The sequence below is a fragment of the Moschus berezovskii genome, chromosome 12, assembly GCF_049115385.1.
Source record: "Moschus berezovskii isolate FMDL1 chromosome 12, NW_MosBer_1.0, whole genome shotgun sequence".
Lineage (NCBI taxonomy): Eukaryota > Metazoa > Chordata > Mammalia > Artiodactyla > Moschidae > Moschus > Moschus berezovskii.
In genome coordinates this window covers 44548693-44679146 of record NC_142471.1, presented here as the reverse complement: position 1 = coordinate 44679146, position 130454 = coordinate 44548693, and the positions used below count along the sequence as shown (strand labels likewise).

Here is a 130454-nt window from a genome sequence, read left to right as displayed (position 1 = left end):
TAAGTCAATACACACCCTCTCCAGCTCATTGCAGTCTCTCTCCAGCTGGCATCACTAATGTATGTCACCTGCCTCGTGCTCTCTGGTCATTTGAGTTTGAGATCCCTAGTTCCTTCTGACTATCCCATTATGAGGCTGTTAAAGGGACAGTCTTTCAACCTACTGAACAATTATTTATATTGTTTTCTTTATGTGATTTGAAAAAGGGAGCTTGAAATTTAAGGCAGAAGTTTTCTGTTTCATGGCTAAAGAACAGTGAAATCTTAGAGAAGGACAACTTTCCCGGGGCTTTCAAGAGGCAGATCTCTTCTGGCCCATAGAATTCATGACTATTCCTGAGCATGATGGCAAGTTACCTCTGGGCTCATGCGTAATTCTCCAGTCTTCCTTTCCTCTAAGGCAGGAAACAGGCTCATTTATTAAGCACATCTCTGTGCCAGAGGTGTTGTGTATGCTATTTTATTTAATTCTTACTCAACCCTGGTTCATTGTAGGTGCTATTTCCCCTGTCTTATTGATGAGGACGTTGGGCTTGCAGAAGCTGGATCACTTGCCTGGGATTCCAGCAGCAGAGCCTGGATTTAAACTTAGGCCATAGCACCAGTCTTCTGATCCTCAAGATGCTTCCAAAGTGCCTCTGCTGCTCTTTGTGCAAGGTGAACACACTCTCCCTGGCAACGCCAAACAGAGTGGTACATGAAGATCCATGAAAGGAAGAGGGAAGATCCTTAAGGAAACTGCAGGGACACTAAACTCCCTCACCCAACTTCCAGCTTAGAAGGGCTCCCCACCCATGTATCAGCAGCCCCAAGGACTAGGATGGAGGAGTTAGCTGGGAGGCCAAGACACCTTGCCTCAGCAAAAGGCTGAGGTTTGGCAGGAAGGGAACAATCTCCATTCTGGCCCTGGCCTGCAGGGAGCTGTCCAGGGTGCTGGCGCTGGCTTTCCAATTCCCCAACCAGCCTCCCACAGTGGCCCCAACCCTCTATCTTCCTGAACCCGTGGCTGCTTCGTCACTAGAACTCTTGGTAAATTCCTTCCCAGAGACTCCTCTATCTGAGCATAATTTGCAGTCAAAAGGGAACTTCCCATCCAGTTCTGTAGGAGAAAATGGAAGCATTTTTTCCCTCTTTTTTCTCAACCAGATATAGTAACTGTTGCTACAGAGTACATATTTGGTACTTGATATATAAGTGGAATGAGTAAAGGAAGGAACTTACTTATAAGATACATAAATGTGTTTGTATAGTGCTAGACGCTATTTTAAGCTTTTTACAAACATTAATTCATTTAATCTTACTTAATAACTTCATAATAACTTTTTACAGGTAGGGACACCAAGGTATAGAAATTCATTCACAGTCAGAAAGCTCAGAAATTGTGAAGATAGAATTCAAATGCAGGCTAGCGCCAGCATCCAGCTCTCAGCAGCCCTGCTGTCCTGCTCCAGGATGAATGAAGATTATGAGATGGCCTAATTGAAAGTATCTAGCTCAATGCATGACACTTAGTGGGAGCTTAATTATTGTTGCTTTGTATGGATTGGTGACTTCTGACTGACAATGTTTCTTCTCATTTTATCCATTGTTTATAGTTGTGATCTCATTCTGCTAGGAAAAAGAGTCCTATCATTCTGTACTAAAGCCATAGTGGAGCTTGTTGGGGACTTGGGGGGGTCCTTGAATATGGCAGCTTGGGGAGAGAGTGAAAGGAAATCCATCATGCACCTGTACCCAGGTGATGTCTGGTGTGTGTGTGTGTGTGTGTGTGTGTGTGTGTTTGAGGCAGGGAAGTCCTGAGGGAATTATGTGTGGAGGGTGTTGCTTTGGAGGCAGGCATCAATCTGTCCTGGACTCTTTTCTGAGAAGGTCATGGACCAAGTCACTTCCAGGGCCTTGCCATTTGTTGCTTCATGGAGACATCTGTTCCCAGAGATGTGAAACAACCATGTTTCTGTGGAGAACCAGGTTGATGGTGGTGGTGGCAGTGTGTGGGCGGGGCACCTGCTCCTGATTTATTATTTCTTTGTCTCCCAGAAAGCACTTAAGTGCCGGCTTAGTTCCAGTGATTCTCATGAGCTCTCTGGATTCCAGCACTGGGAGTGGGGGTGCAGTTTGCCCTGCCCTCACTATCCCCTCCCTTGTGTGCTTCCTCAGGAGGGCCTCAGGGCCTCAGCATCACTTAATTAATTTAGGCTTCCCTAGCCACATATTTTCAGATTCAAAGGAACAGAGCAGCCCTGTCAGCCTTTCCCGGAAGCCTGTGAGTCTGGTGGCTGGAAGCCAGAAGGACTACGTGCCTGCTGCCTGCCCTTGGCCAGCCTGTCCTTAGGGGCCAGACCTGCGTTGTGCACAGCATAGCTAGGCTCCAATGGGAAAAGAAAGGGGATGTAGCTCCTGCACTGTGTGTGGGACTTGTAACTCCTCTGTGCAGCTCCTGGAGAAGGGGCTGCCCCGGCCTGCTTTCCTGTAAATCACTGAGTGGAAGCAGAGCCTCAAAATCCCCTTTGTCTCTGCCCTTTCCACTCACTTCTCACCCCAATCTGATGAGTTTCTCAAGTTCTTCTCCCTTCTCCATCAAGACCCCCCCTTCTCCTGGCCCAGACACCACATCTTCTCCTACACTGGGGCAGTCAGATACCTTCTAACCTGTCCCTTCCCTCCTAGCCTGGCCTACTCACTCCTGCATGGATGCCAAACTTCTTTTCTCTATAAAGTTTCTGGCACATTCTCAGGGGCCAACAGACCTTGCAGGGACCCCTGCTGGCCAGGACTACAGTCCAGCTTCTTCTCCAAGCCTTGTGACTTTCCACCACGTTCCCCCAATCCCCTAATTCTTCCTGTCTTCCCTAATGGCCACAGGAGCTCCCACCTCTGCACTTTGAACTGGAAATTCTCTTGGTCCATGCCCAGCTTTGCCTCTCCTTTATTTTTATATTTCCCTGATTCCTGAATTAATGTGAATAACCTGGATTGGGGGTGGGAGGAGAAGGGGACGACAGAGAATGAGATGGCTGGATGGCATCACCGACTCTATGGACATGAGTTTGAGTGAACTCCGGGAGTTGGTGATGGACAGGGAGGCCTGGCGTGCTGTGATTCATGGGGTCGCGGAGAGTCAGACACGACTGAGCGACTGAACTGAACTGAACCTCATTTTCCTCTCATCATGAATCCTGTTGCCTTCTACTCCTCTTCAGAATTTATCACACATGGTGTTGGACTTCTTCCCCAACACCCACCTGGGAGCTTCTTGAAGGCAAGATCTGAGTCTGGGTATCTAATAACAAGATTTTGCTCTGTACCCATTCAGCTGAGTGCTAGCCATAGGACTTTACATAGGAACTGATGTGTCAGTGGTTTATTAATCCATCTCTACATTTATTAAAATGAGAATTAATTACATAAATAGTACATAAGTAGAAATTGCTTGAAGATTACTCATAGAAGTTCAGTTCAGTTCAGTTCAGTTCAGTCGCTCAGTCGTGTCCGACTCTCCGCGACCCCATGAATCACAGCACGCCAGGCCTCCCTATCCATCACCAACTCCCGGAGTACACTCAAACTCATGTCCACAGAGTCTGTGATGCCATCCAGCCATCTCATTCTCTGTTGTCCCCTTCTCCTCCTGCCCCCAACCCTTCCCAGCATCAGAGTCTTTTCCAGTGAGTCAACTCGTCTCATGAGGTGGCCAAAGTATTGCAGTTTCAGCTTTAGCATCAGTCCTTCCAATGAACACCCAGGATTGATCTCCTTTAGAATGGACTGGTTGGATCTCCTTGCAGTATAAGGGACTCTCAAGAGTCTTCTCCAACACCACAGTTCAAAAGCATCGATTCTTCGGCGATCAGCTTTCTTCACAGTCCAACTCTCACATCCATACATGACCACAGGAAAAACCATTGCCTTCACTAGAAGTTGCTGCTGCTGCTGAGTCACTTCAGTCGTGTCCGACTCTGTGTGACCCCATAGACGGAAGCCCACCAGGCTCCCCTGTCCCTGGGATTCTCCAGGCAAGAACACTGGAGTGGGTTGCCATTTCCTTCTCCAAAGTTAGGGCATTATAAATGTTTCTTTCTGGCCCCGAACCCTGGTTTGTTCTATTACCTCACAGACACTACCACTGTTACTGTTTTTAATATGTATTTTCCAAGCCCTTTCTAAACCCTTTCTATACATATCCATGAACTCATATGCAATGTAATATAAACAGCCTCTATATTTAAATAAACATATTTTTACATAAATGTTGTTACATATGTATCATTCTGCAGTTCTCTCCTTTTCCACTCAACAATGTATCCACTTTAGTCTACACAGAAATAGCATGAGTTTCTTAACTGCTGTACAGTATTTTTTGTTATGAGCATACCCCAGTGTTTACAGCTCTTTCCTTAGGTGGACATTTGGGTTATGTTTAATTCTTACATGTGACAACGTTGTACTGAATCTCCTCGTGTTTGTATTCCAGGTGCCTTCCCCAGAGGTACAACAACTTGGTAGACATGAGCAATCTGTGTGCTTTTTAGATTTGAAAAGAAATTTCCAAATTGCCCCTCAAAATGACTGTATAAGTGTATACCCTCACAAAGCAGAGAACACAATCCTCAGCACCCTTGCTAACAGTTGCTCTTTTCTTCCTCCATTTTGTCAGTCTCATGGGAGACAAAAATGGTGTTCATTATTGTTTTAGTTATATAATTGTTTTAATTGACACCTTTTCATGTGCTTATTGAGCATTTGTATTTTCTTTTTTTGTAAATTTTCTGTTACTTTTCTTCCCCATCTGTTAGGTTCCTCGTCTTTTTTCTTCCTGAGCTGTAATAGTTCTGATTAAATAGAAATATCATCATTCAATAGAATAGCTTCATTAAATAATACATCTTTATTCTGGACAGGTCCATTGTGGTTATAACTGATACTACTTCTTCACTACTAGAAATTATCAGTTGTAGTTATTGGGCAGGATAAATCAGAGTGGGTGTGGTGAAGTTGCCACACCAATTAAATCCCTTCATAGTATCTTCATCTCAATGAGAAAGAGTCCAAATTCTTTAGCTTGACATAAAAGGTACTCTATAATTCATCTACCTCTGTGGTCTCAATATGATGCCTAGGTTTGATTCCTTATTCCATCACCTATCTAACCTTAAGTAAATTTACTTAAATGCTCTGGATCTAGTTTCCATCATTTAAAAAACTGTACAGAGTTGTCTCTCCTCTGCAAGTTCCTAACTGTCTAACTTTGTGCAAATGTTTAACCTTTCCAAACCTTACTTACACCATCTGAAAAATGGGTGGGTTGACAATGCCTCACAGGGTTTTGTGTTCTTGGAATGAGATTCCTTGTGAAGGAAGTTGATGCTGTTGTTATTTATACCTCTCCTTTGCTTCCTAGATGACTTCTACTCATCTTTTATGATCAAAATCAAGCCTCTTTGTCCCACCTTCCAAATAAAGCTGATTTCTTCTTCCCTTGGGCCAGAACTAGGTGTCTATCACTGCATCTGTCATATTGTATCATGAGGATGTGTTCATGTGTCTGTTTCCTCTACCAGTGTGTGGGTCCTTGTGGGATGAGTCTGAGGTGGCTGGGTTGTGCTTAGCACCTGGTACACAACACCCCCAGTAGATAACTGCGCAGTGGAAGAATAAAACTATTTATCACTTTTGAAAAAGGATAGACTTTCTCATTGTGCCAAAATTCTGTTGAGCCTGGAATGGATAGAGGGACACTTAGAGAACAGCTTAAGTGTTCCTGAAAAATACTCCAGATATACCCTAGGGAAAGCCAGGAAACGGATTTGCGTTAAGGCATATTGACAATGCAGCCTCACTGAAAATCTCCCCTAATTGAACAGTCAGGTAGGCAAAAGATATTTAAGGGAAACTCTGTATTTTATATTCTGAGTTGGCTCTGTTGAGAAAACCAAGAAGATGAATGAAGGCTGCTAGCCATCGCTTTTTGTTTTGGAGGCTTGTCTTGATCCCAAAAGGTAGCATTGATCAGTCAGAGTCACTTCCATCGTCAGATGTGAGATGTATAGGTTTAAGGCAGAGAAATCTTGGCAATCAGCATGGAGGGAAGGTAGAGGATTACCCCAGAAGGATGTTCCCTGCAGGTGTGTGCTGCACAGGGCCGCAGCCTGCTCGAGTGCACCCAGCACCCAACACACTCCCTGCACACAGAAAATCTCAGTGAAAACCAAAGGCGATGCCTGCTTTGGAGCAAATTGTTCTGAATGGGTATGCAGTGACCATCTTTACAGAGAACCAGGGAAATCCCTTGTGCTCAGGTAATGTGGCCACACTTTCAAGATCATCTGTCTTAAAGCCTTTGAAAATGGATCCCCCCTCTGGGGACCTCTGGTGTGGATGGTGGGGCCTTCCTCAGGTGAGAGAGCCAGCCACACAAGGCCTACATACTACATACCCTGAGGCTCCAAGTCACTGGGGAGGGATGGGCCTGGGTTGTGAAAGCGGGTCTGGAGAGGGCAGCAGTATTGTAAAATCAGCTCAGTTTTCCTGACTTGTGAGTGGCGAGAAGTTGGTCCTTTCTCAGGCTGCCTGCCAGCACCTTCTCCGGGCATAGCTGTGATGTAAGAGAGGTCAGCAAGGAGTCCTAGTGTGATCCCTGGCCCTGTGCCAGACACAGTAGAAGGCTTTTACCATTATTAGCTTTCAATATCATAACACCCTTGTGAGCTAAGTGTTCTTCTAGGCCAGCCCCATTTTATAAATTGGCAATGCAGGGGCTTGAGTAATGTGCCAAGGTCACAGGGCCGTCTGACTCATGCCCATGGGTTTATCCATCTGACCATGTGACTTCCATGCTTTTTGGGGGCTGTGGAAATTTTTCCGTGACCTCCAAAGCCCTGCTCATTCCCCTTGACATGTGTGGAGTCATGGTCACCATCCTCCCCTGGGTGTTGGGGACCACCCAGCCAAATACAGAGGCTGTACCTGTCTCCTCCTTCTCCAGACATTCTGACCTCTGGTCTTATTATCTCATGCTAGGACTATTGCAGTAGCCTCATAGCAGAGCCCTCTCTCTTCAGTATTGCCAATAGCTCCCGAGCCCCCAAACTGCTCTCACAGTCAACTTTTTACAACATGAATCTTCCATATAGTAGGCACTCAATAGATATTTGTTAAATGGGTCATCCTGCTTTAAATTCCTATTTCCTAGGGCCAAGTTCAAAAGGTAACCTTGACTTTCAAGGCCCTCAGTATATGACTTCATCTCCTCTTCTTGCTGTTTCTCTTGGCACTGTTTGCCACACATGCAGAGCTGCCTGTCCAGGGCACCAGGGTCCTGACATGCCTCAATACACTGCCACCCATGTTTTCTTTGCCAACAGAATAGGCTGAGAAATAGGATACTCACCACAGGGAATATCTTGGTCCATGTGCACACACCTTGAACCTAGCACTTGCAAGATGGATTCCAGGCTTTGGTTGCATGTCTTCCCCCCAGCTTGGCCTGTATTTAATCCATCTAACGTCTCCCAAGCCCACTATGTTGCCTCATAGGCAGAGAAACATCTGGGGATGGTTGGTGCCATGTATACATGCAGATGTGTACCAATGCCTCCAAAGCAAGGCATACTCTTGTTTCTACCCTATGTTAAATTCTGGTCATAATCCACTAACCTCGTTTTATAACCAAAAAAATAATGGTTGGTGATTTGCAGCTTGAAAACTTGACATTGGCTCACTTATTCAGCCAATGTATCTCATGCATAGGCTGTGACTGTCTCCGATCTGTCCCCACTGGGTCCCCAGCACCTGGCACCATGACTGTGGAACAAACAAAGAGTGGCTTTCTGGGGGAGACACTTGTGGGAGGAAAGTGAGAGTAGTTCAACCCTTTCTTGTTGAAGCACAAAGACCTTAAAATACACCTGAAGAGCTCTGGGAGCCTGCACTGTGGACAGGTGATAAGATGTCACCCTGAAGGGAAGAAAGTCTAGGCTACTAAGTTGGGGATTCCAAACCCCAAACATCCTGGTGATGTTTTGGGAGGTTTTCCAGACAAAGCTTCTATCTTGATGGAAAGAGCTGCCCCCTTGGGGCACAGACAGGTGGCTCAAAAACCTCTGATTGACACTAACTCCAGCCATACTGACCACTTGGGTCAAGCCCCATAGCGAGTCCTGACTCAGGGTGGGCTGACTAGGGAAGGGGAATCCCCTGCATAGCCCTATAACTATGGATGGTGACACTGGCAGGGACAAAGAGACTTCATAGCCAGAGACATAAATGCAGGTGTATGGGGCCCTCTCCCTGTGTGGATGTGGGGACCTGTAGGCTGTGGGGAATATAATCTGACTCAGTTAAAAGCAAGATCAGCTTTGAGCATCAAGAAACTAACCAGAGCGTTGTTTTCCCAGGTAATTAAGATGCTATTAATTAAACTCCCATTTTAAAGCTAGTTTCAAACTAATTCTTTATGACACATGTGCACACCCCTCATAAGGATTGTCCTTAGCTCCTCTGAGCTGTAATGCCTTAGCTGGGGGCTGAGCCATTGGCTGGCACAGAGCGGACTGTCCGTGCGTTTGTAAATGAATAAATGACAGGTGGACCAATGCCGTTTCCTCACTTGAACATCTCAGATGCCGTCTGGTAGCAGACGGTATGACCTGGAACGTTCTTCTTGTCTGATCCCAGAGATTGAGCGAATTCCAGCTTCCCTTGTGGTGGTTTAGTCTGCACGGTTAAGGGCTCACAAAGCCTCTGTCTTTCTTCTAGTGATGGAAAAAGGGGGTGTGGCAGGCACGCCCCAAGCCATGCAGTGGGGGGAGGAGACCAAGGTCATACTCTAAGGCAGGTGTTCCAGATGGGAGTCCAGGCAAGGGGACTGGGGGAGGGAGTGGGGTGCTGGAGTGCAGAGGCCTGGGTCTTTGGCAGAGGGCAGTGTGCCAGGGCTCCAGGGAGCCAATTGGCTTTTCATGGCTATTTGAAAGGAGCAATACAAAGATCCTTGTGTTTGAGATTTCTCTCAAGGATACAGTCCCAGATGTAGAATGACTGGTTCAAACGGTAAGATCATTTTTATGTGCCTTAATTCATGTAACTAAACGGCTTTCTAAATGCAAAATGTGGATTCCATTCCCACTGTGAGGGTGCTTCTTTCCACCCTGACAGCATTTTGTTTAATTAATGTCCTTGATGATTAGAAGTGAGCATCCTGCCCTCTGGTCTAGACCCCACCCTCGTCAAAGCTGACCTGGCCTCTGAGTGCCTGCTTCACCTTCCTCAGGCCCTTGGCACCTGCTCTCTGCTCTGCCTGGAAAGTAGTCCATCTGCATGTTCATTCCTTCATCTTCCTCCCATCTGCACTTAATAATGAAGCCTTCCCAGACCACCTTGCTTAAAACCGCACCCCAGTACTTCTTATCCCTCCCTGGTTACTTTATTTTTCCAATGTGCCGGTTACCATAAGCACAGTTTATAGATTATGTTGACTGTCTGTCTCCCTTTCCTAGGATGGACGTTCTAGGAAGTCACATGGAAAGGGAAAGGAGGAGAGGGTGCAGAGCTTAATATAAGCTAGAAAGAGAGAAGTCATGCCCTCCCCCACCAGAACCTACCCCTGGCCCCCCAGACCCTGGGACCCAGCCATGACTGCTCAGCTGGAGTGGAGGGAGGAGCTGAGGGTGGTGAAGAATGGGGGTGCCTCTTGGGGCCTGACCTCTCTTCTGCTCTTCGGGGAGGTCTGGGAGCATCTCACTCACCCCTGTTCCCCAGCAGAGTGTTAATGCAAGGGAGACCTCCGGGACAGTCTCTGCCTCAGTTGCAGTTTGAGTGACAATGCATGGGGCTGAGTATGCAGTCCCTCTGACAAGGACGTGTCAGAGGTGAAGTGTCCTGGGTGGGGCACTGGAGGTGACAGGCACTGGTACCTTGAGGGGCTGTTGAATTAATCCAAGGGAAGGGTAGGAAGGAGATGGTTTCCCTGGAGAAAGCCAGGCTTCAGGAAAGCCCAGAGGTGGAGCGGGTATTTAAGGGAAGCATAATGGAAGATTCATCCACAGAACCAGGTAGTAAAGGAAGGGCTATGCTGAGCCAATGACTTGTGACTTTGAGAAGTGAAGCAGGAGGGCTGAGGGTTAATGGCATCTACCTGCTGCTGGGATTATGAACGTGCCAAGACACAGCCCAAGTGTCCTGAGCTGTGACCTTAATTAACCTCTGTCCCCACAGTCACTGGTGGTCCAGACTGCCCTTCAGCCTATCCAGGGAAAAGCTGTCACTGAGATTGTCACCTGGCCCTTCTGCCTGGGGGATATGCATCCTTCTGTCTCAGAGCCTCTGGCTCTCAGGCCTTGATTCCTGAGTTCCTCCTCCCCTGCTCAAGACCACTGGGCTGGAAGGCTGCATTGGCAGAGAGCTGGCCACAGCTCCTTAGAAGAGAGTAGATCAAAACCAGGCCCGAGCAGAAATGAAAGCTGCCGTGGTGAAGCCTGGGTGGGCTCTGTCTTAGTGAAAAACAGAGCTCACACCTCGTGAGTGGAGACATTCCCTTAGTAGTTGGCCCCAGGTTGGGAGATGTGCATCCCAGTTTCACTCACTGGGAAGGCAAGGGTGTGTCCTCTAGCAGGCAGACCTGAGTGAAGGAGCCCAGAGTGTCTCTGAATGCCTCATTCCAGAGGCCTGGAAATCCCAGGAGACCCAAGGAGCTGCCGAGAAGCCTCTAGTCTCCCAGTGTTCTGAGTAACCTAGGCATCAAGCTCCATGGAACTGGACAAGCGGATTCTGCTCTTGACTGATGGAAAGACAGGTGACACCATGAATTCTTTGGGAGGTCCTCCCTTTTAATTGGTTCTTCAGCATCAGAGGTGGGGTGTGGCAATCTTTGGAAGGCAAAAGCAGGGAGAAAGCTGCCTAGCAGAGCGTTGCTCTTGCTCTGACTTTGGAAGGCCTGACTGAGGGCTTGAGGTGAATGAAGGATGGGGTCTGGGGGCATATTTATGGACAGGAGGGCCATACCTCTTGGGAGGGGGGCTCACCCCATGAATAGCTGCAGAACTGGCAAGGCCAGAGGGAACATCGAGGCTGGCGAGAGGACAAAGAGCCAAAGGTGCCCTAAGAAAGTAGGTGAAACCAGGGGAAGGGGAGTAGGGGGGGTGCAGGAGGAGGAGGGTGCCACCAACATGCAGCCACAATCCGGATGGCTCCCTCACCCAACACTTGCCATATGCTCTACCCAGAGCAACTGTCCGTAGCTGCAACCTTTACTCCCCAGCCACTCTGTGATCCACAAATCCTTGTCTGAAACCCCGAGGCCTTGGGGGTTTTGAAATTGAAAATCTTTCCTATTTTAACAAAAAAGGATAATGCATATACTGCATCTTTTCTAAGTTTCCAGGAGGGTCTGGAGAAGTTCCCTATAATCTAATGCATCATTATAGCACACATTTTCTGCAGGGAAATGTGTGAACAGCCAACACTTTGCAGCATCAATAGAGACCATAAGAAACAGAAAAAAGGCTCATGTCAGTTCAGACAGGTTTTGCCACCCAATGAGCTAGCAATGGCAACCTACTCCAGTACTCTTGCCTGGGACATCCCATGGATAGAGGAGCCTGGTAGGCTATAGTCCATGGGGTCTCGAAGAGTCAGATACGACTGAGCAACTTCACTTTCACTTTTCACTTTCACGCACTGGAGAAGGAAATGGCAACCCACTCCAGTATTCTTGCCTGGAGAATCTCAGGGATGGAGCCTGGTGGGCTGCCATCTATGGAGTCGCACAGAGTCGGACATGACTGATGTGAGTTAGCAGCAGAGTTAGGTCAAGACAGATTTTGCAGCCACGTGAGTTTCAAGCCATCTCTTGGCATTTAGTTCTTGGATTTTGAAATGGCAGATTAGAGACTGTGGGTCTGTACTCATCCCCAAACTGAGGTTCTGAGAGGTATAGTGATGGCAGAACTAGGAAGTGGCAGATCTGGGATTCAGGGGCAGGCTCTCTAATTCCAATTACAGTCTCTGAACCTGTGCAGCACTGCAGGGGCATCTGCTATTGTTCTTAATAGCATGTCTGCAGGGCCATTGAGGAGGTGATGCTAAGAAACTGACTCCTAAAATCCCAGATGGTCAGACACTTGTCTGTTTGGAATCCTGAGCAAGAATGGGACATCCTGGTAGACACAGGAGGACCCAGGTCAGAGGGTGGCTATGACTCAGAACCAGTCCCATCTCCATCCCAAGTTGGAGCCCCCGGAGAGGGATTATCAGACACAGAAACCCACATGATCTTACCTTTATGATTTCTAAGAAAATGGGACCCTAGGTTCCACCTCTCAGAGAGGAGCCCTCTACACACAGCCTTTCTGCTTTGTCTAGATGTGCTCCTATGCTCTTCCTTCCTAAACCCCCAGTAGCCCTGCTACTCCCCTGCTAGGATACCCATGGTTCCCTACCCATGCCGGGCAGTCTCCTTAGTTAACCATGCTAATTTTATTGGGCTATGGTTGTGCCCTAGTGGTCTTTATCCCATGGGCTTTGTTATCACTGATTAACAGAAAAGTCTCAAAGCCCTTTCCCACATGCAGTTTTATTCAACCCCCCCATAGACTGGTGAATTAGGTGTTATTACCTGCCCCCATTTTACAGATGAAGAAGAGGAGGCTTGTGTTGGGGTACAAGCTTGTGTTGTACCCCAACACCCTAACATCTTGTACACAAGAGGAGGTTTGTGTTGGGGTACATGGTAGGGTACAAGATCTCATGGTCAGAAGGTGCTGGAGTCAAGATGCAAAGTTGTGTCTGCTGACCGGAAACCATGCTCTTCCCTCCTCTGTGTTCCAGGAGGAAGGCCTCCGAGGTCGATGGCTTCAGCTTGTCACTCACAGCTCTGAGTGTCTCAGCCCGTGGAGCCCTTCCTCTGTAACCCTCAGGAGGCCGGTCAAACTGGGTTTCACGTGCACAACTGTATTTCCAGTTTCTCTTGAAAAATAAGAAACTGACCACTCAGGGCCCTCTTTTTCTCCCTGCAGCAGCCCACTTAGCCAAGTAGCGGCATCCCCATATAGACAGGCCATGCGGTCCCCAGCCTCTCACAGGCCCCATCTGGCTACTGCACTAACTTCTGTTAGTCTGCTGCATACTGTGAGCATTTGAGCTTGTCATCTCTGCTCCTGACAAATGTCTCTGGCAAAATGGGCAGCGATCTTTGTTTACATACTCTTGGCACAGAAAACTCATTGCTTCCTAAGGGAAGGGAAGACATGCAGAGAGCCATGTAGGTACTACACATTGTACTAGACACTGCTTGATAATGTAGTGAGTTTGTGAGAAATGCAGTTTTAGCTCCTCCATTTCACAGATGTAGAAATTGAGGCTTAGCAAGACTTGGTGATTTGTGCAGATCCTGCAGAATGTGGGGTCACCAAGATGAGACTGTTCCAGCCTGTCTTCTTCTGGAGCCCCTGCTCTTTCAGCGGCTGCGCCCAGAGCTTGTTCCAAGGCTCTGTGGACAGTATCATCTCCATCTCGTTACCTCTCTCCACTCACGGCTGGTGTGATATCCCCGTGGGGTGTGACTGAGTGCCTCCCAGGCTTTCACAAGAGAAACCAGGGCTGACCCTGGGTCAGATCAGGATGTTCCCTCTAATTTACTGGGAGACTATGGAAAGAGAGAGGTGCAGGGTGTATAAGGTCTGACTGCCAGCACCCGGGCGGGGAGGGGCCAGGACCCAGGAATGCAGATCTTGCTTCCTGGGGTTGATCACAGGGTACCTTTCCAAGAGAAGAACCAAGATTCAGGGAAGTTGCTATCTGCGGGTCATCAATGTGAGAAACATTGAAGTGAGAGCAGGAGGTTAAGCTGGAGACAGGGCAGTCACAGTTCCCAGGCTGGGAGGACAAGGGGATGAAGGTGGCCAGCCCGGGAGCTGTTCCTGTAGACACGGGGCTGTGACCTGCCCATCCCTGTGTCAAAGCTGGAGACAAGGTTTAAAGTGACAGGCTTCCAGGTCTGACAGAGTCAGTCGCTTTTTATTTCGTTTAAAAATAAGCAGTTTAAAAAGTCTTAATTTATCTACATCAAAAATGGTAATATATAGTGGAACTATATGTAAGTTTGTTCTGTATTTTCCAGGTCTCCTGTAAATGTGTTATCATATCTTTGTAATTTAAAAAAATAAAAAAAGAAGTAAAAAATGAGATTCTACTTCATATCCACTAGGAGGGAAGAACCATGAAGGCAGATAATGAAAAACATATGTAATGTTTCTAAATGATTCTATGTAAATGAATCAGTGCTATACACCTAAAACTAACACATTGTAAGTCAACTGTGCTTCAATAAAAAAAATTTCAGAAAAAAAAGCAATTTATTGGCAAGGCAGAAGATGATTGGTGAAATAAAGAAACATGAAATCAACTCCTACAGTAGTACCTCCCAATTTCAGAGAAAACTGACCTGGGCTTGGATGCAGGGTGTCCTGAGCATGTATCAGAATCCCCTAGAAAGCTTGATAAAGTGCAGAGTCCTGGGCCCTACCACCAGCAGTTTCTGATTCACTGGGTTTGGGATTTGTATGTCTAGCGAGGTCTTAGCTGGGCTTTGCTCCGTTCGCTAAACAGGCTTCTGGTCCAGAGACTACACTGGCCTGAATGAGTCCATTACTGGCCTTTGGTGCCACTGTCTGGCCGCTCTTGAGAATGACATGTTCTCCCTCTAATGGTATCAACGTTCGTAAACAACTGTTCCAACAAAAGTTGGGAATATTCTGACCCCTATCACTTTCTCCCGGGCAATACTGTGTGTCTACAGTGACAGTTATAAAACATTCAGTTCAGTTCAATTCAGTCACTCAGTGTGTCCAACTCTCCGCGACCCCATGAATCACAGCACGCCAGGCCTCCCTGTCCATCACCAACTCCCGGAGTTCACTCAAACTCATGTCCATCGAGTCGGTGATGCCATCCAGCTGTCTCATTCTCTGTCATCCCCGTCTCCTCCCGCCCCCAACCTTTCCCAGCATCAGAGTCTTGTCCAGTGAGTCACCTTAGTCATATTTGGGACACTAAGCACAGCACACACAGCACACATTTGGGGCATAAAGAGACAAAAAATTTCCCCCAAATTATCTATTAAGGCATATAGCAAAAGAGTAGGCAAGCAGGATTTCTAAAATGACTTATGCATGCTTTATCATATATAATTCACTCAAAGTAGTCCATAAATAAAACAAGCAGAATTTTTAAAGAAAGAGGATTTCATTATATGTGGAATATTAAAAAAATGATACAAATGAAACTTATTTACAAAACAGAAATAGACCTACAGAAAACAAATAGACCTATAGACCTATAGAAATAGACCTATAGAAAACAAATTTATGGTGACCAAAGGAGAAAGAGGAGAATATAATTTAGGAGTTTGGGATTAACATATGCACACTCAGTTCAGTTCAGTTCAGTCGCTCAGTCATGTCTGACTCTTAGCGACCCCATGAATAACAGCACGCCAGGCCTCATGTCCATAGAGTTAGTGATGCCATCCAGCCATCTCATTCTCTGTCGTCCCCTTCTCCTCCTGCCCCCAACCTTTCCCAGCATCAGAGTCTTTTCCAGTGAGTCAACTCGTCGCATGAGGTGGCCAAAGTATTGCAGTTTCAGCTTCAGCACCAGTCCTTCCAATGAACACCCAGGATTGATCTCCTTTAGAATGGACTGGTTGGATCTCCTTGCAGTCCAAGGGACTCTCAAGAGTCTTCTCCAGCACCACAGTTCAAAAGCATCAATTCTTCGGTGATCAGCTTTCTTCACAGTCCAACTCTCACATCCATACATGACCACGGGAAAAACCATAGCCTTGACTAGATGGACCTTGGTTGGCAAAGTAATGTCTTTGCTTTTTAATATGCTATCTAGGTTGGTCATAACTTTCCTTCCAAGGAGTAAGCGTCTTTTAATTTCCTGGCTGCAATCAGCATCTGCAGTGATTTTGGAGCCCCAAAAAATAAAGTCTGACACTGTTTCCACTGTTTTTCCACCTATTTCCCATGAAGTGATGGGACCAGATGCCATGATCTTTGTTTTCTGAATGTTGAGATTCAAGCCAACCTTTTCACTCTCCTCTTTCACTTTCATCAAGAGGCTTTTGAGTTCCTCTTCACTTTCTGCCATAAGGGTGGTGTCATCTGCATATCTGAGGTTACTGATATTTCTCCCAGCAATCTTGATTCCAGCTTGTGCTTCTTCCAACCAAGCGTTCCTCATGATGTACTCTGCATATAAGTTAAATAAGCAGGGTGACAATATACAGCCTTGACGTACTCCTTTTCCTATTTGGAACCAGTCTGTTGTTCCATGTACAGTTCTGACTGTTGCTTCCTGACCTGCATACAGGTTTCTCAAGAGGCAGGTCAAGTGGTCTGGTATTCCCATCTCTTTCAGAATGTTCCACAGTTTACTGTGATCCACACAGTCAAAGGCTTTGGCATAGTCAATGAAGCAGAAATAGATGTTTTTCTGGAACTCTCTTGCTTTCTCCATGATCCAGCGGATGTTGGCAATTTGATCTCTGGTGCCTCTGCGTTTTCTAAAACCTGCTTGAACATCTGGGAGTTCACGGTTCACATATTGCTGAAGCCTGGATTGGAGAATTTTGAGCTTGACTTTACTAGCGTGTGAGATGAGTGCAATTGTGCGGTAGTTTGAACATTCTTTGGAATTGCCTTTCTTTGGGATTGGAATGAAGACTGACCTTTTCCAGTCCTGTGGCCACTGCTGAGTTTTCCAAGTTTGCTGGCATATTGAGTGCAGCACTTTCACAGCAGCATCTTTCAAGACTTGAAATAGCTCAACTGGAATTCCATCACCTCCACTAGCTTTGTTCGTAGTGATGCTTTCTAAGGCCCACTTGACTTCACATTCCAAGATGTCTGGCTCTAGGTCAGTGATCACGTTATCGTGACTATCTTGGTCGGGAAGATCTTTTTTGTATAGTTCTTCTGTGTATTCTTGCCACCTCTTTTTAATATCTTCTGCTTCTGTTAGGTCCATGCCATTTCTGTCCTTTATTGAGCCCATCTTTGCATGAAATGTTCCCTTGGAATCTCTAATTTTCTTGAAGAGATCTCTTGTTTTTCCTATTCTGTTGTTTTCCTCTATTTCTTTGCATTGATCACTGAGGAAGGCTTTCTTATCTCTCCTTGCTATTCTTTGGAACTCTGCATTCAGATGCTTATATCTTTCCTTTTCTCCTTTGCTTTTGGTTTCTCTTCTTTTCACAGCTATTTGTAAGGCCTCCTCAGACAGCCATTTTGCTTTTTTGCATTTCTTTTCCATGGGGATGGTCTTGGTCCCTGTCTCCTGTACAATGTCACGAACCTCCGACCAGAGTCCATCAGGCACTCTATCTATCAGATCTAGTCCCTTAAACCTATTTCTCACTTCCACTGTATACTACTATACATAAAATAGATAACCAATAAGGACTTATTATATAGCACAGGGAAAGTGAAAGTGTTAGTCGCTCAGTTTGTCCAGCTCTTTGCAACTCCGTGGACTGCAGCCTACCAGGCTCCTCTCTGTCCATGGGATTTTCCAGGCAGCAATACTGGAGTGGGTTGCCATTCCCTTCTCCAGGAATAGAACCTGGGTTGCCTACATTTTAGACAGATTCGTTACTGTCTGAGCCACCAGGGAAGCCCCAAATCAACTATAATTTTTTTAAAGTGGCTTTCAAACATCTACTTGAGACAGAAGATAGATGTCCACCCCTCTCAGAGCAGGTCCCTAGACCACTTTTCCTTTGTAAGACACATGGAGGTCTGGCATGCGTTGCTGAAGAACAAGGAGACAGTCCATCTGTCCCCAGGAGAAGAAAATTAACTCCCCAGCTGTGTTCAGCACTACCAGACACATAGAAGGCATTTCCCTGGTATCTCTTATAGCAATGAGTGTCATTATTTTATTTGTGCTCGGGGAAATGCTGACATCCAATGTCAGACTATTCAGTGATTGAAATTTGACCTTGGTTTGCCTAATTTCTAATTCCTCCAAGCTCTTTGATTTCTGGCAGTGGGCACATCATTTTCTGCAGGTATTGCAGACTAGGGATGAAGGGCAAGGTCCTGAACTACATTAAACAAAGTGAAACAGATTTGGTTTGGGGCTTGGTTGTTGTTATTACTGTGTTTTATTTTACTGCAGAACTTTTTGGAAACTTTCATGAGCTTATTCAGTGATTTCCAAACTATATGCACAAGTGTAAAAGACTTATTTCATAGCCTGGAGTATCTTAGTGAATGTTCCATGTGTACTTGAGAAAACAGAACTTTTCTGTGGAGCCTTCTACAGGTGTCAAACAGGTCAAGTTGGTTGAGAATGTTCATATCTGCCATATGGCTGATTTTCTGTGTACTTGTTTCATCAATTATTGAGAGAGGAGCTTTGAAATTTCTGAGTATAATGTAGATTTGTCCGTTTTTCACTATAGTTCTATCAGTTTTACTTCATATATTTTTAAGTTCCCTTATTAAGGGTCATAAATGTTTGAGTGTTATGTCCTCCTGATAGACTGACCCTTTATGAAATGATGTTCTTCATTACTGATAGTATTTTTTGCTCTGAAATCTTCTTTGTCTGTTGTTGATATAGCCACTTCAACTTTGTTTTTCGACTAGTGTTAGCATAGCATATTTTTTTCCCACCCTAATGTTTAGTCTATTTCTGTCTTTATATTTAAAGTGCATTTCTTTTAGGCAGCATGTAGTTTTGATACTGCTTTTTTAATCCAGTCTGACAATCTCTGACTTTAATTGGATGTTTAAACCATGTACATTTAATATGATTTTTTATGATTAGGTTAAAATCTATCATCCTATTTGTTTTCTATGTCTCCTGTCCGTTCTTTGTTCCCTTTTAACTCTTCATGCTTTCTTTGGATTCAATATTTTCTAATGTTCAATTTTATCTTCTCTGTTGGCCTATTAACTCTTTGTTTTGTTATTTTAGCAGCTGCTCTAGGGTTTATAGTATATATGTTTAACTTAGTCTACTCTCAAATCATATTAAACTTTTTCGTATACAGAGGTGGGTTTCTACTGGGGGCAATTTTGTCCTTCAGAAGACAGTCAGCGTGATCTAGAGACTCAGTTCAGTTCAGTTCAGTCGCTCAGTCGTGTCTGACTCTCCGTGACCCCATGAATCACAGCATGCCAGGCCTCCCTGTCCATCACCAACTCCCGGAGTTCACTCAAACCCATGTCCATCGAGTTGGTGATGCCATCCAGCCATATCATTCTCTGTCGTCCCCGTCTCCTCCTGCCCCCAACATCAGAGTCTTTTCCAGTGAGTCAACTCTTCGCATGAGGTGGCCAAAGTATTGGAGCTTCAGCTTCAGCATAAGTTCTTCCAATGAACACCCAGGATTGATCTCCTTTAGAATGGACTGGTTGGATCTCCTTGCAGTCCAAGGGACTCTCAAGAGTCTTCTCCAACACCACAGTTCAAAAGCATCCCTCTAATGGATAGAAGATAAAAGATAGAAGATAAAAATCCTACAGTGCATAGAATAGCCCCTCACAATGAAAAACTGTGCAGTCCAAAATATTAATCATGGTTTAGAAACACTAACATACAGTGTAAGGACCTTTTAATCGTATATTTTCTCTCCAATTTGTATTCTATTGTTGCCACTTTTTACCTTTATATATGTTATAAATTTTATAACATATTGTCAACATTTTGTTTAAACTATTATCTTTAAAAATTTTTATTTTTATTGATTTTTATTGGAATATAATTGTTTCACAAAGTTGTGTTAGTTTCTGCTGTACAAGAAAGTGAATCAGCTACATGTATACACATATCTGCTCCCTCTTGAGCCTCCCTGCCATCCTCCCATCCTACCCCTCTAGGTCATCACAGAGAACTGAGCTGAGCTCCCTGTGCTATACAGCAGCTTCCCACAAGCTATCTATTCTACACATGGTAATGTATATATGTCAATACAACTCCCTCAATTCGTCTCCAGCTCCTTAACCCTTGTGTCCACAAGTCTGTTCTCTATAGTCAGCTTAAATAATAAAAAAGTTCTTATACGCTTACCCATATAGTTACCATTTTTGGTATTCTTTGTATAGACTCAGATTTCTATCTGGTGTTATTTTACTTCTTTATGAAGGATTTCCTTTAACATTTCTTGTATTGCTGATCTGCTCATGATATATTCTTTCAGCTTTCATGTCAGAAAAAGTCCATTTCACTTTTATTTTTGTTGGGTACAGACATCTAGATAGATGTTTTCCCTATCTTTACTTTAAACATGTGACTCCACTGTGTTTCTGCTTGCACTATTTCCAAGGAGAAATCTACAGTCATCCTTATCTTCGTATCTCGATATAAAACCTGCCCCTTTCCTCTGACTACTTTTAAGATTTTCTCTTAATCATTGGTTTTGCACAATTGATTATGATATGATGATTTCTTCATGTTTCTTGTGCTTTGGGCTTGCTAAACTTCATAGACATGTGGGTTCATAGTTTTCATAAAAGTTAGAAAATTTTCAGCCATTATTTCTCAAATATTTCCTGTTCCTCCTTCAGGGACTCCAATTATACATGTATTAGACTGCTTAACATTGTCATATCATTCACCTGGCTCTTTGAATGCCTGATAATCTTTGACCGGAAGTCACTTTTCATTTTCAAAAAATTCATTTTTCTCAGTGTTTCATTTTGTGTAATTTTATTGCAGTGTTTCAGTTCAGTTCAGTTCAGTCACTCAGTCATGTCCGACTCTCTGCGACCCCATGAATCACAGCACGCCAGGCCTCCCTGTCCATCACCAACTCCTGGAGTTCACTCAAACTCATGTCCATCGAGTTGGTGATGCAATCCAGCCATCTCATCCTCTGTCGTCCCCGTCTCCTCCCGCCCCCAATCCCTCCTAGCATCAGAGTCTTTTCCAGTGAGTCAACACTTCGCATGAGGTGGCCAAAGTATTGGAGTTTCAGATTCAGCATCAGTCCTTCCAATGAACACCCAGGACTGATCTCCTTTAGAATGGACTGGTTCGATCTCCTTGCAGTTCAAGGGACTCTCAAGAGTCTTCTCCAGCACCACAGTTCAAAAGCATCAATTCTTCGGCGATCAGCTTTCTTTATAGTCCAACTCTCACATCCATACATGACCACAGGAAAAACCATAGCCTTGACTAGATGGACCTTGGTTGGCAAAGTAATGTCTCCGCTTTTTAGTATGCTATCTAGGTTGGTCATGACTTTCCTTCCAAGGAGTAAGCATCTTTTAATTTCATGGCTGCGATCAGCATCTGCAGTGATTTTGGAGCCCAAAAAAATAAAGTCTGACAATGTTTCCACTGTTTCCCCATCTATTTCCCATGAAGCAATGGGACCAGATGCCATGATCTTAGTTTTCTGAGCTTTAAGCCAACTTTTTCACTCTCCTCTTTCACTTTCATCAAGAGGCTTTTTAGTTCCTCTTCACTTTCTGCCATAAGGGTGGTATCATCTGCATATCTGAGGTTATTGATATTTCTCCCGGCAATCTTGATTCTGGCTTGTGCTTCTTCCAGCCCAGCGTCAATGTTTACAAATTCATTAATCTTTTATGCCACATCTATTCCTCCATTAATCCCATCCAGGGTATATTTCAATTTATACATTATGGTTTTCACCTCAGGAATTTAACTTGAGTCTTTTTTAACTTTTTGATTTAATTAGTTATTTCTGGCTGCACTGGATCTTTGTTGCTGCACTTAGGCCTTCGTTAGTTGTGGCTTCTCTCTAGTTGCTGTGTGCCGGCTTCTCACCGTGGTGGCTTCCCCTGTTCTGAGCACAGGCTCTAGAGCGTGTGGGCTTCATGAGTTGTGATGCACGGGCTTAGTTGCTCCATAGCTTGTGGAATCCTCTTTGACCAGGGATTGAACCTGTGTCCCCTGCATAGCAGGCAGATTCTTATCCACTGGACCATCAGGGAAGTTCTAAAAATAACTTTTTTATCCTCGTTAGGGCTCATGTTCTCCTGCCTCTTTGTGTAATGTGTGATCAGTCACGTCTGACTCTTACAGCTGCATGGACTGTGGCCCGCCAGGCTCCTCTGCCCAGGGAATTTTCCAGGCAAGAATACTGGAGTGGGATGCCATTTCCTACTGCAGGGGATCTTCCCAACCCAGGGATAGAACCCAAATCTTTTGTGTCTCCTGCATTCGTGGGCAGACTCTACACTAGCACCACCTGGGAAGCCCCTGGCCCTTTTCTGCTGCTGCTGCTAAGTCGCTTCAGTCGTGTCTGACTCTGTGCGACTCCATAGATGGCAGCCCACCAGGCTCCCCCATCCCTGGGATTCTCCAGGCAAGATCACTGGAGTGGGTCCTGGCTCTTTGAATGCCTGATAATCTTTGACTGGAAGTCACATTTGTTAGGTGCTGAATAATTTTTTTTATTATAAATCATCTTGAGCTTTGTTCTAGGATGAAGTTAATTTACTTGGAGATAGTTTTATCCTTTAAGTTTTGATTTATGATTTGTTTGGTGAGTCTGGAGCAGTGCCCAGTCTTGGGTTAATTATTCTGCTTTATTGAGGTAAGATTTTCCTAAGTATTCCTATTGTGAATTATGAGGTATTCCAGTCAGCCTGGGGGGAGCAGGCATTATTCCAACCATTGTGTGAGCTCTGGGTATGGTACCCCCTAATAGTCTTGGATGGCTCCTTTCCCAGACTTGGGCAATTTCCTTACACAAATGTGCTGGTCAATACTCTGCTAAATACTCAGAGGGACTCACTGTAAGTCACTGCAGTTCACTTTTTCCTGGTACTCTGTTCTCAGAACTCTGCCTTGGTTGCCCCCAGACTCTCAGCTCCATGTTCTCAAATCAGAAAGTCTTCTGGTTCTGTTTGGGTTCTCTGTGTCCTGTGGGCTGAAAAACTCCAGCTGGCAAGCCAAGGCAGTAATAGGGCTTATCTCAATTTCTTTTTCTATTTCTCAGGAATCCCTGTATTTCCTTGTCTGCTGCCCAATATGTTGAAATCCATTGTTTCATATATTTTAATTGGGTTTTTTATTGTTCCATGTGGGAGGGTAAATATGGTTCTTATTATTCCCTCTCAAAATCTTTTGTTTCATTTTGAGTTTCTCATTACTTCTGACCTCTTAGCATCAAGCATAGAATCTGGAATAGAGTGAGTGATCAACAAATGCTTACTGGATGGGCAGGTGGGTGGGGTATTTTGTATAGGCTCGTGAATAATTAGATGACTAAAGACACGACTGGGCGACTGAACTGAACTGAACTGAAAGGCAGAACAAGGTCCAACTGAGCTGCCAGGATCAGTTATCATCAGAGAGAATACAAACAACAAATGCTGGCGAGGACAGGGAAGAATGGAACTCTCGTACGTGGTTAGCGCAGCCACTGTAGAAAACAGTGAAGATTTCTCAAAAAACTAAAAATATAATTCCTGCTGCTGCTGCTAAGTCACTTTAGTCGTGTCCGACTCTGTGTGACCCCATAGACGGAAGCCCACCAGGCTCCCCCGTCCCTGGGATTCTCCAGGCAAGAACACTGGAGTGGGCTGAAATTTCCTTCTCCAATGTGTGAAAGTGAAAAGTGAAAGTGAAGTCGCTCAGTCGTGTCCGACCCTTAGCGACCCCACGGACTGCAGCCTACCAGGCTCCTCCATCCATGGGATTTTCTAGGCAATAGTACTGGAGTGGCTTGCCATTGCCTTCTCCGATAATTCCTGCATAATTCCTGCATGACCCAGCAATTCCACTCTTTGGGTATATATTTTTAAAAAACTTACTAATTTGAAAATGCACATGCATCCCAATGTTCAAAATAGCGTTATTTACAATTGCCAAGATATGGAAGCAACTTAAGTGCCTATCAACAGATAAGGAAGCTGTGGTACATATATACAATGGAATACTGCTCAGTCATAAAAAATGAGACTTTACCATTTGCAGTGACATGGATGGACTTAGAGGGCATTATGCTGAGTGAAATGTCAGACAGAGAAAGACAAATACTGTGTGGTATCACTTAAATGTAGGATCTAAAAAAGCAGATCAAAATAGTAATATAACAAAAAAGAAGCAGATTCACAGATAGAGACTACAAATTAGCAGTTACCAGTGGGGACAGGGATGAGGGGAGGGCCAAGATAGGGTAAAGGAATAAAAGATACAGACTATTAGGTAGAAAATAAGCTGTAAGTATATATCAAACAACATGGGAAATATAGACAATATTTTACAATAACTATAGATGATTATGACCTTTAAAAACTGTGAATCACTGTACTGCACACCTGTGACTTATATCAATCCCATTTGGGATGGGAGTCTCCTGCACTGGCTTCTTTTGCTTGAGTTTTAGAGATTATAGGGTACAGAGCTTGGTCCATCTTTTCTATTTACATATTGCCTCAAGGTGCTTTCATCTGATCTCATGACTTTAGGTTCCATCCAGGTACTGAAGACTTCCAAACTTACGTTTCCACCTGGACCTCTGTCTTCAACTCTAGGCTCTTATCTCCGCTGCATACTTTGAATTTCCACCCACATATATAATAGGTCTCTCAAACATAACCTGGCCAAAATATTCTCCCTGCTTCCTCCCCACATGCATATATCTGCTGCTCTTCCAGACTTCCACATCTCAGCAAGTGGCACCACCAGCCAACCAGTGGCTCCAGCAAAAGCTCCAAGACTCATCCCACATTTCCTCAATCCTCATATCAAATCCACTGGCAAGATATGTTGGGTTTTCTCCTGAGGTGTATTCCAAATCTGTCCCTGTTATACTCCCCTATTTCCATCCCAGTCTTTCTTGGGCAATAATAGTCACCCATTTCTATTCCACCCACTCCCAATCCCTCCCCCCAACACCACCATCCACTCATCACACGCAAACAGGCAACAAAGTTCTGAAAACTGAAATCTGTTATCCTTCTCTTGGGGAAAATCAGCCAGTGGATTTCTGTTACAACAAGAGTTAAAGTTTGTTTTTTTTTTTAAACAAGAGTTAAAGTTAAACAGAGGCTCCTGTAGCTCACAAGACCCTACATGACCCAGCCCCACCCTGCCTTGGAACTTGTCACCCTACTTCCTTCCACTCTTTGTGCTTACCGCCCTTCTGCTCCTTGAATAAGTGGAATTTATTCCGACCTCAGCGACCTTTCCTCCACTGGGTCATCAGACTTCATCTCAGAGCTCATCTCCTCAGAGCGGCCCTCCCGGACCTCACTATCCACGTGCCCTCTCATCTGTCTAGCCGCAGCCCCCCTGTCATGTGGACCTCCTGTGTGGCATGTACCACTGACTAACGCTACTGCGTTTAGTTGCTTGGTTACTCATTTTCTGCCCTCCTGTCTTTCACTGACGTGTTGGCTCCAGGAGAGTAGAGTCTGGGTCTTTTCTATTTGCTGCTGTGTCCTCAGAGCCTAGAACAGTGCAGGCACATGGCAGGCGTTGAACGAGTGATAGATGAGGAAACCAAGGCTCCACAATGTCAACTCACCGGCCAGGATGCACGTCAGTGACTGAGCAGGACGCCAGGGCAGTCATGTTGCCACGTGGCTCCAAAGCATGTGCCCTTTGGCGCGCTCAGTGGATGTCATGAGCAAGAGTCCCGGAAACCTCTCCTCCAGTTGCCTACATGGACAGAAAATGTGCCCATGACTCAGGAAAGAGGGCCAGATCTCATGTCCTTGCTGTGGACTTTTAGAATCAGCCGCTTGGGGAAGGTGTGGGGCTGTGTGTCCTGGATGCTGGAGCTGAGTCTTGTGTAACAAGCCAGGCGGCAGGCCTGGCGGTGGCTGCCATGGGTTGGGGTGGGCCGGGTGCCAGCACTGGTGTGCCATGCTGGCTGTCTCTACAGGGAGAATGCTGCTGCCACAGAACCTGGCTGTGGGCAGTGGAGGGGCCTGGCTCTCCATTCAGGAAGCTCTAACCACAGAGAAACTCTCTAGGGCCCTTGGGGCATGCTGTCTACCATCTAAATGAAATCAGTCAACAGAAGGAAGATGGGGTTCAGCTTTTGAGGTGCTTAGAGAAATCTCTCAAAGGTAGGGTGCACCTGGGGAGTGTATGGTCAGGAAGTCCTGGTCTGGGTTGCCAGGGGACCATGATTCCATGAGGAAGAGGTCTGGCATTTTGACAGCTAAGTGTATGGGGACATCCGAGACACCGAATAAAACATGCCACCTTCTAAATGGGACTATGACTTATTGTACAGCGCCATGGTCCTCAGCCTTTCCTTGGATTGAGTCTGGGGATAATTGGGTATGGAAGGAGATGGACATGAAGAGATTGTCAGGCTCAAAGGAAGGAAAGGCTGTGTGTGAGCAAATGCAGATGCACAGCAAAAAGAAGGGCTGGGTCTAGGTGAGGACTGGCCAGCAGGAGCTGGTGACAAGTGGGGGTGGAAAACTGGCAGCAGAGGTGGACACAAGGCCACTCCAAACACTCTTCTGCAGGCCTGGAAACTTCTGTAGGTCCTGCCCTAGGGCCATCTTGTTCTGTCCATTCTCTGTGTCCCTCTCCTCTTCCTAGTTTCTCAGAAGCTTTTGCTGTACTCCAGGAAATCCTGGTGGGTGGTTTGTTTGGATGGAAATGCAGCCTCCCTGGGAGCTCCATTTGACCAGAAGGCTGGGGCTTCCTGCAGGGAGAAGGTACATGAGCCCCCAAACCTTCATTTTTCTTCAGGCCAGCACTCCATCCCACATCTCCACAGAAGCAGTCCCACAGTAGGTCAATAAAACTTCAAGGCAGGAGCTTTCCTGGTAGTCCAGAATATGCCTGCCAATGCAGGTGACATGGGTTCGATCCCTGGTCTGGGAAGATTCCACATGCCGCAGAGCAACTAAGCCCGTGTGCCACAAATATTGAGCCTGCAAGCTTCAACTGTTGAGCCCACGTGCTGCAACTACTGAAGCCTCGAGGCCCCAGAGCCTGCATTCTGCAGCCAGAGAAGCTACAGCAATGAGAAGCCTGTGCCCTGCAACTAAAGAGTAGTTCCCCCATCCCCCCTGCCCCCAGGTTTCCCACAACTAGAGAAAGCCATGGCACAGCACCCAAGACACAACACAGCCAATAAATACATAACAATTGTAAGAAAAACTACCTCAAGGCAGTCATTTTTCTATCACTTCCTCTCTGCTGGGTCTAACATGCTGAAGAGCTGCCCACACCGTGCACCTCCCAGCCCTGTTCGGTTTCTTCTAAGAATGCACAAATCTGACAGGCCACAGCCTTATGTTTTCAAGCTTTATGATGTCAAAGATGACTCATTAGGTCGATGCTAGCTTCACTGATTAATCTTACTTATGCACATGTCTTATTTCTCCCTGAAGGCTTGTGGGCAGAATTTATTTCTGCTACACTAAGAACAAAATAGTAGGCAGGTCTCCTGAGCATTGCATAATGCAGACTCCATCTCTTTGGCCTTCCACATTAATTTCCTTCAAATGACACCAAGAGGCCAATATGTTGAGCGCACACATCTTTGCTTTGATGAAATTTTTGCTTTTATTTCTAATTGTTTGTGCAAAAAGCTCTGGTTTGGGTTTGTTTAGGCCTTTTGGGCAGGGAATTGATCTCCAAACCATTTTCAAATTGCTTCCACTTTGGCATCTTGCTGAACCTGACATTTTCCCTCCTAGACCAAAGGACTCACTTGTTTTCAGTCAGAAAACAATACACACCACGCTGGCTATGGTACACAGTCCTCATCTCCAATACGGATTTTTAAAACTTTAGAGCTGTGATCCCAAGCCATTGATTGTTTGAAAGGGTTTTGCATACTTTTCTTGATATTGTTTTGTTAAATTAGGATTTTTCCTGGGACCTCTGCTAATTTTTGTTTCTTTATTCCTCCGTCCCTACCTGTATCAGTTCTGTATTGACTCAAGCTAGGACAGCCAACTACAAATAAAGTACCACAATTCTTTTTTAAAAAAAAATTTATTTTATCAGAAGTATAGTTGATTTACAATGTGGTGTTAATTTCTGCTGTACAGAAATTTCTGATTCAGTTATACATATATATATATATTCTTTTTAATATTCTTTTCTGTTATATTTTATCACAGAATACTGAATATAGTTCCCTGTGCTATACGATAGGACCTTGCTGTTTATCCATCCTATATATAGTAGTTTGCATCTGCTAACTCCAAACTCTCAATCCATCCTTCCCCCACCCACCCTCCTCTTTGGCAACCACAAGTCTGCTCCCCGTGTCTCTGTTTGTTTCTGCTTTATAGATAAGTTCATTTGTGTCATATTTTAGATGCCACATATAAGTGATATCGTGTATTTGTCATTCTCTTTCTGACTCATTTTGCTTACCATGATAATCTCTAGGCCTGTCCACGTGGCTGTAAAAAGGCATTGCTTCAATCTTTTTTATGGCTGGGTGGTATTCCATTGGATGTATGTACCATATCTTCTTTATCTATGCACTTGTCAATGGACATTTAGCTTGTTTCCATGTCCTGGCTGTTGTTGTGCATAGCACTGCTATGAACAGGGGTGCATGAGATACCACATTTCTTGAGCGGGAAATATAAATCTGTGTAACTTTATAGAAAACATTACCACCAGACTCCACAATAGTTATACTGGTGTGCAAAATAGGCCAAGCTGACAGAGGGAGATAACAGGAGTTGGAAGTAAATGTAAGGAAAGGAATTGTTGGGTAAATCCCAGGGTAGGGGGAGGTGCGTGAGGATGAGGACGAAGGAGGAGAAGAGGTTCCCTGAATCCGAGGGGAAAGGAGTCAAAAGGGCCTCCCCGGGTCCAGAAGTCCCAGGGGCCTCTTCTCGTTATGTGTCGGGTCTCGTGGAGCTGGGAAGACAGTCCTGTTCCCAGCCCACTGCTGGGAATGCCAGTTCTGTCCAGTTCTGTGGTCTGGGGAGGGCCTGGGAACTGTGTTTAATAAGCACATGATGCTGATGCAGGTATGCATTGGTCCCCACTTGGAGAAACATTGCTCCAAGCTAGGAAGAAGGTGCTAGACCCAAGAAGGCAGAAGGAAACTCTCCAGTAGACCATTCCAGAACCTCACGTGTCAACCTCCCATCCATTTCATAAACACCAAATGGAATCGCGTGTGAGGCATCCATTTCTGTAATACATATTTCTTACACTCCCTGCACATATGTACATAGTTGTTTGAATTCAGCCCCAGCTGCATAAAATAAAAGGGAAGCAATTCATAATAAAGGAAGATTCGTTTGAACATGTAAATGCTTGGGCAGGCCTCCACTCAGGGACAAAATGAATCATCAGATGCCTGCATCTGTGCACAGAATCACCTTTAAGGTGACCAGCTACATTTCAGGTGGATGCAGGTGGATACCAGAGAGGTGGATACTGGGAGGAGGGTTGTTTCTCCTGTTTGCATGGTCGTTGCATACCTGGAAAGTGCCTTAGTAAAACCGTGCAAAATGGACTTTATGATTAAATAGAGTCCAGGTCTAAGTCCAAACAATCATGAGCAGGTTTTTACTTACATGAACGGCTGGGAAAGCATTTGAAAGGCAAGTGAAATGGACCTCCCAGGTGGTGCAGGGGTTGGGACTTCACATTCCAGAGGGTGCAGGTTCAACTCTGGTCGGGAAACTAAGATCCCACATGTCTCCTGGCTAAAAAAAACCAAAATGCAAAACAGAAGCAATATTGTAACAAATTCAATAAAGTTTTTTTTAAAAAAGAGAAAAGCAAGCAGGATGTGGGACACTTCTCCCTTTTATTTCCTCCACATTGAGAAAGTCAGAATTCCAGACCTCTGCCCACTAACTGCCTACAGTACGGCCCTATCTTTGTGTCTACTGCTCCCTTTCTGGAGGATCAGAACATTAAAGCACGCCACAGTTACACAAAGAATGGACATCCTACTGTGCTACGGTTTTCTTTCATTTTTTTTGGAGGGGGGAGGGGAGAAGAGCCAGAAAACTGGAACAGTTCCTGTGGAATTAGTTAATAAGTTACACCAGAATGGGGATTCCACCTCCTTGCAAATTACACCCCAGTGGAGGAGCTCTCTGTGGCCTCCTTTCTGCTGGCCCTTCACTTCTGCTAAACCGTATCACTTGCCGTGTGACATTTTCATTATTTACTGCTCTGAGGCTCAGAGAGCAAAGCGGCCAGGCTGGTCTCCACTCACTCGTTCATTAGTTTTAATTAAACCCTCTAATTTTATTTATGCTGCCACAAACTGATTAACAATTTACCAGCAAAGAACAGGAAGTCTTGAAAAGCATCTTGAGGAATTCGTGGGTCTCTAAGCATAGCCCTCACAGAAATGAGGTGGGTTGTGGGTAGAGGCTCATGCCAGGCTGGAGGAGGCAAGTTTTTGAAGCTTCACCGCTTGGTACAACCTTGGTACAACTGATGGCTCTGAGATCAGCAGATCCCCAAGGGGCTGATGCATTGAGAGGCAGTGGCTGGACAGTGCTTGATAGTCCTTGTAGCTCTGGGAAAGGGGACAGGGATAGAAGTGGCATTTGGTGCCCATGGAGGGTAAGGGTGAGCTGGTGGGGGCAGCAGAAAGCCCAGTTCTTCATCAGTGGGGGAAATGGACGCTGGCCCAGCCAGTTACAGAACAGTCTGCTGAGTGCTGTGTTGGACTCAGAGAGCAAGGAAGTACAGCCTGAAGGTGATGGTGAGAAAGCTTTATGAAAGGACTGGAATTTGAAGTAAATAGTAAGGACTTACAGAATATTACTGTACTGATAGCCCAGAAAGAAGCACATGAATGAAGATTCAGACATTTACTTCTCCACTTTACAAGGGTCAGACACATTGCTAGCTCCAAATATGGGGGAGAGAAAAATGAATAAGGGATGTAATAGGCTGAAATGGGAATTTTCATCTTGCAATGTGCATATACACCGTATCCCCCTCAAAATCACTACTATTAACATCGCTTTTTTAGGTCCTTCTGTTCCCGAATGTGGGAGGAAAGAAAACTGGCTTTCTTACTAGACAATATTAACTCAGACTACATCTGATAAGTTTAGCCAATGTTTTTTGAGAAATGTTTATTCAAGTACTTTGCTTGTATTAACTGGTTTTTCTTTCCTTTTTGTTGTTGATTCAGAAGAGTTCATTATTCTGAAAACTAGATCCTTATCAAATAAAAGACTTGCAAATAAATATTTCCTCCAATTCCGTGGGTTGTCTTTTCCCTTTCTAGAGAGTGTCCTTTGATGCGCAAAAATCTCTAATTTTGGTAAGTACAATTGATTTATTTTTTCTTTTATTGCTGTGCTTTTGGTGTCATAGTTAAGAATGCATTGCCAAATCCAAGGTCATGAAGATTTACCTTTTGAGTCTTCATCTAGGAGTTTTAGTTTTAGCACTTACACTTTGGTCTATGATCCATTTTGAATTGATTTTTGTTTGTGGTGTGATGTAGATTCCAACTTTATTCTGTTACATGTGAAAATCCAGTTTCCCAGTACCATTTGTTGAAGAGATAACCATTGAATGGTCTTGGCACTAGTGTTGAAAATCAGTTGACCATAGATATGTGGGTTTATTTCTGGGCTCAGAATTTTGTTTTGTTGACCTATGACTGTGCTGTGTGCTAGGTCAGTTCAGTCGTGTCCGACTCTTTGCAACCTTATGGACTGTAGTCCATCAGGCTCCTCTGTCCCTGGGATTTTCTAGGCAAGAATACTAGAGTGGGTTGCCATGCCCTCCTCCAGGGGATCTTTCCAACCCAGGGATCAAACTTGCATCTCTTCCATCTCCTGCATTGGCAGGTGGGTTCTTTACCACTAGACCCTCACCTGTGACTACCTGTATACAAAAATATTTTAAAATAAAATTTTATCGTGTAACTTCCTTAAACTTCTAGTGGATTTGATTTGCACTTGGAATAACATCTAAATTCTAGGCCTAGTTGACAGAGCTCTAGGTATCCAGCCCCTGCCTTCCATGGCTTTAGCCACAGTGGCCCAATTTTCTAGTGTGTAAATTTGCTAAGTTTGTGTTTCCCTGCTGTTGGGCTGCACCCCACAGGCTTGCAAGGATTGTGCTTGACCAGCTTTCAGACCAAAGAAAGAGCTGAGTCAGTGACAGGGACATCAACGGTTTAATGGATAGGGGGAGTGTACATGTCTGAAGCAGCGTCCTGGAATGACATCCCACTGTATGCGTCATGGCGGCAGTCTCTGCTCTGGCAAGGGGATATTGCCAGTTACAGGGGGAACTGACACCTGTGGTTGGCTCATTGGTTACCAGAGACACTAGCAGGCTCCTCACTGCCCCTTCGATAAGAACAGTCGCTGGTTGGGGCTTGGGGCAAGTATGCAGGAAGGTCAGGCATGTGAGTAGGGTGTAGGTGACACAGGCTCTGGTCACGCAGCGGCTGAACAGAGAGCAAGAGAAGAGCCGTCTTGAGTGGTCCAGCCGTACACATGCTCTCTACTACTTCTTGTCAAGAATCCTCTTCTGCCTAATTCCACACGGTGACTTTCCTCCTATCATTTCAGTTGCAGCTGTAATGTCTCCTATCGAATACTACTCCACACTGGCTAGGAGGGCATCCCAGTCACTCTCTTAAGATGTTATCCTATTTCATGTTCCTTAATAGCATTTATTATTTCATATTTTTGCTTAAAGAATTTGTGGTTTTCTCCCTCTGATTTTATGTAAGTCTCATGAGAGCAGGGACTCTGCGGTGTTCACCTTTGTGTCCCCCACATTCATTCCTCGCTCCCCTCCCCGCAGCTGCCTATATCCAAAATAAAGCAAACTTTCCTTTCCACTAACCTTGCCTCTTCATTGGCTTTTGAACAGGGAGCACCCCAACTTCCACTTTTGGTTACAACAGTAGCAACTCAAGCAATTATATCTGTTGAAATCAACCCAGAGTTGATGCTCTGCTCCCTCTAGTGGCCATTGGGGTAATAGCATTCTCTGAGAGTTGGCTGCTCAGAGAGCTATACTGATAAAGAACAAACGTGAAATTGCTCCATAGTACAGCACACGAAGATCTACGTCAATCTACTCTCTTTCCACGAATTTTAGCTGGAATCTTATATCCTGTGAACACATCCATGTCCTCAGGTTATTCTTACAGATGTTCACACTCTTAATCAGTAACCAGTTTCCACTGATATGAAGAACAGATCAATGATAAATTTTCTTCTCATATGTTCAGAATCACCACAAGTTCCTTAGACATCTCCTTAGTGTACAGCTACAGAGAACAGTCACAATGCTGGTTACTGACAATAAAATTACACTGAAATAGTGGAACCTGCTAAAATCAGGGCACACTGTTACCTCCTTCTAAAGTTTGAGTCAAAGAGCTGCTTACACATATTTGCTCTCTTCTTTCTATACCAGATTTGGAGAGCAAGGTGTTTGCTGAAGATTCCCAAAATGACCCTAACATTTAGGAAAAAAGCAAGCAATGCCTGAAAGTAATCAGGGAGGGATTTGTGAAAAATCAGGAAAATAACAAAGTTGGACAGAATAAGTGAAACAATGAGATTAAGAGACACAGAGGCTCTATCAATGAGAGAGATAGTGGTGGAGGTGTGACCAAAAGTAAGGAGACCGTCCCTTAGGCCTGCCTTACACTCCCCCACCAGACACACTGTGCACGCACACACACACATATATATACACACACATACATTTTCAATAGAATCATATGGTTTTATATGGCCTTTTTTCTTAAAATTATTTGCTCATTATTCAACAATTATTCAACTATTCAACATACATTTTGACCTATTCATTCAAAATGAATAGATACATTCAACATACATTCAACTATTCAACCACATTATTTTCCAGTGGTTGCCAAGACAATTCTACACAATACGCTTTTACCTCTTTTAGGATTTATCAAATTTGCACAGTATTAAATGCAATTCCAGTACATGTTTTTTCTGCCATGGTTATGGGGAGTGGGGAACCAAACTGATGCATCGTCACTACCCTGAAATTTTTAAAAGAGAGAGTTGACTTAGCTTTTCAGCTTTGTAAGGGCAGGGGGAGAGTTTCTTACACTGATAACTAAATAGAAAGTAAAGGCAGGAGGATGACTCTGGTCATATTTAGATGAGTTAATATTTGTAAAACACTCAAGACAAAACCTGGCCCCCAGTCAGGGCTGTACAAGCGCTTGTTAAGTAAAAGGCATTAAAATCCAAAATGATAATGCAGAACCAATAAGGACTAAGAGAATAAGGAGGAAGGAAGAGGTCTTGATTGACATCTAGACATCTCAGTCTGTAAATGAGTATGATGAACAAGTTACTAAATATCCCACTATTACAGTCTATGTCCATGTAGGCTGCTAACAAAACATCATAGACTGGGTGGGTTACAAACAACAGAAATTCCTCACAGTTTTAGAAGCTGGGAAGTTCAAGATCAAAATGCCAACAGGTTCTGTGTCTGGTGAGAGCCCACTTCTAGGACCACCATCTTTTTTGTGGTGTCCTCACAAGGCGGAAGGGCTGAGGGGATATCTCCTTTCAGTTCAGTTCAGTTCAGTTCAGTCGCTCAGTCGTGTCCGACTCTCTGCGACCCCATGAATCACAGCACGCCAGGCCTCCCTGTCCATCACCAACTCTCGGAGTTCACTCAAACTCATGTCCACAGAGTCGGTGATGCCATCCAGCCATCTCATTCTCTGTCGTCCCCTTCTCCTCCCACCCCCAATCCTTCCCAGCATCAGAGTCTTTTCTAGTGAGTCAACTTGTCGCATGAGGTGGCCAAAGTATTGCAGTTTCAGCTTTAGCATCAGTCCTTCCAATGAACACCCAGGATTGATCTCCTTTAGAATGGACTGGTTGCATCTCCTTGCAGTCCAAGGGACTCTTAAGAGTCTTCTCCAACACCACAGTTCAAAAGCATCAATTCTTCGGCGATCAGCTTTCTTCACAGTCCAACTCTCACATCCATACATGACCACGGGAAAAACCATAGCCTTTACAGAGCACTAATTTCATTTTTAAGGGCCTGGACAAAAAGAAGGGTCCTGTCTGTTCAGGTGGGCACAGCAATCAACAAAATCTGCTGCTAATAGGACTTTATTGCTACTCTCTTTCTAAAGAGATCAGGGGAAACTTGACTGAAAGTATACAGATCCTTTAATTAACTAAATACAAATTCATGTAAAAAGCTTTACTGAATTAAGAGTGACTCTGAATCATCATTCATTTTCTAAATTAAAGTGATATTAAAAGGATAATTATAATTGCATGGGATATGTTGCCTATTTGTTTGATGTTCCAGATTCATTCTCCATCTCTCTCTACTGTGCCCTGTGCTCTAAGAGACTGATCCACATGGATGGACTTCAACAGGCTCCCTTGTCCTCTGGCTTTCAGAGATTTTTGTTTTGCTTGTGGTTGTGCCACTCAGCATGTGCTATCAGTTCCCCACAAGGATTGAACCTGTGCCCCCAAGAGTAGAAGTGAGGCATCCTTACCACTGAACTGCCAGGGAATTACCTCCCAGTGGTTTTGAGATGGGAGGCTCCAGTAGGTGAAGTAAGGGAGGAAAGTGAGGCCAGGGTATTTACCTCCCCATTCCCCCTGCTGAGTGACCACAGATTGTTGCATTTCTCTGGTCAAGTGGTCCTCTCCACTCAGCTACTGTCTTCTGAACCCACGTCCTCCCATGATCCCTTCAGGACCAGGGATGATGCACCTATTAGTTCGTTAGGGCTGCCATACAAAGTACCACAAACTAGGTGACTTAAATTACAGAAATTAACTTTCGTACAGTTCTGGAGGCCAGAAGTATGAGACCAAGGTGTTGGCAGCGTTGTTTCCTTCAGAGTCCTCTCTCCTCGGCCTGCATGTGCTCCTGGTCTTCGCTGTGTCTCTGTGTCCTAACCGCCTCTTCTTGTAAGCACACCAGTTATGCTGGATTAGGGCCCACCCCAATGACCTCAGTTTAACTTAATTAACGGTTTTTAGGGTTTTGAAAGACCCTATCTCCAAATACAGTTCTGTATTTGGAGGTCCTGGGGGTTAGAATTTCAGATGAATTGAGGGATGCAATCTAGCCCAAAACAGATGGCAACAGAGGCTCCAGGCCTCTCTCTAGCCCCAGGGTTACTGTCCCATCCGAGTTGTTTCCCTAAATCCTGCCCACACCTCTGTGAACACCGGTATTAACTCTCCTCTACTACCTAGTCTTAGTGTACCATTTGCTTGGGGCTCACCAAAACAGTACACATTAAAAAGGGGACCTCATTCTCAAAGTGGTAACCACTATGTATATCTGAGAAAAACTGCTCTTCCTTCAAGCATTGAAACTAATATCTTACTAATGCATTACTGTTTTCAATAATTTATTCAAGACATGACTAGAATTCTTTATTTCTTTTGAAAAAAGAAAATTATTTTGACGTGGATGGCTCTAGGCATATGTAGATTGGCAATGCCAACAGGACAGATACAGTGTTATTATTGAATGTTATAAGTACACTTTCCACTCCCTTTTCCTACTGTCCAACTTCAGACATCAAAGTAAGACACGTTCCTACTCACACCCGGAAGATCCTTACCACAGTCACTTACTCCCAGAAGGCTCTCTGGCGCTGATCCCTGGAAAATCCACCCTCTCCCAGAGCAGGAATCTCTGGGAAGCTGTTTGATACAGCTGCCACCTTCCTCAGGTGAAGCTCAATTTTCTCCCTTTGTTCTGAACCTGTGTGTCACCGTTTTGTTTCCTCAAACTTTCCAAGCTGAGTTCTCACCAGGCTCAAAAATCCTCCTTACCTTTTTGATCTGAAGACAAACATTAAGTGACTGACTAACGCAATCAAAACATTGACGTAGGACCACTATGTACACACACCACCTGGGGTATGTGTGTGTGTCTGTGTTTAAGAGGGGGAAGAAAGATAAACAAGCCCTCTCCTATTCCTTACGTACTAACAGCCGTGCCAGATGACATTTCAGCCGGCTACTGAAACATGCAGCGCTCAAGACAGCTCCCTTCCCCAAGCTTACTTTCTCTTTGGGGTTCATAGTTAATTGTCAGCACAGTCGCTCGGCACACTGCGTAACCCTCTCTACCTTTCCTGGAAACATTATTTTTTTAATTCTTATAACCTCGTTTACTAGAGATATATTTTTCAGCACGCGCGAAGCGCTAGCCACGAGCCAGAGATCAGCAACCAGGACCACTTCCGCACTCGGCTCGCAGCTAGAAGAGCACGGCTCTGTCACGAGCTGAAACCACGTGCCCTCACCCGGGTTCAAAATAAGCCCTAGAGCCGGCGCATGCGCCCTAGGCCCCGCCCACGCACGGCTGCGGGGTCATTGTTGGGGGCGGTGCTTACGGCGGGCAGGAGACGTAGGAGACGCACGCGCCGCGCCCGGTCCTGGTCCAAGTTCTACGGCTCTGCCTGCGGCCGCTGCGTGTACGTTTCCGTACGGGTGGCCGCGCGGCCCTGGGGTGAGTGTTCTGGCGGCCTGGCTGAATGTCAGGCGGGAGATGTCCGGGGCCCGCTCAGCTTCTCCAGGCGGCCGCAGCCCCGCCGGGACCCCTGGCAGCCGGGATGGAGCCCTTTCGCGCGGGCGGCCAGGAGCGGGCCCTCGGGCTGGGCGCGCGCCTATCGCCCCGGCCCACCTGCGGCCGGAAGTAACGCTGGGGAGCGCTCACCTGGGAGGACCGGGGTGGGGTTGGGGTGTCCGCTCCTCGGGCTCCGCCGAGGGCAGGGCGGGCGGGCGGGCGACCAAGCAGCAACTTTCCGGCTTTGTGTCCTGCCCCCCCGCAGCTTAGGGTCAGCCCGGCCCTGTTTGGTCTCGGATAAAACCGGAGTTGTTATTTGAACGAGACAATTGGGGTAAAAACAAGTCAGGCACTTGATATAGTGAAGTGGGAGTATGTGAAGGAGGATTGAGCAGTCCGCATATAAATGCTGTAGCATAAAGATTTCCGACGGAGCATCTGTCTTCACTGCTGTCACCCTGTTCCAAGCTCCTGTCACTTTTCACCGGTACGGGTCCCAGCATGTCCATGTTGAGCTGTTTCCTCCAATCCATTATCCGTACTGTAGTCCAGCTGATCTTTTACAAACATAAATTGGGTCATGGCATTATCACTCTGAAACTGTTCAGAGTCACTCCATTACACTTGGAGAAAAATCCGAGTTCATGTTTCCCTAGGCTCCGTGTTACCTGGTCCTTGCCCGTGGCTCCATCTTCAAGTACACCCCTTCCCCTTCCCAGTTTTGCGTATCAAAGAGGTCTCCCTGACCTCACACCTACTTCTATAGTATCAGTTAGCCTCCTCTGTTATTTTGTTATAAAGAAGTCTGTACTTTTCTATAGCATTTACCACAGTTACATTTGTGTGTGTGTAATTTATGTATAAATACTTATATATGTTGGAGAAGGAAATGGCAACCTACTTCAGTATTCTTGCCTGGGAAATTCAATGAACAGGGGGCTGGCGGGCTACAGTCCATGGGGGAGCAAAGAGTCAGATATGACTGAACAACTAAGCACACATATATTTATCTATGTAAATACATATATATAATTCTTAAAATATGTGTCATCTGCAAGAGCTTCTGAGTTCTATGCAGATAGAAACTTGTTGACATAGTACATTGTCTGGTGTAATTGACTCAGTAAATATTTACTGAATGTCAGATGATTTATTTCACTTCTGAAATTCCACCTTCTAACCAGAGCTTCCTAGTTTTCATCTCTTATTCCCAGGAGACTTACCCTTTGATCTATTCTCCAAGTGGCTGCTTGAGTCCTTTCTTCCTTCTTTTCTTTCTTTCCCCCTGCCTTTTCCCTCCTTCTTCAGTGCCTTCTGGCTTGTTTGGTTTTATTTTTTTCTACTTTATCCAGCTTGGACCCCCAAGGTCAGTTACTTGAAATACTCAGCATCTTTTTTAAAAAATGTATTTATTTTTAATTGGAGGATAATTGTTTTTACAACCTTGGGTTGACTTCTGCCATGTCTCCTCAGCATCTTTACCCCCAAGCTCCATCTGCATCTCTACTCTGAAGATGCCCAACATTGGCACTTCCCCTGGGACTGCTAGTTCCTGAAGGGGGAAATTGGGATGGTTGGCAGTTCCTGGTTGGGGAGCTAGCCACTGGTAGGCCTTCCACGCCTGTCACTAGTGTTTGATCCTCATCACCTTTTCTGTTCTACGGGTTACTCAGTTTAGATTCTTACTCTCCCCCACCTCCCATCCTAGCTATGTCCCGTGACTCAGGCAATGCCCACATTTCCTACCTTATAGAGTATTTTCACTATGGTCCACCTAAGCTTCTCTCCTCTGCATCTGTACGTTTACGTCCGTCAGGAGTCATCCTCCTGCCAGACTCAGAGAAAGATGTGCTGTGCCCTCTTCACTTCTGTACTTGCTGCTGTGTCATATACCACTTTCTTTGCAGATCATCTCCCTCGTCCCCACTAGCTATTCATCCTATAGTTTTTCTTGGCCAAATTTTCCTTCCCCATCCTTTGATTACTTTATTATTCCAGTGATCTCTCTGCCATAGCCTATCCTTAGCCCTCTGCTTCCTTATCTACTCATTTCTTATCCCACTACAGTCTGATTTTTTTTCCCCTTTGCTTCGCTAAGATTTCTTTTACTAAGATAGCCACTGATCAACTTTCCAAATCCACTGGAACCTTTGTAGTTTCCTCAGAACGTGCCATATTATTTTCCACATTTGATCATTCCCTAACTCCTTACTAGACTTTTTCTCCTAACATCGTTATTTTAACCTTATCTTTGCACCACTGACTTATTACTTAATATTTTGATTGATTAGTATGTTTTTTAAGAACCGAAAAGGAAATCCTTGTATACATACAAATAAGAACAATGAAAAAAATTTCAGCTAGTATCAAGGCTTGGAGCCAGAATCCTGCTCTCTGTTGAAAGCAATAGAGTGCCAATCTGATCCTTTTCCCTGGAAATAATCAGAAGGGCCCCAGATGGAGGAATTTTCTTTCTCTGCTGTTCACTTTTAACCTTTTCAACCTTAGCCTCTTTCTTATCCTCTGAAAGAGTCTCTGATACATGTCAGAGCCCTGGGATCCCTGGGGCTGTTTACTCTGCTGATATTTCCACATCTTGTCCAGATTTTCTCTAGAGCCCAAATTCATATTTCTGCCTGCATTCTGGCTGGGCAGCTTTGGCTGCTTCCCATCTGCTTCCTTTCTGATTCAAATTTTCATGACTGAATTCATCAGTGACTCACTTGTCCAGGCCAGACTTGTTATTTTAGATTCCTCTCTGAGCCTTTCTCAGTGTGAAGTGTTCCATGTTTGAACACCTCATGTGTATCAGATCTTGGGTCACACGTTCAAAACTCAGTTTGTATGTGTTTTTTGAACTCCAGATCCAGTGCACTCTCCCTTCTTCTGTGTCCACCTGACCTCTTGTCTGTGCCTCTTTTATCGACCTGCCCACTGGCACGCTTCTCCAGTAGAGAGTGAGCCCCTCAGGGCAGGGTGACACTAAGTTCCTGGCATATTTGTATCCTAGTGCTTGGCCACTGGCATCATTTTATTTAATGAGGAATGGGTGGAGCTTGTTGGGGAACTTGTGAACATTTCATAGAAATAAAGAGTTTATTCACAGTTAAATAGAAAGATAAGCTGTCACTTTAAAAAAAATCTATTTAAAAGTATTTATTAGATGGAGTTATACAGGCAGTGTAGCAAACACATTTTCATTCAAGGAGTTCCTGACTTCTTGTTGTAAAGTGTGAAAGTTCCCCTTTATTCCTACCTTCTCCTTCTGTTCCCCCCTTCCAATGCTGCAGGTTTAGTGTGTATCTTCATATCATTTTGAATGCATTCCAGACACACAGATGTGGGTGCATATTTTTTCCTAATATAAATGCCTTCATACAACATGGCTTTTCATTTTATTTGGCTTTTATATTGTTACTGTTGAGAATATTTAATGCCGGTTTAAAACTATTAAACATGGTACAATAAATAGCCTACGTATATGTGAATATTTCTCTGGAATAAGTGCCTAGTAACGTGCATTTTAAATCTTGTTAGATATTGCTAAACTGCCTTCCAAAAGAATTTTACTAATTTTTATATTCCCACCAGCATTATGTGAAGGTGGCTGTTTGTTACCTATAGTGGATATTATCAGTCATCATGTTTTTGCCAGCTTGTTGGTGAGAAATTATATCATGCATTGAAATGGAGTTACTTTATAATTAATCTAACTGAGGTTCTGATTTGAGTGGTATTATTATCTCTTTTCAGAGGTTTCTACTTACTGGAATAGTCAACCTAAAAGTTTCTAGTGTTAGATTTGTAGAGAATCTTTCTACAGGTCTCTCTTCTTAAGTCACTAGATCTGTATGTTACAGTTGATCATACAGGTCTAATGTAGGTCATTTGTGCCATAATGCAGTGAAGAGGCTCACTTGGAAAGAAGCAGTAAAATGACTTCACTTGATTTGGAGAAGTCTCTGTGGGCATCACTTGGGCTTTCTCAGCTGGCTACCCCAGGGTTCTTGTTGATGATACTGCATTTCTTTTTCTGTTGTTGTTGGGAATTTTTCTTAATTATTATCAGAACTCAAGAAGATCTATAGTTTGTGCTCTTTTAAGAGAAATAATACTTGGAAACTTGAACTTAATGTAATTGGAGTATTGTTGCTTGGTCTTTTGAGAAATCAATCTAATAAAATTTTTACTAAACTTTATAAATACAATTCTATATAAGTGATGGGGCTTGCTGAAAAATTTTTTCCTTTTAGATAGTCTGAAGAGGATGCCAAATGAAAGAATCCCCTACTCAAGTCAAACTCAGGAGCAAGACTGTTCACAGAGCCAGGATGTCAGTGGCAGTGAAGAGGGGACAGTCAAGCAGGAGAAGCATGGCGACATGGACCTGGGGCAGAGCCTCCCCTCTTGTTCCTCTGCTAATGGACCCTCCACTTCCACCGAAGGGTGTCTCTTGGAACTTCCCAGGAGAGGGCCAGCCCTGCTGCACATTGACAGACATCAGATTCAGGCGGTGGAGCCCAGTGCGCAGGCCCTGGAGCTGCAGGGGTTGGGTGTAGATGTCTACGACCAGGATGTGCTGGAGCAAGGGGTGCTTCAGCAGGTTGACAGTGCCATCCATGAGGCCAACCGCGTGGCCCAGCTTGCTGAGGCGGAGAAGGAGTATCGGTCAGTCCTGGATGACCTCACGTGAGTGTGGACCACCTTCTCTCTGATTTTATTTATGACTGAAAAATTTAGACAATACCTATGGTAGTCCAGAAATTGAGGGGATTTATAGAACCTTTAATCAGAAGATGGAGTCAGTAAGTCCTTGACCTGTGTTTAAACCCCAGCCCTCAGGAGCATTGTAAACAGTAGTTACTCAGTTCAGTTCTTGGCAGCTTGTTTACACATGGTGTCCTGGAGAGAAGTGCTGGTCTGAGTGGCCCAGATCTCGCAAGCTTGTGCACAGAGTGTTTCTCAGGAGAGGTGTTTCTGAAGATCTGAAGTGTCCTGCTCCAGATACCAGGAACATCCCTTGGCCCTCTCCCCCCCATCCTATAATTTCTTTCTGGTTTCCTGTCCCTGAACCGAGGTCTAGTCTTTTGGTACCTTTTCAGATTTGCATTTCTGGAAACAGTGAGAAATACCTCCCTCCTTTTCCTTTCTTCCGTTGTACTTTTGACTCTCTAAGGAAACGTGAAGTTCTGTGGAGGCTCACTTATGCTTTAGAGGAGAAACATACCTGGGCTGTGCTGAGCAGAATGCATTGGTTGTGGAGAGGCTGGACCTGGGTTCAAAGAGAGGGCAGAGGGTTGAGGTGAGCTCACGCTTCATTGCCGGTCTGTCCTCCCACAGCCAGTGTTCTCAGCAGAGTGTGTGGCAAGCAGGAAAGAGAAGGGGAGGACCAGGTGGAGGGATGGTGCAGTGTCAGGTGGGAGCAGCAGGAGGAGGGGGGAGGGAAGAGTATGGAGCTGTTGGCCGCCCCGTGGAGGATGCTGTGGTACTGTCGGCACCTAAAGGGCCTGTTTTCTGCTAACAGTTTTCTGCTGTGCTCTTTGAGCCTCTTGAGCAGAAGGTGTTCTCCAGTTGTTGTAGTCTGACCTTCAGGTGTGAGGACCTTGATGTCCTCACACCTTACACATTCGACCTTGGAAATGTGTCCACTGCTTGCAGAGGTGACAGAGCAGGGTGCTACAGTCGTGAGACTGCCTAATGCTAGATAGAGGGTGACACGTGGTGCCAAGACCACCAGTAAGTTGCATTGATAATATCTTTTCTGCTGAAATCCACAAAGGATACAGACAGCAAATTACACTAGTGTCAGTATTGAATTTGTCTTTTGAAAGTTGGGAGTTGCAATTCTATGTCTATTTTAGGAGCAGTCTATTATAAATTGGCTTTTTCTGTTTGTACTACAAAGTGTAATAATATAGAAATAAGTCTTCTAGTCATGCAAAAGAAAAATACTGTCACAGATGTCTGATTTATATAAGAAAATGTTTAAATATGCTTAGTACTTTTCCAAACTTTGGGAAACTCCCATAATGGGCTTTAAAAACCCATGTTTGGGTTGCTGCTAATGGGGTAATCTGCATATTTGGGGCAAGGGGTATATGGGAAATCTCTGCCTTCTCAGTTTTTCTGTGTACCTAAAACTGCTCTAAAAAATCATCTTAAAGAAAAGTGTATGCATTTTTTCATATAAAAGGACAACACTGCCCATCATTTTTGCATAGTCTCTTGAATAGACACTTAAAATGCTTATAGAATGAATGAATCAGTTTGCAAATGGGAATAAACGGATTAAAATTAGCCAGATTAAAGAAAAACATGAGCTGTCGTCTTAGATTTGTAACAACTCTTCAGGTTCTGTTAGTGGCCAAAAAGAATATGTTAGTCTGGTTTAGTTTCCTTTGTCTTCGTTAATGAGAAGTAAAAGGGACATGTTTTTAGCATTCCTCTTTTCATATTACTCTATAAAAAATGTTACCAGAGTGGGAAATAGACATTTTCTCTTACTTTTCAGATCATGTACGACATCCCTAAGACAGATTGATAAAATTATTGAACAACTTGGCCCTCAAGCTGCCACCAACAAAGATATCAACAGGAAACTAGATTCTGTAAAACGACAGAAGTTTAACAAGGTGACTCTAGAGAACACTTAAGTCTTGCATTTTTGAAAAAAGTCATTATTTAAGCTCATGTAATATTGGGAAATAGGTATTTCTGGAAGGTACTTGTAAGATATGAAGCAAATTTACAGTAGAGAATTAAATTTTATGCATTTAATTTTTTGGCTGTTTCCCTTTAACATTCTCTGTTTAAAGAGTGTTTCTAAAAATACATGCGCACATGTACAGGCACCTTCACAACTGAGAGAAAGTTCCCTGTTCTGACTTTTCGCCTCCTCACTCGCGTGCTTTCATGGGCTCCCTCGCATCACTGCTTTCTTTCCCCAGCTGAGGTTCTGCTTTGGCCCGCCAGCCTCTCACGCTGCCTCATCGCGTGTGGACTCGCCCTCTTGTCCCGCTCAGCTCCTGCTTGCACTGACTGTCTGCACCGTGTTTCCCGTCCACATGGCCCTTGCCCCTCCCATGTGCACGCTCACTCTTCTGAGAGGCTGGCCTTAGGTGTTCAGTTGTCACCCAGCTACACCGACCGGGCCTGCACTTAGGGTTGTTGGACTTAAGGGTAGGGAAATGTCTATTACTTTTGACATTGTTTTTATAAAGTCTGAAACATTTTTTAGAAACATTTTACGTACACTCCATAACAACATATGGCAGGAGGTAGAAATGACTTTAGTTTTAATCACTTTATTGCTGCTGTCCAGAGTGACTAACGGATGGCCTTGTGCTTGCAGTTGGTTCACTGCAGTGAGTAGGGTCCTCATGACGCCTGTTTGGGCTTTACCTTTGGGGGTCCAGTTGGCCTTGGCTCCTCCTTTCGCTTTCCACTCACCGGCTCATGGTCTTCACTTAACTGCATAGCAGCAGCTCACTGGTCATTGCTTACAGTGGAGTGAGCCAGCTGGGGTCTTCCCAAAGCAGACGGGGAAGCATCTGGCCTCTGTGGGAGCGTGTGAATAGTGGGCTTCTGGTGGGTTGGAGTTTCAAAGAGCAGCGAGGACCGATACTTAGACCACTTTAGGTGCTAGTCTAACTTGGTTGTCTACTCCTATCTTTCTTCAGCACTTCTCTGATGTTTAGAGAGAGACTGTTGAGAGACAGGCTGTTTTAAATGAGAATTTGCCGAGGGAAAACCTGCAAGATAAATCACAAGTCATTACAACACGGTGTCCATAATCAGGATGTCCCCTCGCCCCACACTCATTTCTGCTATTTAAACATTCCTGACCTTGGAAAGAACCACCACCTACCACAGGCCTAGTTAACTGGGGAGTCCCTAGGAATGGCCACATAGCTGAGCTCTGGTGATGTAGGAGGAAGACAAAACAAGGGGTTGGGGGGCCCAGGGAGGACAGAGTAAAAGGGTCTGTCAAAGTAGATTTTATTTTTCGAATGTTGTGATTGAGTAATGTACTATAAAGGACAGTCATAAATGTGGTAGATTATCAAGGGGGCTGACTTTTTCAACTGTTTGAACATTTATGTGTTTCTTTGCCATGTAGCCTATTGACCTCACAGCCCTCTGGCTGCTAAGGTCAGCAACAGATGTAGCGATGTAGCCGGTGTGTGATGGGGACACCAAGTGGAGCAGCGCCACCTGCCACGTCAGTGGAGAGTCAGTGCATGTGGAGCTTAGGAGCTTAGCAAGTAGAGAACTGTGCCACCCAGTCAGGAGGGTGGGGACGGGGTGCTGCCTGGGGGAACATGCTACTTCCTGCTAGAAAAGTAGCAGTTATTCAGATAAGTGTCTCTGTAGTAATAGTAATATATGGCCGTTTTGTTTTATTTTTATTTTGCCCTTGATTAAAGTGTTTTAACATTTTATGATGCTGCCTTTTGTATGTAATCACTTCACTGCTGTTTTTTGTATTCAACATTTACCATTTAAGGAACAACAGCTGAAGAAGATCACAGCAAAACAAAAACGACTCCAGGCCATCCTTGGAGGAGCAGAGGTAAAAGTTGAACTAGATCATGCCAGTCTGGAGGAGGAGGATGCAGGTGAGGATCCTGGGGATGGTGTCTCTGTTCTCGAATTGCTGCCTGATGCCTCTGCTCAGTGGAGGGTGTCTCTTCAGTCCCAGCCTGGGTGTTTGGACAAATACATTTATTTGCTTAGTGTCAAAACAGATACAGGACATTTTATTCTCTACACCTATAAAACCTAAAAGTCTAACCCTAATCCTAACCCTAACCTTGGTCTACTAGTCTAACTTGTTTGTATTTTCCTATCTTTCTTTAGCAGCTCTTTGATGTTTAGATAGAGACTGTTCAGAGAGAGAGAAACTGTGAGATGAAACGAATTACAAGGCTTTTGGGGCTTCAGAGAATGAAAGTAAATTTTTAACTCATCCTAATAGAGGCTCCTGGTGCCCATTTAGTATTATGTTTAATAAATTAGAAATCTTAACATTTTGTATAATTAATTTCATAAAGACGCCTAACATCTTGATTGAATTATATTTTGTTGACCCAGTATCATCAGTCAGCATTCATAGAATTGCTTTTAGAAATCTATTTGACAGGCTTTCTAACCATCAATTCTGTTGTTAAGGCATCTTAATTCAGGTTATTTAATTCATGGCCATGATTTTGCTTATCTCACTGCCCTGGATGGGTGTCTTTTGGAAAACCTTTTGGGAAGATACATAAGCTCTGAAACGAAATGTCTTGAGTGTCAGTGTGTGTGTATGTGTGTTTAGAAATTGTTAGCTTTTCAGTTATTTACTAGTTGAAATACAGATTTAAGCCCTTCAAGCAAATATTTTGTGCTGGCTCCGTTCAGTAAGACAAGAGAATTGTGAAGACTCAATTGAGGTGATGGAAAAGAAATATTAGCTGAGCTAGCAGAGTTGTCTTACGGAGTCCATTGGGCCTGTGACCAGTGCTTCCTGCTGCTGAAATGCTGTATTTCTCATAGGTAAAAAACTTTTTCTTGATCTGGCTGCCTAGAACTTGCTGTTATCTTTTGCTTCCTATTATTTGTTTAGTAGAAGTCGGCCCAGGGGTGACTGTTGCTTCCCCCAATCCAAAAGCTCCACTTGGCCTGTCTGTCGCAGCTGCCGCTTCCCTGACTCTCAGGAACCATGTCTCTCTCCTGATTTTCCTTTCAGCCTTCTGACCAGTTCTATTTAGTTGTTTTTGACCAAATTTTCTAGGCTTATCTTAAATAGTAATTACTCTCAGAATTTCTTGCTGAGCCCTCTTTTTATAATACTACGTCTCCCCAAATAATCTTACGCCTTCCCTATGGCTTCTCTAGCTACCTAGGTTCTAGTGTCTTACAAATCTGTACACTTACGGCCTCTCCCTTTTTCTGAACTCCTATTTCTTGTTGTCTCTTTCCACTGGGGCTCTCGCCAACACTTAAGACTCCTGGTCTCTCTTACCACCCTTCCTCTCCATCCTTTCTGGGGTCCCTTCCTTCTCCCTGGTGCTCTGTGCCTGTCTGGGGAGGCAGGAGAGCAGAGTGTCTAGGCTTTACGCCCCCCAGGTATAGACCTTGGCTACATTCTTTAACCTTCCAAGTCTGTCTTGAGATGGGCATAAGCACAGTAGATCTTCATTTCTTTCCTCCCATGCTTTCCTGAGATTTCCTTTCCCCTGTTCTCCACATAATGATCCATTTCTTAATCGTTGTGAGAATTATCTGATTAAAGAATCCTTTCCTGGAATTCGGTGGGATAAACTTCGCAACATTTGGCTTTGCTCCTCTGACCCGGGATGATATGAGGTGCTTGCTATCACCTTTCCTGTTACATTGTACTGGGTAGTGTAGTAATGTAAAAAAAAAAGAAATAAAACCATCACTATTTACAGAATGTGTGATTGGTCATATCCAAAGTCCAAAAGAATCAGTGGACGTTCTATTGGAATTACTATGTGAACTTAGCAGTGTCATTGAACACAAAGTCCGTATAGAAAAATCAGTCATATTTCTACGTATGAGCAAAAGTAAAAAAAATTTAGTAAAGATGGCAATTATAATCAAAATCAAAATACCTGGAAATAACTCTTAGTTTAAAAAAGTAGTTTTCTTTGGTGCTCTCTACATTAAAAACAACAAAATGTCATTGAAAAATGAAGAGAAGACAAATGAGAGAGATACACCATGGTTATAGATGGAAAGATACAATATTGTAATGATGTCAGTCTGTCCTTCTGTAGTTTCAATTCAAGCCCAGTATAAACTTCAGGGAGTTTTCTGAGGGAGAGGGTGTAGGGTAGGAAGAGTAGGCTGAGGTGAGTGACACTAGTAAACTGATTCTAAAATTTATATAAAAAAGCATTGGGTCAAGAATTGCCACAGCGATCTTGAAGAAGAATAAAATATCCAGACCTGTTACTAAGCTATAGTAATTAAGACAGTAGTGCAGCAGTGGCATGAGGGTAGACCAGTACTCCAGTGGGACAGATAGAGGGTCCAGTGAACAGCCCCATCCATATGTGGTCACTTGAGTTTGTGATATATGTCACAGGACCGTGCTGTGGAGAAGAATCATCGTTTCATTAAGTGTGCTGGGTTAATCCACATGAAGATAAAGTGAAGACTGGCCCATTATATAGTGTACTAAAGTAGATTCCAGATGGATTGTAGATCTTCCAACGTGAAGGGTAAAAAAAGCTTTTATAGTATAACATAGTAAACATTTTCATGATCTTGGGGCAAAGATTTAACAAGACACAAAAATGCTCACTGTAAAGGAAAAGATATGATAAATGAACTATATTACAACTAAGGTCTTGTATTTGCTGAAAGATAGCATTTAAGAGAGTGAAAAGGCAAGCTGCTGAAGAATGGGAAAAAATGTTTGCAATGTCTGTGTTAATCCAGGCACTTGAGTCTAGAATGTATTAAGAATTCCTCAGATTTTTTTTTTTCCTTTTAAAGACCACCTGTGAGACAAATTGGTGAAAAATTTGGACATTTTCCTTACAAGAGGCTACCCAAGAGATCAGCAAATCTGTGTAGACGTTCCCTAGTTCATTAGTCAGTTCAGTTCAGTCACTCAGTTGTGTCTGACTCTGTGATCCCATGAATTACAGCACGCCAGGCCTCCCTGTCCATCACCAACTCCTGGAGTTCACTCAAACTCATGTCTATCGAGTCGGTGATGCCATCCAGCCATCTCATCCTCTGTTGTCCCCTTCTCCTCCTGCCCCATCCCTCCCAGCATCAGAGTCTTTTCCAGTGAGTCGGCTCTTCCCATGAGGTGGCCAAAGTATTGCAGTTTCAGCTTTAGCATCAGTCCTTCCAATGAACACTCAGGACTGATCTCCTTTAGGGTGGACTGGTTGGATCTCCTTGCAGTCCAAGGGACTCTCAACAGTTTTCTCCAGCACCACAGTTCAAAAGCATCAATTCTTTGGCGCTCAGGGAAATATAAATTACAGCCACTGAATAGTACTACGGCGCACCTACCAGAATAGCTGAAATGGAAGGGCAAGAATATGGATCAGTTGAAACTCTGAAACACTGTTGATAGAACTTAAAATTGACAGAACCACTTTGGAAATGTTTGGTGTTGTCTACCAAAGCTTAATATATCCAAAGAATTATATACATAGTGTTACCAAAGGATATGTACTGAAATACTCATAGCAACGTTATTCTCAGTAGTCCAAACCTGGAAACTACCCAAATGTCCATTAACAGTAGAAACATTATAGTGGAGTTATATAACAGTTATATAACTGTACTAACAACAGCAATGAGAATCAACAGACTGCAACCAAATTCAACAGCAAGTATGACTCACAGGCATAATTTTGAACAAAAGAAGCCAGACACAAGCACAAACATTTCCAAGTTCAATGCCAGGTCCAGCTTATCTGCAGTGTTAACAGGTCAGTCAGTATCTTGTGGGCTAGAAGCTGGGAGACACCATGAAAGACAGATCTGGGGATCCTAGTAATTTATGCTTCCTGATCTGGGTGCTAGTGTATAGGTATATGGTGGTTTAGTCGCTCAGTCGTGTCCAACTCTTGCAACCCCGTGGACTGAAATCCCTCAGGCTCTTCTGTCCATGGGATTCTCCAGGCAAGAATACTGCAGTGGGTTGCTATTTCCTTCTTCAGGTATGTATGGGTATAGTTTTCTGAAAATTCACTGAGTTGTACACTTAGGATTTCTGCACTTTCTGATGTACATTTTTCTTTAGTGTACATTTAATGAAAAACTGCGCTGGTGTTATAATAGACAATAGATTTTAGATACTATCTCAAACTTACCCTCAGAGTCCCGCAAGAGATAATAGATTTTAGAATATGGTTGCCTTCCCATTAAGCCTTACTTCCCTTGATATTTTGGCTATGGATAAAGTAATTTTGCTAGAGATTGATTTCAGCCAATGAAAGAGGAGTGGTTTCTGGGTGGCTTTCTATTATTATGGCATAACTTCCAAGTTTAGTTCTTCCCTGCAGTCAGTTTACATGTCTCACGTGGTGCCGTCCAGTAGACATAGCTGCCGTAATGGAAATGCTGTCTGTGTTGTTCATCACGGTAGCCTTTAGCCACGTGTGGCTATTGAGCTCTTGAAATGTGGCAAGTACAACTGAAAGAATGAATTCTCAGTGTAAATTTAAATGGCCACGTGGTGACTATCCTGTTGAACGGAGCAGAGCCACCGTTTATGTCTAACCTATTTAGGTGCATGCTGATTCTTTAGATTTCTGTTTTCAGTTCTGCTGTCTCTTGAATTTAAGTCCCCTCAATGCTGGTGTTAGCAGTGGTGTGCAAACTTGGGAGATTGCTTCTTCAAGGACTACTCTTTACTTGATAAGGAAACATGGCAAAATTTCCCTTTCTGTATATTACATATGACTGGGTCTGTCTTTGGATGCCCAGAAAGCATATTTATAATGCAGTATTTTGGGAAAAGTTACTGAGAAGTTACCTTTTTGAATAGGAGTATAGTAAATTTCACTCTGTTCTTCATATATAATATAGTACATCAGTGATTTTTTTTTTTTTTTTTTGTATCTGTGTGTTGAGTAGCACACGTGTCTGTTGTTCTCCTGGAAAGTGTTGTGTTAGTACCCGATGCGTTGTCATCTGTTTTTCAGAAGCGGAGCCTTCCTGCCTTGGCAGCATGCTCATGCCCGCTCAGGAGACCGCTTGGGAAGAGCTTGTCCGCACTGGTCAGATGACACCTTTTGGTACCAAGATCCCTCAGAAGCAGGAGAAAAAGCCCAGAAAACTAATGCTCAACGAAGCATCAGGCTTTGAAAAGTATTTGGCAGATCAAGCGAAACTGTCCTTTGAAAGAAAGAAGCAAGCTTGTAATAAAAGAGCAACTAAAAAAGCTCCGGCCTCGGCCTCTTCTGAGCTGAGCTCGACACCCAGTGAAAACAAACCAGATGAGAGAGGCAAAGTTGTATCGAAAACAGATAAACGCCTGAAAAAAAAAATCAAGAAACTCCAAAAGAGGGCTCTTCAGCTCCAGGGGCAGGTGGGATCGCTAAAGGGAAAGAAACCCTGGGATTGTGATGTGAGACCAAAGGCAGAGGGGGACTCTGAGGGTGAGGAGTCTGAGTACTTGCCCACGGAGGAAGAGCTGGAGGAAGCAGTGGGTGCCGACCTGCCCGGGGAAGGCACTGACTGGGAGCAGAGGCTGGTGCTCAGTCGCCGGAAACGGCAGAAGAAAGTCACTGTGCAGGAGATTGATGATGACTTTTTTCCAAGTTCTGGGGAAGAAGCTGAAGCCATGGGAGGAGGTCGGAAAGTAGTGAGATGCCGAGACGATGGAGATGAAGATTATTATAAGCAACGATTAAGGTCAGTCCACAGGGGCCGTGTTTTATTGTAGGTGGCAGGTTTATTAATAAATAAGAGTTCTGGTCCAGCTTCATGTGTTAGACCACTATTCATCCAAAGATTGGACTTCCTGCAGCCTTAGCCCAATAGAACCATCAGTTCAGTTCAGTTCAGTCGCTTAGTTGTGTCCGACTGTTTGCAACCTCATGGACTGTAGCCCACCAGGCTCCTCTGTGCATGGGATTCTCCAGGCAAGAATACTGGAGTGGGTTGCCATGCCCTCCTCCAGGGGATCTTCCCAACCCAGGGATCGAATCTGTGTCTCTTATGTCTCCTGCACTGGCAGGTGGGTTCTTTGTCACTAGCACCCCCAGGAAGCCCAGAGAGCTGAAGTTTTAGCTTTAGTGTATGAAAGAATAAGATTGCTTTCCTAAATCCCTCCTTCCTTGTCTTAAAAAAGTAGTTGTTTAAAGAATTTAAACCTTCCAGTGCCAGAAATGGGTTTTGAATGTCCAGGATACCCTTCCCGCTGTCTTTTTTTTTGTGTTTGCTAGAGACTAACTTCGGAGAAGGCTATGGCAAGCCACTCCAGTACTCTTGCCTAGAAAATCCCATGGATGGAGGAGCCTGGTAGCCTGCAGTCCATGGGGTCGCTAAGGGTCGGACATGACTGAGCGACTTCGCTTTCACTTTTCACTTTCCACTTTCACACATTGGAGAAGGAAATGGCAACCCACTCCAGTGTTCTTGCCTGGAGAATCCCAGGGACAGGGGAGCCTGGTGGGCTTCCGTCTATGGGGTCACACAGAGTCGGACACGACTGAAGTGACTTAGCAGCAGAGACTAACTTTGACTTCTTATTTCCATGATTTTATCAGTATCTGGTGTAAGTAAGATAAAAGGAAGGTGAACACGTTCATTTGTGGAGTCAGCATTGCCTGTTGCCACACATTTTCTGTGAACCAAGAAAACCAGTATGTACACTGCGTCTCATGGAACACTATGCTGTGTGACTCAAGTCTCAGCCCTTAGCTTGCTAAGAGCACTGAGAAACTCAGGGGGATGTGAGAATCTGCTTAACAGATTACTTTTTTTTTTTTCAGATTACTTTTTAAATATTTGCTCCCAGGATATTTTTTTCCCAATCCTCAACAGTGTTTTCTTTTTTCTCAGTGTAGGGAGATCTGCTGCTGCTGCTGCTGCTAAGTCGCCTAGTTTATTTTAATTTTGTAGCTTCCCGTTAACCTTCGAGAATGAAAATTGACCTGATATTCTTTTCTTCTTGTTTAGAACTGCTGACGTTCTCCATCCATATTGCCACATATGTTCCCTACCTAACCTTTTAGAAGTAGATGGAGCATACTTCTTTTCATAAATGATTTCAGTACCTGAAACCTAGATCCAGGTCTTTAAGAGAGCCCTTACACTCAACACTGCAGTAATACCTTATGTGGCAAGACAGGGTTGAGGAGTGGCTTAATATTTGTCATTTCTTATTGCAGCTTTAAAGTTACTTTGCACATTCCATATTTGTAAAGTTGTTTGAGGGGTATTGCTCAATACTCCTGGACAGTGAGAGGCATATTTTTTCCTTGACTACTGTTCAGTTCAGACTGTAGAGAATAAAAGTGTTAATCTCACCATATTGATTGTAAGTGGAATGAGTATTCTTGCCATTAAATTGAGTCAATAGTAAATGTATTTTAAGTATATCAGTATTTTGATCAAGAGCAGTTTGTTTTGATTGGATTTTAAATATGGGTTTAAATTCATGGCAATAAGTTTTTCTTAATAATATTAAGATTGTAAAACTGTTACATCCAAAGCCATATCAGAAGTCAGTTTTTGCTCAAGTTACAGTAGAATCTCAAATGAGTTTCAGAAATATCAATAATTCTAATTGCCACCAAAATACTATAGCTCTTAAAATTTTATAGCTATAGTTATTAAGGCAGATAATTGTTAAACTGCAGATATCCACATTAAAATGTTTATATTGCATCTCCCTTGGTACTCTTTGGATTGGGGGATGTTAAAAGAAACTAAAATGCTCAGGATTGAGAAGCATATTAAGGATATTTAAAAACCTCCAGTCACTCTATATTTTGTTATTTCTTGTTCTTGATCTTTGTAGACAGATTGAAATTGTAATGGTAACCCCTTGAGTGAAGAAAAAGATTAGGATTTCTGATCTTATTAATAGCATGGTTTGATGATTGATGATCAGAATAAAGCCCCATATAGTTTACAAGGGGCTTCCCTGGTGTCTTAGTGGTAAAGGATCTTCAGGAAATGCAGGTTCCATCGTTGGGTTGGGAAGATCCCCTGGAGAGGAAAATGGCAACCTACTCCAGTATTCTTGCCAGGAGAACCCCGTGGACAGAGAATTCTGTAGTCTGTGGGGACTGCAAAGAGTAGGACATGACTTAGCAACTGAACAACAACAACAACTAGCTTACAACATGGAAAATGAGCTTTTCCTAATGGTTAGAGTTTAGGAATATATATCCAGGGGAGGTACCTTTTGAACTTAAATATGTGTTGAATTATACGTATTTATGTAACAAGGCTTAAATTATAGTCATGCTAATTACAGTGTTGTTTTGAACTCTTAGAAGTAAAAGTGGATGCTTCCTAGACATCTTACCCGCTTAGTTCTCTCAACTTGAGAGTCTTTTGTGTTTCATTAGCCCTAGGTTAGTCCTAACTAGGTATCTTTGATTTTAGTTGATGTTCAGCAGGAATACCCTGTCAGACCTTTTCTACAGCTTAACATTTTCTGGACCTGGGTAATAGCACTTACAATCCTGCTTTCTCTGACTTAGCCCAAGATTTCAGGTCAGTCTTGGAGGTTTTAACCATCTTTTACACTGTGTATTTTGCCTTTTCCACCTTTTTATCCTGCTTTCTTCTCTGTCCTGTTGCATTTGCAGGCTGTCCCCTCAGTGGTGTTCCCTGATTTTCATAGCCTCTGGTATGTACCGTGATGAATGGGCCACTTCTTGGAAGCAATTATTCTGTTGGTTCTTACGCATGTCAGTGCTAACGGATCTTACAAAGCATCCATGATTTTTTAATTTTGTGGTACTCAAGTTTCCATTAGCGTATGGCTCTCAGTTGTGAAGTCTTCTGTAAAATCCATTGCTTTAGTATCTGGGATCTCCTGGGGCCAAGTACTTAATAGAAATAAGACACATTCGGTGTTGGGTGATATGTGTCCCAGGTTGAGTCCAGAGTGGCCTGGAAGACCACACATTTCATACACGCACCTTTCCCTGCCAGATGATCAGTCCTGGTTCCTTCAGTGTAGTTGGTTCATTTCCCAGTTGAGATATGAGGTCAACTCCATTGCTTCATCTTTATTCTCACTGCATGAATGCCCGACTCCATTCTAAGACTCCATTCCTGCAAGGAATCTGCAGTCTTTTAGGGAACAAGGGCACACGTGGGACCTAGCAGAGTAAAGAGTGTAATGAAATCAGATGGAGGTACTTTAGGGAAGATTTTGTGGAGGAGCTTGGTCCCAGCACTGGGCCTGGTCTGTGGAGTGGTTCAGATATGTTGATATGGACCTGAGGATGCAGGTTAAAACGCTTGCCACATTTACCCTCAAACTTCAGTGAATCATTGAAAAGGAAAGTACTTGTTTTACTTTTGGGGGCACATTATTTCTGCAGGGAAAGTCCCTCATTCCACTTTGATCCTATGCATATATATCTGTCACATGTTATAATTATAGCAGGGTGTACACTTTATCTTGGCCTTTTCAAGTTTATCAACTTGCCCATGATCTCACTGGTTAAGAGCTGGGGTTTGAAGCCAGGACATGGAGTTGGGTGAAATGGGCAATATCTATATATGGCCACACGGTGGTGCCAAGAATCAGGACATAGCCACCCCTGCCTCCCTGGAACCAAACCCCAAACCCAAGTCAGTCGAATGAAGATTTGGGGAGGTTGCTGGGATGTCTAGAAAGCTTGACAGATCTGATGTGGATGGGAATAGAGTTTTCCTCATGGTGTGGTGTAACCTGAATCTGTAGTCATGGTGCCCATTGATAAAACTGGTTTCTGATACATTTTTAATCTTTAAGGTTTTTCTTTCATCACATTTTAAACTTTATTTTAGTGTGAATAGCTTGGAGTTAAAAAGTCAGATGACTCCATTCATTGTGTAAATCTTAGAGAATGTCTGAAGCCTCCACATGACTAAATTGTCTGGGAAAATGGTGTTCTCCTCACCCTTCCCTTGAGCACTGTGGCTTCTGTGGCAGGGGTGAGTTGGACCCTGGTTTGGAGGGTTTGGCTGTATACAAGCCTAGTTCTAGAAGGGGAGGGCTGTTGTTATTTTCAGATGCGAAGAGGAGTCAAGTCCAGGAGGATAAATGTTGAAAAAAGTCTCTTGGATTTGAAATTTGGAGGCCTGAGCAAGGGAAGCATCCATGAGGGAGGGGAGCAGGTTGTATGAGAACTAAGATAACTGACCTTAGTGAATGCTTGCCACTTGGCAGTGCTTCAGTCTCTGTGGGTCCAGTGGTTTAGTCCTCATGGCCCGCTGGGAGAGAGGATCCTGAGCCAAGTAGCAACAAGTGAGAAGTCTGGGGTTGGGGTGGAGCTGAAGGTGGTTTGGGTCAGGAGGGAGTGGTCTGGGGTTGGGTTGGAGCTGAGGGTTGTTTGGGTCAGGAGGGAGTGGTCTGTCAGCGTGGACTGGTGCTGTGGACCCAGAAGAGCATGCCCTCAGTGATCAGTTTCTCCCATGGCTTGATGAGGACAACCTCACGCTTCTGCAGGTCCCAGCCCTGGGTTGAAATGGTGCTAAAGGCTGTGCCTCCCACATTCCCAGCTGCTCTGTCTCCATTTTATTGTCTTCACAGAGCCTCTTCCTCTTGTCTAGAGCCAATCCCCTTGCATTGTGATTGTCCCATGTTTATCCTTCAATTAGATTTTTGTTTGCACTGCATGCGCTCAAATTCAGGTCACAGTTAGGCAAAGGCCAGATTACATTGTAGAGCCTGATTTGCTAGTGCCTTAAAAACAAAGCAGGCAAACAAACAAACCCCCAAATCATTTGATCTCTAAAAATCTGAATTTGGCTAAAATTTAATCTAGATTTGACCCAGAAACTATAATTATTGACGGTTCTTGTTATCAGTTTCTGGGAGTTAATTGCTTTCTTAAGAAATAAACTTATATTCTTTTTTTTTTTCTTTTTCTTTTCTTGTAGTAATCTGTATTTTAAAGAGAGAAGAAAAAGTTGACTCCCTTAAGGAGGTTTCATAGAGAGCATCTTGGCTTTTTTTAAACGATGAAGCTAAGACACAAATGAAGACTAATTCTGCTTCGTGCTCTGCACACACCTCTCATCCGCAGCTCCAGTGCATAATTGTCTGCATCAGTCTTAATTTACTCTGTGAGATCTGGACTCCTAACTGAGGGTATTTCATCTGCTCAGATGTGCCAATTAAGTCCACCCAGATAGACCATAAAAAGGCAGATAAGAAAAGTAAAACACCGAGTATCTCAATTTAGCAAATTAGACTAATCTGTGAGGGATTCTTAGCTGTCTGAAATAGAAAACCTATTGCACCACAGAAATGCAAACTATATTAAATACCCAGCTTGGTGCCTTGAATATATTTTTAAAAATCAAATTGTACTCACTGTGCTTCTGTTGTAGAATTTCTTTCATGGATATTGCAATAAGTGGAGAATGATCCTGATATTGGAATTTCACCCTATATTAGGAATGATTTAACTGTATGGTATGTGACTTTCCCCTCACAATCACTACAGATCTTAGTGGCCCTTGCAACTGAAAACAGAGCGATAAGGTCAGTTGTAAATTTCAAGCAGCAAAGTATGTGACTTCCTTGGAAATTTTGGAGAGGGCATATTCATTTTATTAATTTATGATCTCAGCCTCCTAGTATTTGACAGTTCCCATAAGAGGTATAGTTTGCTTTTTCTGTAGGTTAGTATAGGCATTTGAGTATAGGCAATACAGATTGAAGGTTTGTGACACCTTGCCTTAAGCAAGTCTATCATTGCCATTTTTCCAGTAGCATTTGCTCACTTCATATCTTTGCTCACGGTATCTCAGACTTTCATTATTGTATTTGTTGTGGTGATCTATGATCAGTGATCTTTGATGTTACTATTGCAAACAGGTTGACTCTCTAAAGGCTCAGATGATGCCTTTAACTTACCATTTTTTAATTAGGGTATGTACATTGATTTTTTAGATATAATGCTATTGCACACTTACTGGACTACAGTATAATGTAAACATAACTTTTATATGTACTGGGAAACCACGGAATTCATGTGGCTTGCTTTATTGCAATATTTGCTTTGTTGTGGTCTGGAACCGAACCTGTGATATCTCCAAGGTGTGCCTGTGTATTGATTTGTCTGGTATTAAGTATATTATGTGTTTTTTCTTGAAGAGATCTCTTGTCTTTCCCATTCTGTTATTTTCCTTTATTTCTTTGCATTGATCACTGAGGAAGGCTTTCTTATCTTTCCTTGCCATTCTTTGAAACTCTGCATTCAAATACGTATAGCTTTCCTTTTCTCCTTTGCCTTTAGCGTCTTTTCTTTTCTCAGCTATTTGTAAGACCTCCTCAGACAACCATTTTGCGTTTTTGCGTTTCTTTTACTTGGGGATAGTCTTGATCACTGCCTCCTGTACAGTGTCACAGACCTCCATCCAGAGTTCTTCAGGCATGGACTAGACATCTATTCAAGAAAATTAGAGATACCAAGGGAACATTTCATGCAAAGATGGGCACAATGAAGGACAGAAATGGTATGGACGTAGCAGACACAGAAGATATTAAGAAGAGGTGACAAGAATACACAGAAGAACTATACAAAAAAAGATCTTCATGACCCAGATAACCACGATGATGTGATCACTCACCTAGAGCCAGACATCCTGGAATGCGAAGTCAAGTCGGCCTTAGGAAGCATCACTATGAACAAAGCTAGTGGACATGATGGAATTCCAGTTGAGCTATTTCAGATCCTAAAAGCTGGTGCTGTAAAAGTGCTGCATTCAATATGCCAGCAAATTTGGAAAACTCAGCAGTGGCCACAGGACTGGAAAAGGTCAGTTTGCATTCTGATCCCAAGGAAAGGCAATGCCAAAGAATGTTCAAACTGTCTGCAGGTCAAGAAGCAACAGTTAGAACTGGACATGGAACAACAGACTGGTTCCAAATTGGGAAAGGAATATGTCAAGGCTGTATATTGTCACCCTGTTTATTTAACTTATATGCAGAGTACATCATGAGGAACGCAGGGCTGGAAGAAGCACAAGCTGGAATCAAGATTGCCAGGAGAAACATCACTAACCTCAGATATGCAGATGACACCACGCTTATGGCAGAAAGTGAAGAAGAACTGAAGAGCCTCTTGATGAAAGTGAAAGAGGAGAGTGAAGGAGTTTGCTTAAAGTTCAGCATTCAGAAAACAAAGATCATGGCATCTGGTCCCATCACTTCATGGGAAATAGATGGGGAAACGATGGAAACAGGGAGAGACTTTAATTTTTTGGGCTCCAGAATCACTGCAAATGGTGACTGCAGCCATGAAATTAAAAGACGCTTGCTCTTTGGAAGAAAAACTATGACCAACCTAGGCAGCGTATTAGAAAGCAGAGACATTATTTTGCCAACAAAGGTCCGTCTAGTAAAGGCTAGTAGTCATGTATGGATGTGAGAGTTGGATTATCAAGAAAGCTGAGCACTGAAGAATTGGTGCTTTTGAACTGTGGTGTTGGAGAAGACTCTTGAGGGTCCCTTGGACTGCAAGGAGATCCATCCAGTCCATCCTAAAGGAAATCAGTCATGAATATTCATTGGAAGGACTGATGCTAAAGCAGAAACTCCAATACTTTGGCCACCTGATGTGAAGAACTGACTCATTTGAAACGATCCTGATGCTGGGAAAGATTGAAGGGAGGAGGAGAAGGGGACAACAGAGGATGAGATGGTTGGATGGCATCACCAATTCGATGGACATGAGTTTGAGTAGGCTCCGGGAGTAGTTGGTAGACAGGGGATCCTGGCGTGCTGCAGTCCAGGGGGTCGCAAAGAGTTGGACACGACTGAATGACTTAACTGAACTGATATGTTTTTTCAGCCCAGATTATCTATAATCAGAAGAACCGTTAAGTTGATTTCACTGTTACTTGGATAAGTTAGCAGGTATCCAGTGAAGAGTGAGTTTTGACCCACCCTGCACAGCAGCACGGTGTGGAGGGAATCGTGTTATTGTACACAAACAATGGCCATCTTTCCTCTCCTTAGACTTTCACACTGATGTTTCTTGAGACAAATTTGAAGTGACGTTTTAGAGTTTAGTTTGCTCTTGTAGAAGTGTTTTCATTGTATAGCATTTAGAGAGCTGATTATTGACCTTTTTGGCTGGTGCTATGAGAAAAACGGTGATTTTTTTTTTTTTTGCAAGTTATGTAACAGGAGCACAGACTCCAGGTTAGAACCTTTACATTGGTGATCTTGAGCAGGCTGCTTTACCTGTCCCTGCCTACCTTTCTTTAATTAAGAAAAAGAGATTAAGATAGTATTTGTCTCATAGAGTTGTAAGGATTAAATTGTTTAATACATGTAAATACTTAAAGCAGTACCCAGCATGCTTAATCAGTTACTCTTAATTGTTATTATTAGGGTGTTTTCTTTCTCTAAATTTAAACAATATATTATGTATTAAAACATAATATGTATGTATGTATAATTTCAAAACATAGCTTGTCCACCGCTAGGGGGGCATTTTGGTTGCTGTTTAGTCGCTAAGTTGTGTCCAACTCTTTGCGACCTAATGGACTGTAGCACACCAGGCTTCCCTGTCCTTCATTATCTCCCAGAGCTTGCTCAAACTCATGTCCTTTGAATTGGTGATGCCATCCAACCATCTTATCCTCTGTCGGCCCCTTCTCCTCATGCCCTTGATCTTTTCCAGCATCAGGGTCTTTTCCAGAGTTGTCTCTTCACATCATGTGGCCAAAGTATTGGGGCTTCAGCTTCAGCCCTTCCAGTGAATGTTCAAGGTTGGATTTCTTTTAGGATACATGGCATAGTGGGTGCAAGTCACAGGCCATGGAATCAGAATGCCTAAGTCTTACCGAGTAGCTGTGAGGTCTGTGTATCTCCACATCTGTAAATGACAGTACCTTCTTCAAGGGTGATGTTAGGATTACAAAAGGTAATATATCTGAGACATTTGGCAGATATCAGACACTCAACAAAAATTAGCTAGTCTTGTTATTTGTATGTCCATTAGATAAAACATTTTCTAGTAAGATTTCATCAGGCCAGTAAGAGGGTCTATGAGAATCATGAGGAAGAGCTTATATAAATATCAATATGTATGAAGAGATAACGTTTTTCCAGGGTAAAAAGCGCTTTTAACAATTGTATTTAATATGCATTGCCAACTCATACTGCATATGCTGTTATAAACTTAGTTTTGTTCAGTGTTAGGCTTTTCTTATCTTTCATATATTTCTTATTAATATGATTATGTCCACTTAGTGATAAAATATTTATATAAGTATATTATTAACAGTTGGGGAGAAATAAAAAATTATTTCTTCTTTGAACACACTAGGGGGCACTAGACATCTGCCCAGGGGCATTCTTCTAACCAGTAGCCTACTCATTGGTTCTGAGTGTGGATGGGTCAAGATTACACTGGTTCTTTACAGTTTTCTCTGTTCAGAGGTCAGTGTTCCAGATCCTTCTCTTGTGCCTTGTAAGGGTTGGTTTTCTACATTTTCGCTGTTCAGAGTGACCATGATAATCTTGATCTTGGTGACAGTACAGGCACAGTAGCGTGATGACCTTCTAGACTTGTACACTTATCTCCTGCCCACCCTAGATTGTAGTTCCACAGTGTCCTGACATTTCTTACTATTCACATTTAACCTACAGTTAATTCAGATTTCTCAGTTTTGCTTTTTTGTGTAATCTGTCAGTAATTGTGATGTAGTATCTGACATGTTCAGTTCAGTTCAGTTCAGTTCAGTCGCTCAGTCGTGTCCGACTCTCCGCGACCCCATGAATCACAGCACGCCAGGCCTCCCTGTCCATCACCAACTCCCGGAGTACACTCAAACTCATGTCCACAGAGTCGGTGATGCCATCCAGCCATCTCATTCTCCGTCGTCCCCTTCTCCTCCCGCCCCCAACCTTTCCCAGCATCAGAGTCTTTTCCAGTGAGTCAACTCGTCGCATGAGGTGGCCAAAGTATTGCAGTTTCAGCTTTAGCATCAGTCCCTCCAATGAACATCCAGGATTGATCTCCTTCTGACATGTATGCAGTATTAAAAATAGTTTCCAAAACATATTACTTCATTTAGTCCTATAGGAACCTGTTATTTGGCTCATTTTGTGTTCGAGGAGACAAATGCAGTGTTGTCAAATGATATTTCTGAAGTTCAGACCTCCCCTTACTAGTTGCAGACCTGTAATGTAGCTCTCTGCCTACATCCAGTTTCCCCCTCTCAGTGGGTAGCTTACATTTGTGTTTTTTGCTGGTTCTGCTCTGGTAGCTGCCACTGGAGTTTGAGGGACTGGAGGAGTTAGAAAACCTCCCAGTGAGTAACAAACTCACCTCATTTTGTTGGGTTGCAGCTGTGACTATTACATGTATGGATTAAAGAAAAGATGAAAGTGGGAACGCTAGAAGCATTATTTCCTTTCTGGTAATGTAAATATAGATTAGGGCTACGTAAACTTCTTTTTTCCTCTGCTAAGAGCTGAATCCTTTCATAAAAAGTTGAATCTTTTGCCCAGCCTTTCCCACCTGGTCCTTGGGAGCCTTGGACCCAAACTCAGGACTCCTTATTTTCTTCCCATCAGCTAGTGTGCAAAAACCAGTCCTGTTGCAAAGTGAATCCCCTAGGAAACCCAGAAAAACAGAAATGAGGAATTGAAAACAACTTACAAAATTTTTGTCATTCAATGTAATGAGCTTACTCTCTTCTTTCTTTTTTTCCTCCTTATAAAATTCTAAATTAAACATCTCCGACTTTGCAGTCACTCTTGGCCAAGCCTCATTCTTTGCAGCGGACCCAGCCATGTTTATGCAGTGGCTGCAGCCCAGAGTAGTATTTCAGAGTCATGCATGTAGAAGGGGCAGGAAGTGCAGCAGGAGGCAGACCCGAAGGCGCTAGAACAAGACGTTTCTTGAACCATTTCTGAGGGACCTATTTTATGACCATTTTCAAGCCATGGTTCTCTGCCCCTGGGTCTTCCTCACCCAATTCTTAACCCTGTTGATTCATTCCTTTAGCATTTATCGAGCCTCTGGTGAGGTGGGCATTATGCTAGTCTTTAAAGATACGAAAATGACTGAGACCATCTGACCTCAAGTGGCTCCCAGTCCAACTGGGGAGACATACAGATTTCAAAAGATGCTCCCACTCTGGTAGTGGAGATATCAGGTGTGCCCAAGGTGCGTGGTGTTAGGAAGGCACCTGGAGGACTCGACACCTAACTGGCTGTTTGCACGAGACTTCTTCTGGAGGTGCTCCTCGGGCTGAGGTCCGAATGGTCCCCAGGCATATGAATGAATGTGTGTGTTGTGGGAAGGGGGTTGGGGACAGTACAGGGCATGCAGATGCACAGCAATGAGTGGGCTCCAAGGTTCGGCATGGTGGCAGCTGGCTGTGTTCTGCTCTGTTATTTTGAACATCCTTGAGATGCTTTTAATTCTCCTTTGAAAAGAAATTAACTTCTCAGGTGTATTCTCAGGGTTACATCGACAAGGCATGCCAGTAGGTTACAACTGAAGGATATATCGTTTTGTGCAGTTCAGCTGGTTGTGCAGCGTTGCTGTCTGTCGGGCCCTGGGTCCACTGCTGACAGATCGTTATTGCAGTATCAGCCCCAGGGCCCACAGCCTGGGCCAGGTTCTCACTCCTGCACGAATGTGGCGAAGCCAAGGAGCATTTGCCCTGCCTGCATCTGATTGGAATTGTAAGTTTATGTTTATTACTGGGTTCTCTTCTAAGTAGCTGCCAGCAGCGTCAGCAGTGGGCTGACTATGGCAATCGTGTGGGGAGTTGGAAACCCTGCCAGAGAACACCAGGCCTGCTTGGTTTTATGTGGCTGCAGCTGTGACTCTTACATGTGTGACTCTTTTTTAAAACGAGGGGATGGAAAACATGAAAAGTGATTACTTTTTCAAAAATGTAAATATTGGACTATTTACTGCCCCGTTCTACTTTTAAAATCCGTCATCTAGCTTATTTATTGAAATAATTGAATGTAGACATTTCTGAGGCCATTTTTAAGATTTCAGATATCTGGGTCCAGATCTTAATTTTGACTCACTCCCAGCCATTTTTAGGTTATTCTGTAGTTATCTTCTTGTTACTATCATATAAAAAGGCGGCCATACTTCATGATAATTTACTATTTACAAATCTGTTATTGAACTTTTAAATTGACGTTTTCCAGCAGATATCTTCTGATGGCTAAGTATCTTTACTCATGATGATCATGCTCTTCACAGTCATTTACTGAGCATCCATTTGACCGATTGTCACAGTTTTCGAGCAGATGTACCTGTTCCAGAGTCCTGTCATGTGTTCGTGCTGTGTTGCATGCTCACGTGCAGATTGTGTTGAGCTGTACGTTGCCTCTGTTTATTCCTCTGGAAATGAACGTTGTGACAGTTCACTCAGGGTTGTGTGAGGTTTTAGTAAGTACCTATGATTATATATAATACATTAATTCATTGAGCACCTATTATATTCTTGTCTTATGATAAGTGCTTTATATGTGGCACCTCATTTAATCCTTCCCCAAATCCGGTGACATAGATGCCACTCTTCCCTCATCTCAGAGTCTAGGAAACGTAGATGCTAAAGAGGTTAAGTTGCTTGCCGAGGGCTGAAGTGGTAATACATAGCAGTAGGATTTGATTCTGGACCATCTGAGTCTGAGGGTTTGGGCCTGGGCCTGTGCTTGTTGGGCGTATGTCAGACCCGCTTTATTCACAGCACGGAAGCCCCTTTTATACCTCAGACTGGGCAGGCTGCTCAGACTGTAGGACCGGCGAGTTAAGCACACTGAAGAGAGCTATCTTAGACCCTGTTGGCATCTGGGATGGGAAGACATCTGTTTCTCTCAGAGTTGAGGTGAATCTGGCTCTCCTCCACCCCACTGGCATGCCGCGTGGTACTTCTTGTTGACCAACACTTGGTGCTGCCCCACGTTAAGTGGTGCTGGTTAGATGGTCAGGTCTCTTGGTGATTTGCCACATGAGGAATTACTGCTTTATATACCAGGAGAATCTCTTAGCTGGAGCCACACGTGCATGTGGTTTTATAACGCTGGTATTTTCTGTCTTTAATATGTGCATATGATTCTACTGGGGCACTTTGTCTTCACGATGATACAAATACTTGTAGGCAATAATGATTTTCCCCCACCACCTTTAGTCATCTGTTAGCCAAACTGGATAAATGTTTGTCTCTTTTCATCTTTCTTTATGAAGCGGAAGGCACTGGAATGCAATCATTCTGTAGTGGCTTATGTGGTTTCCTAGGTGCTGTGTGTTCTGTGGCTACATGATGCCTATATATTTCAGAGAAGAAAGAGTGAGAGGGAGGAAGCTGAAACTGTTGAAGCAGTGTGATGTGGTGGGAAATTTAATAGCCACCAAGATTAACTGGCTAAGTCTAAGGAAATAGCCATCACTTGTCAGTGAAGTTTAAGGTGTGAAACACTTACATGCAAAATATTCAATGACCTTGCTGTGCCAAACTTGTAAAGCCAGCATCTTATGGTGCTTTTCTTTTTCTTCCTGTAAAATTATTTTTGAGTAGATGCAAAATGAAGTATTTTTAAGTGGCTGTGATTTTTTAAGTTTTTGTGATTTTTTTTTCTCAAAATTTACATTATCCACAAATTTGCTAAAAAGAAACATCTTTTATTATGCAGATGTTTGGTTCTGAGAGTAAGAATTTGGGTACCGAGGGTTATCTCATTATCTGAAATTGCTTGCTTGCTAAATTTCAGATAATGAGAATCAGATATGTGTGTGTGTATATATATATATATCAGGAAAATGGATATACATCATTTTAGTTTCTAAGTTCTAATTGTAAGGGATATTTTTATATCAGAATTTCTCAGCCTGCCACTGTTGACATTTGAGACCGGATAATATTTTGTTGTAGAGGACTATCTTGGACATTGTAGGATGTTTAGCAGCATCCTGGCCTCTACCTGCTAAATACTAGTAGTATGTCTCCCCTCCCCCCAGCACTTGTAACAACCAGATTGTCTCCAGACGTTGTCAAGTTACCCTGGGGTGGGGGTGGGGGTCACCCTCAGAGGATGCCCAGGTTGCCCCCACTATTGAGAACCACTACTGTATACCATGATACACCCGGGCTTCCCTGGTGCCACAGAGGTTAAAGCGTCTGCCTCCAATGCGGGAGACCCGGGTTCGATCCCTGGGTTGGGAAGATCCCCTGGAGAGGGAAACGGTAACCCACTCCAGTATTCTTGCCTGGAGAATCCCATGGACGGAGAAGCCTGGTAGGCTACAGTCCACGGGGTCACAAAGAGTCGGACACGACTCAGCGACAGAATGGAACGGAACTGTATACCATTGCGCTTACCTAAATTTGTAGATAATGTGCAACTCAGAAGCGGAGCTAAGACTGTTAGAGCCACTTAGCAGTACTTCCTGAATTGCATGGTGATGACTTTTAAGAAAGAAAAATACTAATTGAAGAGAGGAAGAGATTGCCTTTAGAAGTTAAGCACAAAAAGGCCATTAAAATTTTCCCATACAAAACAGTCACATATTAAACTTTATGGTTATGTGATGGCTGTTTTCTTAGGCTTGGCTGTGTACTGCCTCTTCCGTTGTCTGTTCTCTGAAAATCAGCAGCAGTGCTTGTTTATAGGCACTGTGAAGTAGTTTCAGATCACCAACTAGTTCTTCCTTATTGATCACAATCAAGCCTTAGCTAGCCCTCCTCTTCCTTACTCTGAAGCGCTGACATTTTCACCAGGCTAGAATTAATCGGAGGACCTGCTTTAAGGTCTTCCAGCATCCATGCACGGGGTGCCTGTTGCCCCATGTTTGGCCTCTGTGCTGGTTTGGTAATCGGTGTTGGACCTGGGCCGGGTGTGCAATATGATGCTCTCGTGTTTTCCTCTACCTTCCCTCTCACTTTCTCTGTTAGTCCTGCACAGTCAGGGCAGAGTAATGACTTCTTAAATGCGTTGCTGTTCTCATCCCCTTCCTGTGAGCTTTCTACTTGGAAGGCATTTATCTGTGTTACTGTTCTGTTTCATTTCCACCATTTTGTGAAATTCAAAGTGTCAGCTGCATGCATACTAAAAAAGCTATCCTGTTGTTTTGGAAGCAACTAGAATGTGAGGCTGTTGACACTTTTTTTCTTATGACACCAGTGTCCATTTTAGTTATATGGGTGCAGAATGAGTCTGACTACATGGCTGCACCTCCCTGATAGCCTTGCTGTATCACTAATGCTCTCAGGTCTTTAGACTTGTCTTTTGTTATACGTAAATGGAGTCACCCTTCTGAAATATAAATGTTCATCCTATTTCATATCTGAAAAGCATCATATAACTAAATTTATAACTTAGATTTTATTTAGCGAACACCTTTTTCCCTCAGTCATATCATTATCCATACTTTTATATCGTTGATGCCTCTCCCTAATTAAGTAATCAGCATGTGAATCTGATACACAGTAATTTTGACCAAAAACTTGCTTTATGTTCCAAGATGTTGTGGTGTTTTATGCTATGACCATCATATCTTTAGCACAGAAATAGTAATTATAAATAAAATTTATTTTTTCTTACATTGTCATTTTGGAGCTATGACATTTAGTATCTATAAATTTAGTTATATTGAAATTTCCACTGAATATTTTCTAGAATTAAGTTCATATATCTTAGGAACTAGCAGAGAAATTTTCCCTTAGGGTATGCCGGGAAAGGAGCAAGTAGTTTTGATAATGAAATGAGACCTTACAGGAATATTTCTAGAGCAGCTATAATAATTCAAATGAGAATTGAAGAGAAGGGAAAAGAGAATCTTTTTTTTCTCTTGAACATCAGTGTTTTGGGTAATGATGGCAGCAGAAAGCTAAAGGACTGTTCTATTTTGTCTGTTTTTTTTCTTTGTATTACTTTGAACTATTTTAATCTGATTTGGAACCAAAGTAATGAAAATATGATTTTTGTTTTCATGGTAGGAGATGGAATAAACTGAGACTGAAGGACAAAGAGAAGAGTTTGAGGCTTGAAGATGATTCTGAGGAAAGCGATGCTGAATTTGACGAAGGTTTTAAAATGCCGGGTTTTCTGTTCAAAAAACTTTTTAAGTATGTGCCATGTGTTCCTTCCTTTACATCTGTCATCAAGCCATTGTGTACAAATTAATATTTTAGGAACTACATAGTAGTTACCTGTGGGCCCTTAAGGTACTTGCAGCAATTTATTTTGAATACGGTTACATCAAATAAAATTTTAGCCAGATGCTGTTCATTAAAATTAGATGATAATAAATTGACTGAAGTGTGCATTCAGTGTGTTTATAAACTTATAAATCTATGTGGACCTGTCTCAACAGACTAAAAACACTTTAAAGGCTATTTATATCAAGTTACTTTGTTGTTGTTTTTAGCATTTTTAAGGGACCAAATCTCTAATTTCTTAAATCAGATTAATTAAGAAGAATTGCTTATTAAAATCAGTATTGCAGAGGTCCTATACTTCTGTGTTGAAATAAAAAACTTTGTAGAGATTTTTTTTTTGAGTGTCTTGTATCGTACCTAAGGGTATACTTCTGAGCTGACCAAATGTGTATCTAAGTATTTCCTGTAGATGTTATTCTTATATCAAAAGAGAAGATGTAGGCAGACACCTTCAGGACTGAGTTTCTACTTGAAACTGTGTTTTATATGTGAAGTGGCCCAGGGTTGCAGATAAATGGATGCCCTGTGGTAGATGCGTGTCCATAGCCTATAAGGTCTGGTACAGTCTCCGTGATGAATGTAAATACTGAGCCAGGTTTTCAGTCTCATCCCTTCTGGGATTAACTTAACAAGGTACTTTAAGAAAGCTTCCTTGATGCATATAGGAAGTTAAAGCGTTAAGTAGCTTTTTTCTGTCTCTTGTATTATCACTTGGTAGTTGGGAGCAGGATGTAAACATCTTTCTTTGAGACACTTAAGTTTAATCTCCTTCACAGATTCAGCTGATAGCCATGCCTGAAACTTGTGCAAGATGTCTACTTAAAAACAGCCTGCTTTTCATATTTCCTCTCAAAGAGCTTTTATTATAATTTTAACTTTTCTCTTGAGGGTGGACGGGACAGAGGGAGTAGTTATTTTATCCCAATAAACATATAAGAAAGCTGAATCCTAAAGATGTGAAATATCTTGGTTGGGTTGCTATACTGGACAGAACTATAAAGAAGAACTGTAGGGAATCTCTAGTAATTTTTGGAGATGTTTTTATAGCCCGTAGAAGTGGCTACTTTGGCTGTTGCTTTTCCCAGATGAAAATTAACTATGGAAAGATAAATAGAGATAATATTTATTGGCAACTCTTTTCATCTTCTCTAAAGTGATTTCTTATAAGAAACAGGCCAAATAGTATCTGTGTTGTACTAGCAGAAGGAATACCCAGGTTACAGATTAATTTAATGAAGACAGGATACTTCTACATGAGTATTAAGTGATTTGGCAAATACCCTCAAAAATGAAGTTGAATGTGCATTTTTGTCTAAATGTGGGACTTTCTAGCAAAGAAATTTCGCAGTTAATAGAATTAAACTTATTATTAAGAAGGTATGAAATTCAGTGTATTGACTATTAACCTTATTGTAGTTAATGTAAATACATGTTTAAAAAAATTTTGTCTCAATTGCACATTCGTTCAAAATAAGTTGACTCACTGGAAAAGACTCTGATGCTGGGAAAGGTTGGGGGCGGGAGAAGAAGGGGATGACTGAGAATGAGATGGCTGGATGGCATCACCAACTCTGTGGACGTGGGTCTGAGTGAACTCCGGGAATTGGTGATGGACAGGGAGGCCTTGCGTGCTGTGATTCCTGGGGTCGCGGAGAGTCGGACACGACTGAGCGACTGAACTGAACTGAACTGAACTGAAAATATTTTGTTTTCATTTTTCATCTCTGAAAAGCAGAATTTTAAATATTTCATAAATGTTACAAAACTTCTGTTTCTTTTATTCTGCTATTTGAAAAAAAAATGTAATATTGGCAGAGTTTCCAGTTTTCTTTCATGATTAAGTTTTAGCCAGGCCAATTTAATTTTAAGCTGTAGATATATTTTTACCGTATTTACCACACTCTGTGGAATGAAATTAATAGGATATATTTGTACATAAAGGAGTCAGCAGATACTGTTACCTATTTAAGTGCTATTTTCTGCACAATCCTGGTTAACTTTTAAAGTTCTGTTTTGAAAATTTGCCCAGCAAATATATTTGACTCTGTGATTTAGCAGTGAAGTGACAAAATTCAATCTTTTGACCTTACTTTTAGCCACACTAGTAAATGCAGTCTTAGGTTAATGTGACCGTGCCAAGATACACCAATTATCTGTGGTTCTTTTGTGGTGCTTCAGTCTCATGGGGGAAGCAGAGTATAGTAATTCTGTTACTCTTACAGCAGTTTGTAAAAATCTTTAACTTTTCCTGAGGAGTAATTTTTTATGTTTTCAAACATTATGAAAACTGAATTCCATAGCCTGCTTTCATTTAAAGTATGTAATTGTTTTATAGTGTTTTATTATTAAGGAAATTAAAGCAATAAAACCTGAGTCAGTGACACTGCTGGAATCAGAACCCAGGTCCTGGAAGTGCTCATCCAGTGATACGTGCCTACCATCCAGTGTGCTGATGCAGCCCAAGGGCCTTCATAGAAAGAGGGATCTGTTCTTTGCCATCTTTGCACAATGTCCCCAGGTGTGGTTGGGGATTTCCATGTAGTGATGTGACTTACAAGGCTGCCTAGTCGGTGTTTTTCCTTAAGTTGTTTCTTTAGTGTTAATCAACTTCTTATACATACAACCGTATGCTGTTTGAACGCCCTTGGAAATTACATCTGTAGATGAGGAGACACTGAGCACACTGTCTCTGCCTCTCATGGGTCACCGAGAATCCAGACGACCTAACTCCCTCTGGATACCATGCTGGTCACCCTTTTGTACTCCTTTCATTGTTTCTCGATTGTCCCTCTCTAGGTTCTTTCAGTTGATTGGCCCCAAACGGAGAGGGATTGGAGCCATGTTGGGTGGAGACAGTTTCATGTAGTGGGAAAGCATTGGAATGACCACTGGGACATTTTGGCCCCTGTTCTTCCCAGAGGAGTTGGCCCCCTAGTTTTGTACCTCAGTAAAAGGAGGATGGTTGACTGGAATTCAGTGGATTGTGAACGTACATCAGTTTTCTGGGGAACTTTTTGGACTACATTTTTTTCCACAGCTGATTTTCAAAATACTGGGGGAAAGTTAATGATGATATTCTTACTGAGAGAGGAGTAAATAAAACTAGTTTCACAGGGACTGAAATCCGTGAGATTTTAGGGAGAGATACCATGTACCAAAGAGTAAACATTTGGGCAGTAAAACAACAAAACGACCTTCTTTTAGGGTAGCCATCTCACTAACCTTGGTATTTTCTTTGGGGGGAAGAAAAATCTTTAGCTTTCATTGTCTTCTAAGTGCTTTTTCCTTTAAATTTTTAAACTTGGTGTATAATCTTCATGCCATTCCATAGCGTTAAATCTTTCTTTCATCCTCAGAAATGCATCTTGCTTTGTTCCTTTTTAAACTTCACTTTTAGATTATTGAATTAAGCATACCATTGATGGGAAAGGGAAAGGGCAAATACCAACTCTTTTTTCTTTTTAGAGGGAGAATGTATTATTTCTATTTGACCTGTACTTATTTAAAATTTTATTTAAAATCAAGCTTAAAATTTATTTATTAAAATTTTAATAGCTCTGACCTTTGTATCTATGGTAAAGTCACTGAATCAAGTTCTACTTTAAAATATTAAGAGACCTTTTGTGTTTTTGAGCCTTTTAACTGTTTTTGTTTTTTTTTTGCCTCTGCTAGTAATATGACAGACTCATCTGTTATGTACCAATTTTGTGATTAGCCCTATTCTTTAGACTTGTTTATGGCCTTAAAATTTAATTTTTCCTATAAAAAGATAATATGATTACCAAGTGACTTTTCAATAGTATATAATGTAAATTGTAGTCTTCTCTGTCTTGCTTTTTTATGCTGTTCAGATTGGAAAAGTAAATGTTAATGCATCTTTTCATAGAAAAATTATTAGAACTTTATATAACTAAAAACATTTGAGTTTTTTTTTCCAGGAAGATATTGAATAAAAGATAATAAGTTTATGCTTGTTTACTAGGCTATTTCTAATGTTGAAAAAGAAATGAAATAGTCCCTAATTACCCTATCTATCAGTTTAATTAGAATGTGTTAATGTTCTGTAAAGAAAAATGTGTGATTTTATGCCTTAGGTAATCAAAAATGTATGACCTTATAAATATAATACTCATGTAAAACACACATCCGGCATGTTTCTCTGACTGGTACTAGAACCTCGCTAAATGATTAATTCATGAGTACTTTCTGTTATGATCTGTATTACCCACCATTTGCCATTTTCCTTTTCTTGTTGGTGTTTGTTGTTGTAGGTACCAGCAGACAGGTGTTAGGTGGCTGTGGGAATTGCACTGCCAGCAGGCAGGAGGAATTCTGGGAGACGAAATGGGATTGGGCAAGACCATCCAGATAATTGCCTTCTTGGCAGGTCTGAGCTACAGCAAGATCAGGACTCGTGGTTCAAATTACAGGCAAGTGCTCCTCTGCAGACTGTCAGTCTGTGGAGCTCAATTAATATTTCATCAGATGTATTGCTGTGGAGGAGGGTCTTGTGAATTATTGATGACATTTCAATTACAATATTCCTTTAATTCTTTTAGTGGGGGACATCAAAGGAAAATTTTTACGAGACAATGGAGCTGTAGGGCAGGAGAAATTAAACATGTAACACTTTTAATGAATTCCAGGCATTGATGCTTCATTTTGCAGATGAGCCCCACTAGATATTTTGGGTCAATACAGTGTCTAAGGTTAGCTTCTACAAATGGATTGTTTACAAACTCAATTATGTTAATATCAATAGTTTACACAATATGGAATTTTAAATTAGCCATAATACCTTTAGTTCCATTTATTAAATTTTACATTAAAATATTTGTTCTGGCAGGAGACCAGGTGAGCATTACAGTAAGTGCAAAGTCTATTCATGGGGAAAGTTGAATCTTTGGAGGATTTCTTTTATAATCATTGTGCATGATAGCTTTTGTAGATAGTGCTTTTTTTTTTTTTTTAAATGACATTACATACTTGTCTGCTCACTATGCTTTATCCCTACTCTCCCAGTCTTTAAGAATTTTATATAAATTTGAAAGTCAAAGTCTAAATGATAGAAATATAAAATGATAGAAAACTATTTTTTGTTGGGATCTTTATTTTCTTTAGGAATTCAAATAAACTATTAAAACTTTAATTTTCTGAAAGAATAAACATTTAAACTATACTTGTTCTTTGTGATAGGACTGAAATAGTTTATCTTGAAATCCAGTGAGCATTTCCATATTTAAGCTGTAAGTTGACTTTTTCTGTAAATCAGTAATGGTAGATGAATTATGTAAATCAATTAATGCTAGATGAATTATGTGGAATATTTAATTTTAAACCCAGATAATCCAACAGCTCCTTGAATTCTAATAGGCTTTACCTAATGAGTAACAGCAAGATATTTACCAGGCACTTAAGTCTTAGAAATCCCAGGCAGTCACAGGGTGTGATTTGACGACCCCTTTAAAAGAGTGTTAGTGTGCCTGAAGGCGGCCTCAGCAGAAAGGGACTGTCTGCACCCTGGTTCATCAACAGAGAAATGTTTACTGGAATGTTGTGTGTGTTGTGGATTAAGTTGCTTCAGTCATGTCCGATTCTTTTCAATCCTGTGGACTGTAGCCCGCCAGGCTCCTCTGTCCATGGGATTCTCCAGGCCAGAATATTGGAGTGGGTCAAATACAAACAATTAAGTGTTAAGTAAAGAACTTTTTATTTTATCTTAAGAGTTTTTTGCTTTGTTTTTATTCCTTACTCTTGTCATTAATTTAGCAGATCAGCACATCCTATGAGCAGTACTTAAAGTTTTAGGATATTTTAGAAATACTTACACAGTTGTAGGAAGGGAAAAATACTTTGGGAGATTTTTAAATATTAAATGTTCTGTTGTTACTACAATAAAGTGTTGAAGCAGAGTTTTTTCTTCTGATATTGAAATTCTGTTACATTTCATGTGAAAACATTCCATCCCAATGGAAAAGTCAAAGTTGAAAATGGGCATTTAGTGTTTTCTTACCTAGGTATATCATTAATTTACGGTTTATAAAGTGCTGTCTCTGTTCCGAACAAACTGTTGGGTTGGCTTGCCTCTGCATTTCTCGTTTGTTTCGGTTTGGTTTTGATAACTAGAATGCACCAAGCCGCCCCAGATAGTTTCTAAGACTATCTTTCTTTCCTTAAATGATTTCTGGGATTTTCTTATTTTCCATCTCTTTTCTTCCCTTCCTTTCCTGTTATCATGAAACTTGAGTTGGGTCTAATACGCCGGGCCTGGGAAACCTAAAATCATCCCTGCAGTGTAGTTTTGATCGAAAAATTAAAACATGTTCTCTCGAGTGGTGACAATCCAACTAGGAGTGAACTGTGGGCTAATAATGAGCAGCAGCTGTAATCAATTAACTATCAATGTGCATCTCCATTTTTCCATAATGAAATAGTGTGGCATGTTGGATTATAGCCCAGATCATCTTTATTAAGATAGTATTGGTAGAAGTGGCTTCCCAGAATGCAGTTATGTATCAGCCAAACAACTGGTCTCTGTGAATAGAGGTGTTTAGAGGAGCTTGGTCCCTTCTCTGTGCATGTGCCAGGGCAAATTGTATAACATTTTTCTCACAATTTTATAGTATGTCCTCCTCTGAAATTAGATGAACTTGGAGTCTTCCTCTTGGTTTATGTCCTAAAGAGAAATAGTCGGATGTATAGTCAAACCAAGTTCTGCATGAGCCAGCATTGCTTCATGGGCTGTGTAAATTTCCTCTGAACTCTTGCAAGCTGTAGATTTGGGGGCTTTTATTTGAATGGTCTTAGTGTTGTAATTTTAAGGTCAATGATCCTGAAACCATGGATGTCTCTGGGATACCAAGAAGGAACTTAATAGTAAAAAGAAGTTTTTAATTTTTGTTTCTTTAATGTGTTTTATATGTAATATCTTTTAAAAAGAGGGAAAATCATACTTACATGTGGTTAATAAAAATCACTGGTTGTTTTCCCAGTTCATAATGTCTATACACTATATACTTTTCTCTTTGCCATTCATACTATAATGATAGGACCCTGAACTTTATGATGGAGAAGAAATAAATGGTTAACCTTTTAAACTTCAGTTAATACTCTGAAGTCTTCGATATCATTTAAGAAATTCCTAATTACAAATAAATGGCCTGAAAAAGTTAATAAACTTTCAAAGGTAAATATTTTTGCTTTGTTGTAATTCCTGATAAGTTCAAGGCTATGAGTGGCAGATTTCTATCCTGCAGGTTGAAATATTTGACCACAGAGGTATTGACTTGTAAACTTATTAGGTAATCAATGATAATCAAAGATGAAAGAAACTGTAGCCAGTTTAGTAATTGGTACTGATTGCTCTAGTACATTTAGCCCTTTCTTAAGATCATCTCACTGGTATTGAGGACTAGAGAAGGGTGGGACAGTTGATGTGATTGTTAATGGATGTGATTGCCCCTTCTGTGGTTCCGGAGCAGTCTAGGTCTGCTCCTGGATTCCCACTCTGTGTGAAAACCTCCATAGTTTCCTAAGAGAATGGCAGAAACTGAAGGGCATAATAATGCCAGATAGATGTTAAGCTAGAATAAAATGTTGGCCTTAAATAATATTGTAACAGTTGACAACGACCATGTTATAAAAAGAGTATAAAAGCTGTATGACCTGCAAAAGCATATGTATGTATTTATGTTTATTTGAAAGTGAGTTTGTTTTTAAATATTTTAGATAGTAAGTGAATATTGATAGCTCTCTAATTGCTCTTGGAGGATAAAAGAAGTTGCTGCATTTAATCCTTGAAGGGAGTATTGTCACAGAAGGGGCCAGGGCAGAGCTGTACTCTCCCAAGGAGTTTGAGGGGACCTGCCCTTGGGGAGGCTGAGACCCTGCTGGGAATTCTTTAGGAACCGTCAGCCCCTGGCTTCTTGTGATCTGAGCCCATTCTCTGGAGCGGAGGGGCCGGGGCAGTAACTGGCTGAAGGTTGGGAGGATTTAGAAATGAAGGCAATGGCAAGCTACTCCAGTACTCTTGCCTAGAAAATCCCATGGATGGAGCAGCCTGGTAGGCTGCAGTCCGTGGGGTCGCTAAGGGTCGGACACGACTGAGCGACTTCACTTTCACACATTGGAGAAGGAAATGGCAACCCACCCCAGTGTTCTTGCTTGGAGAATCCCAGGGACGGGGGAGCCTGGTGGGCTTCCATCTATGGGGTCACACAGAGTCGGACGCGACTGAAGTGATTTAGCAGCAGCAGCAGTAGCAGCAGAGGTATTTTGTTACACTGGAGTAAAAAGGTCAGCCTTATTTAGGTTATGGCTTGTTTTTCTACAGAATTACAAGGTATTTTTCAGTTGTGCAGATTATTTTTAATATTTCCAGTGCTGTGTGGTTTAGTTTACAAATTAAATTTGAGAATCATTTATTGAACTGTAGCAAAAAAAAAAGTCAACCATGATTTCCAACTCAAAAATAATCTCTTTTAATGTTTCAATATAATTTTCTTTCAGCCTTTTAAAAGAAGTTTTCATTAAAAAAGCCAATATTCTTTCATTGCCTTCACACACACACACACGGTGATATATATTATGACAGGGTTAATGTGGAGTCCTAACTAGTATGGATGCACCAAGGAAAGGTCCTTAACCTACCTGGAGAGAAAGGGACAGGAAGGGAGGAAGTTGAGGGCTGAAGGACAGGTTGAGGGTGGTTGGAATAAGAGGGAAAGAAGGGACAAGGTAAAGGCTGAGAGGTCAGAGAAGTGTACACTTTGTAAGAACTGGAAGAGCGCTGGCAGGGGGAGTGCTGAACTTTGAGGGGCCGGTCAGGATGAGGGCTCTGGAGAGAGGTGATGCTGAAGAGGTGGCCAAGGTCAGATCCTCGTGGTCTCATACAGCAGGGTGAGGTGTTTGGACTGTCTCAAGAGTAAGGGACAAACATGAAAAGGCTCTTAAGCAAAGGGGTGAGGCATTCTGATTGTGCTTTCTTTTGAAAAGATGGTGCTAGAAAGTTCAATATCCTGGGTAATAGATGATAGTGGCTGGAAGGGGAGTGTTAACAGTGGAGACACAGAGTGACTCAGAGGAAGTATATGTGACATGAACTCTGTAGCTGTTGGATGCGGTAAAGAACAGGCGTGGACAGAGGCCTGGATTTCCATTGAGGGTACCTGGAGAATGGGTGACAGTTCTTTCCATTGGATTAGGAAACCTGGGAGGAGGGACAGTTCGGCGGAGGATGACGTGGTACTGTGGGGACATCTGAGTGGAGAGACCAGCCGGCAGTTGGACATCTAGGCAAATGGTACTTTGGAGTTCAGAAAAGAGACTGGGGCTGGAGACCTAGGTTCACGTTACCAGTGTAAAGAGAGTGATTGAAATCGAGAGGCTTAGTGAGATGGTAGCATGGGGAAAGTGTGTGCAGTGGATAGCTTCAGATATTCAACATCCTTGTGGGCAGAAATAGGCAGGGGACAGAGAATGACAGCTTAAAAATCGCCAGTGACTCTGCTGCAGAGTGTGAGGTAGGCGATGAAGGCTCCAGTGTCCTCTGTCAGTCTCAACTCCTGGTTGCCTCTGGTGGCTGAGTGGTAGTCTCGTATTGAAGAGATTCCCATAGCTAGTTTGCCTTTGGCTTAGGTTTCATGTTCTGCACCGACTGACACCTGTCTCTCAGCAGGACTGAAGATGACGTAGTAGAAGCATTGATGTAGTGGGGGTCTGGGCTCAGACAAGAAAAGGGCCACTGGTTCCATGTTGACAGGTAGGAAGGAGGGCAGAAGGGTACTGATTCAGTCAGGTACCTGTGGTGTACTATGGATCAGGATATTTTGACTGCCTGTAAAAACAATCCTGACTTCATTTTGGGTTAAATGTTTCCATAATGTGTGATACAGCTAGGAACCTACCAGGGAGGTCAATTGTAGGCACAGTATGATCAGAAGCAGCCCAGTGGTGCCCTCAGGAGCCTAGGTTCTCCTGAGGCCAGTTCTTCTTGTGGTCATAAGATCTCTCTGCACAGTAACTCAACTGCCAGTGGCTGCCGGGCTCTTGTTTCCTTGTTCACATGCAGCAGGAGAGACCGAGAGATGACACTCTCCCTGACCTAGAGCAGAAGTGCTTCCTTACCGTGAGCCAGCCAGTCTTCCCAGGCCCCTCAGTGGACTGGTGAGCATCTCTGGGGGAATGCTGTGTGCCAACAGGCCACAGATGAACTATGTTTCCGGCTTCTTCCCTCTTCGCCATAACCAGACAGTGGTCAGAGTCCCATCAAGTACGTGTCTGGGAAGGAAGAGGGGACACCTGCACAAAGTTGTTCTGTTCAGAAGGAAAAGGAGGAGAGATGAATGTTGGACATAGTGGCCATGACCAGTTTTCTGGCTCCCTATGTGTAAATGAATTGGGATGATTCCATCAATTATGTGGCTTTTAGAAAGACCTCAAAACATTTTCCAGGTTTTAAATATTCTTCAAAGATGATTTTAATGGTTATATGATATATTCTATCTTAACAAATCCTAATAGTATTTACTATATACTATTCTAAGCACTTTATAGCTATTGAGGTAAACTCCATGTAACTGGCAGCTGTTCCCATTTTAAAATGAGAAACTGAATTTCCAGTAGTGTGTGTAGAGCTGGGATTCAGACCCAGTCAGTGCTCCTAGCTACTTGCCTGTGCAGTAGTAAAGAAATTGGATGGTTTATTTAGCCTGTCTCTTATTTACAGATGTTCAGGTAGCACCCACTTTTTCTGTAGTACAAAGAATGCTACAGTGTGTATCTTGGTACACAAATGTTTGTCTTGGGATTGTTTGGTCAACATGTGACTCTTGTTAAGGCTCTTGCTCTGTAGCGCTCAGCTGCTTTCCACAAAAACTGTGACGCTTGAACTCTGTTGACTGGGGCTTTCTGGGAGAAAAGGTCACTGGTGCTCACCTACTGGTTTTGTATCACATGGAGAAGCGAACAGCACGATGTAGTGCAAAAGCAGGCTGCAGCTATCAGAAGACTGACTTGAGGTGTTGGTCCATCTCCTGGTAACCATGGCACCTTGGGCACACCAGCCTTCAGCGGCCTGAACACTGCAGGATTCTTATCCTGCTGGCTTCCCAGGGCTGTGAGACTGAGTGAAATCTTGTGGGTGAAAACTCTTGATGAACTATGAAGCTTCAAACTGATTGAATATATTCTTATGTTCACTTAGGTTGTTACATACCATTTATGCCTTCGCTAATCTGGAATAGAAGAGAGAAAAGTTTCCTTGTTAGGTAGTTTTTGTTTGATTTACTTTACTGTAAATGATATTTTTAACATATTAGCTGGTGGTTCCTCTCAATACATGCATCCACTCATTGATGAATGGGGTTGTAGGGATTTCACTAGGTGGGTTTATCCTCAGTAGGATTTTCTTTTTTGAGCTGTAAAGTTTTGTTTGTTTCTTTTTTCATGTTTTGGCAGTTAATCATCTGTATACTGTCATTCATGGTTGCCTTTTCCTCTTGGACATTTTGGGTGCAGGTTCGAGGGGTTGGGTCCGACCATAATTGTCTGTCCAACAACGGTGATGCATCAGTGGGTGAAGGAATTTCACACGTGGTGGCCTCCATTCAGAGTGGCAGTTCTACACGAAACCGGGTCCTTTACCCACAAAAAGGTAACATTACAATACTTCAATACCTTTTTGCATGTTTTGTTTTAAAACCTTCCGTTTTACATGATTGTTTTTGCTTTGATCCATTTATTTCTCAGATGTATGTTCTGATAGTTCTTTCATGCATTTATTGTTCTTGATTCATTTTCGAACTCTGTATTTTCAGAACAGTTATGAATGTAGTCTTTATCATTCTAACAGCCAGTGGTGATGACAAGACATGTTCTTGTCCAGTGAAACACAAGCCTGATACCCTGAGTGGGACCAGAAATCAAGGGCCTTATGCAGTAGTTAACTGGCTGGATTTGAGGCATTACTGGCTTTAAACAGTTTTAGGAAAGTAGGTACAAAATGTAATTAGTATTTTAATCAGTAAAGGCATTTGTTAACATGCTTTTAAAATGTGTTTTTAATGAGCAAAAGAACAGCCTGCCGTTTTGACATTTTCGTTATTTGTATTATTGCCTTTTAGTTAATTAAGTTGCTTTTTGTTCTCTGAATCCTTGATTGCCATTTAAGTATAATCACTGTTCTTTGAAGGTGGCATTTCTTCACTTACTAGTTGTTTTAGCCACATCATCAGAAAGGAAGTTTATCATCTGTTCTTCTGTGGGTAGCATAGATAGCTTGTATTATGCTTTTTTAATTCTCATTTCTGTCTGTCATCTAGACTGTAAACTCTGCAGAGTGGAGACTATGTCTTCATCATTTTTGTATCCCAAGTGCCCCTACAGCTGAATAGATGATAATTACACGTTTTCACTGGGGTTTGCAGGTTACTCTGTAGATGAGCAGTGGCAGTTTGTTATGAGTTCTTCTCTGCTGATTTTCATAGCTCTTGAGTGAGGTCTTCGTGCCCCCATGAAAGCAGTGCCAGCTGAGAGGGCTGGTGAATGTTTGCCTTGCTGAGTTAAGTACATGTGAGCCACTAAGCTCCAATGTCTTTGTAATTCTGCCAAGACCCCCTTTCCTCCAAATTCCTATTTGTTCATGATCATGAGTAAGCAGAGCTTTTGATAGAAGTGAAACAGGAGTATCTATAATTTGGTAGTTCAGGTTTGGTGAGGTGGAATCTTGCTTTTACTAGCTGTTGTTCAAACCAGCTGACTTTGCCCTGAATTTTAAATGATAAATGGAAAACAAGTGAGTTGAAATAATTAATGAAGTGAGGTAAACGCTGAAGTTTTTAAAAAGTGTTTTTTTAGCAGCATAAGTTTCAGTCATTTTTCTAGTCAAGCTGCTGCTGCTGCTGCTGCTAAGTCACTTCAGTCGTGTCCGACTCTGTGCGACCCCATAGACGGCAGCCCACCAGGCTCCCCTGTCCCTGGGATTCTCCAGGCAAGAACACTGGAGTGGGTTGCCATTTCCTTCTCCAATGTGTGAAAGTGAAAAGTGAAAGTGAAGTCGCTCAGTCATGTCCGACTAGTAGTGACCCCATGGACTGCAGCCCACCAGACTCCTCCGTCCATGTGATTTTCTAGGCAAGAGTACTGGAGTGGCTTGCCATTGCCTTCTCCGCTAGTCAAGCTAAATTGTTTTAAATATCTTGTTATCACCCTTGTAAAATATTTTTGATTCCTTTTTTCACTTGTCTTTCAACATTTCTTAATGTTTTGTATTGCAGAATCCTGTACTAGAATTCATTAATTGATGGCATATCTTAGAAAGCACATTTTTCACATGTTCCTCTTTATCCTTTTATTTTCTTCTGTGCTTTTTCTGTTACACCTTGAGCATATCATGGCCCACATATATTTCCTCTGTTAGCCTGAAAAGCAGCCTTCATGCAAACGGAATAGATTGACTAATGAATGGAAATAGAATTGACATTGGTCAGTACCTCTGTTGATGAGTCTTGCTTCCTTAACTAGCTTGGAGGCAAACAAAACCTTAAAAAACAGATTATTCACCTTTTTTTACAGTGATCTGCACCTTCTGAGATGTCTGGTTATGCACAGATACGTGCATACATATAATTGTTCATAGTTTTTCTAGTACTTAATGGTTTACCAACGACTTTAATTTGACAGTTCCTTACTTAAATTTTGAGGAAAATTAAGGAGGCTTGTGTTTTTACTCTGACCCTTAACTCTTTGTATAGTTCCTTTTCTGTTAATAAAGTGTCTCATATCCCTAAAGATGTAAGCTGTTATGCAAAAGATTGAAAAGGTGTTCTTCTGTATCTTTCAAACCATACTGTCCACTTAGAAACACAGTTTATTATTAATATTAGTATCAGTTTATTATTTGTGATAACATATTGAAAATGTGTTAATTCCTCTACACAGGCCTTGTTTCCATTTCTGGAAACAAAATTCCTTGTTTCTGAACATTTCTGAGATCAGAACTCTGGCTTCTGGATTAAAACACTGAGTAGCATCTGATCCCTCTGCTTCTTCCTTTTGTATTTGTTTTGTTGTGTACAGATTGTTGTTACCACCCATGCACACTTGTTGGCTTACAGGTGTATGTTAAATTGCAACAGAGTTTACATTTCTTAATCACACTTCAAATATCCTGCAAGTGGTGTTCTGTCCTCTAAACCAGCTTTTGATGTCTAATTTCCTTTCCATCCTGTAGGCTGAAATTTCTCTTTTCCATGGGGAAACATTCTGTGCCCACTGGCCGTCCTGTCTAAATAAAAGGGCAGCACTCTGGTATAGGGACATTCAGTGCTGGAGAAAATAGGGAAGGGAAGAGAATTTCTCTTTGGGAAGCGTAACAGTGTAATAATGCCAGAATTATTATTCTTATTCAGTAGATTATTCTTATTTTTCTAAAGATTTGTTGTAACTGGCAGATGTTAAACTTTGAAAATTTTTAAAGTTTTTCATTTAGAGATTAGATATCAAATGATCAAACAGTTTCTAATGGAGCTTATCTATCATTTTTCTTCCCTAAATTGCCTTTTAGCTTCCCACCTCTCTCACCATGTGATCCTATATTATCTTTGTTAATATTCTCTTTGGTTGACAGCATAATTTTGCCACCTCTCTCACCATGTGATCCTATATTATCTTTGTTAATATTCTCTTTGGTTGACAGCATAATTTTGAATTATCAAATGCATACTCAGCCACCATGCAAAAAAAAATATGTGGCCAGTATTTTCAATCAAATGATCAAATCAGATAAGAACATTTTCAGGCTCTGAATCTCATTTAATGGTCAGTTGAAATCTCATTTACTAGAATTCTAGGATTTTCCTTTTCTCATTATGTTTTATGATCCTTTTTTCTAATGGAGAGAAACTTGATACGTAAGTTGATTAATCTTTATTTGTTGAATAACTAAATACAATATTGTAGGTATGCGATGTTATTTAGGTTGCAAAAAATGGATATGATGTTTCTAACTGGCCTTGGAAAACTAACCATTTTCTTGGGGAAAGAAAAGATAATAAAAGAAGTCAGTTTTATAATACTTATCTCATAATTAACAGCAGGTGGTGGCATCTTTAGCACTGTGTTGTAAAGTTTATTTAATTATTAAGTACCCTTTTTTTCAATTAGTTGAAAGATGTCTAGTGAGAAATATCTTGCTTATATTCTGAAACAGTTGTCACTTTAAAGCTCTCTCACCTTTCCCTGCTTTGTAGGACATGGTAATACTGTGGAATAGTTTTGATATTATTAATTCAAAGAGATTTATCATTTTGATCCATTCATGATATTTAGAGCCTTCAGTTCAGTCGCTCAGTCGTGTCCGACTCTTTGCGACCCCATGAATCACAGCACGCCAGGCCTCCCTGTCCATCACCAACTCCTGTAGTTCACTCAAACTCATGTCCATTAAGTCGGTGATGCCATCCAGCCATCTCATTCTCTGTAGGAAATGCAGCAGTGGCATAAAGATTTAAAGGCATAGATTTTATAATTACCAGGCCAGGGCTTGAATCTTGGATCTGCCATTTTATAGCATTGTGACCTGAGGCAAGTTGCTCAGCTTCTCTGAGCCTTGTTTGAACTCCTGAAAATGGGTATTTTTTTTAGTAATTTTTTGAGAATTTGTTGGGTTCATATGGGTATACAATAAACTTAGTGTGCTCCCCAGCATATAATGTTTACTCAAGTAATTCCTACTATTGAAAACAAGGAATATGGTAGGCCTCTTCATCTCAGTGCTTGAGAAAAGACATTCTGCTGTTTTTGATTGATTCAATATAATTATACTTGAGATAGAAAGTTCACATTTGCTTTATTAAAAATATTCACAATCCTTCACATGTAGAACTTTTTCACCCTGTGTCTAGGTACATTGGCTCCAAATAGATACAGTGAAATAGAATGTTAAAATTCTTTTTTGGGAAAGTCAGGGTATGACCAGAGAACAGACCACACAAGGATGCGGCCATCTGGCACAACTGCCATCACATGTTCTTTAAAAGGGCCCATTTTCTGAAACACTAGCATGAAAAGACTTGACTTTTTAAAAACCTGGGAGTCAAGAAAAAACATCACAAAAGTAGAAAAGGACAACATGGTCCCTCAAGCATTCTAAATATTTCAGATCCACTCCAAGTACACAGATTATAGCACAAAGTGATGTTAGTTCCTGTTAACTTTCGAGACAGTATATACACCTGATACAAGAAATGATAGATGCTACGCTTGTTCTGTAAGGGATATTGTAATATTATTGTTGCCGGGGCGCTTTTTTTTCACTGTCAGCACAAATCCTTGTTTATTAAAGATTTAGCTTGAAGGAAGTTTTAATTAATTACAGGTGCAGTAAATTCTGCCTGGGAAGCTGCCGGGCTGTGTTCCTGTGAATGGCCTTCATGTGCCTGTGCTCCTCTCGGCTCTCCCTGCTGCCTGACAGTGTGATTTATGGCTGTTGTTTTCCACCAGTCCACTGTTTGCCCTCTAGGAGGGATTGGTCTCCTGAGCCTCTATAATAACAGCAGCGCTTTCACAGACATCTTTTAATGACAACAGCACTGCATTCAGTAAGTCAGGCTAATTGCAGATGTACCCTATTAATTGCAAAAACTAGGAGAGGTTACATATTTTACAAGCTTTTAATTTGGAAACCGCCCGAGATGATTTGTCTTAAGTGTTTGGATAGAGACCTCCATAATATTCAACAATTCACCATTATTGAAACTCCGGTTTAGGCAGTTACAGAATTCTGAGATTGAATCAGGTGAAAATAAATAGTCTTAGATGTGTTTTTACCCAGTGGCTGTTAAGTGGAGGTTATATTTTCAATGCAGATGTTCAGCAAATTTCTTACTCTTTTTATAAAAGCATCTTTGATTCTTACTCATCATCATACATCTTTCTGAATATGGTAGAAAATTTATATTTCTATAACTATAGCTTAAATCACAGAGTTTTCCAAATAAATTTCAATTCTTAGACATGCCCGTGAAGCTAAGCATCACCCTGGTGGTGAGTAACTGGGAGGCTTGGCATCCCATTTGTTTAACTGTGGTAGAGGGATGTCCAGAATCCAGTTCAGGGTGGTGTTCCTTGGAGTGTAGTGGAATGACAGTGGTGAGTTGGTGAATTCAGCAGCTAGGAGTTCTGAGGTCATGAACAGGTGGACCCACATGGGCAGGGTTTGGCTGTGATGCAGTGGACACTTTGTAAACGTGAGTGGTAATTCCACTTCTGCCGTATTTCAGGCTCCAACCAGTTGTTGTTTTCACTCCCATTTCTCTCTGTGCACACAGTTCCATGCCTGAACTCAGGGCATAGGACAGGGCTGTGTGTCCATTTGCTGTTGTCCCTCACCCTGCCCTGCTTCATGATTTCTAGCAGCCACTGCTCTCCCAGGAGGCGGGAGAGATGGGGATAGAGTTGCGATGGCTGCCTGCTCAGAATTCCAGTGGAAAGTTAAGATGCAGAGGAGCTGTTGCAATCACCTCTGGCTTCTGAGAATCTCAGCACTGGTGGGATGAGTGCAAGGTGGAGCAGTGTATCTCTGGACAGCTTGCATGTCTTCGCTGGACACTCGCTGCCATGGTGGGGCCTGAGGCCATGGATAGCATTGTGGTCAGGGAGAAATGGGTGGAGGCGAGGCAGTGTATTCATCATAAGGTACCAAAAAAAGTAGTCAGGAAATGGTTAAATCAGGTGTGGCCTCTGTGCAGTTTTGTGCAGGCACTGAAACTCATGAAGTAATATTAATGATACAGCTCTCACTTGTTGAACATTTACTAGTACCAGGTATTATAGCTCTTACCTCTGAAGTTTCAGCTGAGCCCTGAGGTGTATATGATATAAAACAGTTTCTCTCTCTTTTCCTCTTTCAAAATTTTTACCTCTTTCAGAAAGGTCAGTGTTACACCCTTTATATTCTATTAAATTAAAAAATATTCTAATTCTTCTTTTTAAGATAATATTTTTGAAGATGTTGAGTTTATAAAATTTATATGATTATGATTATATGAATGATTGTATTAGTTTTCCTAATATTTAGCGATTCTACTCCTGTGATGCCTTATTCGCTTAATATAGTGCTAAATTTTTATTTATAAAACAATGGATCTCTAGTGAGAGGTGCATGTGAGAATTTTGCTTCTGTCAGTTTTGAAAACAGGGTTTTGCTAGTCTTCTTGTTCTGTATTTTGGAGTCATTTAAATCACAGAATTGATACCTACTTCACTCATAAAACCTTTGGGTCTAGTAGACTTCTGGTGGGAAAAGTTTAACATTGTTTTCAAGTCCTTAAGTATGGGTCTGATTGGTTTGTCTCATTTTTCTTGGGTCCGTTTTGGTAATTTATTTATTTTTAGTAAGTGTCGTCTGTCAGGTTTCAGATGGCATTAAATTGCACACTGCATTGGCTGATACTTTGTGTTCACTGCCTCTGTGGGGACTGACGTTTCTCATGTTGCTATGTTAGTCTGTTCTTCAGGCTGACTTTACAGAGGTCTCTCTCTTTTGGGGTCTTTTCAAAGAGCTGTTTACATTTTTTCTTCATCAGGCCTACAAAGTTTTGTCCTTGAACTTCACTAATTTTTGTTTTCTCTTACTGTCTCACTGTCCCTTTTCCACCTCTTGCTCTGGCTGCTTGGTCTGATTTCAGCCTCAGTGGATGTGAGGAAGGAGGGCCTCTGTGTGCTGAGGCTCTGCCGAGAGTCGTCAGAAGGCGCCCACTGGCGGCGAGCCTCAGATCCTTTGCACCCTAACTTTGAGACTTTGAGTTGCCTTCAGTCTTCCTCTCTCTCCTAATGTTGAATTCTAAGGTTTTGTTGGCGTTTCCTCGGTATATCTTTAGTAGTTCCCGTGTGCTTCATTCTCAGTGCCAGTCTGGGTTTTGGCCATACTCTCCTAGTGGAAAATGTCACTGCTGTCAGCCCACTGTCACATGGCAACCCCAAAATAAATGTTAGGTCTGAAGTTTAGTCTTTTTAAGTTTAGTCGCTCAGTCGTGTCCGACTCTTTGCGACCCCATGGCCTGCAGCCCACCAGGCTCCTCTGTCCACAGGACTTTTCCAGGCAAGGTGCTGGAATGGGTTAGGTCTGAAATCACTTGTCTATTTCCTAGTCCTTTCTCTCCCTGTCAGTGGTTTGATAGTCCTACAATCTGTTTCTTTTCTGATATTATGCTGAAGACACACGACTAAACCACCACCACAAGAGCAGCTATTAGGGCTTCCCAGTGTTAAAGAAGCTGCGTGCCAAGTAGGAGGCCCTACTTCTATCCCTGGGTTGGGAAGATTTCCTGGAAAAGGAAGTGGCAAGCCACTCTAGTCCTGTTGCTTGGGAAATCCAATGGACAGAGGATCCTGATGCGCTGCAGTCCATGGGGTCACAAAGAGTTGGACGTGACTTAGTGACTGAACGGCAGCAGCAGCTATTAATCAGTAAATGGGCTTACATTGTTTTGCAAATGTACTTTAGCCTGTTTTCTGTCACAGTAAAGAATTGAACAGTATTCATTACCTATGTGCACCCCATTCTACCCTTGGATAAGGGATTTTTTTTTTAGTACACTCTTATTTTTCTCCTGTTCTCACTCTTGCTAGTTAAACTCGACTTGCAGTAATGCAAAAATAGGTCCTTTGTTTATATATATTATAGATCCTTTCTTAACAGTTTCATTAGTATTTAAAACAATATTTTAATGTTTAATTATTGTTGTAATAATTTAAGATTGGTAAGTTTATTACATGAAATCTTCCCTTAAAAATATTTTCTTTCATAGTTAAGAGGCAGTGTTGCCTAATGCTTAGTTAATGCTAGCTGTGGAGTCGGCTTCTTTTTTATACTCAAATCCCACTCCACCACTTCCCAGCTCTGTGACCTGATAATATTATCTACTCTTTCTAAGCCACAGTTCTGTCATCTGGAAGCTGGGGTTAGTAAGGACCCCTGTCCTTTCTCAGAGGTGCTGTGAGCTGCCCGTCTGTGCTGAGCCTCGGGTAGGGAGCTCTGCTGTCTGCTTTAGTGCAGAGTGTGGAGTCCTCAGCCCCCTTCTCCCACCAGGCAAAGGGACCATGTTCTTAGAGTGACAGCACCCCTGCACCAGCTGGATGTGGCATGCCATTGCTAGGCCATCTCCTGCTAGTTTGTTTTTTGTCCTTGCCTGTCTAAAGGTGGAATTTATTTTTTTCTGCCAAGCATGACTGCTAATTTGGATCAGTGCAGAATTCCAGAGTCTTTGATTTCTCCTTAGAATTATGGAAAGATTTCCCCCTTGCTCTCTGACATTTTTAGTGTTGCAGAAAAGATATTCAACACAGGTAGAGTCCTTTTCTTCTGAAGGGAATCTTTTTAAAAAGTCTGTTTTGTTCTAATTAGAAGCTACAGCATTTCTCTTGTTTGTCTTTATTTTTGGAATTCAGACATCTAGTTGGTATATATCTAGGTGTATGGCTTTTTCAGTGTGTCTGCCTGGCACTCAGGAGTGTTTTGCTCCGTGGACTCTAGGCTCTTGTCAGAATTTTTTGGTATCATTTTAAAAAATCACTTCTTTTAATCCCTTGTACTCTGTCCTCCTTGAATTCATGTTACGCATCATTAGAGCTCCTGGATTTGTCCTTGTCGCCTTGACTTTTCCTTCATTTTCTTGCTTTTGTTTTAAAATAATAAACCATTTTTAATCTACCTTGTTGTTTTAAGTTTAGTATGAAAGTAAAAAGTGAAAGTGACGTTGCTCAGTCGTGTCCGACTCTTTGTGACCCCATGGATGGTAGCCTGCCAGGCTCTTCCATCCATGGGATTTTCCAGGCAAGAATACTGGAGTGGTTTGCCATTTCCTTTTCCAGGGGATCTTCCCAACCCAGGGATCGAACCCAGGTCTCCCGCACTGTGGGCAGACTCTTGACTGTCTGAACCACCAGGGAAGCCCAGTTTAATATGGAGGGAAGTTTAATATGGATTAACACAAAGGATATTTAAAAAAAATAAAATTTGGGCAAGTGTTTACATGTTACATCTTTTTCTGGTTTTCTTTGACTCTCTTCCCCCACAATAGTGAATATATTATCAGCATTTACAACTTAGAGATTAATGAAACGTAAAGTAGATTTACAGTGTGATAATACATAACTAGGTTGTATGTATTATGTTTAGGTACATGTTTATAAAGTGCCTTATATTGTATCATGGTTGAAAGGTTTTAAGAGTCATGCTTGGGATGGGAAGGGGAGGGAGGCTTAAGAAGGAGGGGATATGTGTGTGTTTGTGTGTGTGTGTGTGTGTATATATATATATATGTATATAGTTATGGCTGATTCACATTGTACAGCAGAAACCAACACAACATGTAAAACAATTATCCTCCAATTAAAAAAAAAGGAAAAACAGTCATGTTCATTTAACTTATTTAAAACTGGCTTTACCGTTTTGTCATTGTTGTAGGAGAAGCTGGTTCGAGACATCGCTCATTGTCATGGGATTTTGATCACTTCTTACTCCTACATTCGCCTGATGCAAGATGATATCAGCAGGCATGACTGGCACTATGTGATCTTGGACGAGGGACACAAAATTCGAAATCCAAATGCTGCCGTCACCCTTGCTTGCAAACAGGTGTGACCTCTTATAACAAGGGGGGTATCTAGGTGGATAATATTTCATTGAGAATAAACTCTCTGCTTTTAATAACACACTTAGGGAATCTTTCCTTGTGCTTTTGCATAAGGATTTTGAAATACATGTTTTGCCTTAATGCTGAATACTTTTTGTTCTTACCCTTAATCATGTTTTCTCAGATTCTAATTGTTGATATTACTGAATGTCTCTTGTACAGATCAGCTGTTACAGTGTAACCACATCCAACTCTAGTCCATAGTCTTCAACTTGAACAAAAAGAAAACTTCTTCCATATATATACATTATCTATGTATATATATATTTTTATCTATGTGTAATTGAAGAAGTTGCATAAAATGTCTACATTTTAGAGGAGACCAAAATGATATGTAGTTGTGTTAAATGACAGGATTGCATGGGAGTGTTTTGGAGTAGGGTTGGTGATCATGTGTTAAAAGGTGAATTTAATAGAAAAGTCCTTTCTTCCCTGTAATAGTTCCGGACGCCTCATCGCATCATCCTGTCTGGCTCACCGATGCAGAATAACCTCCGAGAGCTGTGGTCTCTCTTTGACTTCATCTTCCCGGGAAAGCTGGGTACATTGCCCGTGTTTATGGAGCAGTTCTCAGTCCCCATCACCATGGGGGGGTATTCAAACGCCTCTCCGGTACAGGTAATGTATTGGGCAGGTAACACTTCTGGCATTTTAATACTTAAAACAATCCTACTAAATGCTATACTTTGTAGCCAAGTCTTTCAGAATGTAAGGCGAATGGCCCAGCTTATAAAAATCACAAAGTTATTTTTGCTCAAAATCACATAATTTTCCAGATGAGCTTTTAAAAAATCATGTAAAATATTCAAGAGCAGTCAGATTTATGAGACAAGAGTGAATTTGTTCTGGACAGCATATAATGGTGCAGATTGGGGTAGTGCATCTTATAAAGTAGTGTAAAAGCTTAGAAAAGGGGAAACCAGGAAAGATTTAAGAAGACATATCCTTTAACCTGATTCTGGGAAAACAGGCTGGAAAGAGTGGAGCATTCTAGGTTAGAGCAGCTGTTTGCATGCAGCTACTCTGTATGGCCTGATGCTAAAGCTGAAACTGCAATACTTTGGCCACCTCATGCGATGAGTTGACTCACTGGAAAAGACTCTGATGCTAGGAAAGGTTGGGGGCGGGAGGAGAAGGGGACGACAGAGAATGAAATGGCTGGATGGCATCACCGACTCTGTGGACATGAGTTTGAGTGAACTACGGGAGTTGGTGATGGACAGGGAGGCCTGGCGTGCTGTGATTCATGGGGTCGCGGAGAGTTGGACATGACTGAGCAACTGAACTGAACTGAACTCTGTATGGCCACGGGCAGTGAAGAGACATGCTCGACTCAACTGGAGATGCTTGTGGGGGAGTTGCAGGAAAGCTGTTGATGCCGGCAGTGGGGTCTTGAAGGGAGGCAGAAACGCTTAGGCAGGGAAAAGCCACTGAAGGTGTCTGAGCAGGTGGCTGGGAGCAGCTGTGCTCGGATGGTTACTCAGGTTGCAGGTAGTTGTGGGAGGGAGGCTGGCTTTGAGGAACCTGCTGGAGTTATTGGGAGTGGTGGGGAGGAGAGCCTGGACCTGGTTGTGGATGGTGGTCCTGAGAAAAGAAGGTGGAGAGCAAGAGTCCCAGGTGGTATTTACTAGACAGAATAAACAAGATGTGGAGGTGGATAAGGAAACTGATAAAGGAAGTTGGGTGGCGGCGACCAGACGAGCTCTGCTGCAGCTGACCCCTGAGGTTTCAGGCCTGGGTGACTGATAGAGTGGGATTGTCACACACAGAAACATCAGGAGGTGAGGCCAGCTGGAGGGCAGTTTGTGGCATTTGGGGGCAGGGTCTCTGCACAGCCCTCAGGTGAGGCCTGTACCTGCCAGGTTATAACAGAAATAAAGCCTGCCACCAAAAGAGGTGGTCACGTATTTTGAAATATTAAAACTAGAAAAAGGATATTAGATCTTTAAAATTGGAGGACTATCGAAAACCATGTTAATACCTTTAAAATTTTGAGAATAAATGAGTTTTGATCTTCAGTTAACTTTTATAAGAGCCCTCTCCCTCCGTTGAGTCCCCATTATCCTTTAGGTATCCTGAGTTTTGTTTTTTTTCCCTAACTTTTTATTTTGGAGTAATTTCAAACTTAAGAGAAAGTTGCAAGAATTGTAAAAAGAACCCCTGTATACTCTTCACCCAGATTCCCTGGTTTTTAGCATTTTGCTGACCTTTTGCCATATTTGCTTTATCTTTCCTTCCCCCCTTCTCCCCTGCCTCCCACACACGCACACAGAGTTTGTTTTTCTTCTGAATCGTGTGAGTAAGTTGCGGACACTGTGCCCTGCTCCTCTGCACCCTTCAGCTGTGTTTACTGAGAACAATGATGTCTTGCACACCGGTGTGTAGTTGTGTTTACTGAGAACAGCGATGTCTTGCACACCGGCGTGTAGTTGTGTTTACTGAGAACAGCGATGTCTTGCACACCGGCGTGTAGTTGTGTTTACTGAGAACAGCGATGTCTTGCACACCGGCGTGTAGTTGTGTTTACTGAGAACAGCGATGTCTTGCACACCGGCGTGTAGTTGTGTTTACTGAGAACAGCGATGTCTTGCACACCGGCGTGTAGTTGTGTTTACTGAGAACAGCGATGTCTTGCACACCGGCGTGTAGTTGTGTTTACTGAGAACAGCGATGTCTTGCACACCGGCGTGTAGTTGTGTTTACTGAGAACAGCGATGTCTTGCACACCGGCGTGTAGTTGTGTTTACTGAGAACAGCGATGTCTTGCACACCGGCGTGTAGTTGTGTTTACTGAGAACAGCGATGTCTTGCACACCGGCGTGTAGTTGTGTTTACTGAGAACAGCGATGTCTTGCACACCGGCGTGTAGTTGTGTTTACTGAGAACAGCGATGTCTTGCACACCGGCGTGTAGTTGTGTTTACTGAGAACAGCGATGTCTTGCACACCGGCGTGTAGTTGTGTTTACTGAGAACAGCGATGTCTTGCACACCGGCGTGTAGTTGTGTTTACTGAGAACAGCGATGTCTTGCACACTGGCGTGTAGCAGCGCTGATTCTGTTATTTAGTCTGTGTGCCATTCACATGGTGTCGGTTGCTCCAGCAATTCCCCTGTCTCTTCACTTTCTTTTCGTCTGACATAGTTCCTCTATTTTGCCTGCATGACTTGACATTTTTGAAGACTACAGACTGGTTATTTTGTGGAATGTCCCTTACCTTGGGTTTGCCTTTCCGTTCTTCATGATTGGAATCAGGTTACACATTATTGGCAAGAATATCCCAGAAATGACATTTCTTAGTGTTCCATTCCTATCTGGAGGCACATGCTGTGGGTTTATCCCTTCATTGGTGGTGGTCTGATTACTTGGGTAGGGTGATGAGTGTGCCAGATTTCTAAACTCTTTGAAGTTACCTCTTCTTCTATATAGTTGATGAGTCATGGGGGAATACTTTGAAATGAAGTAAATACAGTCTTGTTTCTTCCTTGAAGTCTTTGTTTCAGAAGTTTATGCACCTGTCTTTTTTCCTTTTTTAGATTATAAAGTCCTTAGGAGCAAGGGTGTTGCTATTATTTGCTCCTTTTTGTTTAAGACCATCAGTTCAGTTTAGTCACTCAGTTGTGTCTGACTCTTTGTGACCCCATGGACTGCAACACGCCAGGCTTCCCTGTCCATCACCAACTCCTGGAGCTTACTCAAACTCATGTCCATCGAGTCGGTAATGCCATAGTTGCCAATCTTGGGTAGCTCAGAAGGTAAACAACTCACCTACCAGTGCAGGAGACATAAGAGAAACGGGTTCGATCCCTGGATCAGAAAGATTCCCTGGAGGAGGGCATGGCAACCCACTCCAGTATTTTTGCCTGGAGAATCCCATGGACAGAGGAGCCTGCGGGCTACAATCCATAGGGTTTCTAAGAGCTGGACGTGACTGAATCGATTTAGCACACATACAGACTTGAGTGACTTGAGTGAGGTGTTCTTAGGATGTTTTGAAGTGTTATCTTTTCTACCATGTTAATTTTTTGACATGAATTTTTCTGTATTAATATATTATGGTCAAGCTCTTTTTATTATTCATTTTGCCGGTAACTTCTTTAAGCTTTGGTTGGAGATTTTCTTGTTCCATTAACTAGTATATAGTAGGTTGTTAAGCCTATTTAGATTTTTTTAAGTATCAATAATTTATTGACTTCTTTGTTTGCCTTTAAGTAAATTGCAAGGGGAGTGGTTTCCTGTGCTGTGGGTCTTTGTTTTTCTCTGGACAGTTAATACCCATCTCATGTGGCCGTGCTCCATTACAGAGCCATATGCTGCCTTTTAGGCTGGAGTGACCTTTCATTTCTGGGATCATAGGGCTTTCCTTGAATTTACGCTCCAGATCTCCTGTGGGCAGTAATCTCTGCTTATTATCTGCTGTTTCCCTTGCTGTGGCGTTTCCCTAGAGTTAGTGTTTGATCTTCAGTTTTGTGAAGTAGCAGCCCCTTTGTGGCCATTGGAGAATATAAGATTATAAACTGAGATTTGTTTGAAAGCAGTTTTTTCCCTGTGAGGGGGTGGGGTCAAGCACTGAATAAATCTCTACTTTAGGGTTTAAGTATAAAACAGTAATTAAATAGGGGTGGAAGAGGGCACAAAATTACTTGGTTGGTCTTTTGTACATTTTTGGTTAATGAGAAGTTTTTGTTTGTTTATTTGTTTTTACTGATCATCTTATGAATGCTATTGCGTCCTGGAGTGTATGGAACTTAAATTTTTCCAAACCATTTTCCAATAGTTTTGTACAACCATTGATCATTCTTTTTTTAAAAAGAATTTAAACTCTGGAATCAATTGTGAGGTAAGAGCCAATGCATTCCTTAGAGTAATTGTTTCCCCTTTTCTCTTACTAAAGGTTAAAACTGCTTATAAATGTGCATGCGTCTTACGAGATACCATAAATCCATACCTACTGCGGAGAATGAAGTCGGACGTCAAAATGAGTCTTTCTTTGCCAGATAAAAACGAACAGGTCTGTAAAACCAGGCCTTATCAAAATGTTCCTAAAGCACAATGTACCTGTCATTCTTTCTGCTTTTCACTTATAGAATTGGTGAGGCTAACAGGTGTGGTTGCTGGTGCTGTGGGGCAGGTGGGTCTCCTGTATACAGCTGCCTGTGGCGTGAACCTTCTGGACTCAGGGGTGACTGGAAGGCAACAAGAGGTGGTCACGGTGCACGTTCTTTCCGGGAGTTTTCCCCCTTGGATTTTGGAGCACCTAAGGCATGGAGCACTGACCTGATGAGGATGAGTGGGTTTTTGGATCTATACAAAGATGGAAGGGTTGTCCTGGACCTCACGTAGGGACCTGTTGGTCTGAAAATAAAGGAAAATAACCACATGTGGCAAATGAAGAAGTATTGATAGATTATTTTTGAGACTGATGATTAGGAAATCAGGCCTGATAGCTTCAGTTTCTATTTTTATTGTTTTTTTTGGATTAAAAAAATTCTTTTATTTATTTTAATTGGAAGATAATTGCTTTACAATATTGTGATGGTTTTTGCCATACATAACATGAATCAGCGGTTGAGACAGAGGCAGTGGCGTGGAGTAGTAGGCGCAGTTGGCCGGCAGGGTAGGTGTTGTCAGAGACCAGTCTGTTAATCTTGTGTGTGGCTTAGAACTCAGGCAAGGGAGTGCCAGGCAGCGTTTTGGAGCCTGGTCGGGCTTACTGAAGTGAAGTCTGGGTGAGGGGCTTGCGAGCTGAGAGGGTCTGAGCCCTTGGAGGCTGGCATGGAGGAAGGGCTGTGAACCTGGTCCTGAACTTCCTTGCTAGTAGGAAGCCAGGCTTCAGAGACTCAGAGATAGTGGGGTGGGGACCATGGGGATGGGGATCAGAAGGTGGACAGAAGATGGAAATGGAGGGGCTGTGAAGGAGGGACCTGTTCACTGTTCAGCTCTAAGATGTATTTCTGTTTTGTTTTGTTTTGAATAAGAGGCACATTGTGAAAATTATATACATCGTGCTTGTTTTGATTAGTTGATTTTGTTATATCAGTTATTTTGTGTTGTTAAATTTTTTTAAGTCTTTTTTTTATTCTCCCCCTAGGTCTTATTTTGCCGTCTTACAGATGAACAACATAAAGTCTACCAAAATTTCATTGATTCCAAAGAAGTTTACAGGATTCTCAATGGAGAAATGCAGGTCAGCCAAATAATATTAATAGAAGCTGAAGAGAAAGAACTGTGGACCATGGGACAATGGGGAGGAAAGGAAACTAGTACTAGTCAGAGATTCACTATTGTTACCATCTTGAAAACGTCTGGGTGTGACCCTTTACTTCCTTTGAAGCCCTTCCAAAAGTAAGATAGCACACAGTTTGAGAACGCTGCCTTTTAATCTGCACTGCAGCACTGTTACATTTGAACCCAGCACCATGTGGTCTGGTGGGAAAATGCACTAGACCACGGGGTCTGTAACAGTGGGCCCTACAGGGATTGCCGGTCCTATGTAGAATGTTGGGAGCAGCCTGGGGCTGCTGGGTGCTCGGAGGAATAGTTATTATTATGCATTTTTGTATAAGTTTTAGTTATTGGCCATACTCAGCAATATATGTGGGTAAATGTCCCTTTATTAAGCCTATGTAGTAATTTTATCATCAGCTTTAGTCAGAAGCTCCATGTAAACTTTTCAACTTCTTTGTGCTTCAGTACCTTAAAGTGTGAACTGTATTTTATTTATTTATTTGACATGTAAAATTCCTTAGTCTTTGGTTTGTCCTTGTTGGAGGCACAGCTGAGGAGCAGGGGACACTCTGAAATTCACTGTCCTGTCCCTACATAGAGGCAGATGGAGAGGAATATGGGTGACAAGGCTGCTTCTGTCCCATAATATCTACATGTTTTTTCTTCCAGATCAAGTAATTTTTGTTCTTTTAACCATCTCTTTACAGTTTATTTCATCTATCATTGGCATCTGTAGGGGGTTTTTAAACCATTCACATTTATTCATCTCTCCTGTATCTCCCCTGACTTATCTTCATGTGCCTCCAAATTGTGAAGCCTTAGGTGGGTAGGATCAGCACTGTCCATTGGATAGAGAATACAAGCCATGTGTGTGATTTTAAATTTTCTAATGGTCACATTAAAAAAGGTGGAAAACATAACAGGTGCGATCAGCTTTAATAATATATTTTATTTAACCTGACATATCCAAAATGTCATTTTAGTATGTAATCAAAAATTTTAAAGTACTGAGATATGTTACTCTTCTTTTTTTGTACTGAGTCTTCAGAATTGGATATTTTACATTGTTAGCACATCTAGTTTGGACTTGCCACACTTCATGTGCTCAGTGGCCACATGTGGCTCATGACTGCTGTGTTGGACAGCAGAGATCTCAAGGAAGAAAGATCAGTTACAGATAGTTACAGATGACTCTGGGGAGTGCTGACGGTGTTTCTGCTTTGTTCAGATCATGTGTTATTTATTTAACTGTTTACTAGTTAGAATAACCATACTCTGATTATTGCTCAATTTCTGGTTTATCTTTTCCATTTGAACTTTTATACTGGTGAGTGTGACTTGAGTCATGGGCTGAAAGCTGTAAAAGGTGCCTACTTGCTTGTGGCTTGCCAAGTGGGCTCTCTCACTCTGGGGCTCCTAAGCCCTCTTGTGAACCATTCCACACATTGTTTCCATCTGTGTATTTTCCATGTGGCATGTTTTTCTGATATACTAATGTAAAAGTCAATGTAACTTCAACCTCTGACTCACAGTAAACTATAGAACTTCTAGGGAGGAACTTAGGAGTGTAATACTTAAATGCATTTGCTAAGTTACATGACAGATTTCCCTAAATTTTCGTCACTTAGTTCAGTTCAGTTCAGTCACTCAGTCATGTCCAACTCTTTGTGATCCCATGGACCGCAGCACACAAGGCCTCCCTGTCCATCACCAAATTCTGGAGTCTACCCAAACTCACGTCCATTGAGTTGGTGATGCCATCCAACCATCTCATCTTCTCTCCTCCCCTTCTCCTCCTGCCTTCAATCTTTCCCAGCATCAGGGTCTTTTCAAATGAGTCAGCTCTTCTCATCAGGTGGCCAAAGTATTGGGGTTTCAACTTCAACATCAGTCCTTCCAGTGAACACCCAGGAATGATCTCCTAGGATGGACTAGTTGGATCTCCTTGCAGTCCAAGGGACTCTCAAGAGTCTTCTCCAACACCACAGTTTAAAAGCGTCAATTCTTCAGCACTCAGCTTTCTTTATAGTCCAACTCTCACATCCACACATGACTACTGGAAAAATCATAGCCTTGACTAGACGGACCTTTGTTGACAAAGTAATGTCTCTGCTTTTTAATATGCTGTCTAGGTTGGTCATAACTTTCCTTCCAAGGAGTAGGTGTCTTTTAATTTCATGGCGGCAGTCACCATCTGCAGTGATTTTGGAGCCCCAAAAAATAGAGTCAGCCACTGTTTCCACTGTTTCACCATCTGTTTGTTTCACCATCATGAAGTGATGGGACCAGATGCCATGGTCTTAGTTTTCTGAATGTTGAGCTTTAAGCCAACTCTTTCACTCTCCTCTTTCATTTTCGTCAAGAGGCTCTTTAGTTCTTCACTTTCTATGAGAAGGGTGGTGTCATCTGCATATCTGAGGTTATTGATATTTCTCCCAGCAATCTTGATTCCAGCTTGTGCTTCATCTAGCCTAGTGTTTCTCATGATATACTCTGCATATAAGTTAAATAAGCAGGGTGACAATATACAGCCTTGATGTACTCCTTTTCCTCTTTGGACCCTCTCAATCACGTCCAGCTCCTTGAGACCCCATGGACTGTAATCTGCCAGGCTCCTCTGTCCATGAAATTCTCCAGGTAAGAATACTGGAGTAAGTTGTTATTCCCTTCTCCAGGGGATCTTGCTCTAATCCAGGGATTGAACCCAGGTCTCCTGCATTGCAGGCATATTCTTTACTATCTGAGCCACCAGGGAAGCCCAGATTTCTGTTGAGAACGGGCGTGATATTTCTTATTTATGTTTAAAATGTGAACCAGTTTTTTGTATACTGTGAACTGCATACCTTTTTTTTAGAGGGAGAGTCATCAGCAATTGAATATGACCCCAGTAGATATGTTTAGTCCAACAGGACTTTTTGTTTTTAGAGAGCTTTCCCTGTCAGGAAAAGATGTGTAAAGGTTCTTCCCATTCCTAATATGCTGTGATTGGGGAGAAAACTAAAAAGCTGATGAAGGATTACTTCTTAATCTGTGTTATGTATTGAACAGCCTCCTTCCTTTCCTTCTCGAGTGAATATTATTTTACATGGGGTGATCTGAGTGGACATAATTCTTTTGTACCATAGATTTTCTCTGGACTTGTAGCCCTAAGAAAAATCTGCAACCACCCTGATCTCTTTTCTGGAGGCCCCAAGAATCTTAAAGGCATTCCAGACGAGGAACTAGGGGAAGATCAGTTTGGATACTGGAAACGTTCTGGGAAATTGATAGTTGTTGAATCCTTGCTGAAAATATGGCACAAGCAGGGCCAACGAGTGTTGCTGTTTTCTCAGTCCAGACAGGTGCGTATACAAGCCTCATACAAGAAGCAAGTTGTTTCTTTATGACTTATAACCAATAATTTAAAAAATGGGGTATGGTTTAAAATGATTCCAAAGGCAAATCCACCCACTGATAACTGAAGTGGCAAGCTGCAGAGCTCTTCAGGAGATGGATATTTCTCTGGAGTTGGTGTCCAGAATTTGGCTTTTTTAAAGAGAGCTTATTACCATGTGATTTTGGGGTGCGAGTGAGTTTTGTCTGAACTCAGATGTCCTGCTTTTTACAAAATTTGTAAGAACAGTATGGAAATACCAAAAATACTCTTGTAGTTTTATTTATCCACCTCGAACCAAGAAACCCCTTTTCATTTAAGCCTGTTGGGGAAGGTGTAATCCAGTTTACATGAGTGTCGCATACTCACTGGAGGCTTACCTTTGATTTTTAAACTCTTTCATCCTCCACCACTTCTCCCAAACAGATGTTGGACATCCTTGAAGTATTCCTCAGAGCCCAAAAGTATTCCTATCTCAAGATGGATGGCACCACGGCGATAGCTTCCAGACAACCACTGATTACAAGATACAATGAGGTAACAAGTGAACAGAACCATGAAGTCACATGGTACCACTGTGCAGAGGGGACGGAAGGAGAGGTCTGCGCCCACAGTGCCTACATCTGGGATTGGGCAGCTGTTAACTAGATGCATTTCTGGGTTAATGGGATGTGTGTATGTGTTTAAACAAAGAATGTGTATTCCTTTTTAAAAATTCAGTTTTCAAACATTGATAATATAATTGCTATGAAAAGCAGAAGCTGTGAGTTGGCAGCTTGACTGACCAAAGGTTTCTACGGCATAACCCATTGCTTGTGCTGCAGCCAGGCTTCCATGTGTAGAACATGTGAAGGCTGGGACGAACAGCTGTAACCGACTTTCCGTGTGCATACTGAGTGTCATATGTCTCACCTCTAGGACACATCCATATTTGTGTTTCTTCTAACCACTCGGGTGGGTGGCCTAGGAGTCAACCTGACGGGGGCAAACCGTGTCATCATCTATGATCCCGACTGGAACCCAAGCACAGACACGCAGGTCTGTTTATTTTCTTAAAGGAATGTGTTGGTGACATACTGTCCGATGACTTACACTCAGGAGCATCCTTCCATGCCATGTTAGCCTCAGTTTAGAGCTCACATCCTGGCTATGTCTTGTCTTCCACTTGGAGGGAGGGTCTTCTCAGTTTATCCATAGCATCCATACTGGACGTGTGTGAAGAGGGGATGTGGGAGGAAACTGACACCATTGTTTTTCAGGTAGAGCTGGCTTGGTCTGTTTTGTTGCCTGCCTGTTTGTGTTCCTTAACAGGCCTTGGGTGTATTCAGCCTCATTAGCCAAAGTTCTAATTTGGGGAGTGGAAGGAAGTGACTGGCTGTTAGTCAGCGCTTGTTGCTGAGAAGGGCCCTTGTTGAGCCTCATTTCTCTGCTGTATCCTGGAGAAGGAAATGGCAACCCACTCCAGTATTCTTGCCTGGAAAATCCCATGGACAGAGGCGCCTGTTAAGCTACAGTGTATGCGGTCACAGAGAGTGGGACACGACTGAGCGACGTCACTTTCTCTCTTTGCGTTTTTCGCTCTGCTATAGGCCCGGGAGCGAGCATGGAGGATAGGCCAGAAGAAACAGGTGACAGTGTACAGGCTTCTCACCGCAGGCACCATTGAAGAAAAGATTTACCACCGGTCAGTACACTCAGCTCAGCCCTTGACCAGAAGCTGCTCTCCAGGCTGTGGGTGTGAGAGACATGCCGCCAGGTTTTGGAGCAGGGAATTTTTAAGAAGTATTACTTCAAGAAATCTTGCCATCTCAGAGAAATAGTTGCTGTAATTTGAGAGATGTATGGTTTTTTTTTTTTTAATAATGTATTTTTTCTTTCTCATTAAAATAAGCTTAGATGGCTTATTGTATGTGCTTTTTTTTTTAATGTCTTTGAGTCTGATTGTTTTTAACCTTATTAACAAACAGTTGCTGTAAATTTTGAATACTGAGGTGCAGCCGAACATTGTTTCATACCAGCTTAATTTTTATCTTTTTAGACAAATCTTCAAGCAGTTTTTGACAAATAGAGTGCTAAAAGATCCAAAGCAAAGACGATTTTTCAAGTCCAATGATCTTTATGAGCTGTTTACTCTGAGTAGTCCTGATACATCCCAGAGCACTGAAACAAGTGCTATTTTTGCAGGTATTCCATGAAATAATTTAACTGAAAGTAATGAAATACGTAAGGATTATGCAGTATGACATTAGCATGTTTTTCTCTTTCGTAGGAACTGGTTCAGATGTTCAGACACCCAAACGCCATTTAAAAAGAAGACTTCAACCGGCCTTTGGAACAGACCAGAATGTCCCAGTGGGCAAAAAGATCCCTGATTGTAAGACATCTGCAAATGATGCCATGTCGTCTGAAGAGATATCTACAGCATCAGGCACTGAAGTGAATGCAGTAACTTCTGACCAAGGCATTCCTTTGAATGATGCTGTTCAGACACCTCATAGTCTAACCAGCACTGAGAGGCTTGGAGAAGAGACAGATACAGTCTCCAGACCACGGGAGTCTTTAGCGATTCATGAAAACGGGGACAGTTCAGATTTTCCAAGAATCAGCAGAACGGGCGGGACGTCTGGTGAGGAAGGCATCAGTGAAAAGGAGACTCTTTCTGATAAAAGAGAAAGCTGCCAGGTTCAGAGAGAACCTCTTTGGGAGAATGAGCAAATGGAAAATAATTTTTATAAGCACAAGTCGAAAATGAAACATCACGTGGCAGAAGATACTGTGGGGAAACACCTGAGGCCGAATCAAAAGCCGAAGAGCTCTAAGCACTGCAGAGACGCCAAGTTTGAGGGAACTCGGATTCCACACCTGGTGAAGAAGAGGCAGTTCCGGAGGCGAGATGGTGAAAATGAGAGCGAGGCCAGGGAACGCAGCCATGACGACTACGTCCTGGAAAAGCTTTTCAGAAAATCAGGTTCTCCTTTTGCTGACCTTGCCACAGGTTTGCTAGGAATAGAACCGCGGGCTGCTTCTGTGGGAGCAGGCATCCCTGACAGAGTGGAATGCGCACTCAACTGGAAGTATTTTTCCTTCCAGAAGTCAGATTTGAAGTGTTCCGATATTTTCAGAAATAATTTTATTTATTTATTTATGTTTGGCTGTGCTGGGTCTTCCTTGCTGTGCAGGCTTTTCTCTAGTTGTGGAGAGCAGGGGCTACTGTCTAGTTGCGGTGTGCAGGCTTCTCACTGCAGCGGCCTCTCGTTGAGGAGCACAGATTCTAGGGCGCACGGGCTTCAGTAGTTGTGGCATGTGGACTCGGGTAGTTGCTGCTCGAGGGCTGTAGAGCACAGGTTCAATAGTTATGGTGGATGAGCTTTGTTGCTCCAAGGCATGTGGGATATTCCCGGTTCAGGGGTCGAACCTGTGTCTCTTGCATTAGCAGGCAGACTCTCTACCACTGAGCCACCAGGGCAGCCCTGCACTGACATTTTAAAAAATCATTTTCACCTCTCTTTCCTAGGAGAATTTGAACCTTGGGTGAACAGTGGGACCTGACTTCTAACCACACGCAGGAGGGCTGCAATGCTTAAGATAGATTTGTACCACCTGAACATTCATAGAATATTTCTCTGCATGCTCTATATATCTGATTTTCCAGCCACAGGAGAGTCAAGAGACAGATCATGGGGAGAGGAAGGGGCATGGCCAGAGGCAGGCACTCTGGAAGGAGGAAAGCTGATAGCTAATATCAAGGGAGAAAAATTAGGAAAGCAGATTTAACAGTTGCTCAGGACCCTGTAGGACAGGCCAGCCTGCACAGCTGAATCATCCCTGGGACTGTCTTGCGTAGGTCTCACAGGTCATTGTGTTCCCAGGGTGATGGCCTTGAGTTACCAAAGGTCTCCGAATGGGTCTCTGTTCAGGAAAGCAGGCTTACGTACAGTGTCTCAGAAGGAAAGCCTCTGGACTTGGTGCTTTCTTGTAAGGTAGTTCACTGGTAACTTTCTCTGTTTTTTCCTACAGTTCCTGATCTGCTTTCTTAAGAAATTATCTATGTTATTTAATTTTCAAGTTTATTTGCTTGGAGGCGTAGAAAATACTCTTGTAATAATTGTTTTAAATTGACTATTTCAAGATAATTTCCCCCTTGTCATTTCCAATTTTTGTCTGTTTCCCTCCTTGTTCCTTGATCAGGTTAAACCGGTAGATTGTTTTGTGATTTTTTTTCAATAAACCAGGAGTTTAATTAATTAGATCCATGGTTGTTCTCTGCCTCCATAATTTTTGCTTTTATCTTCAGTACTTTCTTCCTTTTTGTTTTTGTTGTTGTTTTAATGTTTTTGGTCCTAATTTTTATGAAACTGGCTTGGAATTCAGTTCACTTATTTTTGTTCTTTCATTTTTATGAATATATTTAGGTCTATGAATTTTCCACCTATGACTGTATTGAATTCTTCTGGTGTGTAGTATTTCTGTGATCATTGCTTTTTAGTAATTGTGTAATTTTTGTTTATACTTTTATATTTTTCCCCTTCAATAGAGGATACATTAGTAGAAGGCTTTAAAATTTTCCAGATAGCAGGGAAGAGCTTGTGGAAGTGTGGTAATTAAAGCATTATGCTTTGATGATACAATGCAGTGATAGTTGACAGCCCATCCCTCATTGGGTAGAGATGCAGGTGAAGATCTGCAACGTTTGTAAAAGTTTGTGGGTCCTGGTGGTCATGGGTGAATAGCAGCCAAAAATGTTCATGGTCTTTTTCTCCACCCACAACACACTAGCCTAGACAGAGGAGGACGTGTGAGTGTGTCTGAGCTGAAAGAGCACGTTCATTGTCTGCTTTGCTCTTGCCAGTGGGCGTGCACAGCGTCATGAAGCATGATGCCATCATGGACGGAGCCAGTCCAGACTATGTCCTGGTGGAGGCGGAGGCCAACCGTGTGGCTCAGGATGCCCTCAAAGCGCTGAGACTCTCTCGGCAGCAGTGTCTGGGAGCAGCGTCTGGTGTTCCCACTTGGACTGGCCACAGAGGGCTTGCTGGTGCACCAGCAGGAAAGAAGTAAGAGGTCGCCACCCTGACGCGCTTGTGAGGAGGCCAAAGTGGCTGGGCTGGGAATAAAATCAGGACAGGCGGAGACGTTCCTGCTGTTTATCTGTAGGAGGAAAAAACCCCTCAGGGAGGGATTGGGCCAGCCAGATGTACATAACTTAAGAGAAATACACCTACCATCTTACCTTCTTTGCTTTCATTCCTTCCTTTTCTGAGCTAATTTTCTGAGGAAAGGAGAAATCTCTTTGCTCAAGAGGTGATTTTATAAAATAGTAAGAGTTATAGAATAACAAACTTTAATAAGATGTTTAGCTGTGTTTCAGCAGTCAATAATTACTATGTTCTTTTAGAGTAGTTTTCCTCCCTAGAATTCGAGGGTGGTTTCCACTGTGACTTGAGCAAGGATATTGAATGGTTCTTACCTTGGGATGCAGTAGTAATTTCCCCAGAAGGGTAAAGTATAGGAATCTAAATGGGTAGAGCAGAAGCATCACAGCTATGAGAGAATAACCATGCAGAAGAAAATTTCTCCAAGAAGAGTTTAGGTGTTGGAAGGGCATTCTCATCTCTAAGTCACAAAGTAAGTATGACTCTCTTCCTTACTTAGGAGCAGATTCGGTCAGAAAAGGAACTCCAGTTTCTCTGTACAGCATCCTTCTTCAACATCTCCAAAGGAAAAATGCCAGGTAATCTGATAGCCTTTCCGCTTTCATCCACAAGATTTACTGATTGAACTGCCATGGAAATCGCACTCAATTCCACATGCGAAGGACATCACTGGCGTAATGACATCTACTATTTGTATTTCATGCAGTTTCATGCATTTATGAAGCACTTTTGTGTGAATTTAAAAGGGCCGGCTAACTTCCATGAAAAGACAAAGCCTTTAACCCAAGATCCATAGTAGAATCTCTGTTTTGTCCTCCAGAAGTTCACACAGGGTAGGTGATATGTGTTGCTGCCCATACTGCCTGCCCCACTCGGAGGTGAAGTGCTAGCTCGAGGGACCACTACTGTCTAGATTAAAGATCTAGAAAATCGCCTGAGTATTATTTGTAATTTACAGGCTGCCAGAGCATCACATCCGTCTCTCCCTGCCCTGCACCCCACTAAACACCTTGAGTGCTTCTCTGAGAGTAAATAGCAGGCCGTATTCTTATCGTTTAATACTTTCTTTTTTTTTTTTTTCTGCTTAAGGGTTGTGTTATTTATGAAATTTGAAAACTCTGAGGTTCAGATTCCTTCTTTTAGATTAATTTGAACACATTTGGGAGTAGAGAAACTTTTTGACTTCCCGTGTTACGTTCTTTTAGCAGTAGGAATACGAAGAAAAGCTAGATTTCTGTTGCTGTTCTGAGGAAACTCACTTGAGGTGTATAGTAGTAAAAGATTTAAAAGTGAAGGAAAAGGAGTACAGCTCTGATACTGTTCCTTCCCGTGGTGCCCAGATCAGGGAGACTTTGGGAGGAAGCACAGGAACAGCCCCCAGAGCCCGTGCCTCCTGGAGACGGTTTTCCTAGAAGTCGTCTCTGGAAGCCTGGCCCTCCCTCCATGCTCACCACTCAAGATGGTGACGAAGCAAATAGTGTAGTTTGGGGTTTTTTTAGGACATGTTCTCTAAGAGCAGGTGGATTTAGACACTTAATTCTCCTCGTTTCCTTTTGCGTCAGATGGTCTCATTCTTCCCCCATCAGCCTCAGTGCCCTGGGCTCATGTGTTATCCAGTGGCCCCTCAGAGTCTTTGGAGAAATACGTGGGAGCATAAACAGGCGATTAAACATATCCACGCGCTGATCTTCTTTCTCCAGGACAGCACTGTGAAGAAGGACGGAAAAGGTCATGTTCCGGAGCATTTTAGTGGAAAAGTTGAAGACACAGAGTCTTCATCCGGGGCCCTCACTTCGTCCTCACTGTTGGCTAAAATGAGAGCGAGAAACCACCTGATTTTGCCAGAGCGCTTAGAAAGTGAAAGTGGGCACCTCCCAGAAGCTGCTGCTCCGCTGCCCTGCAGCACAGAACACGATGACCTTCTGGTGGAAATGAGAAACTTCATTGCCTTTCAGGCCCAAGTTGATGGCCAGGCCAGCACCCGGGAGATACTGCAGGAGTTCGAGTCCAAGTTATCAGCGTCACAGTCTTGTGTCTTTAGAGAACTCTTGAGAAGTCTGTGCACTTTTCATAGAACTTCTGCTGGCGAAGGCATTTGGAAACTCAAGCCAGAATACTGCTGAGCAACATTACTTTCTGGGCTTCTAATTGACTTTTTCTGGTGAAAACATTAATTATTTAATTATCATGTCTGTCAGTGGAAGTTGGCTGTATTTGATGTTTACTTTGAATGGTAGCTACCTCATAAACAAAACTTTAGGGAAGAAGAAATTCTTCTCCAAGACTTAAGTTTTAAAAATACCTGGGTTGACTTTTTTTTTTTCCAAAATGAATTATGTTATAAAATCAGGGACCTAACTGTTAATCCTTGGAACACACTTGTTCTTTTACCCAGAAGATGCTATCAGGGAACACATTACTTACCACTCATTGGAAGTTTATAGACCAGAACTTGCAAGAATTCTTGTTATTGGTGCTAAAAACATGTCTTACATTCAGTTAGACCTGTTCAGATAATCAGTTCATCAGTAGCTATTAACAGTATAGTTTGGGTACCTCGTTTTTAAATGCTTAAACCGATCCTTTGCCACTCAAAAAAGAGATCAGATTTGTTACCTTTTGAATCCTATCGATTGCCTTTAAACAATCTTCCATTAAGGTACTGTTAAATGGGCGAGTTTTTTATTTGTAAAGCATGGAATAGTTTGGTAATAAATGATGAGATGTGTATTTGCAGAAGGTTATAGTTTTCTCAGTTTAGTTTGCTTTATTTTAAGCAAAGGGCAACTTTTTCCTCCTACACTGACTCTTGGTTTTAGGAAAATGAAATGTATTATCTTTAAAAAAAACCAAAAGCTCAAGGTTAACCAAAAGTAAGTACAGATAAAGCCACCAACATAATACCCATGCATAGAAGCATCACTCCAGACCACACCCAAATATACCATCATCACCACATGGTGACCACCACTCCAGCCCTTTCTCTGCTCACATGCTGGGAGGGAACCTTGAACATTTTTTCCTTAACTCATTGTCTTCCTTTCTGAGGATGCTGGTAACTTTCTGTCAGGCTTCACTGTTCTCTTTCTTCTGTCTGGTCAATTTCGTCTCTTTCCCTTTTGCAGTCACCGTGACTACTGCTTTAGAGGTTTGGTTTTCACCTGTGTCTGTTTCTGGTTGTTGTTTATGTGTTTAGAGTTCGGTTGTAGTGTTGTTTCAATCCTTGGTTTGTCTCCTTACCCTTGTTTATCTTTCCTTCTCACTGTTATTATATCATCTCAGCTCTGAGGTCTGTTTTCTTAAATTGACCAGATTTCTTAAGTGTCTTCTAGAACTGTCATGGTCCAGTTTGTTTCTTAGATTTGTTTATTCTGGCTTGCTGTTTTCCCTCTTTCTGATTTTTCTGTTCTGTGTTTGCCTTCCTCCCATCTGGCTCGTACTGAAAGTGAGCAACTGGGTCCAGATCTCTTGTGTAATCTTCTCCGCCACTCAAAGAGGAGGGCTGTGGGTTTCACAGTCATGGAGAGGCTCTACTGGGCAATGTGAAGCTTTTGACTGAAGACTTTGGTTTTAGTTATGTTTTCTGAGATTTTGTTAAATAGCTTGGTCCGTGATTCCCTCCCTTTAGACAGGAGATGTCATAGTCAGAGTCATAATTCCCAACAGGATTTTCTGCTGCTTTTTCTGGATTCTGGCTTGTTCATTTCATTCAATTTTTATTATTAGAGGAAGAGGATCCTATCATTTTCATTCTGCCATCATTGTCTAGAAATAATAGACTTTTAAACGGGTCAGTACATCCTAGACTTGACTACTTGGCTCAGAAGGGAGTCAAAACTCACAAATTTTGTTTCTGGGAAGTTCTTTTGTTGTTGTTGTTGTTATCTTTAACCTATAAAAACATTGCATCCCTCTTGTTCTCAGATTAAAGTACCTATGCTGTTCACGAGTACGAAGTGCTTGGGCATCATACCTCTATTGTCTGGAATCTAAAGTCTACCGAGCAAGGGAAGTTGTAGCCTTCTCTTCAAGTAGAACATGCTGGCGAAAGTTACGATGCAGTCACAGGGCGATGGTCTTCACTCCCAGCCTGTCTCAGCCCTACCACCAGCTGAGACCCTGGGTAGTGTGTGTCTCAGTGTGGACATTGGTAAACTTTGTCATCCTGCCTCTGGGTGGAGACACTTAGAGGAAAATGCTCCAAGTATCATAGTTTTAACAATGTAGACTAACTTACTCATTTAGATGAAAAATAATTTTTGGACCTTTAAGTCTTTGTACAATGTAAATAGATTTAATGTATTTAACATATTGGTATTAAGCTACAATAAAGGATTTTAAAATTTCGTGAAATGTGAAAAATTCCTTAGTTAAAACATGATCACTGTTTAAAACATTTCAAGCAATACTCTGCCTCCCACTTCTCTTGCTCCTGTTCCAGAGAGAAGTACTATATTTGGTATGTATTCTTCCAAGCTGTTTTCCATGCCTTTGGCATGTGGCAACACCTGCTGCTATAATGTCTGTTTTTCCCTTCTCCTTTCCTGGTAAGACTCCTGCTTTTTACCTGGACACTAAGGCTGCTCACTTAACACTCTGCTAAATGGTTGATTGTGGCCATGTGACAGGCAGTGTGATGTGAAGAGAACATCCAGACTGCACCCTGAAATAAGGAATGGGTATCCACTTCACTCAACATTCCCCTCTCGTGCTGGCCAACATGCCTGTGGGAGCTTAAGCAGTGACACGAGGGTCAGAGTTGTGTGCTGAGAATGGAGAGTCTGGCCTGCCAGTCTCAAACTGCTTCCTTTCCACCTGTTACTTAAGAGCAAAATAAATTCCTGACTTGTTTAAATCACTGTCTTTTGGAGTCTCTTTGTTACAGCAGCTTGTTTTGTTTTACATGTGATTTACAAAAATGCAATTATTATCATCCTCGTTATTTAACAACTAATATCTCATTTAACATATACTAGACACTTTTTCATTTTTCTAAGTGTAATTCTACCTTCATGGAATTACTGGACTTAAAATTAGGTGGATTTTTAAATTTAATGGATGTTGTGGAACTACCTCCTTCAATTCACACCCCATGAAAGGACTATTTCTCCATACTCTTGCAAACAGTAGCCCATGTCAGTCTCGGGAGTTTGTTTTCCTAGCCAGTGCTGTGGTTGAAAATATCTTGTTTCAACTTGAGTTTTTCTGATTACTTATAAAACAAACATTTCCATTTGTAGATCCTCCTTTACAAGTTACCTGTTCATGTTATGTTTACCTAGTTTTATTATAGGTTCTTTTCTGTCTTAGAGGTCCTCTAAGACAGAAAGGCCATTGTTTCTACTATTATTGAATAGTCCAGTCTTTTCTCTGATTATTTGAAAAATGCCAGATTTGTCATATGCTCACTTGTGTGTTTCTGGACAGTGGATCTAGATTCTGTTCCCATGACCGCACACTTCACTGTCTGACTTGGTACAGTGTTGTGCTATCTATAGGCCAGTTTCCTCTCCTCCCCCACCACCATTGCCTTATTCTTGTGTATTTTCTGTTTCAGGTGAAACTTAGAATCAGTTTGTTAAGTTCCACTAAAATTGTGTTGCTCTTTTGATTGAGATTGTATTAGTTTATACATTAATTTGAGGATAATAGACTTTTAATATAGTTTTTGCCGTTAGTATCATGATAGACTTCATTTTATTAGAGTAATTTTAATAACTTTCTTCATGAAGGTCTTGCACACTTCATATTAGGTTGATTCCTATTCCTATTTCTAAAATAGCTATTTCTAGCTATTTTATAGATGTTCCTATTTTATAGATATTTTGTTAGGGATTTTTTTACTTTTACATAAAGATATGGAGAATCAGAATATAGAACTTTATGATGTTACACAGAAGTTTTAAATTTAAATGTATTCAAATTCAGTTTCATTTTGTTTCCTTGAGAACCCTTTTCCTAACGAAAGCCATGATTACATTCTCATAAATTCTCTTGTAAACTCCATGTGGATACTTTTTCTAGCACCTTTAAAAACATGTTTCATCCTTTCCCTCCTGATTTATAAGCCTTTATCTATCATTATATCTGACTTCCATGTAATTATGGGAATATTTCTGGTCTCTGTACTCATGTTAAATTGGTCTACTTACTTAATTTTGCCAATAACCCACTGGTTTGATCATTGTAGCTTTATAATTGGCAATCGTAATATAGTAGAATGATTCTCCTCATCTTCTAAGAAATTTCTTGTTTCTTGGACCTTTGTTCCTAAGTTTTGGAATCAGCTTGTCACATTTGGATCTTGTTTTTGAAATTGTAATGACTATACAGGTTGCTTGTGGAGGATTGTTTATGATACTGAGTTTCTCAACTATGAATAGAACATGTCACTCTATTTATGATACATGTTATAAAGACAAAATTCCATTGTGTCTTTCACTTAACATTTAATAAGGTCATGCTCATCTTAAATTTATTTCTAATTCTACAGTTTTGGTTGCTATTGTGACATTTTAAATATTCCATTTTTTAGTTTATAAACTGGGGTATTGTTGGATTTTACATATTGGCCTTGTATTTAGCAACCTTGCTGAACTCTTATTAAATCCAGTAAATCTAAAAATTGTCCTGTATGTAACAATCTTGTCAGCTGCAAATAATGACAATTGTATTTCTTTCAATACTTTTTACTACATATTTCCAATATGATAGTGAATATATTTGACAATGATTGGCATCCTTGCCTTATTCCTAACACTGAAGATTAAATTTCCAAAGTTTTACCATTAAACATGTGGTTGCTTTTATTTTCTGGCAGATGATTTTTATCAGTTAAAGAAGTGCTCTCTCCAGTTCTGAATCCAGTGCTGAATTTTATTAAATGCTTTTTCTGCATCTATTGATTTAATTGTGTTGTTTTTCCCCTTTAAATCTCTTAGTGTTGTAAAGTTCACAGTAATTTTCCAACATTAAAACATTGTTTAGACTCCTAGAATGGCAGTGTGAAGGGCTGTGCAGAAGTGCATTCCAGAAAAGGCCTGGAACTGGATGAAACTCCAGAAGACAAACACCCCTCCCCTCCCTGGAAAATGTCATGTTTCTGGAAATAATCCTAAGGGTATATTGTAAATAAGAGACAGTCACGAAATCTGCTAAATATCGGTAAGAACAGCTAAAGTCTGTGGCTCCTGACACAGACTGTTCCTTCCCTGCTTCCTCCCCATCTGAGTGTGATAACATTCTATAATCCAGGTAAGCTGTAATGCAATAAAATGGGGTTCCCTCTTTCAGGTTCCAGTCAAGCAATATAGTATCTCATGGGAGAGGGACGTGCTCTAACGCACTGGCTTGGGTCTGCTTAGGCAGAAAATCATGACTTGCTCATTTGGTTTGTCTTATGGGGAACTGATCCGTATTAAATTTACTTATCTCGACACAGCTTACTTTAAGTCTCAGATTCTTTATATGTAAGATAGGAATAAATGCAGCACCTACTTTATGGGGTTACTGTGAAGACTGGTTTCAGATAATGCAAAATATCAAGTGTCTGGCATGTAGAATGTTCCCAATAAATGCTAAACATTTATTAGCGTGGGGGGAAAAGCATTCAGCTAATAAGACCCAGAGTTTGGGCCCAAGTTGTATGGCTGTAGGGCCATCCTGTTTGATTCCTGTTTGGATCCTGGCATGTCCAGGTGTCTGTCTGGATCTAGATGAAGGCCTCGGCCAGCAGCCTTCTGTTCTTTGTGGTCCTGACTGCAAACAAAATGGGCATGTTGCAGAAGGATAGCTTATGGCAAGATCGACCAGAAGTGGACAGGAAAGAGAACAGGAACCCCTTGCTTGTCATCTACATCAACAACAGGGGCAAGGAGCCCCCTGGGGGACTACCCAGCCCTGCCCGATGGTGAGGATGGCTTCACACTCAGCCTGAGAGAGCGAGGACTCTGTTGACAGTGCACTGAGTGTCACGGCCCCTCTGACAGGCGGGGGGGACATTAGAGATGAAAGCTGTCTGGAACTAGCCCTTTGCACACTGAGAATTTGGTCAAAACCCTGAATGAGCAGGACCAAAGCATGGGTATGGCCACTGGCCCAGATGGAGTAGAAGCTGGATTCAGAGTCCTTCCCCAGCCCTCGCTGGACTCTGACCCTCCCCTCTCTCCTGATCACTTTCCCGCAGGGTCCTGCCTGGCTGGCCAGCATGAAGCTGCTCAGGCTCCACTCCTGCCACAACGACCTGAGTCCAGTGACCCATGTTCCAGTCCTGGCTGTTTTGCCATCAGTCCGTCGTGATGGAGTTGAGGTTGGGGGGGACTGGCAAGGCCTCATTCCGCCCCAGCTCAGTCCCTCCATGGCTCTGAGGTTTTATCTTCCTCTCTCACCTTTTGTGGGGCTGGAACCTGCAGAGCCACTTGGCAGTCAGAGACCCTGGTTCGTGAGTCCCCCAGCTCCCAAACATCAATAGCTCCATCACAGACGGAAACTTATCATTTTGTAGTAAAACCCAACTGCATAGGCACGTCTTTGGGAACACTGGCTGTCTGGAGATCCAAATGGGAACGGATTCTTTAGGTCTGCAGAGCCTTCTGCTGTTTTGCTATGGATGTGCCCTGACACCTCTGGACATGCAGGACACCTCAGGGTATGTCTGGGCCCTTCCAGCCTGGCAACAGTTTGTTGACTGAATAGATGAAAGCACACCCATACCCACTTTCTTCAAATAATCCCCTGTCTGTAGTTGGCGGTGGGCAGACAAGCCTCCCTAATGCCTCTGTTCCCCTCCATGTTTTTGTATGACCAGGACCAGGGGCAGGCTGAGCCAGGAAATCCCATGCAAAGTGGGTAACTGCGCCTTCCTCCCAGGGCTTCAGCTCTTGCAATGGTCAGGGGCAGTTTGTGAGTGACCAGTTATGGCTCTGCAGAGCAGAGTGTCATCTGAGGGAGGCCTCCACCTTCTCTGCAGCTGACAATGCCTCCCCAAATTCCTCCATCAGATACTCCTTTGAGGGGGCGGCAGATGCTGAAAGCAGTCCTCACTCATCCCGCTCCTAGACTGACCCTGAACACGACAAGGAAGGCAAGCTGTCATGCAGGGAGCCTTCAGGCTCCTTGGTGTGTGGTTTTTCTGGATAGTTCCTTTCCCCTGAATTACCTCAGTGGTGCTCCAGGGCTGTCTTTTTCTTCTCCTGTCCCCTCCTAAGCAGAAACAAACATCTGATGGATCCAGGAGCCTAACTGTAACACTAGAATGGAGGGAGTGTCTGGGAAAGCAGGGAAGTGGGCGTGCAGGGCAGAGGGAAAGTGATGTAGGTGATGGTGAGAATGGGGTCCTTCTGGGGGCTGGGGAGGAGGGGTGTCCCTTCCTGAGTAGCCAGAGAACCAATGCCTTAAGGAGGAACGAGAGCTCTGCCTCCCCCAACTCATCGCAAGGGCAGTGAGGCGACAACCTTGCTTCACTGAGGTGAAAGCCCAGAGCAGGTGGGATTGTCCTGCCACAGGCACTGCTGCACAGTAGACTAAGAATAACAACACAGATGACAAACAGAAGGGGAAAATCTTACTGTATTTAAAGCTCTTACAAATCATCAGTTCTCCAGTAGGAATCGTGAACCTTCCAATAGGAAAGTAAGCATGGAGTACTCAGACCCCCCTTCCCTAAAAAAACCCCAAAGAAATACATTACAGTAGAAGCAGTATAGGCTTTCCTGGGGGCTCAGCAGTAAGGAATATGCTTGCAATGCAGGAGATGCTGGTTCAATCCCTGGAGAGGGAAATGACAACCCACTCCAGTATTCTTGCCTGGAGAATCCCAGGGACAGCAGAGCCCTGAGGACTACAGTCCATAGGATCGCAAAAAGTGGGACATGACTTAGCCACTAAGCAACAAGCAGAATATATGTACAAAAACTGTTTAACTACCTAAAAATGAAAAAAAAAAAAAAAGATAAAACAAGATGCCATTTTTGTTTGAGGCTTATCTGAGAATATCTGAGACTGTCAGAAATTATTTAAAAAGTTGTCTGCTGCCTCCACGAGTATGGGGAGCAAGCCAGGCACCCGGCCTGTGGGAGCTTCCATTGTCCCCGTGGTCCCTGGGTTGCGACTGCTTTCCATCAGGCAGAGAGGCAGCCGTGCAACAGCAAATGAAACTTCAGGTAAGGCTCTCACTCACCAACACCTCCGCACTGGTCTCCCCTAAATGATCTCCTTTCGTGCACCCTCGCCATAGTCTCTCTATGGCTTATTAAACAGCGATAATTAAAATATATTAGATTTGTGTATCCTGGAATTTGTAAGGGAATGAAGTTTGCAATGGTGCTGGTGCAGCGCTAGGACTGCAGGACCTAAAATCAGCAGAGTAATTAAGGGGAAGTTGCCTATTGTTCTGCAAAGTTGCACTTCTTAGGGGTAATGAGCTCTCCCTGGGGGTGGGAGTCCTGGCTGGGGTGGGGGAGGGGACCAGGGGCTGCTGTAAGCTGATCCAGCCAGGGGAAGAGCTGGAGTTTGTTCGGTTAGCAGAATGCTGTGTGCCAGGTGCAGTTCTAGACACCGAGATGCTCCACTGAGCTTGCATGCTAGCAGGGAGGTGGGCCAATAAAACACGGGGCAGTGTTGATAGCTAAGAAGGAAATTCAAGCAGAAGAGCTGAGAGTTGGGGACATGGGGAAAGTTCTGTGGTGGCCCTGGGAGTCTTCTCTTGAAGAGATGACTTTGAGCTGGGAATGAATAATGTGAAGGCCGGAGCTTTAAAGGTGGGAAGACGGCTGGCCAGGCTGCGGTGGGGACTGGGTACAGGAGGGGTTTCTCTGATTGCCCTGGTTGAGATCATTAGGACACTCCCAGTGATCTCTTGCTCTTCAACCTCCCACCCCCTTCACCCCCCTCCCCATAAGCAGGTGAACCACCAATTTGTATAATAAAGACCCTTTGCCCAGTCTGTGGGCCCAGATGGAGCCAGAGGCAGAAGCATCGGGAAAGGGCCGTTCTTGAGCTAGAGCTACCTGTGAGGCCCAGGGTGGACCCCAGCTTCATCTGCAGTGCTCACCTGGAGGAGAAGACAGGCCCAGCTCTTGCAGGGGGTATCAGCTCTATCCACTCATCCATCCGTCCATCTGTCTGTCTGTCCTACATCCAGAAGACATTCACCCATTCTGAGCCCCGACTCTGTGCCAGGGCTTTGATGGGAGCAGGCAACACCCGGATAAATCAGCGGGGGCTCCAGTCTTCCATGTAAAGCTGTCTGCACAGGACTTCCTGCTGAAGAGGAAGGAGCGAGTGTCTTTGCAGTTTGGTGCCACCTAGTGGCAAGTGTTGGCTCTGGCTTAATAGGGGCGACTCTTTATTGGGGCGCGCCATGGGACATCAGGATAACAGCACTCTCAGAAGCTTAGTCAGTGGGTAACACTTCTTTGCCAGCCTAGTCTGAGGAAACTGGGCTGAGCCAACTGGGGACAGAGAGAGTCCTCCCCCTTCCCCTTTTCTGGTCCCTAAGAGGAGGTTGCTCAAGGTTTTCCTTCCTGCCTTCCTCTCACTTCCCCTCTTCTCCTTTTAATCTGAGCTCACATTTTCATCAAGTCGCTAGTGCTGACCTGTGACCCAGGATGTATGGCCATTCTGTCGGGGTGTGAACAGAGGCCCCATCTGCTGGTGGCAGCCCTGGTGGTGGAGGAGCCGAGGAGATTTGGGGCGTCCTGGGGACCACTGTTTATGCCCCTGCTCTAGGGAGAAATTAGCCAGCAGTCTACAGTGCTAGAGTCCTGACTCCCCTGGTATTTGACCTGTGACTATCTTCCTCCTTAGCCTGAGAAAGAAAGCCCTGACCTCATGCCTCTCTCAGAACCTGCCTACACCATCTTCCAGCTCCCACCCCAGGGTCCCCTGGCTTTAGGTTTCCTGATTGTGTCTGCAATCAGCCTCCCAAGGGTCTGTTTAGGGGATCAGGGTCTTCCATCCAGATTGTCCCCTGGCCTGTGAATCTTTACATCTGACTTTCTGGGCTGTTCCCGAGACCCTGTCTGGTTTCCGTGTTGTCACCCAAGACGAGGGAGGGCTGATGCAGGCTTGTGGGATTTGTGATACAGTTTTCAGTCTGGGGTGGTGGTCACTGATGTCTACTGCTCATGCGGGCTGGTCTCCTTGGTAAAGGATGGAGAGGTGAAGGGTGCTCAGGGTAGTGAAAGTCAAAGTCGCTCAGTCGTATCCAACTCTTTGAGACCCTATGGACTATACAGTTCATGGAATTCTCCAGGCCAGAATACTGGAGTGGGTAGCCTTTCCCTTCTCCAGGGGATCTTCCCAACCCAGGGATTGAAGCCAGGTTTCCTGCATTGCAGGCGGATTCTTTACCAGCTGAGCCACAAGGGAAGCCCACTCAAGGTAGAAGGGAAGCCAAAAAGAAAAATATTTAAGCGGGCATAGGCTTTCACAGAATTCGGAGCAAGTACAAAAGACTTGGGCTTTCCAGGTGGCTCATTGGTAAAAGAATCCTCCTGCCACCGCAGGAGATGCGGGTTTGATCCCTGAGTCGGGGAGATGCCCTGGGGAAGGAAATGGCAGCCCATTCCAGTATCTTTGCCTGGGAAATCCTATGGACAGAGGAATCTGGTGGGCTACAGACCATGGGGTCACAAAGAGTTGGACATAGCTTAGTGACTGAATATGCAAGAATGGCTCTCAGGAATCTTCAATATGTGTATTGCTTGTTCAAGCAGTTTGTCTACTGGAAAATTTAGGTTAAGAGAAAAACAATGGCTGTACGGATGTTCCACAACAGTCCCTCAAAGAAACAGCACTGTGGCAGATGCTGACAGTTGTCCCCCAGTGTTCACTCTCCTTTCTCCCAGGATAACAGACGCTGTGATATTAATCTGGGCACACGGATGTCTCCCTACCAGCTGTGTGGAGACATGCTCCTGGCCACAGGGATGCAAGCAGAGGTAGCATGTGTACCTTCCAGATGCTGGAAGGGCTGTACCCTCCAATGAAGGGTGTGCCACCAATCCTTCTTCTCCACCCTCCCTGCTGGCTGTGAGGCAGATGTGATCCTCTGAGGCAGATCCTCATCTGAGGAAGATGAGGGTCCTCTTGGGCCACGTGGACAAGGGCCACAGCTGAGGGATGGTGGAGAAAGCAGATTAAAGGAAGCCCTGCCACTTCAGAGAGGAGAGCCATCAAAGCAGAGTGGACGTCCACACAAGGGGGAAATGCACTGTCTTGTTTAAGCCACTGTTAAAGGTCTCGATCCCAACAACTGAACATATATCGTAACTATGTGTAGAATCACTAAGAATATTGTGGAAGAACATTTAATGACACAGAAAGACATTCACAATATATTGTGAAGTGAATAAGAACCAGGCAGTGTTATGGTCCCACTTTTGTTCTTTAAAAAGTATACATAAAACAAATTCATGTAAAACATCTGTATGCTCGACAATAAAATGTTAGTAATGGTTCTCTTAGGTTGTAAGATTGTGGATGTTTTAAATTTCATTGTCTTATGTGCTTTTTAAAAATTATCTTCACATTTAATTCATTGATTTTTCCTTTAAACACTTTTTCTGAGGACCAGAATAAAAGGAGCCTACCACTTCAAAAAAATCTATTCACTTAAAAAAACTTATAATCTATTATAAGTTCAGATGCCCTCAGATGTCAGGTAGAAAAGATCTTTGTGTAAAGGGACCAGTGTTACAAAGAGGCAGGGTGTGGACCTTGGTCAGTGGTGTTCTGTACAATCGTTTTCACATTTCAAACTTAATGAAACGAAGCCAATATCAATTCTGGTTAAACAACAACAACAACAGAACTTTCACCAAAATAGCCAGGGGGATACCCCTTCAGAAATTAAAAATTGAGGATTCTCTCCCCTTCCCCCATTTCTTCACTGCACTTCCCCCCATCCGAACTCTATTTCTTGGTTAAAGGGGTAAAGGTGGTGAGAGGTCAGAGCCCACACAGACAGTCTTGGGAGAGCTAAGGCAGACAGGGCATCCTTTAGATAGGACAGAATTTAGCACAGAATTTGCCAATTAGGGGCTGGACCAGACAGAGGACATTGAGGGGGAGGGAAGGAACAGGGAGAGAGACAGAGAAGATGCAAAAGCAGAGAGGCTATTGCCCATTCCCCAAACCCGCCCCTCTTTAGGGATGGGACCTCACACATGCTAACCTCCACCACTGCATCTATGGAGCCTTTTACCATATCATAAAGCACTTCTTCTGAGATGGGAATCATTTATCCGTTGCAGACGAGGAGATGATATTCAGGAGCTGGAAAGCAGCACTGGGGATTTCAGACACGAAACACCATGTATGTTCTAGTACTGCGGGTTGTGAAGTGGGGAGAGAGAAGGCTCTCAAATGATTTGTGAGTCAAGTTGGGCAAAACAGCCTTGGAGAAGAGCTTTCCTCCTGTAAGAGTGCACAATGTGTCCGCTTTGCTCATGATTATCTCGGAAGTGACTGCTTGTGACTATTCAAAAGCCCTCTGCAACAATTAGTAAGAGATACAGGAGAGAGGAGACAATTGGTTGGCCCTTGATTCATGTACTTATTTGTGCCCTGGCTTGTCCTAGGGAATATTGAAGGACACGGACCAGCACTGCAGGGAGAGGCATTGATTGCCAAATGCTCTACTGATGTCCATGACCCCCTGAACTTGAGCCCGTAGATCTTATCTCATTCCTACGTGTTATATGTTGCATGTCTAGTAGCAGGTACTAGGCATGGGGCTAAGGGCAGAGAATGTCACAATGAACCCAGGCTAACCTGTTCTCTACCTTCAAGGCTTTTAGTTTACTTGGGGAGATAATATTAGAAAGAAAATCACACAAACAAAATTAAAAGATTTTAAGCATAGTGAAGGAAAAGCCATCTCTTGCACAACATGGCTCTCAGTGAGCAACTGTTGGAGGAGTAAGAGGTGAAGAAGACGAAACTGGAGCTTCAGCATGGCATCAGGGAAGCTTTGCGGGAGCCTCCCACTTCCCTGGCAAAGCTGAGCCTTGTCCATCACTGCTTCAGCTGCCCTCCTGCAGCAACTGGGCTCGGCCTCTCTGGCCGGGACTCTGGACCATGCGACTGGGGGGTCTGGGAGGGGGCAGACTTGGGGAGCAGGGGTCCACCCTTCCAGGGTACAGCTTGTCACTGGAACCTGGACTTTGGTGAGCTCTGCTACAGTGGTTATGAGAGGATTTCCTGACACACCAACCTCCTCAATCCCTGGGGGTTTTGTGTACAAATGCATCTCCTGAATGCACCTGGCACAGAACTGGGACTCCATAGCTATTTTGTGGAATGAATGAAAAAATGGATGGATGGACAGGTACATGGAGGATGTCCCAGTGTGTATCAGTATGTCAAGCTGAGCCTTGCCACTCACCAGGCTGGCCTGTGGGGCGCTGTGGGCTGATCGGTGATGGGGCAAAGTGGTGGGAATTGCCTGCACCAGCCTTGCTCAGACATCAGTCCGTTTCATTCAATAAATATTTATGCTGAGATTAAAATGGGTTCTGAGAGGCTCCCACTGAGTGAGGCCAGCAGGAGGGAAGGGTGGCAAAGTGGACCCTACTCTTGGAGTGTACTGAGAAGTTCTGCTACATACACCCAGGGCCTGTCCATGCTGGGCAAGATCATGGTGAACCGAGTCACAAAGGCAGAACCAGAGAGTGTGAGCAGAGCTGCGAACTGGGTGACGGGGCAGGGACAGTAGGTTGGAAGAGGCGGGGTCTAACCACAGACAGGAGTGGGCTGGTCAGAAGAGAGGGGGAGGTTCCTCTAAATCCAGGTTTGCAAGGATGTCACAGAGAAGTCACAGTTCTGAAGCAACTACTGGCTGTGTGTGTGTGTGTGTGTGAGTGTGTGAGAGTGTGTGTGTGTGTGAGTGTGTGTGTGAGTGCGTGAGTGTGTGTGAGTGTGTGAGTGTGTGTGTTGAGTGAGTGTGAGTGTGTGTCAGTGTGTGAGTGTGTGTGAATGAGTGTGTGTGAGTGTGAGTCTGTGTGTGTGTGAAAGTGTGTGTGTGTGTGTGAGTGTGTGTGAGAGTGTATATGAGTGTGTGTGAGTGTGTGAGTGTGTGTGAGAGTGTATATGAGTGTGTGTGAGTGTGTGTGAGAGTGTGTGTATGAGTGTGAGTGTGTGAGTGAGTGTGTGTGAAAGTGTGTGTGTGAGTGTGTGTGAGTGTGTGTGTGAGTGTATATGAGTGTGTGTGAGTGTGTGTGTTGAGTGAGTGTGAGTGTGTGTCAGTGTGTGAGTGTGTGTGAATGAGTGTGTGTGAGTGTGAGTCTGTGTGAGTGTGTGTGAAAGTGTGTGTGTGAGTGTGTGTGAGTGTGTGTGAGAGTGTATATGAGTGTGTGTGAGTGTGTGAGTGTGTGTGAGAGTGTATATGAGTGTGTGTGAGTGTGTGTGAGTGTGTGTATGAGTGTGAGTGTGTGAGTGAGTGTGTGAGAGTGTGTGTGAGTGTGAGTCTGTGAGTGTGTGAAAGTGTGTGTGTGAGTGTGTGTGAGTGTGTGTGAGTGTATATGAGTGTGTGTGTGTGAGTGTGTGAGTGTGTGAGAGTGTGTGTGTATGAGTGTGTGTGAGTGTGTGAGAGTGTGTGTGTGAGTGTGTGTGTGAGTGTGTGAGAGTGTGTGTGTGTATGTGTGTGAGTGTGTGAGTGTGTGAGAGTGTGTGTATGAGTGTGTGTGTGAGAGTGTGTGTGTGTATGAGTGTGTGTGAGTGAGTGTGTGTGAGTGTGTGTGTGAGAGTGTGTGTGTGTGTGAGTGTGTGTGTGTATGAGAGAGAGGGACAGAAACAGAGAAGAAGGTACTGATGTTCTGATGTACTGGTGGCCAGCCAGATACTGAAAGGCAGGCATTGTCAATCCTGCTTTGTAGACAAGAAAGGGCTTTAAGAAGCCAAAGTTAACCCCAAGTCTGTGTGATTACAAACCTACTCCCTTTCCACCATAGATGTTTACATAATTCGAGTCTATTAGAAATTAGAAAGCTTTTATTGTGCTAATATTCATGTTGCAAACATTTCATTTCTTTAATAGTCATTTCAATTAAATTCTGCACATTTACTGAGCACTTAGCATGGACAATTGACTGTGTATTTTGTTTCAGGAGAAACATGTCTTAATAAAGAGGGCCAGTCAAGAGCACAGGGCTTGTGGCTGGGAGATGGACTCCAGTCCTGCTTCTGTTGTCAACCAGTTCGTCCAGGTGCCATCTCCCCACTCCCCCTTAACGTTCATTAACTCTGTTATTTTATTCTTATGGGGAGAACTGTTTTACACTGAAGGGTTGACCTTGAAAGTTATTTGTCCTAGAGGTTTATTGGTGAGGTCATTTAGATTTGGAGACAGATCTTTCTTCTATTTTAGGCTGGATCCTATTTGAGATTTCCTTGGATTGATTTCATTTTCTTTTCAGCAACTTATTATGATGTCTTTAATAATAGCCAGCTACAATTCACAACGAAATGTTGCTAAAATGATTTTGCTTGAAGTCAGTGACTCCAGTAGATCCAGCAGAGTAGTCCCGGATGTTGGGATCTTAGAAATTGATTCCTGTAGGTCCAGCTTTAGGACATATCCAAGACTATGGTCCAGCTCCCTGAGACTTTCTCTGCAGCAAGAATTGGAAGCAAGAGGCTGAGGGCTGATACTGAGCTGAGCCTTGTCAAGACTCTTGGGCTCTGGTGTGATGGCCAGGACACTGAGGACCGAGGGGAGACTTGGTTGTGCGCTCTGGGCAGAGAGGGTGCTTCTCCATCTGAAGCTACAAAAGGATGCAGGAGCATCCTGGAAGCCCCTCCCCCAGCAGGAGGTAAGCTATATTATGAAAGCTGCCCTTCTAGAGAGCTCTCTAGGGCAGAGTAGAGAAGACCAGTGAATCCAGTGCCTTTCAGAGTGGTACCAGATGGTGCCAGTTTCCCTTCTCCCTGCTCCCTCCCATTTTCTTTCCTATTCAAAATCTCTAGAGATTGGCTCCTGTGGCCAGAGATCAGGTCTGTGTCTCCTGCTCCTAGCACAGAGGGGTTGCTAGATAAATGTTTACAGAAGTGGACTGAACTAGACTCTGAAACTCCAGGGACTGTGGACTCTGTCTTCCTCAATATACCCGTTTCCCATCCTAATGTTTGATAAGAATGCATTAACAGTCTGGAAATTATGCTAGACTCACACAGAATTTATGTCAGAGTTAGGAAACTCAAATGTCTGCAGGAACCTGGTGGGTCACACAAATATGAGAGGCGACCTGGAGGAAAGTAGTGTGGAATAGTGGGGGCTGTAAGCAAGTAGAGTTGACATGCCCAGTCTAAAGGCACTCAATTGGAATTTCTAAAATATTTCTGTTGGCCAAGTAAAGCACCTCTGATATAGCTTAAAGGGCCTTGGTTTAGGTTTTCTAGCCAAATAGGTGTGTGCTGAGTGGTACTCAACAGACCAAGCAAAGAAGCATGAAGGGAAAAATGTAAGGAAACAAGCTTGGTAGACTGGCAGATGGGAGTAGGAGAAGGTGCCAAAGAGGGACTCTCCCCATGGTGCTGCTTCAGCCCATGGTGGACTCATCTTGGAGACAGCCAGAAGAGGCATGTGCCATCTCTAAGTATCCAGAGCAGCTCAGAGTAGCATCTCTCCAAGAATGTGGCCCCCTAGTGGATCATAGTAGTGGCAAGACACAATAACAATCGTGATAATATAACAGTCATAGCAAATGAGTGGCTGTTACGTGCTGGGCATTGTTTTCAGTATTTGTCCCCTCCCCTTAATTGAAAAAGACTTTATTTTTTTAGAGCAATTTTCTATGCATAGCCTCCCCATTATCAGCACCCTCATCAGATGTTACAGTCAGGGAATCTACGCTGACACATCATAATCACCCAGAGCTCGGAGTTTATATTAGGCTTCATTCTTGGTGTTGTACAGTCTTTGGGTTGTAACAAAAGTATAAATATAGTGACATGTATCCATCACTGTAATATACAGAATACTGCCCTAAGCCCTTTAGCACTGTTTTTAATCTTCCCACCAGAACTTGATGTAGGCGTTTTTATCCTTTCTTTGTGTAGAAAGTCATGGGGGTCTTGAAAGGGCATGTGACCTGCTCAAGCTCACCTTGCTCATGAGGACTGGAGCCTGCTTGAGTGATGACAAGTACGCACAGACTCTTCAGGCAGCGGGCCTGCCTCGGAGGCAATGCTTTCTCACCTTGTGAGGATTAGGCAGACTAGAGCCAGCTATGAGAGCCCCCAAGAACCACATGGGAATACACTTTGTCCTACAGTCATTGCAGGTGAAGTTATTGGAAGCTGGCTTGTATTTAAGTAGCTGCTCTTCCTTTTACATGACAGTAAAACTAATGAATGATAGGAAATTTCCAAGATAATAACATGCCCATCTTTTCCTAGTTGTGTGTATGTGTGTGTGTGCATATGTGTGTGTGTGTGTGTATATATATATATATATATATATAGGTGTGTGTGTGTATCCTATTCATAGTACCCTGTTCATCTGGAATTTCAATTAGCTGCTATTTCCCCCACATATTCCATCATGTTTGGCAAACCAAACTTTCTTGGTTGGCCATTTCCAAAACTACAAATGACAATAGATTTGCAGAGGATGTATGGGGTCCCTACTGAGCACACATGTGCTGCACTTTTCATCTTGGGAAAGCTGTGTGGCCACAGGGAGCTACACCTGAGAGGCTTTAAACAATTTAAACAGTGAAACAATATTACAGATCATCTGGACACTTTGAAAACTCGTAAAAGGAATTCAGTGTGTTCTTTTTTCCTCCCTGAAAATTGGAGTATTTTTATCTGCTTGACTCCATTGTTATGGTTTGAAACTGTGTTTACTGAAATTTTTTCTGCTAAAGAAAGTTTTGAAAGGGAGGTTGGAAAAAATATCTTCTGAATACCGCTGAAATGTCAAAACCAACACAATGCATTCGGACTCAAAAGATGTTGATGGTGGTGTCTCCAAACGTTTTTCCATTTTCCTAAAACAGAGCAAATGGTAAGAGATAAATATCATGTGTGATGTTGGAGACACTGACCTGGAGTTTCAACCTCCTACATTTTTTAAGGATTTGGAATTCCTTTCAGGAATCAATTAAAAATAACTCATAATTCAACAAAACAATTTAGGGCTTCCAGGTATAGATGTTCCAATTTCCAGCATTTTATTGCTGCTCTCAGTATTTTTGTGATGACAGTTCTCTCTTCATAGAGAACAAGCTTAAAATTAGAAAAATCAAACACCCATTAGAGAAAGCAGATTTACTCTCCTATTAATTGATATGGAGATGGAAAGCTACCATCACCCAGACAGGAGCCCAGCGCATCCCCTGAAGACATTCTCAGGGGCCAGAGCCTGGGTCAGCAACCGCCCACTCGACCCAAGCTGAAGTTGTCTGTCTTTTAAGAACGGAGGCTTGAATTTTCAGTGGTAGGGATGTGCTGTGCTAAGGGCACAGTTCTGTAACAGCTACATACAAATCTTAGGGAGTGTGGTACTGTCTTCCCACTTGATTTTATTTTTTTTAAGTGAACAACCTTGAAAGTTGAACATGCTACTCTGTTCCAGCTTCTCTCTGTTCTGCTGGACAGGAGGTAAGGTAGCATGCCTGTTTAGTAACTAGAAAATGATTCTTAGAGAGAATGAAGACTGCGGCTGCTGTGTATTAAATACAGAGAAGGAGCCTTTGAGGACCAACCACACAATTGCATCCTTCGAGAGACTGGAAGCAACTCAGGTGGGAATGGGGAAGGCCGGCGCTGATAGAATCTGTTGAAATATGACCCGTGGTTTTAACTTTAAATAAGCATTCCCGTCCTAATAGAAGCCCCCTCTAATGTCTCCTGCAGCTTTGATTTTGGAACACGTCACATTCCTCATTAAAGCAATCACTGTTAAAACATAAAGCAACACAGGATTTATTTCTTCATTAAACTGATGATCCGTATATGAAGCCAATTAACATTATGAGTCTGGTGAACATCAAGTGTAAAGAGGTTAGAGAAAATTAAAAGCAGTCACCTTGGTCTTTAGATAAAGAAAGTACACTTTTAGGTTGTAAATTATTAGAGTGTCCAAGCGGGGCAGATCGGTGAATTTGGTTAATTGGAAAATACATTTTACAGCACAGGAATTAAGAAAAAATAACCTTTTCGTTACCGAAGCTCTTTTTTAGAGGGGAGGGAAATGGTAGCAGTACATGTTAGTCGCCTCTTTCCGGTCCCGGCCCGGAGGGTCGGAGACAATCCGAGGAAAAAAAGAGGGCTCGCGTCGTCATCAAAGTTTGATGTAGCCTTTCCTTTCTGTGATTGCTTGGTTGGTTGTTTATTCGCTGTTTTGCCAACAGGAACGAGCCCGGCCTCGAGGCTGGGGGAGAGGAACTTCGGGGAAACGAGACCGAGGGTTCCGCTGGCTCTGAGCCCCGCTCTGGGTGAGTGTTTTGTGGGAGCCCGGCTAAGTGTCCCACCGGGGAGACAACCAGGCTCGGGTGCGGGACGCTGGGAGGGCCGGGACTAGACGGAGAGCGGCAGTGGGACGCTTCCCGGCTGGCGCCGCGGGGCAGAAGGCGGGCGTTGGGCTGAGGAACCGAGAGTTCGGCTCCTGCTGCGAGCACTGAGCGAGCGTCCCAAGTAACTTTCTCGTTTTGGACAAGAAGAGGATTGGGATCGGCTCCCAACACCCAGAATCTGACGGGGTGCGTTCCGCCGCCGCGGAGCTCAGGGCCGCAGAGGGGACCTTGTGACTGGTCGCTTCCCTTAGCATCGCAGTAGAAACAGGTGCCGCTGTCCAGGGTTCTGACCGATAGGGAGGCTCGGGGAGCGCCCTGCCTGCAGACCCAGGACAAGCATGTCCAGTGCCTAGGACATCTCTGGGCCTTGACAGGAAACTGCTTTGGCCGATGTCAGGAATGGGGACCTGAGACGGGCTTGGACCTCGTTGGTTTTGGGGGCCAACGCGCGCTGGGCGCCTGGTTCCTAGGGTTCCTATACAGATACTCAGGTCCTCCTTGGAGCATCTTGTGGAGCCAGCCCAGATGTTTTCCTCACCTCGCTTCACAGGAACTTGGCTCCGGAGCGCTCAGGGTGCTTGCAGGAAGCCGCCTAGGGTAGTAGGAGTTTGAGGGGGCTTTTGGCAGACCCAGGCACTTAAGGGGAGACTCCGGCTCTTGATTAGAACTCCAGAGAGCACGGGTGCTCTGAGGGAGACAAGGAGAGATAGCGCGCTGAGCTTCCTGGCCTGGGCTCAAATAGAGTCGGTTCTGAGGGCTCTAGCCCTTTCCGGATGGAGTGGAAATGACTCTCTCACTACCCCGCCATCCCAGCTTGCTATTGCGCCCGCCGCCCAGACCTGCAGGCTTGCTCCCCGCTGGCGGGTCGCCTGGACTCCTGGAGTCGGTGGCCCTGGCGAAGCTGGCGCCGCGGGTTCTCTCCGCTCAGAAACCAGCCAGCGTTTCCAGTGGTTTCTTCCTTGAGATGGGGTCGGCTTTCTGCGCCTGGGCGGGCTGAGCCCAGGAGGGGCCGCTGAAGTGTAGCGGCCCTGATTTGTCTCTGCCGAAGCGGTCTTGCTTCTTCCTCCTGGCGGTTTTCAGAGGGTCATCCACTGGTGATCCAGGGCCCTGGCAGGCAATCTGCCCTCCAGCTCGATGCACCTTCCTTGGAGTGGGTGTCCACGTGTGGGCCGCCAGGCCTTTTGTTTCCCACTCACTGTGTCTTTAAGATCAAGGCTGGATCCCAGGCGATGCAGGGACCCGACCTACTGCCTCGCCAGGGATCCTGAACGCAGCATTAGAATGTTTATAAAATATTCAATTTATGTAGTCTGTCCAAGAAGCCATCGTCCCAAAATAAAATCAGCAGTCTAGACGGAACACAGACACCAGAACTTATCAACAGTTGTCTGACTTGCATCTTCTGATGCATCTTGAGTGGGTCATAATACCAACTTTATTTTCAGTGGTGCATAAATTAATTACACGCATTTAATAACCAAAATATCATTATATTCCCCCTTTAATATCATAAAGGCTTTCCGCCAGGGAAGCACTTAATAGTGCAGGGGGCCGTAACGGGCTATTATCCTAGTGTAATGCTATTACAGAACCAATTATGCGCCATTAGACTTGCTTTTTTTGCAGTTTATGTGATTTGATCCAATCCCGCGCCCCTGACTTGAAAATTTCAGCCCGGTACTTTAGAGTTTAATTTTCACCCAGGCAGAGGGAAGGGCGGTCTCTCTCTGCTGAGTGTCTGCCTCCGATGCATTTTAAAAGTAATTGCGAAGGGTCCCACCGCATATCATTTGCATGGAGAAGCGAACATAAATTCAGGGACCCCTTGCTGAGAACAAAATAAAACTTTCCTCTTGTACGGTCGCTTGGAAAGGGAAGCCGTGTGCAAAGAGTTCCCCCAAAACCCATCCGGTGGCGACAATTAGCAGCTCTTTGTCAATTCGCAGCTCGGGAGTCACCAGGCCTCTGACAAGGGGAGCCTAAAGTCAAGCTCCTGCGGAGAAAAAAGGTTTGAGGCAGAGGGAACTCGGGGTGGGGGTGGGGTGGAGTGATCAGAGAATAATGCCTTTTGGGGGTGGTGGTAGTGGTGATTGTTTCAACCTTCTAAAAGAAAAGAGGAAAAGACATTTCTGATGTTTGCTAAGAAATGACGGATTTTTTTTTTTTACACCACGTGGGCCATTTGTAAGGCCCAGTAGACCTATCCAAGTTACTCGCTGTAGACAGCGCTGGAAATAATCAGATTAAGGCCAATTATGCGTGAGATTATAAAGGCGAGTGCTGAGCGGCGGCGCGCGCTGTAGACAGACAGCAAGACATCTGGCCACTTCCCGAGTCACTTTTCTGGTCCTGCGGGCGCCAGCCGCGCGGAGCCCCGCCCGCTGCCAGTCGAGTCCGGCGAGCGGACCAGAGGCGGTCGCGCTCCGGCCTTCCTCTCCCGCCGCCCGCCGAGGTACGCGCGGCTCCCCACCCACACACCGAGCCCGGTGCGGCGGGCCTTGCGGCTGGCTTCCTGGCGGGGGCTGCCTTTGGCGTTGATGCCCTGGCGCGCTCGCCGACTCGGCTGAGGTGGCTTGGGAGTAGGCATTGCAGTGGGGACCCCTGAGAGCCGGGAACTAGACTGCGTAGGCTTGGTGTTGGGGCCGATGCTGGGGGACGTCTGTCTGGGTGGTGGACCGAACGGAAGGGCTGCCCACAGGGTCCCCGTTTTGCGACGGCACTCCACCTCGCCTCCAGTCCCCATAGTGGACTGAAGGCGTTGGGAGGGGGTTTTCCAGGAAGGGAGCGCCCAGTGCGCTCCCGGGCCGGGCGGAGGCTAAGGCAGAGGGAGGCTTAGACTCTATCGCTGTTTGCTCTGCAGCCGGGCCAGACTGACGCGTACGCGTGCCTTGGCGATCCTGCGGTCACCCTCCCGAGTCCTGGCCGTGCAGTCGATCGGGCCGTCGGCGATGTTTTATTTCCACTGTCCACCACAGCTAGAGGGTGAGTAAGCTCCGAGCCGAAGCTGCTCCAAAAGGCCGGTGCCGGCCAGAAAGGGCCCGAGCGGCAGCTGGGGCTGGTTAGGTTAGGTCCCCGCTCCGAGAGGGGCGCAGCCACCGGCAGTTGGGGTAGAGGCCCCCTAGACTCCTCCCCACATCCCGCTCCAGCTTTCCGCCCCCGTGGCCACCTGCCTCCTACCTCCCCCATCCCTGCCTGGGCTGGTCGGCCCCAGGCAATGTGCGCTGCCAGGACAGGACCCGCGGATCCTCCTAGCACAGATGCTGGTGTCACGCCTCTAATCGCGATTCCCCGGCCCGGGGGGCTGCATCAATCTTTCACGGTGGACTAGGTGGCGTGCATGGCCCTGGGCCGGAAAGGAGCAGGAACCACCCTCTGCCAGGCTGCTCTCACTGCCCGCCCAAGGCAGTCTTGCTCAGGGTCCTCAAGGTCTACTCCAGGACGACGTGGCCCTCAGGAGTCCGGTGGCCTTGCCCACCAAGTGCCCTGGCATGGTGCCTCCTCTGTGGCTCACTGGTTTTCTGACCCCAAATGCTAACTAGTTCCCACTCCCATGGGCATCCCATGGCCAGAGTTTTGGTCTTTGAGGGTCTCCAGTTCTTAGAATCAATTTCCCTTCAGGAACCTTGGCATGGTCCCTGCAGTGGATTAGGTGGGGATAAGTTGGTGAGAAGGGGAGAGCTTGGATCGCTGGTCTTGAGGACTCCCCAGGGGTGGGCCCTCCACAAACAGAGGAGATTACTAATGCCTCAGGCAAATGCAAAGCCACACACTCTGGCCCTTTAACAGCGCCTTCCTCAGACCAAGTAGTCTCAGCCTTGGGCTATCAGGACTTATAACTGGGAGCAATACCAAGACTTGGTTTTGGCAGCCTACTCCTCTGATTTATTTGGGGGTGGGGGAGGTGAGTGAATTTTGGAGGTAAAGAAATCAAAGGTATGGGGCAGGGCAAAAGGTAGTGAGACCATGGAGAACCTGAAATATCAGAGTATGCTCCTTCACCTTGCCTTGCTTACCTGGAGCAGTAGCTGGCTTCAGCTGGGCCATACACAAGGGCTTTCAGAAAGTTTGTTTTGTTTTTTCCATAGAAGCTTTTAAGAGCTCAGTAAGATTTTCTAAAGCA

At 43.4% G+C, this 130454-nt stretch overlaps 2 protein-coding genes across 8 annotated transcripts in view; both read left to right on the top strand.

Moving 5' to 3' along the window:
• Nucleotides 1-37319: 37319 nt before the first annotated feature.
• On the top strand, nucleotides 37320-111872 carry ERCC6 (ERCC excision repair 6, chromatin remodeling factor). 6 transcript variants are annotated; one of them, XM_088842093.1, is made up of 22 exons: nucleotides 37320-37439; nucleotides 41750-42185; nucleotides 44008-44128; nucleotides 46003-46114; nucleotides 51179-51890; nucleotides 68145-68273; nucleotides 72638-72796; nucleotides 79884-80019; nucleotides 89833-90003; nucleotides 90503-90679; nucleotides 94954-95070; nucleotides 96151-96246; nucleotides 99413-99628; nucleotides 100087-100197; nucleotides 100579-100698; nucleotides 101250-101344; nucleotides 101699-101844; nucleotides 101930-102628; nucleotides 104510-104714; nucleotides 105313-105391; nucleotides 106514-106974; nucleotides 108738-111869. In XM_088842093.1, the coding sequence occupies exons 2-21, from the start codon at nucleotides 41764-41766 to the stop codon at nucleotides 106934-106936; spliced, it is 4446 nt and encodes a 1481-aa protein (XP_088698219.1). In that variant the 5' UTR covers nucleotides 37320-37439; nucleotides 41750-41763; the 3' UTR covers nucleotides 106937-106974; nucleotides 108738-111869. The 6 variants fall into 6 exon arrangements, with proteins under 6 accessions (XP_088698219.1, XP_088698220.1, XP_088698221.1 ...); XM_088842094.1 differs by lacking the exon at nucleotides 108738-111869 and adding an exon at nucleotides 105520-105646 and having other exon boundaries at nucleotides 106514-106645; XM_088842095.1 differs by lacking the exons at nucleotides 106514-106974; nucleotides 108738-111869 and adding exons at nucleotides 105520-105646; nucleotides 106376-106507.
• A 17410-nt stretch (nucleotides 111873-129282) lies between these two features.
• Nucleotides 129283-130454, top strand: part of DRGX (dorsal root ganglia homeobox) — a 31655-nt gene continuing 30483 nt past the window's right edge. For both annotated transcript variants that reach the window (XM_055425254.2, XM_088842486.1), the window contains exon 1: nucleotides 129283-129316. In XM_055425254.2, the coding sequence (XP_055281229.1) occupies nucleotides 129283-129316 (34 nt within the window). The remainder of the gene's footprint in view (nucleotides 129317-130454) is intronic.

Excerpts from the sequence above, each read along its gene's own strand:
- ERCC6 (XM_088842093.1), top strand. The coding sequence starts at position 41,764 with ATGCCAAATGAAAGAATCCCCTACTCAAGTCAAACTCAGGAGCAAGAC. Across the intron at positions 90,004-90,502 it reads TCACCCTTGCTTGCAAACAG|TTCCGGACGCCTCATCGCAT; the intron begins GTGTGACCTCTT and ends TCCCTGTAATAG. Across the intron at positions 100,699-101,249 it reads ACCCAAGCACAGACACGCAG|GCCCGGGAGCGAGCATGGAG; the intron begins GTCTGTTTATTT and ends GCTCTGCTATAG.